General features: G+C 39.1%; 1 protein-coding gene across 1 annotated transcript; it reads left to right on the top strand.

Moving 5' to 3' along the window:
- Nucleotides 1-46,029: 46,029 nt before the first annotated feature.
- On the top strand, nt 46,030-117,027 carry LMBRD1 (LMBR1 domain containing 1). Its single transcript, XM_081345199.1, has 16 exons — nt 46,030-46,125; nt 48,420-48,596; nt 54,627-54,687; nt 67,872-67,969; nt 70,597-70,664; nt 74,844-74,932; nt 76,249-76,322; nt 86,873-86,998; nt 87,528-87,680; nt 90,118-90,182; nt 95,805-95,907; nt 96,623-96,727; nt 98,923-99,072; nt 100,283-100,361; nt 115,638-115,729; nt 115,890-117,027. The coding sequence occupies exons 1-16, from the start codon at nt 46,060-46,062 to the stop codon at nt 116,007-116,009; spliced, it is 1,626 nt and encodes a 541-aa protein (XP_081201325.1). The 5' UTR covers nt 46,030-46,059; the 3' UTR covers nt 116,010-117,027.
- Nucleotides 117,028-144,179: the final 27,152 nt, after the last annotated feature.

Raw genomic sequence — 144,179 nt, 5'->3', positions numbered from 1 at the left:
TGTTCAATTGTCTGTACTGTATTCTATGAAAAGTTATAGCCAAATAACCAGAAAAAGGAAGCACAACTTGCTTAGGTTGATATCAGGTAGCTTTCCTTCATCTGATTGTAGCCAATGAGCATGAGTGTTTAGAGAGCCAATCAGGTGTCATCTTGTTTTGGCAATGAGCCAATCAGATCACGGTAGGATTCAGTTATTGATGTCATGTATTGAAGCTGAGAGGAGGACATTTGTCAGTGTGTTATGTGATCGCTATCAAGTTGGTTGGGTTTTTTTGTGTTCTTTCATTTAGTGAGCTTGTAAAATGTAATAAAATTAAAGTAATGGTGCAAAGAGTTGACTGGTTGCCCAGAAAGCGATGTAAAATAGTATTATTAAGTGAACAAGGCTACATTTATAAAGAAATTAGAAGAAAAATTGCTGGAAACTTAACCAAAAGTGGCATTTCTACTGTACACTTTTCGCAAAAGGTTTCCACAATTTTGGCCACTACTGTATAACAATCTCCAGTGTCTGGTGTACAGCGTGTTGTCTTGGTTTATATTTTAACAAGAAAAAAGGGACAATAATAATTAATTAACAGTCAGTAATGATTAAATTAGGGACGCGGTGGCTCAGTGGGTTAGGACGCTGAGCTTGTCGATTGGAAGGTCGGCAGTTTGGCGGGTCGAGTCCGGAGTGCCGTGTAGCAGACTGAGTGCCTGTTACTCGTCCCAGCTTCTGCCAACCTAGCAGTTCGAAAGCACGTAAAAATGCAAGTAGAAAAATAGGGACCACTACGGTGGGAAGGTAACAGCGTTCCGTGCGCCTTTGGCGTCTAGTCATGCCGGCCACATGACCACAGAGACGTCCTCGGACAAGCGCTGGCTCTTCGGCTTTGAAACGGAGATGAGCACCAGCCCCTAGAGTCGGAAATGACTAGCATGCATGTGTGGGGGAACCTTAATGATTAAATTTGATAATTCCATAATATATTAATTAATAATGCATTTCTTTGATCTTCCCTTTTTCCATTTGTATTTTCCTTCTTCAACCTTAGCCAAAATATAATTCTTAATATTTTTAATATATAAATGGTTATGTATAGGCATTTTTTATATTTATATAATAATAATCTCTATATATAACATTTTTTCAGCTTATATTATTCTTATAACCATCATCTCATTAGTTCAGCATACATCCTATTTTTATAATTTTTGTTTGCTTTGCCTTCCTTATATTCAATCCAGTTCTTATCAGTCATAATTTCTTCATATTAGTCATCTCACTATCTAAATTTTCCCATTTAGGTACATCATCCCAATATTTTATATCATGCATTATAAAAATACTATACTTTTTATCTGTCTTATAGTATCTAGATATAACATCATTTTTAATCAGTTTATATTTTACTTATATATTAATAAAATGACCTTCGGTCATTCCGCCGGGACCTGAAGACCTGGCTCTTTGAGCTGTCCGGCCCAGGCTGAGAGTTTTTAAATGGGGTTTTATGTTTGTTCAGGGATTAAATTTAATTATTTTAACTGTCTTTAACTTTTGTATTGTATTGATGTTTTTAAATACTTTGTAAACCGCCCTGAGTCCTATGGGAAAAGGGCGGTATATAAATTCAATAAACTAAACTAAACTAAAAGTTACATCAACCTACTATTTTAACATTTAATATATTATAAAACATACTATATTACTTAAATCTGATTATCCTTCTTGTTATAAGGCCCCTTTATGTTCACAATTCTCTGTTCTTTTAGCCATATTAATGTTTATTCACTTAATAGTCCATCTGGTAGGGCGAGTCAAATCTCTTGTATCTGTCTCTGATCTTCTTTTGCCAAGTAATTTTCCAAGTTGATGTAATCTGCTTACCTAACAGTTCCTGTATTTTTACAAATGTTGTTGGGAATACAAAAGATGAAGTAAGTAAGATAAATTATTTCTGTCTCCCAAACTTTAATAGTTCTCCTAATCATTTAGTTTTTCTTGTTGTATCAGAACCTTGTAGATTTCTTCCTGTTTGTGTCAAATTGTAATTCTTTTCCTTTGTTATTTCATCAATTTGATCATACTCTTCTAGTTTGTAATCTGCTGTCTTATTTGTTTGTTCCTGTTTTGTTATTTCCTGGGTATTTTTTAATTGTAGATTTAGATTGGAAATATGCTTATTTAAATACTCAAAGTTGTTTCGAATTTCCTCGTGGTTTGAGTCTATTGTCATTTGTATTTGTCCTAACATTACATATATTTCCTCCGGGAAAGTATTTATCTTGCTTTGAAGTATTGCTTATGGAGACCCTTGATTTTCCAGGCTAAGTCCTTCAGGAGAAAATATTGAATGTGGCATCCTGTCATTTTTTTGATATGTATGTGATATCCATGTTGTCTCCCCCCTTCAAATAATTTTTCATCAAAGTTTTAATTCAAAGGTCAATTTATCAGTCAATCAAAATTTCAGATTCAGTATATTAAGCCACTTTAAATCCTTCCTGCAAATTCTCCTCTAAAAGATTAGCCAAAAAGCCAAGGTTTTTTCCCCATAAACAGTTCTTAGGTTTAAGCAACAGTCCAGGTGTTGTTGTTTTTTCTTTCAAACACTTTTTAATCTTATAGCTGGCTCTTCCTTTGTTCCCAGCTGTCTTCAAGGTTATTTGCAATTCAAAGGAACAACTTTTTCTTTGTTTCTGGACATTCTGCCAATTTCTGAGTCCTTATTGTTACTGTTCTATTCTCTGATTCTCCACTAGATGTCAGCAGTTATTTCTTTTTTCAGTTTTTCCTTCAATCAAAAAGTTAGTTTTGTTATATATTTTTATAATTCCATCAGAAATTTTTAAGGTATAGTCTTGACAGTTTTTTAGTTCTTAGATTTGTCCAGACTGAAATATTTTAAATCAAATTTTAGTATATCTCTTTCCACCTTTTATGTTAATTTGCTGCTTCCGTCTGTAAGAGAATGGGGATATATTCCCCTCTGTTCACTTCTGGAGGTTTTCTTGCTTTGGGGATCTTTTCAAGGATTTAAATAGTAGATAAAAGAAAGAAGATCAGTACTCTCACCAATTCCAAGCATGCTGTTCACTGATTTTTAGGTTCGTGCTCTAGGACTTTGGCTGTAAGCAGCTTGGGCTAGACGTTGATCTCACGCTAGCCCTTGTGATCTCATGCTAGCCTTTCTCCTGTCAGGTTTGGAGGGCTTTGTCATCGCTTTGTGATCGACGGGGCACTCCTCCTTCACAGTCACCTCTCTGGGGCAACTTCAGACCTAGGCAGGAAGAAACTAGTCATGGGGAGTGGAGGTCCATTCTCGCATGGCCATGCACTGCAGACACAAAAACCAGAAGTCGCCATTTCACTTCCATTGGCCCTTCCCCTTATGCCTCCTGGAGGACGAGATGGAGGGTCCTAAAGTTAAATGCTAAGGGAAAGAGAGGTTTTCTCTCAGACTGTCCCATTGAGCCACAAACAAATTATTTCCTGGCTGAGTCCAATGGCTTTATTGGATGTATTTAATTTACAGGATTTGTACAACATGCTGAACTTTGTGTTTCTAATCTTTGTGTTTCATTAAAGGAGGCTAGATAATTTAGTAAGAAAGGGAGGAAAAAAGAGAGACAATTTTAGGGTTAGGGTTTTATTTCATTAAAATCTTTTACCCAATATTCCTCTAAAAAGATCTCAGGATAAGAAAAAAAAGAGAGTGATCCAAGCATCAGTTACAAAGCTAAAGGTAATCCTCGATTTACCATTTGTAAACTGTCATAAAAGTTACCATGTATCCATGCTGGACTTTATTACCCTTTTGATGGCAGTCATTAAATGAACCTATGGGGCGGGGTTTTTTTTTTGCCAAAAACCAGAAGTAAATGCTGCAAATGACTGTAAATGCAAGACGGTTGCCAAGCATCCAAAATGTGGTCACACAACTGTTGATGGCAGAGGGCAGACATCGAAACTTTGAACCCAGGTTGCAATTGAAGTTATGAGACCCTCCACTATTGAGGGTCTGTCATGACTTCAAACAATTGCTAAGCGGCTCATTGTAAGTCAAGGATTACCTGTGCATACCTTTTATAAGACATGAATGACCACATGGTGATGCTCTCTAGCTACTCAACAGAATGGCTGTTGTAGATCAATACAGAATGAGTCTCAAGAATGAGTGCTGCCAGGATAAACCTGCCTCACTTCCCCCAAGTGCAGGTCCATCTTGATTTTTGTCAATCCCGCTATTTATTTTATTTATTTTTATTTTTTATTACATTTATATCCCGCCCTTCTCTGAAGACTCAGGGCAGCTTACAAGCTTAGCAGTAGCCTTCATTCTATGTATATGCCTGCTTGTTAGGGCTTTCACACACACCCCAAGCGGCATTATTACAAAGTCAGCTTATTGCCCCCAACAATCTGGGTCCTCATTTTACCTACCTCGGAAGGATGGAAGGCTGAGTCAACCTTGAGCCTGGTGGGATGCGAACCTGCACTAATTGCAGGCAGCTGGTGTTACTTAAGGAGGCATTAGCCCACTGCTCCACCAAGGTTCATTTATGTCCTCTGAAAGAGGGAGGTGGAGGACCTTAAACTTGAACAGCAAGAGAAAAAGGGAGCTCTTCTTAGAAACAGTTTGCAAGTTTATTTAAAGCCACTTAAAGGTAAAGGTAAAGGTTCCCCCGCACATGTGTGCTACTCGTTTCCAACTCTAGGGGCCGGTGCTCATCTCTGTTTCAAAGCCGAAGAGCCAGCACTTGTCTGAGGATGTCTCCGTGGTCATGTGGCTGGCATGACTAGAGGCAAAAGGTGCACGGAGTGCTGTTACCTTCCCACCGTAGTGGTCCCTATTTTTCTACTTGCATTTTTTAATGTGCTTTCGAACTGCTAGGTTGGCAGAAGCTGGGACGAGTAACAGGCACTCACTCTGCTACGCGGCACTAGGGATTCAACCCGCCAAACTGCCGATCTTCTGACCGACAAGCTCAGCGTCCTAACCCACTGAGCCACTGCGTCCCTTTTTAAAGCCACTTATATCCTGCTAATTCTCCAGTGTATTCCAGTCAGGTTGTAGCACATAAATATTTAACTTTTAAAACACCTCCTATAAGGAGATAAGCAGGTTATAAGCAGGTTAAAAAGAGGATAAACAGGGCAAAACAATAGTGCCTGAAGCTATAAATGTGCTTGGAGACACCTTATTTGCTGCCTGCCAAGTTTACTGTGTAGTTTCATTTTAGAGTCTCTTAATTAAAAATAAATTCAATGGAAAGCTAGCAGATTGAAATGCAAGGTGTACACCTCAACATTATTTTGAAGAATGCTGCTGTGGTCCCAAAGGCTTCTTAGGAAATAAAGTAGACTAATAGCTGCAACTCAATATTTTGTTCAGAAGTATTTCTACCTCATGGGGGATAAAAGATTATGAAAAATTGAGGTAGTATTCGCATTTTGTAAAACTAGAAGGGTGATAAATTTGCCTTAAAGAACATTTTTTGATTGACTACGCCACTATTTTATAGGTAGGTAGATTAGTTCCATAGTAGCCATTTTTTGAAAACACCAAAAATTCCAGAAATGTAAAAAATGAACTGTTTCCAGAGGTTGCCATTTGCTATATAAGAAAACATTTTTGCATATTAAGGGCCAGAGTTGACCTTAAGTCCAAAATGCCCTTCTTTGATGGAGGGTGTCTTCCCCTCTGCCTTAAAAGAGGCGGTGGTGAGGCCCCTCCTCAAGAAGCCTGCTCTGGACCTGGCCTCATTGAATAACTATCATCCTGTCTCCAACCTTCGCTTTGTAGCAAAGGTTGTTGAGAGTGTGGTGGTGCGTCAGCTCCCGCAATTCCTGGATGAAGTGGACCCATACCAGTCCGGTTTCAGACCCGGCTACAGCATGGAAAAGGCATTGGTCGCACTGGTCTATGATCTCTGGCGGGCCCGGGACAGGGGCTGTTCCTCTGTCCTGGTCCTACTTGACCTCTCAGCGGCTTTTGATACCATTGACCATGGTATCCTGCTGCAATGGCTCAAGGAGTTGGGAGTGGGAGGCACTGTTTTACAGTGGTTCTCCTCCTACCTCTCGGGCTGCTCGCAGTTTGTATTGGCAGGGTGACAGAGATCTATCCCGAGGCCCCTCACTTGTGGGGTGCCTCAGGGGTCGGTTCTCTCCCCCCTCCTGTTTAACATCTATATGAAGCCACTGGGTGAGATCATCCGTGGCTTTGGGGTGAGGTATCACCAATATGCGGATGATACCCAGTTGTTTATCTCCACCCCGAGCCAACCCAGTGATGCCCTTGATGTGATGTCCCAGTGCCTGGAGGCGGTGCGGGTCTGGATGGGAAGGAACAGGCTCAGGCTTAACCCCTCCAAGACCGAGTGGCTGTGGATACCAGCATCTCGTATTGTTCAACAAGTTCCATCTCTTTTGATGGGGGGAGGTATTGCCCCCCTCAGAAAGGGCTCACAATTTGGGTGTCCTCCTGGATTCATGGCTTAATTTGGAAGATCATCTAAGTGCTGTGACCAGGGGGGCCTTCACACAGGTTTGCCTAGTGCACCAGTTGCGCCCCTTTTTGGACCGAGATGTCCTATGCACAGTTACCCATGCCCTCGTCACTTCTCGCCTGGATTACTGCAATGCTCTTTACATGGGGCTGCCCTTGAAGAGCACCTGGAGGCTTCAACTGGTGCAAAATGCGGCCGCGCGGGTGCTTATGTGGAGTATCTCGGTACTCCCATGTTACACCACTCATGCGCGAGCTGCATTGGCTTCTGGTTACCCTCCGAGTGTGATTCAAGGTGCTGGTAATAACATTTTATTTTATTTTATTTTATTTTATTTTATTTTATTCTATTTTATTTTATTCTATTCTATTCTATTTTATTTTATTTTATTTTATTTTATTTTATTTTATTTTATTTTATTATTTTATTTTATTTTATTATTTTATTTTATTTAATTTTATTTTATTTTATTTTAATCCATTTATATCCCGCCCTTCTCCGAAGACTCAGGGCGGCTTACAAGCTTAGCAGTAGCCTTCATTCTATGTATATGCCTGCTTATTAGGGCTTTCACACACACCCCAAGCGGCATTATTACAAAGTCAGCTTAATTGCCCCCAACAATCTGGGTCCTCATTTTACCTACCTCGGAAGGATGGAAGGCTGAGTCAACCTTGAGCCTGGTGGGATGCGAACCTGCACTAATTGCAGGCAGCTGGTGTTACTTAAGGAGGGATTAGCCCACTGCTCCACCAAGGCTCTTTAAAGCCCTACATGGCTTAGGCCCGGGGTACTTGCGAGACCACGTGCTGCCATTGTCAACCTCCCATCGCCCGGTTCGCTCCCATAGAGTCAGCCTTCTCAGGGTGCCGTCAGCCAGGCAATGCCAGCTGGCGACCCCCAAGGGGAGAGCCTTCTCTGTGGGTGCGCCGACCCTCTGGAATGAACTACCCCCGGAGCTGCAGACGGCCCCTGACCTTCGGTCCTTCCGCCGTGACCTGAAGACCTGGTTGTTCCAACAAGCGGGCCTGGACTAACTACGATGTTTAATTGGGCTTTTTACTGGGTTAAATTGTTTTGTATTTATTGCATCTATTGTTTAATTCTTTTTTAAAAAAATTACTTTATGTTTTTTAATTTTTATGGTTGTGAGCCACCCTGAGTCCTCAGGGAGAAGGGCGGCATATAAATTTAATCAAATCAAATCAAATCAAATCAAATCAAATATGAATGGGATATACAGTATGCATATTTAATATATTTTATGCAAATGATTGTATGGTTCTCACAACACAGTAAGATATGCTGTTCTGCTGTGTTTGCTGCGATATACCATTGCTTTCTTCCTAGGGCTCAGAGAGACTGACTGGCCTAAAGTCAGCTAGCTGGCTTCATGTCTAGTAGAAATAATAGAATTCACAATTTCCTGGTTTCTAGCCTGATGCATTTAATCACTGCTCTACACAAACTGCTTCTCACCACATCCACAGCAGAAAAGTATGAAAAAGAAAATGCTAATTATGGTAATGGCCAAAGCTCAATTTTTGCATCTCCAAAGCTACAAAAGTTATAAGGGAAACATTATACTTAAAGGTGGTGGCTGAGGGAATGGCCTTGAGGGACAGGAGGAAGTGCCACTACCAAGACAACAGTCAGATAAAAGAAACCTGAATACAGAACAGAACTGTAACCTGAAAAAGCATCTAAGATAAAATTCTCTCTAGTTCTTACAAAGATAAGGGGGAGACTGCATTCAGACTTGCAAGAAGTCATTAAAATTTGAGGTGGACTCAAAGGAAACTTGACTTTATAAATCATATTTTTAGAAACTCCAGATTTCTACTATTTGGGTTATAGCAAATCATAAATAATCTCAGTGCTTTTTTTCTAAAAAAAAAAAGGTGCCTGAACTCAGAGGTGCTGTCACTGGGAGCGATGCCAGTGTCTTGCTATGGTGTCGCTGCCCGTCCTTTACACCCCTGCCCAGAGCCACATGCTGTGGGGATTCCCCTCCCCACAGCTGCTGTGGGGATTCCCCTCCCTGCAGTTGCCACGCTGTGGCCTGTGCTGAGCCCCCACCCGGAGCTGCTCTGAACCCCAACCCAGAGCTGTGTTCCTTGTGGCAGTGGTCTCCAGCTCCAAACAGCTGATGGCCTCCAGAACTGGCACTTGTTCACTTACTGCCCTGTCGCTTCCAAATGCAGTGAGTGAGCGAGCAAGTGGCATTTGGAAGTGTTTGGAAGCAATGGGGCAGTAAGTGAGTGAGTGAATGAGCAAATGGCATTTGGAAATGTTGGGGCAGTAAGTGAGTGTGTGAACAAGCAAATGGCATTTGCAAGCAACGGGGCAGTGAGTAAGTGAACAAGCAAACAGCATTTGGAAGCAACGGGGCAGTAAGTGAGCGAGCGAGCAAGAGGCCTTTGAAAGAGACGGAGTGAGTGGGTGAAAGACTGAACGAGGTGCCTTTGAAAGAGATGGAGGAGTGAGTGAGAGTGACTGGAGGTTTTTGTGAGCAAAGTGTGAGTGAGTGGGGGGGCTTTTGTGAGCAAAGGGTGAGAGAAAAAGGGAAAAGTGAGGGGGAGAAGTGAAAAAGAAAAGGCACTGACTTCTGACTTCCTCTGTTGCAGGAGTAGAAGAAAGCATTAACATTGGACCTCAACTTTTTGCTTTTCTATAATATTATAAACTAGCCATTTCTATAACAATAAATGAATCTAACCAATGAAACCCAAAATATCCCCCCTTCTTTTTTTTTTTAGTCATCAAGTTTTTGACACCTTGTTAAGCACTGGTGGTGCTTGAATATTGTCATGTCCTAAAAGTGGTACAATTTCTGAAAAGGTTGAAAAGCCCTGATGTAAATGCAGCCTGAATTGTTTATTGCCATCCTATTTGCAAATAATATCTTACTTACCTAGTTGAGATGGTGTAGTTGGGCAGCAGAGAGGGGTGCAAAATTCCTTCCTTCGCTGCAGACAACTTGCCTGTGCAACGTTTGCCGGTTGGGTCTTTTGGCGTGCTCAGCAGCAATTCCTATTGGCTTTCAAAAGCCAATAGGCCAGGTGTAGGCAACCTTGGCTCTTTTATGACTCGTGGACTTCAACTCCCAGAAGATGTTACATAACATAACATCAACTGGAAGATGTTAAACCGTTCTTTTGTTTTTTCCTTCCCAAAAATTGTGTTAATGAGTCCTCTCTAAGCTCTGCTGATCAGCTTGTCCTGGATTGTTTTGCCGCAAAACGGAACGGTTTGCAAGTTGCAGTAGAGACAGCCCATCTCATTTTAGATATATCACATATAATTGAAGATTGTAATTAGTTGTGTGTGCATGTTCAGCAAGTGTGATGTATTTGTGCTGGCATTTCTAGGCCTCTTTACAACCGCATCCAGAAAAATTTGTAACAAACATTGGAATTCTCAAGGCCATGTTTGGTATTTCCCAGCAATCTGTTACTAGAAGGAAAAAGCAATCCCTGCTGCGTTACTGATCCCAGAGAAGCATTTGCATTATTTTAGCCTTTTTAATAAATGTTGTTATTGATGTTAAGCTCACCATAGAAAACATCATATATTGTTATGTATATACTAGGTTAATTATTTAAAGAATGAAGTGCAACATAACTAGATTCTAAATAATCTATTTTTTCAAAACACACAGTCCAAACAGTAAAAGTAAAGTCCAAATTAAGAATATTTCATTCTTAAGAATTGTTTAATTTAAAGTGGTTTAGTTATAATAGATGGTCATAGATTCAAAATAGTTTTCAAGAGTATTTACAAAAGATACTATTTTTTCTGGCATCAGCTAAATTAGACATATTACATTGAGAAAAATGTTTCTCATTTCTTTCCTGTTACCTTTATTGATTTCATTGCAGAGATGTTAACATAGGAAATAGATTATTTTGTTATCTAATTTTACCTTCCAAAAGACAGAAGCAGATGAAAAATGTGAGGTTCTTTCCTGTTGGCTTTTTTGAATTAGCTGTTTTAGATTCTAAAAGTTTAGTTCCTAAAGAAGTAACCTTGTAAATAATTTTAATGTCCTCCTCTAGTGCAGGATAGGCAACGTTGGCTCTTTTATGACTCAAGGACTTCAACTCCCAGAATTCCAGAGCCAGCATGGCTCAGCTTGGAAACCTCTCTCTTTCCCCTCAGCGTGACTGGCTCAGGATTTCTGGGAGTCGAAGTCCACAAGTCATAAAAAAGAGCCAAGATTGCCTATCCTTGCAATAGGCTTTCGAAAGCCAATACAGGGAGCTTTTTTTGCAAAAAAAGAGGTGTCGGAATGCCATTCTGAGCGTTCTATGAGAAAAAAAAACCCTGAATAATCTTATAAAATAAACTAAATTTGAGGGAGCAGAGAAGAGAAATAGTGCCATGCGTATTTGTTAATCAAGCCACTGAACTGTGAATTGGAACAACTGCCCCAAACCAAGAATTTGGGTTCTCCTGGACAAGAATATTTTTTTTTCTGTTTAGGCTGGGCCTTACCTAAGGGGTGGTTAACTGCCATAGTATCAAACCAAGTACACTTGGCTTAATTTATACTGTAGTTCAATGTGACATGGGAACCCAGTAAATCAAGTTAACTTAGAAAACCGTGGTTCAATTAAATATGGGTAAGCTTGTTATGCAAATATAATCATAGCCTTTCATGTGCATTCTTGTGTGTATGTTTTTGCTTACTCATCAGGCACGATTTGTATCTTTATCCTTTGGTCTTGACAGCTGCTTTGTACTTGGCTCTAACATCTGGCATCTGGCTTGGTTTTGACTCCTGTTTGTTTCCTGGCTCAACTCCCCACTCTTAATTCCCAGCATCTGACTCACACTTGATGACTGCTTACAGCCAACTCAATTGAAAGTGGAAAAATGAGAATTAAACACCACTTTCTAGTCTATGTTCCAGAACATCTCCACAACTTATAGTTGTGTCATTTACCATTTTCTCTGTAATGTAAGATAAGGTGAATGGCTAAATTAGGCACAATTCATTATGACACATGATCACCTTTAATTGCTCTTCAAAAAAAGAGAGAGAGAGAGAGAGAGAGAGAGAGAGAGAAATATCTGAAGGAAACTACAATGAAAAGGAACTGCAAAGAAAGCTTCTAATCACTTAAAATCTCTTTTTATTTCTTACACATCTGTAACATGAAAATATAAATGCTGTTTAAGTAATCCACAACATACGATCAAAATTGGACCCAGAATCTCAGTCGTTGAGCAAAGAGATTAAGCAAGATGTGACATGACCGCTTACAGTTGTGATTGTTAAGCAACTGCATGGGTCATTAAATGGATGACTGGAAGAAGGGCCTCTCAGGCATAGTTGTTCATCTATATCAGAAGTGACAAACTGCTATCCCGCGGGCCGCTTGCATCATACAGAGGCCGTGCCCACCCCAGCTCCGGGAATGCGAAAAAAAGTTGCGATACATCACGACATGTCACGTGACACAGCGAGTTTGACACCCATGATCTATATGTTTTAAGAAAAAGAATTACAATGGTTTATCTAACATGGTTTGATCTGAGAGCCCATTTGGCTTATAGTCTCCTTTAACAACCGATTCAGACAAGCAACCATTTGCAGTCAAACAGTGATGGAAAAATATCTTTGTGACTAATATCTGCATCTACAATCTTCACAGAATCTCTCTTAGTCATGTGTTCACTATTATAGTCAATTAGTATGTGTTGTCCAGTACCTGACCCTTTTCCCCCCACCGCAGAATGGAGAGATTGCCTAAACAAGCTATCTGTCACTTTCCCAGTGTAGAGACCCTAGACCAGCATAACTGACTCAGGAATTCTGGGAGCTGAAGTCCACGAGTCAGAAAAGAGCCGAGGTTGCCTACCCCTGTCCTAGACTGATGGTGAGTTTGACTCTACCCCTGGTCATCTGCTACAGTCATGCTGCAATGTCATGAAAAAGGGGGATATGTGTTTTACTTAAGACAGGAAAAATATTAGCATATAATAATATAAATGTAATAATAATATGTTTTACTAATGGAGGTTGATTAGGCAGGGTTTAAAAATGGATATTTTTGTAATCAATAAAATGATTTTTTTAAAGCAAAAACTATAAAAATGCAACATTAAATAAAAATGATAAAATCTACACTTTTACTCTTAAGTACAAGTGTTAATTATAGCACTGTTACTTACTAACTAATCACCCTGGAATAATTCTGCTGGTAAGAATGCAGAATCTAATTATCTTTTTGCAAGCAGTGTTCATTCATTGATGGCTTCGATCTGAAAGGCACAAGGGGAAATAGTTTCTCCAAAGAAAAAAAAAAGTTCCAAAGGATGAACAAGCCAACAAGTTTGTCAATTCTATATCATGTTCTCAGGCAGCAAAGGAAAGACAATTTAGATATTTACAAAAATTTCTCTGATAATCTGTTAAATGTGAACGGAGCAAGAAAAGGGGAAGGGAGTGAATCACTTTGTCATCTTTGCATTTCATATCAGCAAGACTGTAAAGTATAATCACAGAGATACATCCATATATCTAAATCTAAGGTTCCGACTGATGTCCACCAATCCAAATCCTAACCAGCAAAGCAAACTTGCTTTGCTTTTAAAAACCAGACAAGGTTGATTACATGCTGTTGCCTCGTAATTCACTTTGGAAATGGATACGTTAATTGGATAAAATGTCACATGCAACTTGCAAATAAATTTCATTTTTATGGATAGGCTAATCAAGGTAGATCAATATTAAATGTAACAGTTTAATTTTAAATTAAATTGCACAGTACTGGACCATAAAGCTGCTATGCTGAATAATCGCTATATTTTCACTGTACAGGATTGTAACTAATAGCCTTCCATCAATGAAAATTAGGGAGTATGAACTTCCTCTATTTTGTGCTATAACAACCACTCAGTGAAGTAGCTGAGGCTGAGAAAGAGACATTCTTCAAGTTATGGCCAAATGATTTTGACGGCCAGAAGTGGATTTGAACTCATTGATGATGGGGTTGATTATCATATTTACTGATTTGGCTTGTTTAAAAATTGATTTATTAATATAGCTGGATAGGATATTTTTTGGATGGTAGCCCTTCAGCATAGGAACATAGGACTATGAACATATGGATTCTTTCTCCCAAACCATAAAGAGACAGATTGCATGGAAGCAGACGTTAGTAATTAAGTCTGAAAAGAAGTGCTTGTCACTGGAAGCAGTCCTTTATACTGTATATGGCATCTTTCTGGAATGGCTCTAGGGACTGGGGGATTGTGCTGTCCTGGTTCACTTCCTTTCTCTGAGGGCTTTATCAGTCAGTATCAATTGGGAGCTATAGAGTCGATCCTCAGCCCCTGCTTTGTGGAGCCCTCAAGGGCCAGTACTGTCTCCATGCCTGTTTAACATCTACATGATGGCAATGGGGAAGATCTCCGTCACCATGGGGTGATATATCATCAGTATGTTGATGATAGCCAGGTGTACATTTCTGCCGATGATGAGTTCAGCAATGCCACAACTGCCCTTTCTTGATGCCTGGAAGCTGCTGAGGTCTGGATAGGGAGCAACAGGCTGAAACTGAACTCTGGCAAGTTGGAGTGGCTTTAGGCTCGGAGTTCCTTGGTTCTTGGAAAATTATTGGTATCTCTGGTAATGGATGGGATTGTCCTGCCCCAGACAGGCCTCATGTGTAATCTGAGATTCTACTGAATTTGTGACTCCTGTTCAAGAAGCAGATGGCAGTTGTGGCCAGGAGGGTCTTTGCACAATGTTGAATTATGTGCCGATTACAACTCTTCCTAGATCAACATGCTCTTTTCACAGTTACCCTATGCACTGGTCTCCTCCTATTTAGACTAGTGCGATGTGCTCTACCTTGTGCTGTCCTAGAAAAGAATCTGGAAACTTTGGGTGGTTCAACATGCAGCCACACACACAGTTTTATGCAAGCCTAGATTTGTGAATGTGTCATCTCTTTTGTGGGAGCTGCATTGGTTGCTGATTTGCTTCCAGGTGCAATTCAAGGTGCGGTTTATCACATTTAAAGCCCTAAATTACTTGGGGCCAGGTTATTTGAAGCACCACACCTCTCCAATTACATCTACCAAGACCACCTAGATGGGAAGGCAGTGCAAGTTGACCAAGAAAAAGGGTCTTCTCAGTGGTGACTCACTCCTTATGCAATATCCTTCCCTGTAGATATAATACCTTGTTACTTTTCTGGAAGGGGCTAAAGATGTGGTTCTGTTAAGAGGTCTGGGCATCCCAGGCTGATACAGAAGCCAATCAAGTGGCTAGTGGGATTGTGTCTCTTGCCATCATGAGTGTGGGTTGAAATGGTGTGTGGGTTTTATGCTGTTGATTTTTGATATGGTAAGCTGCCCAGAATCACCATGTATGAGTTGGGCAGCCATATAAATTTGCTAAATAAATAAATAAATAGTGAATATTTGTAGCTCAGGTGTAGGATGATGGTGAAGGTTTGTTTGGTTTCTGAACGTTCTGTTACCAGGCTAGATAACATCTTCAGCAGAATTTAGGGGATGTCAGTGCAGTCAAACGCCATGATCCCAAATCCTTAATCTCTACCCATACCAACACCAAACAGCCCCAGTTCGATTGGAGCAACACAAAAATCATCAGCCATGTTACCACCCACCACGCTTGTCAGTTCATCGAAGCCTGGCACTGCACAAGAAATTCCATCAACAGACACATTGACCTACAATCAACCTACAAACCCCTCAGAATCCAAATCAACTGCACAGCCAACCAGAGACAGCACCGACCCTCAACCAACCCACACAAGCTCCCCGTCCCACCAGTTCATCTCCCAATGACCCTGACCTGCGGTAACCTTCCCATCACAAGACCCATCACAAAACTCGCTGATGACTCACACCTGACCCATCACAAGACCCATCACAGACCCTCACTTGACACACCCACACCTGAAGCCCTTATAAACGAAAGAAGACTGACATCCCCTAAACTCTGCTGAAGATGTTTACCTAGCCTAGTAAGAAAATGTTTGGAAACCAATCCACAAGCTCGGAGAACTAACCTTCACCCTCAGATAAATAAAATATGCCCAGATCAAGAAATACATCTAATAATAAGAGAGAGATAAGTTGGGCTGAAATGGGAGAAGGCAGAGGCCCAGGGAGGGAATCTTCCAATAGTAAATGAATTTTTAAAAGTAAGAAAGGAGAGGTAGGTTATTTGAGCTATGCTTTGAAAACTTTCATTTCCTGATTTCTGCCAAAAATTGTTCTCTCTCTTTCCTGCTGTTTTTTTATTGTTTGATCAATTAGCAATTCTAACTGAATGTAATTAATGCCTGTCTTCATACAATGTGCAAAGCTAAACAATTCTATTTTGTAAAGCCTGCTTTGTGGCTGCAAAGCAGGCAACAATGATTTATTCAGAGAACTGTGATTATATAAATCTTGACTTGATATGTTGTGTTAAGCCAGCCATTGTATATAGCATCAGGATGTTTTTGCGTGTCAATTATGGTCAGGGATAAAAATATTGTTTTCAGCGATAGGATAGTTTACTTATTTTTTAACTGTATCTGTTCCTTAGAATACCCTATGTGTTTATCTGCAGTTTTCATTCAGTATCTTTCTATTTTTCTATGTTCAGTGGAAAGAGAAAAAGAAAAAAGAAAAAAAAGCTCATAGAAGACAAAAATTCCCATCTTTTTTCCCCAACAGCTTTTGAACATCAGTTGAAATTCATAGAAAGTACTGAAGTTGAATCCATATGTAAGAAGTGTCAAAAAGTTCAAGAAGGTCTATTTCATGCAACATTTTAAGCCATTTTTAGCCAATATTTGGTTTTTTGCTTTGCAAGTTATAAGTATCTAGCCATTGTTCACTGCAAAGTGTAATGCATAGTTTGGCATACTGTGTTAATCAGTTCAGTAATTATGGTTAAGTTAATCATAGCTTAGTGTGATATGTGAACCCATCTCATTCTGGTCACTTTTCCATTCAGCTGCTGGAAAAAAGACCTATCTGGGTAAATTTATTCATATAATGCCATTTTTAAAGAAATCATTATAGCTCCTAATTTCCACTCTGAATTGAACTGTCACTCATCGCTTAAAAGTCACATTTCTTAAGTTTCCAACTTCAGAACTTCAGCTGAAGTTCAGTATTTCCAATGAGGGTCACTATGAAATAGTAATTACATTCTGCATAAACCTCCAACTTACCTTTCATCCTTTATAAGAGAAGAACTAGTCCAATTAACAAGTTGTATATTATTCATAATGTCTAATATTAAACATCTCATATATATATATATGTGTGTGTGTTATACACACACACACACATAAAGTAATTTAAAACATGCATATTAGAACATATAATAATTGTAAAAGTGGATATATAATATGATTCCCTTGGCTCATTTGGAGAGTGGGAGAATAATTTCCAGTGCTATTCTTGGCCTTTATTACATAGGAGTTAAAATTTCTGCAGGCAAGAAAATCTGAGTTCATTTGCTGTAAATTGACCTACTGGCCTACACCCACCCACAATAGATCAATGCCACAAGTAAGGTTGCTTATATGGCTATTTTGAGGAGCTCAGGAACTAATATATTAATATACTGTAACACACGCATGTATCATATGTCAACATTGAGATGAATCTGCTTATTTCCCATATGATTATACAGTATCTTTCTTCCAGTCTGGCATTATATGAAGATGTTTGATCTAGTTTATGTGTGACTTTACTTTATCCATATTTTGGAAGGAATCCAGCTTTTGACTGAAAACCAGTTGTAATTCAGCTTTGAATCATTCCCTGCAAAACAGATTGAGTATGCTTATTTGGTTTTCTTGAAACTGAAATAATTCATTTATTAGGCTCTTCCTTTGCTTGAACTTAGGTAGTCTTCTCACCCATATGTAAAATAATTGTACAACAGCAGACTTCGAGTCTCTCTGAGTGAGATGGGTGGTATCTAAATTTGACAAATAAATAAATAAAAGAATAAACCTTGAGATTTGCAGAAGGCAAAAAAAAAATGAACACAAAAACCCCCACCAAACCCTCTTTCCCACCAAAATATTTTGGGGAAATGAAAGACGTGAGAGATCCCAGTTTTTTTATTCTGGCCACTCTGACATTTGCAAAAAGTGAAATCACAACACAGTTCAAGTTATCCCTGATGGTGTTCTGTTGATGTGCAATAATGAGTCTCAGGGTGGCTGAAGAGATGGTTGTATCATTTGTGTCACGGGAGTAGGAACAGTGTTATGCTTGAAAGTGCCTGTGGACAGAAAGGATGTTTTCACATACTGTGTTGTCCTACTGTGATTTTTAAAAAAATCAACTTAGTGCATTGTGTGAATCCATCCAAACATGATTTCTTCAAATACAAGCATTATGTGCTGTAAAAACCTATTATATGAACTGGTCTGTGTAGCAATAACCCTATGTTATTAGATCTAAAACTTTGATCAAGAGAGTTAACTAGGAATTAGATGCAATAGTGTCAATAGTGTTTCGATGTAGTGAGCCTGGGATCTACTTATAAAGTCCTCAATATGTTGTTGTGCCACATTTCTCTAAGAATTGCTCTATGGTTTATATGAATGTTCAAAGCATTAAGGATTGAAGTAACTAGAAAGAACAGCCCTCTGCTGGGCAAAATATAAAATACCTGCACACACTGTTAGATTCATAATAAAGTATAATCCATGTTTCAGTAATTTTGTACAGGATATTTTTTTCTAGGATGGAAGAAGTTTCTCTGTTACTACTCTTTTTAAGGTTACTTCACATTCTAGTGCACCCAACATGTCTACGCAGTTGTTGCAAGCACAGAGAGACTGAACTCAAGAAGAAAAATGAAAACTTTATAGATTGGCACGATGAGACAGGTTTCATTTCTCAGATTGAGAAATAGAGCTGATATGATATTTGTCAATGACTGTAATAGTCATATTTTTAGAACTTAGTGTTGAACATAGTACTGAGATTCACCAAATAAATATTCCACAGACATCCTAATACAGCTCCAAATTGATTATGGCTCCCGTTCCCTATCTGTGCTTGTTTCTGAAATCTCCGGGAGCATGAATTTACATCATCCAATGGCAAAAAGAAAGATGGAGAAAGAAAATACATGCACCCTTTCAGGAGGAATCTCTAGCTACTTCTTTAGCCTTTTAAAAAGGTGATGTCCTGAACAAAGGATTTCAAAGCTCAAAGATTTTGTTCAGCAAAGTAGTCCTGACTCTTCCGTTAACTGCTCTCCTTTCCAAACTTTCTTATGGCATTCAAAGATAGCTATTTAATTAATGTTTATTTATTTAATCAGTTTGTATAGCCACCCACATTACATATAACTCTGAACGGCATTATGTCAGTGAAGATTTTGCAATCCAACTTCTGGTTCCTAGGATGCTGTGAATAAATGAATTGTAGCCTAAACAAAACTTGCTTTAAGGGCAGTGGTAGGATTCAAATATGTGAACAACCGGTTCTCTGCATGGAAGTCCATTCTGGACCTGGGCAACAAAAAATTAGCTACCGTTTCTGCTGAAGTGGTGCAAACCAGCTGAATCCCACCACTGTTTAAGGGTCCATGGTAACCTTTTTTCTCGTTTCAGAGAAGAAGCAAAGGAAAGAATGTGTTAAAAACTGAAAGTGGTGAGGGGAAAGAGAGATTATGAAGGCCTCTTGGACCATAAATCATTGATAGGTGATCTCTTCTTTTTTTGAAACACAGAAGCTGGTTATTTCACTGCAAGATTATGGAGCACCTGAAGTAGTAATCCAGTTAAAATGAGCAATTAAAAATGTCAGATAAGCTGTATCCCTGTACAGTCCTAGTTTTGTTATGGAACACTACATAACTAACATCAGTTGTTGTTTTCGTGTCAGAAGCGCTGAGGTGCTACCGGGTTGAAAGGATGGTGACATCACCGTTGCCTGGTTGGGGGCTCCTTTCAGCTCCCTGTTAATGTGCCCACCAAAGTAGTGCCTATTTATCTATTCACATCTGCACTCTTTTTTTAAAAAAAATTCCATTTATATCCCGCCCTTCTCTGAAGACTCAGGGCGGCTTACAAGGTTAGCAGTAGCCTTCATTCTATGTATATGCCTGCTTATTAGGGCTTTCACACACACCCCAAGCGGCATTATTACAAAGTCAGCTTAATTGCCCCCAACAATCTGGGTCCTCATTTTACCTACCTCGGAAGGATGGAAGGCTGAGTCAACCTTGAGCCTGGTGGGATGCGAACCTGCACTAATTGCAGGCAGCTGGTGTTACTTAAGGAGGCATTAGCCCACTGCTCCACCAAGGCTCTGGTAGGTGGATAGGAGATGGAACAAATGACAGGAGTTCACCCTCATCACACAGCAGCACTTGGATCTGGAATCCAGGCTTGCTGGTTGTCAGTTTAGCATTCTAACCATGTGAGTCACCATGCTCCTTACTAATATCAGTAAAAAGCATTTAGTTTTGTAAAACAATTATTGCTTTATAATTCTTGTCACGTAACTCTAAAAGTTACTAACATAAAGCTTTACCTTTGATGAGAGATAGAGGAATCATCTATTTTTAAGGTAAACTTTACAATCATCACTTTAGTATAACCAAAAGTACGAGTATTTTATTGGTATTGTTTTATTTTTATTCATAAATCTGAAATCTTCCAAAAGGTTGAAAGTCAGGTCTAAGGTGACTAATATAGCCAGTGTTTTCTTTGTCAAGATTAGAAAACATAGACAAATTTATGATTCGTGGTTCCAGAAATCTGCACGGCAGGAAAAATTCAAGCACTGAGATTACAAGTACAGTATTAAAGTTTTAATCTTTTAATGAATCAATACGTAATTTATTTTAATTGAGATAACCTTTTAAAACTAAATTAATAAGCAGCAAAATTTAATCACAAAAGTATGTTCTTAGAAGCACAAACAGCAGAGCTATTCTATTAGCTGATAACAGGCTTGTTATTAGGGTTTGAACTCCCCAAAGAATAGAAAGAACATAGGAAGAAATAATTACAAATGTTCATAGATAATTATGTCTTTTGTGTTTATAGTTTTATTAATCCAGTTTCATTCATTAACATTTAAAAAATGCAAATATACATTATTTTTATGGATTGGAAAAATAGAATCCGTTGGGAAGTTTTGAGGGAGCTGTATAAATTTTTCAGTTCTTTGTGGTATGTGGTATTGTTTGGTTTTGGAAAATGCATAATTAATTAGCACAAATGACATCAAGGGGACTATTTTCTCCGGGCCATTTAATCATTATAAATTAATGATGAGAAACGCAATGTTGCCACAATGGTTGTGTATAAAAATAACCATTAGTTTCTTATTTTTAATCGAAAGAGTACACAGAAATATATGCACTATGCAGAATATCGATTTGCTTTTAAAGGAAGGTTTACTACTGAAACCAAAATTTCTATTTTTTTTTAAAGAAGCTCATTCCTTTCCACTGCAGATACCACCTACTAATTTTCTCTTATACCATACCATTCAGTATCAACTCCAAATATATATTTCTTAAAATATAAAGGTACACACATTCAAACCACCTCTCTTTTTGCAATGTGAGCAGAATAAGCGTGCAACCCGTTATACGAGTGCACAGTCTGAGTGCACAGTCCCGTATCTCTTCACTATGCCTATATAATACCCCTGCTAAGTGAATCACAATGGTTACCATGTGGCTTCCAGCAATTCAGCCAGTAATTGAAGGTGCTGATAAAGCCCTACAGGGCAGAGGGTCAGGCTGCTTGCAGAACCACCAGCCTTCCATAATACCTTCATTCTCACAGGAATCTGAATCAACTGTTTAACACAAAATGTGTTTTCATAGGTATTTGGGATGAATAGGTTCGTTTCACTTCCATGGGAATTTCTGATTGGGCTTTTTTTTTAAAAGTATTTTTTAGAGCTAGACCTGCCATTAAGCAAAGTAACTGGTTTTGAATTTCATGAAAGGCTAGTAAACTCTTACCTATTTCTTATTATTGTACTTTTTTTGCTTGTGCAGGAGAAGTGAACGCTTGTAGGATTTTATGCCTCTGGTGGCAAAATAATTGGATACAGCTTGCAAACTATATATATACATTGACATAAAATGAAGGGAACGCTTCTTATCCTTCATCCTTTGGCTCCCCCTTGGACCTGACAGTTTCTAACCTGGTTTTCCCCCCCACACACACCCCCATCGAATAGTAAAATGGATGGGGAGGAAGATGAGGAGGCATCACAATTTACTGTTTTTCTGTGTTATTTGAACTAACGGAAAAATGACAGAAGGACACTGTTCTTCTTTCTCTTGGTTAGGCAAGGAGGGGAAAGTGGCCGAACATTTGTAAAGTCAACTGGTTAAAAAAAAAACAACCAATCAGAACTAGAGAGGTAAAGAGAAGTGTTTCTATGTGGATTTGTTAAAAAGCCTTGCGCTGTTCCTCTGGTGAATGTGTAACGAGAAGGACCCTGGAGGGTACTCTGATCAGTGGCGGGAATGGAAGGGAAGTTCCTGCCACAGTGCACGATAGCTAATTGGGATGGGAGAATTTGCCTGCAGTGAAATGAAAAAAAACCCAAAACAAAACAAGCAAACTAGACAGCTCCACTTGAGCCAGTACAAGTCAGAAAAGATTGCTTGATGCATAAAGAGCAGTGGTTGCACAGTGGCTAGAATGCAGTACTGCAGGCTAACTCACTGCTCACTCCAGCAGTTCGATTCTGAGCAGCTCAAGGTTGACTCAGCCATCCATCCTTCCGAGGTCAGTAAAAATGAGGACCCAGATTTTTTTTTTTGGGGGGGGGCAATATGCTGACTCTGTAAACCGCTTAGAGAGGGCTGTAAAGCACTGTGAAGAGATATATGAGTCTAAGTGCTATTGCTACAGCAGGGAAAGATAAGGAGAGTTTTCCTTTCTAGTGAGCTGTTCAGCCCATCTGAATCCAGCCATAAAAAGATAGAAACAACAAGATCAGCTGGAAGGGAGAATGCAAATGAGTAAGGTATTATTAGAATGTGGAAACGCATCTTCAAAAACAAGCATCTTTTAAAAGGAAAGTAACTATGGAAGATAAATGCAGTGATATTTTGGCTCTCTCTCTCTCTCTCAAAAAAACACACCCATCCCAACTTAGCCCTCTAGGTTTCATCACCGGTCACAAGATGCCAAGGGAATGATATCTTCTTCCCATAACTCAAATGTTTTGCCGGAAAAGATAGCACTGGTCAATTGCGAAAGAGATTGACTCCTCTTGAAAAGTATCCTGTACTTAAAATAAATAAACATACAAACAGAAGTACAAAAATAGGTAAAATTATTTAGAAATTTCCAGGTAGATAAGTGTCGTTTTGATTGATTTCTATTTATGGAGTCTATATTAAACAATTGTATTGGGAAAGAACATCCTGCAGCCTTCAGATATGTATCACGGGGGAAGAAATCCCAGTAGTGCTTCAAAATTATTACAGTGCTTTGTCATTTCTGTTACAATGTTTAAGCAGAAACTATTCTTACACCCAAAATAGAACGACATGTTAAAAATATTATAAAATATAAGTATAATCCTCTGAACACTACATTCATCCAGGGAAGCTTGTATTCAAGTAATCCATGCATGGAATCGAGTTAGCAATTTTTACATAGTTTCTCATCTTTCCCTCTTTGCTTTATGCTAAGCGTCAGTCTGATATTGCTCTTCTTCTGTTTCTGAATCTGCCAGAGGCAGGCAACAAAACTCACAAGGAAGTTAAAAGAAATAAAAGAGCAGATGTGTGGGTGGGTGCATATTGTGCTCTGCACGCACAGTTTCTCACTGTAGGCTGAATATGACAGATTGGTTGGATGGTGTTTTCCAAATGAAGAAGAGAAATTCCCAGTGATACCATACATTCATTCCTTCTTTCTGTTAAAAAAATAGTTTTATAAATTGTGATAGAGTACAGATTTTTAGGGTTATGTCAGAATGGAACATAATGTTGTCACAAAAAAGTGGTGTTTTGGAGAGAAACAGGTCTGAATTTAGGACAACATGGTATTGCACAACACTATTATGTGTATCTGCCTACCTACTTAGCTAACTATCTATCACATGTAACTTCCATTTTTTACCTAAATTCTATATGCTGCTGAATAAATCACAACTTTTAAAATATACCAATCTTAGCAACCTCCCACCAGTTCAGAAAAGGAAAGTAGGCCATTGTTCTCCATGGGCAACTAACTCCTCAGTATTTCTTTGAAATAAGTTATGTCATTAACTTCAACACAATTTATTTCACATTATTGCCTAATTTGTGTTAAGTAACTTGAAGAGCGTATTATGAAGTGGTGGGGAGAAGAGGCTGGAAAACCAAGATTTTGAACATAGTGGTGGGAGCAAATTCATGCATTATTATCTCCTCCTCCTCCTCCTCTTTCTCCTCCTCCTCCTCCTCCTCCATTGGCAGGGAGGGAAAAAGAATGTCCAAAAAAGTTAAAAAATAAAGATCATGGTGGCTACAAGGCACAGATTGTGCTACCTGAGATTTGGTAGCCACAAGTGTCGGGGCGTGGTAGGTCTGGCTGTGGGGGCTGTTTGGCACGGTAAGTGGTTGCGGGGTGCATGGGGCAATTCCCCCCTCCCCACCTGCCTCATGGTATCACCCCCCCACTCGCCCCCTGCCTCCCCCCTGCAGAGAACCAGTTGTTAAATTATTTGAATTCCACCACTGAGCAAAATGCATCATGAACAGAATCCAGAGCAAGCTCAGAAAACAGACTGCTTATCAGATCAAGCAGCATAGTCTTTCTGCATTTTTAATTGCATGCTAAGGTCCATACATAAAATGACATGAGAGAATGCAGTGCACAAGAATAATCAACACCACCAAAGCCAGCAATCCAGAAAAAGCACTCAAATCACAGGAAATTGTCAATATGAAATTTCTACGGAAATAAAAACAACTAAGCTGCACTGATGAGGGCCTGCTGAATTTTGGTATGTATATGTCCTCAGTGCAAGTTTTTTTTTATAGAATGTTTGGAGGTGAAGGCTCACTCACTTGCAAATATAAAGGGATCTTGATTTACAGCATCAAGAACTAAGAAGATTCACAAGACTTCACACATATCACCCGTGTGTTTGTGTATGTTTGTATGTGTGCATGCGTGCATATGCGCACACACACAAACCTAAGCAGAGGACCAACCTGTGGAACATAATGTTAATTTTTTTTTTTGCATTTCAAGTTTTAGTATAATAGCGTATGCTTATGCAAAAATGAGCATTTATTATGTTCATTTGCTTTTCCTTTGAGAACTGCACATATTAACCCACCTATATGAACCCTTACAAGAAGAAGAAGAAGAAGAAGAAGAAGAAGAAGAAGAAGAAGAAGAAGAAGAAGAAGAAGAAGAAGAAGAAGAAGAAGAAGAAGAAGAAGAGGAAGAGGAAGAAGAAGAAGAAGAAGAAGAAGAAGAAGAAGAAGATTACCTTATAGGCAATCAGGTAATAGAGTAATGAGTGGGGAATAATCCTCTTTTTGTGGTCCTGGCTGTGTTTTGCCTGTTGATGGCTGAAGCCTTCTCTTCATAGGACACATCAAGGTATTTTGAGTATAAGGGCCCTTACTGCTATTTTTCAGGAACTGGGCCACAGCACCTCATCCTGAGCCATGAGTGAAGCTGAGAGGTGAGCTGTGGCAGTAGGCTTGAGGCAAGATGAAGAGTCATGAGAAGACTGATGGATGAATCCCACCGCAACTCAGGTAGTACAGGGGGCAGATAAAGCCACAGGGAGCCTCTTCCATTGTAAGCCTCACTCACTGATGTTTTTCAGAGTCTGAAAAAGACAATAGGTGAGCTACAATGATCTCGGGTACAACTCTCAGGTGATATACGTTGAAACAAGCAAGAAAAGATAATTAGAAAACAAATAAAACAGAACATTTCCTCATAAGCAGGCAGACAAACAACCAGATATGTCCCTTTACTGCCACAATCTATGAGATGTGTGGGAAGAGTCAAACATATCATCAGTCTCGATTCCCAATGCACCCACAAGAGATCTAAGTCCAGTCCACCTTGAATTCCATTGACTCTTGCTTACCACCAATTTGCTTGGACTGTTAGTAGTTCAGATTCTTGTAGAGAGCTTAAGCTTGCAATAAACATTTACATACATTTGAACTGCCTGGGTTTCTTGATTTCTGCACTTGACACACTCCCATTAGAAGCATCAATCTAGTAATGAGGCTGGGATATACACTAAGCAATTTATTCCATCTTGGTTTAGCTTATTCACCAATCATTTTTTCTCTCTCCTAGAACAGTTAGATACAGAATGGCTCCCTCACTGGGTCACGTGCTCCCAAAATGCCAAACTGCTTAATTTCAAACTCCACCCAAGTTACACCCCACACTCATCTACACCAATAGCAGAAAGGATAGGTCCTATATTGTCCCAGATAAAAGAATTCAGTGCAACAGTGAAATTGCAAATGGCAGGACAACTTCCAATCACACCATTAAAAAAGAACAGAACACTTGAAATCTTTTCTGCCCAAAGAAACTTCTTTTCAGTCCATATCCAAAACAAAACTGCTCCTATTTTGTTTCATGTTCAAAACACACACTTTTAGTTCTTAAATCACTCAAAAGCAGTTTTTCTATGTGTAAGAAAACTTGGCCCATGTCCAGATGTTGCTTACAGATGAAATATACTTTGTTACAGTACAGATAGATAAATTTTGTGCAGCAACATAAATTGCATCTTGGACCTCACTTATAAATGTTAGGTTGTTTTATAAATGTATTTTAACTTTTATTTTATTTATCATCTATTAAGACAGAAAATATACATTCACCAGTACTCTGCTTGTACTGGTCTATTTAGCAATAAACTGAAACTGCTTAAGAAAGGCATCGTTGGCTCTGATAGGCATGACTAAAAGAATCATACATGATTGAATTATTCAGTGGTACAGTGCTATATAGCAGAACACAAATAAATAATGCACAGTACATTACATAACTTCCTCACACTCTCCTTTTTTGCAATCGTTGAAATATGACAATCTCAATGTTGTTTTAAATTCCTAGATTTTTTTTATTTTACATCTACAGCTGTAGTTTTGCAGGCTGTTCCACTTCCTTTGGTCGCATCTCTCTGGTTGATCTCAAATGAATATCTACTGGCTATAGGACAACTGTGCATTTGATGAGGGTGCAATGATTTGGAAGATCATGTATAAGAAAAAAAAAGATATTTTCTCAAGTAACGTGATATCAAGATACTGTATATAGGTTACTGTTAAAAAATATAAATTTAGATCTACAGCAAATTAGTAACAAGTGCAATTCTTTCAACAATAGTTACTCGGGCAACCTATAGCATGTCTGCTGCTAGACTGTGCACTAGCCCCATCTAGAGTGCACAACAGTAATAAAATTGTGAGTTATGATGTATGGATTACAGTAGCTAAGTTACTCTTGCCAGCATTGGAGACAAATCAGCTCTGGAGATAACTGTCAAGGAAATGAAAAGGATAAGTCACCCAATAATATCCACAGCAATCCTTCATCTGTTTCTCAATAAACTCATATGAGATTACCCTAGACTGTACAGTTTAGAAGGGAGAAGCAAATAATTCTACTGTGTACTAAGGTGCCAGGTTGGAGAGAGATGACTAAGAAGTGATCTTTTCAATAAGTTCATCTCATCTCTCCAACCAATGTCACTACAGGATCCCCACAAAGGAACCATCAAGAATTTCCACCAAAATTGCTGGATATCAGCAGATTTGAAAAGTCTCCAAGGCAGATAATGTGAACAGATTCACAATCTCATTAGAGAGGAACCTCATCAAGAAATGACCTGAGCACGACAATACAGCAACTTAACACCTTCCTATCTGCAGACTATCTTTGTCCAGGTACAAAACCTAAACTGAGGGTGTGTTTCCTCACAGTAAGCAGTTTACAGTAGTTATGTTTTTTGTCCGCTGCGTTGTAGAAGGACTGAAGAGACTGGTAAAGGTAGAGACAAAATCTGAAAGGGTATAAAATACCGTGGAAGTATTTTTACATAAAATGTTAAAAATGCGACAGTTCTTCAGCTCAAAAAAAAGGCTAACTAGAACTATGATAAAGGCATATGAAACCATAAAAAGCTTTGGAAAACATTAGCAGAGAACAGCTGCTCACTATTCTACACAAACATAGGAGAGGGCATCCGATAGAATGAAAAAGCAAAGAAAATTAATGATAGTGTGCGTGTGAGTGAAATACATGCAAAAACATATCAAGCTGATACAAAAGAAACTATACATCTGAACATGGCAGTGATCAATAGCATAGAAGTATAAATTTAATTTAATTTAATTTAATAACATTTATATACCGCCCTTCTCCCTGAGGACTCAGGGCGGTTCACAGGGCAGAATAAAATACCAAATACAAACATTAAAAAAAGATTAAACAGTTGCCCTAGTTAAAACAATAAAAGTACAATTCTAAAAACCCCAAGATAAAATTAAGAGACCAAAGATAAAACAACCCCACCGATCCCCATCAGGCTAGGCCAGCTTGTACAAACAAAAACGTCTTGAGATCGCGACGAAAGGAGCGAAGATCGGGCGCCATCCGGAGCTCTACCGGTAGCTGATTCCACAGCTCCGGAGCGCCCACAGAGAAGGATCTCCCCCTGGGGGCCACCAATCGACATTCTCTGATCGGTGGCACCCTGAGGAGGCCCTCTCTGTGGGAACGCACAGGGCGCAGGGAGCTTGATGCCGGCAGCAGATGTTCCCTAAGGTACTCCGGCCCCATGCCATGGAGGGCTTTAAACACCGTTACCAGTACCTTGAATCTCACCCGGAAGACAACTGGCAACCAATGCAGCTCACGGAGCAGAGGTGTAATGTGGGAGTATCGGGAGACTCCCAACACAACTCTCGCGGCTGCATTCTGTACCAGTTGGAGCTTCCGGGTGGTCCTCAAGGGCAGCCCCATGTAGAGAGTGTTGCAGTAGTCCAGACGAGAGGACACGAGCGCATGAGTGACCGTGCACAAATCATCCCGGCTAAGATAGGGCCGCAACTGGCGCACCAGGCGAACCTGGGCGAAGGCCCCCCTAGTCACAGCTCCTATATGGTCTTCCAAGGTGAGCCGTGAATCTAGGAGGACTCCCAAGTTGCGAGCCCTATCTACGGGGGGTAATAGTTCACCCCCCATAGCCAGAGGTGGAATGTCGGAATAGACCCGGGATGAAGGTATGCAAAGCCACTCAGTCTTGTCGGGGTTGAGTTGAAGTCTGTTCCTCCCCATCCAGACCCGAACCGCCTCCAGGCAACGGGACATCACGTTGAGGGCATCACTGGGGTGGTTTGGGGTCGAAAAGAAAAGTTGGGTATCATCAGCGTACTGATGATACCCAACTCCAAAGCCACGAATGATCTCACCCAGCGGTTTCATGTAGATGTTGAACAGGAGAGGCGAGAGGACCGACCCCTGAGGAACTCCACAAATGAGAGACCTCGCGGTCGACCTCTGCCCCCCTGCCAACACCGACTGCGAACGTCCCTGGAGATAGGAGGAGAACCACTGTAAAACTGTGCCTCCCACTCCCAGTCCCCTGAGACGCCGCAGCAAGATACCATGGTCGATGGTATCGAAAGCCGCCGAGAGGTCTAATAGGACTAGAACAGAGGAATGCCCCCTGTCCCGAGCCCTCCAGAGATCATTCACCAGTGCGACCAATGCCGTCTCCGTGCTGTGCCCGGGCCTGAAACCCGATTGGTACGGGTCTAGATAATCCGCTTCATCCAGGACCAGAGGGAGCTGATGCGCCACCACACTCTCAACAACCTTCGCAAGAAAGCGAAGGTTGGAGACAGGACGAAAGTTGTTCAATACAGCTGGGTCCAAGGCAGGCTTCTTGAGGAGAGGCCTCACCACCGCCTCCTTCAAGACGGCGGGGAAGATACCCTCACTCAGAGAAGCCGATATAACTGCCTGGAACCAGCTGCGTGTCCTCTCCCGGGCTGCATAGACCAGCCAGGAAGGGCACGGGTCCAATAAACATGTGGTGGTGCTCAGCCTCCCCATGATCCTGTCCACTTCCTCCGGAGTCACAGAATCAAACTCCTCCCAGGTGATATCGACAAGACCGCCCGTGTCCTGATCGTCAGACTCTGCCCAGTCAGAGTCCAGACCGGTCCGAATCCGAGCGATTTTGTCCGACAGATGTTGGTTAAACTCCTCGGCACGACCCTGCAAGGGATCCTCCCTCACCTCCTGATTTAGGAGGGAGCGAGTCACCCTAAACAGGGCGGCCGGGCGATTATCTGCGGACGCGATAAGGGTGGCGAAGTGGTTAGACCTCGCCTCCCTTATCGCAGCGAGATAAGACCTAATGTAGGCTCTTAGTCGCAATCGGTCGGATTCGGATCGGCTGGACCTCCAACCGCTCTCTAGGCCCCGTCTCCGACGCTTCATCTCCCGGAGCTCCGCAGAGAACCATGGAGCTCGACGGGATCTGCACCGGGTCAGGGGCCGCAGGGGTGGAAAGGCTCACTATAAATTGTCTCTGGCAATAAAATCTCAACTAGACAGTAAACATTGTCAGAAATCCATTCCTTGAGAACACAAGTGAACATCTAGTGTTCTTTCTTCTCAAGAGTTCTATAACAACCATATAATGATTTTAAGCAAGGCTGGAATACAGAGGCCATCTAATATACCATTTGATCTTTTGAGTCCTGAGATCCAGAATTCCCGATTTTACTTAGTTGTAGCTTGCCCCCTTTCCAAAGAATGGAAATCAATAATAAAAAAAATATGATAATGATGAGTTGTGGGTGAAGATGCCACAAGAAAAAAAAAAGATCTCGGTTTCTCCTCCAGCCTTTTTCTTTAAACACAAATATGGAAGATGTGCTGCAGTTCTTGGCTTACTTCTTTGTCCTCCACCCCTTTTTACTGATTGAACCACAAAACAAGGTAGACTATCAATGCCAATCCAATCTTCCCATTGTATTATAGAGAGGCTCTCCTCAAATCAATGGACAATGCCTTTTAATGCAGACCTAAAATAAACCTGTTAAAGGTGGAAGAGAGAAGAGGCAGTGTTTTTCCTTTCAAAACAAGAGAGGACCCGGAAACAATCAGCTACCATCTTTCTTATGGGTTGCATCCCAAAATTTGAGGAAAAGCAAGACCTATGCTTTGTACTCTAAAAACCAGAGAATTCTGGGAGATGACTGCTATGAACTAAAAAAAAAAACACCAAACCAAAACCAATAAGTCCCACTTACGTTATGCAAACTTAATTGCTGTATTGCATTTGGCATTGTTGCATCTTTTTGTAGCCCTAAATTGGTCCGGAAGTGGGTCTGAGAGAGGAAAGCTGCTACTATGTCATACGTAATGGTAGTAGTTTGGAATTCACTTTGGGGAAAATGTTTTTATTCTCAGATTTCAATTTCTGATTCTGTCTGAATGGAAAAGTGTGCAGGGGAACTTGTTTCACTAGTAATAATAACCATTCAAATGATACAAACAGAAATGAGTTAATAATGTCCAAAGTAGGATTAGGTAACAATTAGTAGCTGAGGTGAAAAGGTGGAGGGGGGGAGAAAGGGAAAGTTCATTCCAGAATGCTCTTTATTAATTTTAAAATTCCCTTTTGTTTTGCTTTTTAATTTTTTAAGCAATTCCTTAGATATGTACATATAATTATTTTTTTGTTTTTGCTTTGCTTACATGTCTGAACAAATAATAGATTTATTTTAAAAAATTCAATAGTTTGAATTTTTAAAATTACAGCCTTTTCAATAACAAATAAAGTTTTGAAATGATTTTATTTGTTATTGGAGATGCAGTGAAATCAACACTATATTTTTTTACTTTGGGACAAAGAAAATGGACTTAGAATCAAATGACTTAGTGTTCAGCACTAGAAAGACAAACTTATGACTCCAAAAAATTGTTTATTATAGGTCAGCTTTGGATGTCTGCAATGAATTATGGCATCAATTTATTGCAAATAAATATACATCTTGTATATCTGTTTCTTCTTTTACCTTTTTTCTCCCTTTTATAATTTTGTGTATTTTTTTTTTGCATACAGTAATAATAATTTTTTTAAAAAAACAGTTCAGGCTATCTTTGGTCATATAGACTTCCCTAATTTGGCGTGGGATGGGCAACATTTTTATTGTGAGGTCTTGCCACAATGACTAGGCATTACATTTTGTCCCACAAACTAGCTAATAAACACAAGTCTAGATTGTTGTATAAACCCACCCTCTGTAATTAAGGTTCAGTGTGTTGTATGAATTAAATAATGACATCACAACACAGCTGATCATATGAATGCTTTCTGTTTAAATGCTCAGTACACACCTGCTTCCTTAAATATAATAAATTTTCTTTCATTTATGCCGATCATCAAAAAGGCTGTGCTGCGGACAGAAAAATAGTACGAAAACACAATAGGTTTAGGTTTAGGTTTTATTAAATTTTTATACCGCCCTTCTCCCGAAGGACTCAGGGCGGTGAACAGGGCATATCATAAAACTACAAAAATACAAAAGTTAAAAAAAGAATTAAATTATTGCCCACAATAAAAACAATAGAAAATATATATAAATATTAAAACCCTAAGTAACTCCCCATCAGGCCAGGCCAGCTTGTTCAAATAAATGGGTCTTTAACCCGCGCCAGAAGGAGCGGAGATCCGGTGCCATCCGGAGCTCAACCGGCAGCTGATTCCACAAAGCCGGAGCGCCCACAGAGAAGGCCCTCCCCCTGGGGGCCACCAGCCGACATTCTCTGACTGGAGGCACCCTGAGGAGGCCCTCTCTGTGGGAACGCACGGGGCGGAGGGGAGTCGACGCCGGCAGCAGGTGGTCCCCGAGGTATTCCGGACCCATGCCATGTAATAGTGATGGTCATGCAATATACTGCAATATACTGCAGAAAATAAAGGGTTGTTGCTGAATTAAGTTCGAAGATTGTGTTTGTCTTGAGGTTTTTTTTCCCAAGAGAAATAGGCAAGTACAGTATGGTGAAAGAGGAGCAAGAATCTTTCCAATTTTTTCAGTTTAAACTGTGAATATTTCTCCAGAGATGCCCCTGCTTTCTTCAGTGGCACTAATTTTTCTATGGTATTTTTCTTATTATCACATCCTCTGATTCCACCAAACACACCAATAGGATTTTGTACTTATATTTTTTCCAATACTGAAAAACAGATAAAACTCTGAGTAACATTTAGCCAATCAATTTGCTTTGCTTTTTATTTGTAAGGTCATGCTTCATAATAGTCCTAACAGGTAGATCAGCTCATAAAGGCGAAGTAAATAAAACATTTTGGTGTGCTGAATGAAAACTATTCACTCAGAGTTTTGTCTCTCTTTGTGTGCTGAGAATACTGCTCCTTACTCATCGAGGACTGGTAGCTTAGATCTGGTTTTGTTTTTGTTTAACTGCACTTACATAGCTTAGGTTTAGTTTGCAGTATTTGTTTATTTATATTATTTAATATCACATTTGTTTACTTAGTTTACTTTACTTTACACGCTATTTTTTATTTATCATTTAATATGTTTGGTTTAGTTTAGTTCAGTTCAGTTTAGTTTAGTACATTGAATTAATAATGGAGACGTTCCTATACTATGCAGGGAAACTCCTGTTTGAGGTAAGAAATCTTCTGTTTTATTTATTTACTTACTTACTTATCAACTTGCATGTGTAACTCTAGGATCAGTTTAGGATTCAAAGCAGTCACATGGTGGCTAACATGATATAAATAATAAGAATGAAATAAAATAGGAATCAAAGGAATCTAGGAGCCAGCAAAAATTGGTTTAGAACAATTTTTAGAATAACTTTTGAACCTGAATATTTTAAAAACTATCTGTACATCTTCTTTCTTGGTGAATGGTGTCAATATCTTCAATTGAAACATATCCACAGGACAGCCTTTCAGAAAGGCTGGGAAACATGGCTCTGCGGCTTTGCTTGGGGTGCACAGAGAAGTATGCAATCATGTGGCTGGCTGGAGCCCTCAAATCCCTCTTCCTAATTAATTTTTAAAATCACTTGTCTCTTAAATTTTAAACAAACAAATAATGTGTGTTCTAGTCTCCTGGTATGCTAAGCCGCACTGGCCATTAGTCCTGTTTAAGGACCCAGAAGACAATAATTAGTGAATATTGTTCCACTAACCTGTGTCTCTTTTTAGCACTGGAGAAGGTTCAGAGTGACATTATCCCTATTTCAATTCATCAGGTGGATAGCCCAAAATAGTGGGGGAGAGGAGAGGGCTATCCTCACCCCATCCTACCGTTTTTGGCTATGACAGATGGAGACAACTGCTGCAATGTATGGATGCTGTCCCACTCACCATATATCTGCTCCCATGCCAATCAACCCATTTATTTACATCACTGATTGCTCCCTCTGCACAAACAAAACACCTAAGAAGAAAAAGCAACTTTCAGAAAGGAGCATCTTAGTCCCTATAAGTTGACTATGGGCCTCCAAGACTACTCCCACCAACACTGACAGGACAAGCCACTAGAATATAAACCCCACTCCTTACTAGCACTGACGATCTTACCTAGTCTGGTAACATCTGCAAGAAAAGAACCAAGCTCAGAGAGCATCAAGGACCCCTCATTTCAACCCCAAGCTACAAATTTTCTCCTTTATCACTATTATCCTTTCTGCTTAAGCTTCTTTCTAATGTGACTTTCAGCAGCGGTGTGGATGAACATCAACAAATAGGATTATTAGGCGCTTACTTAGACTGATTGCAAGACCAAGCTCCTCATGACACATCTTTTGTAAACTAGGCTGCTAGGGGAAATTTTTATTTCCTCAGAAGTATAGGCCAGAGGCAGGATCTGCTGCTAGTTATCCTTGTTTGGTTATACAGATATAGCCTGTTATGTTCAAATCTGAAACATTTTATTCAATATAAATGAGGTGTCATGTTGATTTTTAGTCCGTTTGACTTCTGTAAAGATGGCCAAGCAAGTAAGGAAAGATGATCACACTTTGAAAACCTAATCCCAGGACATTGATCCCTTAACATGTGGACCCCACCATTTTCATTTTATGCAGCAGTGCAAACTGAAAATAAATTTTAGAATTACTTCTTGCAGTACTATTTTTAATCTATTGTGCAGAAAGTTAGAAATGATATTCTTTAAAAAATATGGATTCACTCTGGCAAATTGTGTAGCCCATAGAAATCTGCTATTTTTCTCTGATGGCACCTTCGACAGAGATATGCCCCCACCTAAATGAACAAATAAATAAAATCTGATGCAAATTCAGTTTTAGCTCCTATTGTATCAGCCTGATTTAACATTACAGAAAACAATCTATTATGTTCTGTTAGTTGCAGAGGTAGAATAGGAAAAAATGAACCCTTTTCACTAATTATATCCAAGTGGGGTTTTTGTTGACCTGTGCTATGATTATTTCCAAGCAGCAACATTTCCAGAAATTTATATACATTTAGAATCCAAATAAAATTTTAATACAGTTACTTCCAGATCACAGTTTTGAGGTATACAAGAAGAATTATATGGATTATATGCAAGGTTGATATTATTTTTAAAGATCTATTTAGAGCTAGAGATTCCTTACAAAGTTTTAGAAGTAGGGGGAAGGAGAGCAAAATAATTATTCTCAGCCTCTTTAAGGATTGTGCTAAAAATTCGAATTCACCATACTTTGTCCCAACTACATTTTGCTTAGAGGAGGCATATATAAATTCCATTGAAAACTAGTACATGAAGATACTACAGTGTAAGATTGATAATAGATTGATGTAGTTACCTTGCTTTTCAAAATGTGGGTTTATGGTCCAAGCATTTTGCCAGAACTGCTGCAAAGCGCTTTAGAACAAATGGTCAGAACACAACCAAAGTACGTCGTCGTTGCCTCGAGCCAGTATAGATTGTATCCACACTATGATTTATTTATTTATTTATTTTATTTAGTTATATTTATATACCGCCCTTTCCCTGAGGACTCAGGGCGGTTTACAGGGAATTAAAAAATCCAACATACAAAAGTTAAAACCGAATTAAAAAATATTAAATTGACCCTGTACACAATTAAAACCCCAATTAAAAATTTCTCCTCAGCCTGGGCCCGAGAGCTCAAAGAGCCAGGTCTTCAGGTCTTCAGGCCCGAGAGCTCAAAGAGCCAGGTCTTTACTAAGAATTTACAATACTTAGTAAATTCATCTCCTCCAGTTGGTTTGTTCTCAGATGTTCAAAATGTTTCTTTTGCCAGGTCTGTCTCCAGAAATATAAACAACGACAACGAGACCAAAGTAAGTAAGCAACTGTTTTGTTTGTGTGAGAACCTGTAGCAAGAGTGGGGATATAAAAGGCAATCCTCCCTCTGCACCACATCTGACCTTTCCTATTTAATGACCAGTCTTCAATTTCTGTGTTGTTGTTGGGTTAATATGTAAAGTCTTTTGTGAACATTGTTTAATAGCACAAGTGTTTTACCATAAAAATACAGAAAAAAGTGGATGGAATAAATAACATCAAGGCAAGAAAAGGAGCTGGCAGAAATAGATGCCACCATAAGAGCTGTAAGTAATTCATTTCCCTTACAATCCTGTTTTAAGCTTCTCTTTTTGTCTGCTTATTTGCGTATATTCTGTGACTGATATATTCATCTTGTAATTTCTTCATCTTAGTTGGAAGAGGAAAATGACCTTTTAGCCAGTGAAATGGCACACTTTATAAAAGAAAACAAGGAGCTGAAGAACAAACTGAAAGAATATCCAGAAACATAGGTACTATATAAATAAGAAGGTTTGATTAAATTAGTAACTAAATTGGTGGATCAAGGAAATGCTGTGGATATAGTACACTTGGGGTTCAGTTAGGCATTTGACAAAATAGACTACAGCCTATATCTTGAAAAGATAAAACAATGTTGGACGACAGTACCACCACCAGATGGATTTGCAATAGGCTGACCAGCCCCACTCAGCTTGCAGCCCTCAATGAAATGACATCTACCTGGAGAGAAGCATGCAGTGGTTCTGACTTGGGCCCAGTGCTCTTTAATGATGGGATGGAAGGGGACCTCAGCAAATTTGCAGGAAAAAATAAATGCCCAGGTATAGAATAGGCACTATCTGGCTCGATAGTAGTAACTGTGAGAGGCATCTAGGTGTCTTAGTAGACCACAGCTTAACTGTGAGCCAGCAGTGTGATGCAGCTGCCAAAAAGGCTAATGTAATTCTAGGCTACATCAACGGGACAGCAATAAGATCCCAAGAAGTGACAGTATATGTAGCTCTCCACTTACAACCATTCGTTTAGTGATTGTTCAAAGTGACTTTTGACCATTTTTCTCTGTGGTCATCTGATCAAAATATTTATGACAGGTGCAATGTCCCAGGGTCATGTGATCCCCTTTTGCAACCTTCTGACCAGCAAAGTCAATAGGAAAGCCAATGGGATGGATTTAAACTGTATTCCTAATTAACAATTGCAGTGATTCACTTGACAACTGTGGCAAGAAAGCTCATAAAATGGGACAAAACTCACTTAACAACTGCCTCGCTTGGCAACAGAAATTTTGGCTCAATTGTGGTTATAAGGCGAGGACCACCTGTACCACTCTATGGTGCGCTAGTGAGGCCACACATGGAATACTGCATCCAGTTCTGGTCGCCACGTTACAAAAAAGAGGCTGAGGCCCTAGAAAAAGTGCAGAGAAGAGCAACTAAGATGATATGTACAATGATCGGTTAAGGGAAATAAGTATGTCTAGCCTAACAAAGAGAAGGATTAGGGGTGACATAATAACTGTATTCTGGTATTTGTGGGGCAGTTCTAGAGATGAGGGAGTTGACTTATTCTCAAAAGCACCTGGGGGAGGATAAGAAGTAATGCATGGAAGCTCGTTAAAGAGAGATCCTACCTGGAACTAAGGAGAAATTTTCTGACAGTGAGAGCAATTAAACAATGGAATAGCTTGCTTCCTGGAGTGGTGGGTGCTTCATCACTGGAGGTTTTCAAGAAAAGATTGGACATCTATTTGTTCAGGATGGTATAACAACTCCTGCTTTGGGCAGAGGGTTGGACTAGAACAGGGGTGTCAAACTCACCACGTCACGTGATGTGGCACGACGTATCGTGACTTTTTTCCCCTTGCTGGAGCTGGGGTGGGTGAGGCTTCCACATGATGCATCCGACCCGTGGGCCAGCAGTTTGACACCCCTGGACTAGAAGATCCCTTCCAGCCCTATGATTCTAGGGGATGAGAAAGCAACTACTGTTAATCCCAGCAATTTTACACACAAGGAAGGGGAGAAGGAAATGTATTCAGTTTTAATCAGATAGAGAAGCTACACTGTGGGGTCCTTGGTGCTCTCTGAGCTTGATTGTTTTCTTGCAGACATTTCATTACCAAACTAAGTAACATCATCAGTACACGTTTATAGCCACTTATTTTTCCCTTACACTCCCTTTCCCCATAGATTAGAAGGAGATGTTGACAGCAATGATAAAAGACAAGAAAGGGAGTACGAGGAACTAAAAAAGAAATATCAGAAAGCAATAGAGAGAATGAACACTGTAAGTATCTTATATGATAGTAAGAAATTAGGACAACCTCTGTACATGAGATTTTATAATGCATTAAAAATTCCTTTTGATTGTACTTCATCAATTTCTTTTTACAGGAAGTAGAAAATGGGAGCCAGAAGAAAAGAGACCTGATAACGGCTCGGGAGGATGGAATAGATGCCTTTTGGTCTTATCTCCAATCTCCACCCCTCTGTGGAAGAAAAGTGGGCGGCCATGACAGTAAGATTTGTCCTTCCATTTCTGGGAGAGAAATGAGACGTGTTTCAACTGATGACCACTGCTTTCCGCAAATATTAAGGTAATGTTTATACAATTTAAGCTTAAATTGATAAAACACAATACAAAAAATAATACTGTACCATTGCCCTTTTTAAAGAAACTGTTCTGATTTCATCAGGATTTGCAGCAATCTTGGGACCACAAGTTTTATAGGCCAACTGTTCAATATTTGCTGCTGTTAAAACAGGTGGAGTAAAGTATGAGTCCTAATATTTCTTTGCCATTTTAAAATAGTGATTGATTTCAGCATGAGTAGGCCTCAGCCGTCATGAGATCAGATTTGTATGTACACGCTAAGATTTTTCCTTGCAGTTTGGAGGACTGGGGAAAAATCCATTCGACTGATAGCTATATTGCAAATGAATGGAACTCTACTTACAGAAAGGTTTAAAAATCAAAACAAACAGCACCCCTGAAACTCATATTTAAAGTCCAAGGTGGGATCTACTGAATTAAATGGGAAAACATTCAAAAACTTTGCTAAATTAAGATTCGTGTTTGAGTGTTTTATGGTTAACTTACATTTTTGTTATATATATATATATATCTGCATTTCTGCTACAACAGCAAAATCTTCCACGTTCAAGAGACAAAGACAAGATCAGTTAGATGTTTAGCCAAATATAATATAGACAAAGATGACCTATCATGTTTATTGAACAAACATGAAATAATCATATTGCGAGGCAGTTGTTTCATAGGATATTTACATAGGAATCATGCAAAAATAAAAGTGAAGAGAAAAATTTTCTCTCCAAATTTTTCCATGAGTTTTTCTGAGATTTTCAAATTGTGTGGAATTCTATATTAGGGACGTGGAAGAGCCAAGGATGTCCCATAATTAGGCTATAACATTCAGCCATGAAATAAGAGATTTTAGACTTGTCTTTTTTTTTATTGAAAAGTTTTACAATACATTTTATCTTTAACAATCCCTCCCCCCCTCCCTCCGCCCACCCCTACCTAGCCCTCCCTATCCCTCCCCCCCTTCCCCCCGACTTCCCAGAGCTAAATACAAGGTATAAAAACAAAAAACAATCATAAACAACCATATGCTAACAACAATAAACTATTAAGTCTATCGCACTCTAGCTCATGTGAAATGACTACAAACAATACTAATATCATATAAAAAAACTTATACAAATGCTAAATAAAACTTTTTGGTCCCATATTTGTTCTGGATATAATCAATCCACTTTTTCCACTCCATAATATAACGTTGTTGCGAATGGTCTTTCAAATAGGCCGAAATCTTTGCCATTTCCGCCAGGTCAGAAACTTTTAGAGTCCATTCTTCTATAGTCGGCAGTTCCTCCTTCTTCCAATATTGACCTATTAAAAGTCTTGCTGCCGTAATTAAGTTCAGCATCAACTTGGTATCCACAACAGTAGTATCCGTAATTATGCCCAATAAGAACAACTGCGGACAAAACTTTATCCTTTGCTTAAATATCTTCTGCATATTCCACCAGATTTTAATCCAAAAAGCTTTAACCTTTTTACAGGTCCACCATATATGAAAATACGTTGCATCTTCGCCACCACATCTCCAACATTTAGGTTGGTAGTTCGGATACATACTTGCAAGCTTTTTAGGATCTAAATGCCACGTATAAAACATTTTGTAAAAGTTATCTCTTAAATTTTGAGCTTGTGTAAATTTTACGTTTCTCACCCAGATCTTTTCCCAAGTGTCCATTGTGATAACTTCTTGAATATTCTGAGCCCATTTTATCATACAATCTTTAACAAGTTCTGTTTCTGAATCAATTTCTATCAATGCAAGATATATCCGTTTGATATGTGCTGGACCCTGATTTCTAATTTGCTTTACCAAATTTTCGTCAGTCATTGAGAAACCAATTTTCTGGTCTTCTTTCCACCTGGCCCATAATTGACCATATTGAAACCAAGTTTGAACAATCTTCTCATCTCGTAAAAGATTATACGGCTTCAAACACCATACGTTCCTCTCCAAACTTAAGATCTCCTTGTACGTAGTCACATCATGTTTGAAGCCTACATTTATATTTTCTATTGCATGTTTCGGAATTGCCCACAACGGTATCTTGTAGACTAACTTATGTCTATACTTCTTCCAAACTCTCAGCAATGCCTGTCTTAAAATATGCACTTTAAACACATTATCTACCTTCTTATCATACAGTAAATATGCATGCCAGCCAAATAACAAGTTGTGGCCCTCAAGATTTAATAATCTCCCTTGTGTCAAATTAATCCAATCACTTATTCCTGACAACGCAGCAGCTTCATAATATAGTTTAAGGTTGGGCATTTTAAGACCACCTCTTTCACGCGTATCCTGCATAATCTTAAGTTTAACTCGTGGCCTTTTCCCTGCCCATACAAATTTATTGATACCCCGTTGCCATTCTTCCAAATTTGAGTCTTTTTTAAGAATCGGTATCATTTGAAATAAAAATAAAAATTTAGGCAAGACATTCATTTTCACTGCTGCAATTCTTCCCAATAAAGACAATTGCAATTTTTCCCAACTCTCCAATTCTTTTTGAATTTTTCCCCATAACTTTTCATAATTATTTTTATATAACTTTGCATTTGAGGGTGACAAATACACCCCCAAATATTTAACCCTTTTCATATATATTAACACCCCTCTCATATAGGCTTTACTAGCATCCCAAACCATGTCCATAGAAGTATCCTTGTTCATATTAATTTCAAAAAAGTCCTTCATCTGCTTTTTACATTTGTCCATATTACTCTGATTTCTAAACAAATTCTCATTTAAGCGCCAAGAGCGCCTATCTCTATTATCCTTATTAATCTCTAACCAGACTGGACTATGGTGATTTTAGACTTGTCTTGATATGCTTGGCTGAATATGATGAAGGCAAATATGATGAAAAATCTTGCTAATTTCTGCTGAGAAATTATTCATCAACTTAAATTATTGTCTCTTTCAAATTGGCTAGCTTTGATTGGACAAAATGCTGTTTGATATATAATTTATACTTATATTTTTTCAAAATAAGAACATCTGGTTTCTCTTCAAATACAGGATTGTACTAATGTAATTCTATTCTAGTTTACTTGTTTTTAATTTATTTTAGTGAATTATAATATCTTAACTTCAAAGATCCCTGTACTCCTTCTTTGGGACTTTTTAACAATATACAGTAAGGAGATTGTTGAATTGTTTCCATCTACGTAAGAGAAAAACCTCAATGGATTGGACTATCCTGGCAATTGTGTTCCTGGAACCTGGACTATGTATTGCAATATTTTTCTTCTGCTACTGTTGTTTCCCTCATACCTTCTTTGGTAGAAGGAAGGACCATGTGCCCAATACTTTATGGAAGAAAAGGGAGTTGTGTTTATAACTAGACTACGTATTCCACTTGCAAAGGGGCTCCTGTCAATACAGTGCAGCTTTACCAACAACTTTAAATCTGGACATATGGAGGAACATACAGACATTACCTTTTGGGGCAGAATAACACCAGACTTATGGACAGGTGCCAGAATTATTTTTTTAATGCATGTAACACTATTGACTATCATCACGCTAAATGGACTAAGTGTGGAGACAGGCCTCCTCATTAAATGCCAAATATGTTTGCACATGCTACCCAACCTGGCATAATCAGAGGATTCCTGCAACCCGGTATGCTTCAAGATAACCAGACCAATGGATTTTTCAGCAACATTTGAACTTGCTATCAATTGAACCAGATACAAATATGGGTCCAAGTTGATCTTCATGAACTGGCATCCACATTTGAGATTCCCTCAGTATCAAAGACATTTTTTTATTATTATTGATCTGGCCCAAAAGAATTGTTTCATTTTTAAATGTGAAGCTTGAGAGAACATCACTTATTTTCATTTGACTTGGAAAGAAAAGGACTGTCCAACCAAGTGGGTCCTCTATTTCGTCATTGTGGCCCTACACTATATTATTAGACCCCAGTCCAACATAACACATAAGGAATATATATAAAAGAAGTCACTGACAAGCTGCAAAAGTTGACTCATGTCCCTGTCCAGACATGGACAGGAGCACTGGATGTTGGAGGATGGTTTTGGGGAATGTTTGATAATTGGAAAAAGGATATTATTCATTGTGTTTTTGGCCTTAGGAGGGTTGTTGTGTTTATCATGCCTTATCCCATTTATTTAGAGAATTGTTCGATCCACTCTATCCGGACCAATTTTTGCTGCCACTCCTATCTATAACGATAAACCAGCTAAAGCAATGATTTTGAAACCTTTACCTTCTCACTATATTCCCCTCTTCAAGAGTCCCTAAGCCTATTCGACTTTTATATTAAAAAGGGAGGAATGAAGGGATTTTATTATGCTTAAGGTTGATGTTAGTAATATTGATATTAGTAGTGATACTTTGTAACTATCTTTGTTTATGTGCAAGCAGTTTTGTAGGTGCTTTATATTGGGAAATTAGTTATATAAAAGCAAATGTTTCATGCTTTAGGTACAGGTGATAGCTTACATGAAAACAGCATGGTAAGGGGAGGGGGAAAAGGAGCTGTGGTGGAGCCTGGGTGGTTGTGTATGAGTCATGATCTAGGAATTATTTTTCTGTACCTTTTGGTTCCTAGTACCAAGACCAGATCTCTTTGTTCTGAAGGGGTATAAAAGGTGGAAGATATCTTTCCTGGTTGTTGCCTTCATCTCTCTACCAGCCACGAAGAGAGATGTGGCCACCCAACTCTATTTTGATCAAAAAAAAAGTTGTTTGCTTGCTGAAACCTCAGCTCAGGAGTTTCTTTTGGCTCTTTTAAATTCCTGAGTAATGCTGGGGCAATTGTGAGTGTGGGAACAGCCAGAATTTGGTCTCTCAAGAATTTGGTTTCTTACCCTTCAGCCTTTCCGTTCCCCACTAGTGGGCCCCTCTGTTAGCTTCAGTGAGAGCACACTCTCCTGGCTTGCGGGGAGGCTGGCATGTGGGAGGTTTGGGAAACGCTATGATAAAGCCTTTACATATATCTTATGGTACCTTGTTTTTGTGTGATCTCATAGGCACCTGAGTAATCCAATTATTTCTATGTATCCTATTTTGTATGAGACTGATGTAGTTTTTTGTAATATTAGAGGTGAATAAAAGTTCAGCGGGCAATGCTCGGGGGAGTTCTTTTTGGAGACGAGGACAACTCTATCGACCCGGGTCTGAATTCCTTTCCCTTCGTCTGATTTTCTTTTCCCTTCAGTGAGGCTAAGTGTAAAACCTTACAAGATTAAATTGAATAGTGATTTAAAATCTGGCAAAACCTACCAGGAAAGTATATCAGGAAGGCCTACTGAGATAAACTAAGCTGGTATAATATGAAGACTCACTGATACGTGCAAAGTCAGTAAGATAACCATAGTAAAAAAATTATCTTGACTTTTAAAATATATTTTGGTCAATTCAAGGCGGCAAGTACTTCTGCCTTCTATTTTCCCCATAACAACATGCCTGTCAGATGTGTGGGCTGAGAAAGTGACCCTGTCATGACTATGTCCAAAATCACCCTGCCATAAATTGCATGATAACAGAAAGGGAAGAAAGCTTTTGCAACCACCATATTGACATTTTTTGTCACCTTAGATTGCAAAATTCCACTGGAGTGGACCTTTGCTTTGGATCAAAGCTTTCTTTGATATCTCTCCCAGAAAAAGAATACCCCCCCATCCATTTTTCTGAAAACAATGCTCATATCTGTAAAGGATAAAATTGGCATAAACCTGTTGTCAGGTCAGACAAGATTAAGGTTATGTCTGTTTTGAACGTGCTTCCCAATCCCATGTGACAATGAGGAAAAAAACAAATATTCATTGATTTTGAAATCATAGAAAATCTGTCCATCTATTCAGTCTCTTTAATTTCTGTAAATTGCAGAAGGCAGAAATTCTGTTTGCATATGTGTACAGATATCCCTTGTTTAGCGATTGACTCGTTTAGCAATCATTCATGGTTATGACACTGATGAAAACATAGCCTTGTGACCAATCCTTACATTTCCAACCTTCACAGGTCTGCCAAACAAAGGAAAGCTAAGATCATAAGCCCAGTGACAGTTTCATTTAGTGAGTGATTTGTTTAACAACTGATTGCCAGTCCTAATCGTAGTTGTTAAACAAGGTCATTTGTATATAGATTTACCCTTGTCTGCAATAGAGAAACTAATCCAGAAAAGTTGTGTCAGCCAGACTTCTCCAAAATATGCTTCTGCCAAAATGAGGATTTTGTTTCTGGAAAGCTGAGATTTTGTGAGGCCTTCCAACTGCCATCTTTTTTTACCCCCTCATGGAAAATAGTTAACAATCAATATTTGAATCTTTTAAAAACTATTTATTAATACAAGAGTATGGATAAGGCAGAATTTTAAAAGATTAGAAATAGCAATAGTAACAAGAAGTGGAAAAAAATTAGAATCTTATGGTTTTTTCAAGAGCCTGGCTTGGCTTGGTGCGGTATGGCTTTGTTTGTCCCCAGACCACTCTGCTTCCTACTAACTTTCGCATGTCAATAGTAGTTTCGGTTCTATTTCTCCCTCTTTCTGCCAACCTTTCCTAGCAGTTTCCTACTGGTTTACTACTTTGCCTCAGCTTTGTCTTTCTTATATTTAATTTTTCTGAATTCTGAATTTTTGAATTCAGAAATCTGTCTAACTTATCTGATCCATCGATCCAGCAAAGTGCTTGCACCCTGTACAGACAACCCTATCCATTCCTTTAATTATCACGATAATCACATAAAGCATATGCCTAGACCAGGGGTGTCAAACTGCAGGCCTGACGCGTCTTGGCGAAAACCGTGCCCATCCCATTGCCAGCGATGGAAAAAAAGTCACGATACATCGTGACACGTCATGCAAAGTTGCGAGTTTGACACCCCTGGCCTAAGCCAATCATTGAATTCACACAGCATAACATACGGTGAGCATCAAGTTTGTTATGTAGTGTGCTAACTCATAAATCAGTTTGGAAACCAGGGTGGCTGCCCCACAATACTCTGCATCAGAGATCCACCACCTTTTGGGCACTAGGGACCTGTTCCATGGAGAGGCTTTTCTGCGGACCGGAAGGGGTGTGGTTTTGCGTGCTGCCTATATCCAGCAGATGGGACTTTGCTTCTTTGTGTGGCCGTTGCTGACATGCCCTGGACCAGAAACTGGGGGTTGGGATGCCTGATTTAACGACCATTCTACTAATTTAACAACTGCAGGGATTCACTTAACAATAAGTGGCCAAGAAAGGTCCTAAAATGGGGCAAAACTCACTTAACAAACGTTTCACTTAGCAACAGAAGTTTTGGGCTCAATTGCGATGGCAAGTGGAGGAATGCCTATACTCCACCTTAAGTCAAGAGCCCCAGGCACCTCCTTCCCTAAAACCGAAAGGCTCATTCCCCCCCCACCACCCGAAAGCCTCTTATAGGAACCTCGCTGAGCTTGCTTTCCCTCATTGGCTGCTGCTTTATGACATCAGCCAATCGAAACGTTCCAAATGACGTCGGGGCGTTCCGGCGAAAGCGTGGCTTGGAGGTTCCTAGGGCAACGGCCTCACCTCCCTCCCCCATTAGCTCCCCCCCCCCGCTTCTCGGCGTCCTCTCCGTCGTTGCTCCTCTTCGCGCTAGTGCTGTTGCCGGAAGTAAAGATGGCGGCCTTCACCGCCGAGGCGGACCTGGTGACGGGATGGTGTCTCTTCGGCCTTGCTTTACTGGTAGGTGGAATAAACGAGGGCTTATGCGTTCCATTCCTTTTCCTCCCTGTCCTGTTTCTTTCCTCGCCGCTGACGGACGAAGCGTCTCCCCGCTCTCGGCGGCTATGGGGCGAAATAGTTTCTGGGGTGGCGTTTGAGTTCATGGCTCGGCACCGGCCCGCGGCTGGCAGCGAGCTGGACTTTGCCTCAGTCGGGCTTACTCCTCAGCTAAACTTAGCTTAGTCGTAGTCAAGGTTATATGGGAAAGTTGCGTGTATTGGGGCAGCAGTTCCACCGGTGTAACTGTCAGCGAGACTCGCCGCCGAATCGGGTTTTTGTTTTTTTTTGTTTTTTTGAACTTAGAAAAACGTAATGTAAAGTACACAAACTTAGTCAGGCTGCTCTAGCATTGAGCAACTCATTAAATTAGTCAGGGTTATTTTGGTTGCGCCCACCGGATCTGACCCAAACTTGGAGCAGTCTTGAAAAAAAATCAAAAGCCTCTACTGCTTTTAAAGCAGCGTGCCCTGTTTGAAATGGCAAATCAGTGCCACTACGCCAGTGTTTGAGGTATGCAATCGTATGGTTTTGTAATTCCCCAAGTCTGTAAAACTAAGCCAGCATTAATTATAATTATATATATATATATATATATATATATATATATATATATATATATATATATATATATATATATATATATATATATATATATATATATATATATATATATATATATATATATATATATATATATATATATATATATATATATATATATATATATATATATATATATATATATATATATATATATATATATATATATATATATATGTAGGTCTAGAGTCTCCACTCCGGCCTGATGATGACGGATGGGATTTCGTCGAAACGTCGCCACAACTTTCTGAAGATGAAAGGAACGCGGGAAGAAACCCGAGACTCTAGACCTACACATACAGACACCCGCGAGAATCTACGAAAACATATATATATATATATATATATATATATACACACACACACACACATATATATATATATACACACACACACACACACACACACAGATATATATATATATATATATATACACACATATATATATATATACACACACACACACACATATATATATATACACATATATATACATATATATATACATATATATGTACATATATATATACATACACAAACACACACACACACACACACATATATATATATATATACATATATATATATATACATATATATATATATATATATATATATATATATATATATATATATATATATATATATATATATATATATATATCTTTTACAAAAAGGACTAGCTTCAGGTCAGTAGCAGATACAGGCAGGATATTTTTTATAGAAAACGCAGCTAGGAAGTGCTGCTTCTGTTTCTCCTGATTAATACCTGTAATTCCATTGCCTCCATCATGGGCATTTTGGAACAGGTTTCCTGGCCAGACAGTAGAGGACCATACATGCCTTGGAAAACCTGGATATAACTATGGTTTGTTAAATATAATCAGGGGTTTTCATACATACGTTAGGGTTAGGCCAAAACCAAAAACTGTAATTTCTTAATATGTTGTATGAAACGACTTATTTAGTGAACTAATGTGCTTGCAGCAAACAGTGAAAGAGTTCCCTCTGATGTGCTAATTAACAATAAAATGATTTATTTTATTTTATTTTATTTGTATTTGATGACATTCTAACCCACAGTTAACTGAAAAAGGTAACATTTACTTCAAATGGAATTTGTCTCCTCCTAGCTTCATTGGCGTATCTGTGGACTTTTAGTATAAAATTACAAAATTGACCATTGCTGCCTTTTTTTTTAAATCTTCCTAGTCCAACCTGCAGCCCTTGCCTTTTGAGTGTCTTCCCTTCAAATACTGTTCAGGCCTTAACTTTTTAAGATTAGTCAAGAGTTCCTTTGTACTGCAAGAATAGATGCTATATCATTAAGTCATTGTTATTATATCAGACATATATCAACATTTTATATAAGGAAATATGGTGCTACATGCAAAACAGTCAGTATGTTAAAATAATTATAATTGACTAAACCAAAGTCAAGTGCAGTGAGAGATGAGGATGCAGTCTGCTTCAGAGATGTGGCAATTGATAGCTTCGATAATATTTATGTAATTTTTCTAACAAGTATTAGAGAATAAATTTCTTCAAATAAGCATAATTTGAAAGGTAGCAGTGTTATTTCAGTGTGTATATAAAGAATACAATTAATGCTGAAATTATTATTTTGTTGTAATAACTTGTCTTATTTTTTTTAGGTCATTTTGGTGTTTTGCTGGGTTTATGTCCGCAAGTACCAGAGTAGGCAGGAAAGTGAAGTAATTTCTACCATAACATCTATTTTTGCTTTGGCTATTGCACTTATTACATCAGCTCTCCTTCCTGTGGACATTTTTCTAGTTTCTTATGTGAAGAACCAGAATGGAACCTTTAAGGTATTTATTCATCCCCCACTTTCTATAATTTTTATAACAAATCCTGTTCTTCTGGCTTTTTTGTTTTGTTTTGGAAAAAAAGTATTTGAATTGTTTTAAACATTAGAGAACAAATTGCAATAAAACTGATTTAATTATGCATCATATTGAATGTTTATATTTTGATAATTAGATTGCTGCTTCTTTTTTAAAAAAATAGTGAAACATTTGTTCTATATTAAATGTGGTTTTTGTAAAAGCTTTTGATCTGAATGTTGCCAGAATTAAAAGGCAGTCTAGAAGCTGGATGAATAAAGTTAGTACATCTACTGAACAAACACTTAGAAAGCCTGGTTTCATTCTGGCAAACCTGGATTTCATTTGCTTGAGGGATATAAATTAATTTGGTATAGTTTATATTAAAAGAAGACTAATCAGAATAGGAATTGCCTGATACCAGATGCATAATGTTGGATATAACCTGGTTTTCTAGAAAAATATTTTCAAGCATGCTGGTTCCATCTTTTGTTTTATTCCTGCCATTAAGATTGTAATACCGATTTTTAAATGAAATGATGAATACTGGTTGCAGAAAAGATAGTGTTAAATCCAGTGGAAGTTATCTGATACTAGATGAAAAGCTGATTTGCAAGAATAACATTTTGAAAAATATTGGTTCTGCATGTAATCACAGGAATAAAACAAGAACGTGGAATAATGTCTATGGAGATTCTTAGTCATAGAGGTCATGGTTGTCCCAAGGTGCTTTTTCAGGAGGTAACTGGACTTTGTTTTTCTTTGAAGACATTTTGCTTCTCATCCAAAAGCTGCTTCAGCTCTGACTGGATGATGGGGAATGGAAGGATTTATATTCCTTACTGACAGCTGGTCATTCTAAATTTTAAATGATCAGCTGTCTGTAGGGAATATAAATCCTTCCATTCCCCATCATCCAGTCAGAGCTGAAGAAGCTTCTTCGACGAGAAGCTAACGTCTTCAAAGAAAATCATGGAAGTCCAGTTGCCTCTTGAAAAAGCACCTTTGGGAGAAGAATGTAGAACTACCTTACATTATAATACAAAGTGACAACACCAAAAAGAATTCATAAAAGAATTCAACCACTTCATCTGGATTAAGGAATCTTCTGATTTCTTACAGTGACAACACATACACACACACAATTCTCTTTTAAACATTCTTTGGAAATTATAATAATTATTGAACAAGTTTTTCTGATGAATTAACTTCAACCCCAATGACTTAAAGATTCTTAAAATTTGGGCCCATTGATTTTCCAAGATTTCCAATTCCTTATTCTATACATCATATCTGTTGTCATTATGAACCCCCATCTACAAGGTGTACTCTCATTTTTTCATCTACTTCATGTACAGGTAGAAAGGGACACAAATATTTCAACAGCTGATATACTGTACACTTCAGTAGATTAATGGGAAGTCTTAAACTTGAGTACCTGGTTGAATAGCTCTTAACTGAGGACTCTAAATTTTGAGTGGCCTAGTGGCTAGTTAGGGAATTTTAAGAACAGTAGATCATTGACTTAACAGACCTCAAATTGCTGGACTTCAGATGCAACAAACTATACATGTTTTGCATGATTCTGCATATGCATAACATCCTGTTCAAATTATTAAGGATGTGTAAAATAGGCATGCATATTCGGATATAATGGACATTCTACTTTAAACATATTTTCCCTCCATTAATTTGTTAAAGCTTTACTTACATTTTCAAAATACAATACTGCCCTCCCCAATGAGAGGAAAGGGGTGGGTTTCAAGGGGAAGGAAGTTGGATTTTGTTGTTGTTGTTGTGAATTTAGGATAAGAGCTCCTGAGATAAATAACCGGCTGAAAAACAATGTACTGGACTAACTGGTTGTGAGGATTTTGACCTGGAAAACAATGAGGAACAGGAGCCAGTAAAATTAAGTTGGCAGGAAACAAGGTTTAGTCAAATGAGGTTTGAGTTGTTGTTTACCCCTGTTGGTGCTATATACAGGATTCTGCGCAGTTCTGTGTCTGTCTGAATCCTCTGCTTGCTCAGACAGTTCACTTTATTACTAAATGCTGATTCTGAAATGCAGTTCTTAGCATCTTATAGTTTCTTACAGATGAGTATGAACAAACATAATGTTTCTTACTCATTTGTTTAATTGGATTTTCTGTATCAAGTCTTAGGAGATTGATTGGTTGATTGATGTGGAGAATAACAGATTGATTGATATGGAGAACCGATCAATTGTAGTTCATATTTATGTAACATCAAAAAATAGAGTTCAAAAATTTTAAGCACTACTGTAAGGGGAAAATTGGATTCTTCAATTAAAATCTGAGGAAAGGGATTTGCTGAACTGCTCCAGCTGGATTCTGGAGTGGGGTGGAGCATCTCCTCTTTAATGAACAGGTGGTAGCCTGTCATTATTTCTCTCTTGGTCCTCTTTCACCTGGGGAATAGACACAGACACTGTCAGGGAATTGTGCATCAGGTGTCCAAATGAAGTCAGAGACTCTGACACGAACTTGTAGTTTTATATAAATAAATATATTTTACATACCCCCCAAAAGATAGACAAACAGGAACACCATCAGGTAAATCACAGAGCGCACAGGACACAGAAGAAAAAGTCGGGAAAAAAGGAAACTCCCCCTCCACACCCACAGCAACCAATCACAGCACAGATTGCCTCATGCAGGAGCCAGCACTCTTCAACCAATCAGCTATAACTGTGTGTTCTGGCTCACTGAACAACCCCACTGCTCCCACTACTAAAGTTAAATAGCTTAACAGATATCCTGGAATTCAGATGGTTCCAATCCTGGCAGCTGTGTATGCATTACAGCAAGAATTATGCAGCATGTGCATAAAGCATCCTTTGCTTTATTAGTTCTCAAACACCCCCACATCTTATGAGCGTTCACGTTATCTCTGGAGGAGATTTGGGAGAAGTGTGGAAGAAGAATTCGATTGGCCAGTAGTCTTCATGTTCTCTACCAAATGAAAATTTTAGATGGTCTTGAAAGGCAGTAATACATTACAGTAATACAGTTAGGATGTTATGTGCTTGTTGATAATTGTGGCTAAATTATCTCTGTTCTGGAAAGGGTGGAGCTGGTAATCAGCAATGTCAGCAAAAGGCCTCTCTGCCACTGGAACTTCTTGGACATGAGTGACAAAGCAAAAGCTAAGGTCCTGAAAGTATCAGAGGAGGTGCTGTCCATTCCTGAATAGATTGAATGCTATTTCTCAAAACTGTATTTGACCGAGGTTCAGTCTATTTGACCATTTCCTTGATAGCTTTTCTCTTTCAGATCCTTAAGTTCTATTTTCCCCATAGTTGAATGACTTTCCTTTATATTCTTCTAAGTCCACATCATTCCCATACTAGGTGTTGTATGTCCTCTTTCTATGAAGTTTTAGGATCAACATTGATATTGTGCAATTCATTATAATTGAAGTTAGATTTTGTGCTTTAAAGCAGCAATTCTTAATCTTTTGGTACCATAGACTCCTTTGACAGTCTGGTGAAACCAAAGGTCATCTTTGCATAAAAATATATTAAGCACATAAAATACATAGAAATGGACTACATTACAAAAGAAAGCGGTTGTACTAAAACAGGCCATTAAAGTATTTTTAAAATCACAAATGTATAATATATCGATTCTTCTTTACTAATCCTTTAAATCAATAAGAATTTCCGTTTATGGCTTTATAACTTTAGATGCTTTGGTAAGATTTATTGAACATTTTTTAAAAGATTTTTTTAAAAATAATATTAAGAAATGTACTTTAGGGAAAGAAATGTTATCTAGAGTTTGACACAAGTGAGATCTTGTACTTTTTTCTTAAGTGTGTGTAGCTTGGGAAAACAATAAGTTTTGAGATGCTGCTGCTGTATTCCCCAATGCGAATTCTTATTTGCTCATCAAGTTGATGTGATTTGCATTGGTTGTTAGTAAGAGCAACCTAAGTACAGTATATTGTTTTTGGTGACATTGATGCTAGGAAAGTAACTGTTAGCGTTAAAAATTGTAAGATGTACCCAACATCTTAGAACGTGAAGCGTATCCAGTACTGTTTAGCTGACAACCAAGTGCTACAGAAGATATAAAAAAAAATGTTTACCATATGTCTTGCAGGTGATCATGGAAAACAATTTAGGATAATTCAAAACATTATTTAATTATATTTGGTATTTCGAATCAGAATTATGACAATTGACAAGTGACTTAGAGATCTACTGCCAATGCTTGGTGAAGGCAGTTCAGAATTCCCTTCAGAATGATACTGTATTGCAGAAAATTTTCATCTAGGTCTTTAACCTCCACATAAGTGAAAAGGCTGTCAGTTTTACAGAATGTTTCACAGGGCCTTGTGGATGTAGTCAAGTCACTTTGGACTTCTTTTGCAGCAATAGAAAGTATCATTCTCAGAATTTGTACTCCTAACATTGCCAGTGTAAACAAAAATTACATCTGAACTTTTTCCAAATGTAATCTACTCTTGAGATTTAGGGCTGTATGTATAACCTGCTGTCTGTAAAATACAAGAAAATACAAGATGTTCTGTGATTCTGTAGTGATTAATAGCAATAACATATAAGGAAGGGGCACATTTTGTATATAGAAGTATAATTCTATAAATTGATGGTTATTGCACAATTTTTTTATTCAATTTACGGTAGATTGTTTTTATTTTAGGTATTTGTATTCTATAATTTTATGTACCTCTCTTAAGTACCCAATTTATTTTTTGTGTGTATCTGTTTTAATTGATGAAGCTGTCAATGCTCTGACTGAGTGTCTGGAGGGTTTTCAGATCTGGATGAGGAGTAACAGGTTCAGGCTCTGTCTTAACAAGAGACTGGAGTATTTGACTCCCTAAATCTGGGGACTTTTTATCTTTAGTTTTGGAGAGGATGGCACTATCCCATTTGAGATAGGAGTTCTCCCAGGGCCTGGTACCTAAGGTGGGTGTTGAGTCACTGTCAAAGTTTTTGTTATATCATATAGTTTCCAGTTGTGCATGGTTCTTTTTTGCTCTGTTTTAAAGGGTCCCCCCTTATTTTTAATTGGAAAATGCCCAGAGTCGTTGGGAACTGGGCAGCCTCTAAAGTTAATAAAATAAAAAAGTACTCTACAACATTAACATATATCGCCTACCTACTTTTATTATTTATTTCATTGCAATTTTTCATTAAGAGATATTAATATATCTAAGTATAAGAAATAATGGCTACATATAGTCGAATAGAATAAATATCATTTACTGGAAAATGCTAAGGTGACTAAAACGTTTTCAGCATGTTCTTTGCTTCCAACTTAATGCATCTTAATATTTTTGAAGAATCATAGTTGATTATTAGTTCATCCACATCCAATGTCAATTTTTACTACCATGTTATAGATTTCTTTATATGAAAAAGGTCAACGCTGCTAACATCAGATGTTCTTGCTTTGACAACAGATGGAAATGCAGCCATTTTCTCTATTACTTTTAGAATTAGTTGCTCTTGGGAGGGGGAATAGGGATGAGAGTCCAGCTAGTTATAACAATAATAACTTAATTGTGGAACCCAAGGATATTGGGCTCAGAGCTGATAGTGTTTTGGCGGGCTGGAGAGCTGGGGAGAAAGCCCGCCCTTCAAGCTAATTGGGGAATGTGATTTATGACTGTTTATGGGAGGAGGGAATTGCACTTTGCTACTTTGTATCCAGGGGAGGGGAATTTAGTTTCTGGTTTCTACTATGTAGTGCCGATACTTTGTTTCTCAAATAAAAGATTCTTTAAGGTAAACAATGCCTCGAAGTTCTTTTGAAGAGTTTCATCTGTCGGAACCATGACAAAATTTTTGAATATTACTTTTAAATGGGCTTCAATATCATTTGTACTGGTGATTAATTATATATAACTAGACTATATGTTTGCACAGTTGCAGAGATTGATCTTTTAAAAAAATTAACTGGACATAAAAATTGCGGTTTACATACTCTTAACAGTGTTTTCTTCTTCTGTGAACATTTGTAGGACTGGGCTGATGCCAATGTTACAAGACAAATTGAAGATACAGTATTATATGCATATTACAGTGAGTATTGCAAATACACCTCTGTACTGTAATTTTTCGTAAACTTAGAGTAAGGATGAAAAGCTTAGCAATTTCAAGAATCCACATTTATTGGCTATACTAGTTAGATTTATTACATAACATTTCTGTGGTGCCGTAGTACAAAATAATTTCTAACTGATCTCATGGTCATTTCTTTCATCTGGTTTATACAATTTCAAAAGTTTATGCTAGTTTTAACATTTAGGTTGATGTCCCAAGATTCTGTGATAATCACTGTATCGCCTTCCCTGTTCTTTTTTCTGATCCTGTTAATCTGCTGTTTCATATATTCTTAGATAATACTAAACATTGTTATCTTCAGCAATTTTTTTTAAAAATAAATATTTTCTGTTTTGGAAGAATTATATTTAGTGCACTATATAAAACCATGGAAATTCAATAGGATATAGGTTTGGTGCTGTTACATCAACCAGCCTCCAGATGGTAGTAATGATTTGACTGTACACAAAATATTCCTGATGTTGTTATTCTAAATATATCAGATTAATGAGGTACATTTCTGTTACTCATTCTATGTTAAACTGAACCATGATTTAATAAAAATAGGCATCAAAATAGGCAATAACACAACCAAATATTAATCAGAGCTAAAGATTGGATTAATTTGGGGATAATTTTTATGGTTTTAAGAAAATCCAGTGTGTCAGGCTACAGTTTACTGCAGTTAGTTTACTGTAAATAGTTTCCTTCTATTCTTCTGCTATCTCCAAAACGTCCTAATGTTTAGATTATCCTGAAGGACTCCCAGGATTTTCTCTGTGTGATATATTTATCAGCTTTTATATTTTTTGCTTCATTTTATGTCATCCGTGTTCTGCAGGAATTGCGCCAGGATTAGTAGTTGCTTTCCCATTCTTATCCATCCTAGTATCTTCCCTGAGTCTTTACCATCCTCCCAAAACAATTGGGTAGATAGATGGGACTCAGGACCCCGAGGATCACTTTTTGATAGTCTTCTGTCTTAGAGCAGTAAAAGGGTTTTGGAGAGTTGGCTTAATGTCATGATTCTGACTAATGAAACCAAATAAATTGGAACTCCGAGGCTTGAAGTTTCCTCAAAGGACATGTTTATTGGATACATAATATTGGCACGGTCAAAAGTGAAACCAACTCTAAAAATCCCCCTAGGGATACAGTATAACTAAATGTAACAATTCCCTCCCCTCTACTATGCTATTGACCACACTACCCAATAAGAGTGATTGGCAGGCTCAATGAAACTTCTCTCTACCTTCCAGTTCCTGAGAATGACCTAGGTTCCCATGGTCTGCTCTGTGTTTAGTCTAGCAATGCTGTCAGTTTCTTTTTCCCCCTTCATCCCAACCGGTGGCAACTTAGAATGACAAAGATGGGTTCAACCAAATTCATTTCAGAAGTTGACGGACTCCCCTAAAGTTCCTGAAAAATTACAAGCACAGATATACATTAATTTTCCGCTAATCCTCTATCGCAGGGGTGTCAAACTCAATTTCATTGAGGGCCGCATCAGCATTGCGGTTGCCCTCAAGGGGCCAGGTGGGTATGGCCTGGGTGGGTGTGGCCTACTGGGTGGGCATGGCTAGTGTGCATATGGCCTACTGGGTCGGCATGGCCAGCTCTACATTGTTCGCATCAAGGGTGCCTATGGGGGCGTGGGCAGGAGTGGGACAGATCTGAGGGTCTCTGGCAAAAGGAGGGTCTCTGGGCCAGGGCCAAGGCAGTGGGGGCCGTTCCCTCACTGTTTCCAGGATGGCTTCGCGGGCCACTTGAAACTACTTCGTGGGCCGGATCTGGCCCCCAGGCCTTGTGTTTGACATGTCTGCTCTATCGTCTGGAGGTTCCCTAGGCTTTGGGGGATATTTATCATGAAACTTCTGTAATAATTTATCTGCCTTTACATCTCTACTTTTCACCATCTAGCTTCAAAGGATAACCCTTCCATTAAACTAGGTACTGTAATTTCCCTTTATACCATCTAGAATCAAAAATTCTTATTTCATAATGGGTGTCACCCTCCACTATAATGGGACCTGAGGCAGTTCGAAGTACTGGTCTCAATGTTGATTCTATAACTGGTTTCAGCAAACTGCAGTGAAAAACTGGATGTATTTTCACCAAGAGTGGTGGGAGCTTTAGCTCCATCGTGACAGGGTTTATGATTTTTACGATAGGGAAAGGACCAATAAATTTAGGTCATAGCATTTTACATGGTAGTTTTAATCTTAGGTATTTGGTTGAGAGATATATGAAATTGTTATTGGGGGGATCACTTCTTATCTGTTTGCACTTTTGAATCTTTGTGGCTTTGGCTAAATCAGGTTTGATGCTTGCCCAAGCATTCTGCATCAAGTTTACCCATTCGGTGAGTGTTTGTGAAATGGGAGGTTCTTTAGGATATTCAGGCGTGGGAATGATTTCCCTGCCTGTAGCTACTTTAAAAGAAGTAAGTTGAGTACTGCTGTCCACGGTATTGTTGTATGCCACTCCAGCAAAAGGCAGGAGATCTGCCCAATTACTTTGCTGACAGTTAACATAGCATCTCAGGTATTGTTCCACCATTGCGTTCGCTTGTTTAGCAGCTCCATTCGTATTTGGATGAAAATCCGAGCTGAGTCCCTGGGTGGATCTGGTCAGCTTCACGAACTCCTCCAGAATTTTGCAATGAACTGGACTCCTCGGTCTGATATGATTCTTCTTGGTGCTCTGTGGAGTCAGTTGATAAGTTTTAAAAATAGTTTTGCCAGTTTCTGGGTGGAGGGAAGACCAGGGCAGGCTATAAAATGAGCCTGCTTTGAGAAAAGGTCAATAACAGTCCAAATCATGGTATTTCTGTATTTTCAGGGAGCTCTATGATAAAGTCCATTGTGATTTCCTTCCAGGGCTGGGGTGGTTCCGCTACTTGCTGTAACAGTCTAGGGGGCTTTCCTGGTCTTTTTTTCATGGCAGCACAAGTTACACAGCTCTTAACATATGTCTTTTTTTTCATTCCTGGCTACCAGAACTGCCGTCTTACTAAGTGTAAAGTCTTTAGTAACCCAAAGTGACTGGCTTTCTTGGCATCATTGCTTCGTTGCAGGGCTTGGACCCTGAGGGTGCTAGGAAGGTACAATTTGAAACCCTTCCGTGCTAATTCATCTTTATATGTCACCAATTGCCTGTTGTTTCTGAAACGGGTCAGATTTCAGTTCGGTTCTAAGTCTCTCGGTCAAACTGCTGTCGGGGCCAGTGGATTGTCTTTGAGCTTGATGTCTTGTGCTGACTTTTGGGGTGAGGGGATGATAGCACTGACCATTTCCTTGCGATGGCTCTTGTACTGTGGCATTCTAGACAAGGTGTTAACTAGGAAGTTCTTCCCTCCAGGAATGTATTTTAGAGAGAAGTTAAAACAGTTGAAATATTGCACCCATCGAACCTGCTTGGGGGACAACCTCTGCAGCATTCTAAGTGCTTCAGGGTTCTTATGGTCAGTCCACACTTCAAATGGTATATTACTTCCCTCTAGGAAATGGCGCCAGGTTAGCAATGCCCATTGCACAGCAAATGCCTCCTCCCATAAAGCCCATCGCTGTTCTGTGTCAGTGAATTTCCTGGAGGTGTAAGTGCATGGTTGCAGGACCTCCTTGTTGTTTTTCTGAAGAACTGCTCCCACTGCAACATCTCTGGCATCCGCTTGGATGATGAACTGCTCCTCAGGATTAGGATGTTTGAATACTGGTTCTCCTGCAAACAACCTTTTTATTTTTTTTAAGTTTTATTATTATTTTTTCTAACAGAATTCAATTATAATTATTCAACTAAAGCGTATTATCTGAGTATCTTGTTCACTAATACAAATTAAATTCCTAATCCCTAAATCTTTTCTCTAACCATTGATAAAATAGGTCCCAAGTTTGAAAATATTCTGTTTCTTCTTTTTCTTTCAACCTTAAAAGTCTGTCCAATTCCACACAGTCTAATATTTTTTGATCATTTTTTTCTTCTGGTAGTATTTCTTCATTCTTCCAATATTGTGCAAATATAATTCTTGCCTCTGTTATCACATGTAGAACCAAATATATACTTTGCTTATCAAGTTTTTCTGGCATTATTAATCAGATTAATAGTCTATGTGTTTCTCTAACTTTGTTTCTAACCAAGTGTGGATTATGGTCCAATATCTCCTCGCTTTAACACATGTCCACCACATATGGTAATAAGTACCTGGTTTGTGTTTACATTTCCAACATTTCTGTCACATGTTTTTAAACATTTTTTCTAATCTTGTTGGTGGCAAATGACATCTATAAAACATTTTATATAAGTTTTCTTTGTATAGAGCTGACATTGTCAATTTATAGTTTCTCACAAACTTTGCCACTTTTCTAAGTCTATATTATATCCAAAATTCTTTGCCCATAGTATCATTGTCTCTTTTACTTGTTCATCTTCCATTTTGAAATTTAATAAGAAATTGTACATTTTTAATTAACTTTTCACCAGAAGTTAATAATGTCTGATGAAACATAGTCTGTTCTTTGTAAAATCCATACTGTCAGATCTGACTGCATTTGTAAATGTGACCACCATCTTAAATCGATGCCCTGATTTTCCATCTCTTGCCTGGATTTTAAGTTCCCTTCAGAATTTAGAATATCTTTTTACGTCCATATTTTATTGAGACTGACTAGATTTGGATGTATGAATGCTTCCATTGTTGAAAGCCATCCTGGAATTTTCAAATAAATTTTACCTTTTATTTTTTCCCAGGTTAATAATAATGCATTTTTAATGTAGTAGTTTTGGAAGTATTTATGTATTTTATTTTTTCCATACCATAGAAAAGCATGCAACCAAGTTGCAGGTCATGTGCCTCCAGATACAGCAGTCTTTTATTTCTAACAGTTATCCATTCTTTTACCCATGTTAACACTGATGCTTGATAATATAAAACCCAATCTGGCAAGCCAAAGCCTCCATTTCCCTTGGCTTCTTGTAACATTTTTAATTTAATTCTAGCTTTCTTTCCTTGCTAGATGAATTTTTGAATTAGAGAGTTTAAATCTTCAAAGAATTTTTTCTCCAGTTTTATAGGTATCATTTGAAATAAAAATAATATTTTTGGTAATATATTCATTTTCACCATACCAATTCTTCCTAACGTCGCCAGTTGAAGATTCTTTCGTTTTTCCAAATCAAGCTTTATTTGGTTTAACAATTTAATGTAATTATCTTCTTTTATTGTTGAACATCTTGCTGTCAAATATATTCCCAAATATTTGACCTTTTTGACTATTTGCAATTCTATTTTTTCTGATAATTGCTTTTTTTGTTATCTGTAAAATTTTTAGCTATCACTTTAGTTTTTTCTCTATTTATCTTTAACCCTGCTATCTCTCCAAATTATTCTCTTTTCCAACAGTTTAGGAATCGTCTCTAAAGGTTCTAAAATACCAAATCATCTGCAAATGCTTGCAGTTTGTAGGTTTCACCTTTTATTTTCCATCCTTTAATGCAGACATGTCAAACACAAGGCCCGTGGGCCAGATCTGGCCCGCGAAGTGGTTTCATGTGGCCCGCGAAGCCATCCTGGAAACAGTGAGGGAACGGCCCCCACTGCCTTGGCCCTGGCCCAGAGACCCTCCTTCTGCCAGAGACCCTCAGATCTGTCCCACTCCTGCCCAGGCCCCCATAGGCACCCTTGATGCGAATGATGTAGTAGGCCATATGCACTCTAGCCACGCCCACCCAGTAGGCCACGCCCACCCTGGCCATACCCACCCTGCCCCTTGAGGGCAACCGCAATGCTGATGCGGCCCTCAATGAAATTGAGTTTGACACCCCTGCTTTAATGTCTGGATCTTTCCTAATGTTTCTATTTAAAACTTCCAAAGTTAAGATAAATAGCAATGGGGATAATGGACATCCTTGTCTTGTGCGTTTTCGTATATAAAGTTTCTCTATGTAATCCCCATTTACAATTACTTTTGCTGTTTGTTTCTGATATATTGTCTGAATCGTTTTTATAAAGTTTTGACCAAAGTCCATTATTTTTAGCTGTTGAATCATAAATTGCCAAGAAACATTATCAAATGCCTTTTGCGCGTCTAAAAATACTAGTGTCAGTTGTTTCCCTGGATGAAGTTCATAATATTCCAATATATCTAGTATTGTATTTTTGTCTCTTTGGCAAAAATCCATTTTGATCTGAGTGTATAAATTCAGTCAAAAATCTTTTCAGCCTCTCAACTATTATTGAAGTGAAGATTTTATAGTCCACATTCAGTAGCGATATTGGTCTATAGTTTTTGATCTGGGTCAGATCTGAGTCCTCTTCAACTTCATTAAATTTTTAATCTTTTTGTTTTGTGTATCTTTCTGTAATTCTTTCTCAAGAGTCTTATATTCTTCCTCCAATTTTTCCCCAATTTGTCTTTTCTGTTTATTCTTTTTCCCCATATAAGATATAGCAAATCCTCTCATGTACGCTTTCGCCGTATCCCAGACATTTTGAAGTGAGGTATCTTCTGTTTTGTTTTCCTTAAAGAAGAAATTCATTTCTTTTTCCATATTGCTGGAAGTCTTTTTCATTCAATACAGTTTGATTTAATGTCCATCTTGTTCTTTTTTTTGTCCTTTCCATGAAATTGTGACTGGGTTGTGGTCCGCCCATGTGCTTGTTTCTATGTTTATATTTTGTGTACTTGTAAATAAGTCTATTGATGTCCATATCATATCTATTCTTGACCAGGAAAGGTGTCTGTTAGAATAGAATGTATATTGCTTCTTTTCCGGATATTTTTCTCTCCAAACATCTAGTATATTTAATTCGTCCACCATATTATGAAAAGATTTTGGAAGTGTTCTCCTTAGGGTCTTATTTTTTTATTGTTGTATTATAAAACTCAAAAAGATTGCAGCGGTAGAGAGCTGTGAAGGTTGGTGACTTGGGAGAAACAGCCGGGGGGAAGGTGGTATTGGAAGAAAGGGATAAAAGGAAAGCTTTTATCTCGCTCTCATTCACTCACACGTTCCTCGCAAAAACTTCTCTTGCTCTCATTTTCTCACATTTTGCTCTAAAAAGCCTCTTTCACACTTTGCTCGAAAATGATTCTCTCTCACTCGAAAGGCCAGCCAACTCGAAAGGCCAGCCGCAGAAGGCCTCCATTGACTTCCATGGGGACGCTTGGCAATGAAGGGGCCGATTAAAACCGCTCCCGCTATTGCTGCTACTGCTAACTTTTTCACTTGCTGCTTGGTTCTGATGAAACCAGAGAATCCCCAGATGCCACTGCTGGGGATGGAGGAGGCTGCCCGGGTTCGGCCATAGCGGAAGTCAACAATAGTAGCAATGGAGGCGCTTGGCAAGGGCACTAAGCTGCCTCAACAGCAGCCGCCACTGCCACTGCCACCTTCCTGTTTCTTCCTCCCGGTAGGCAGGCATTGCTACTCCTGCTGCCAAAGCCACTCCAGCGTCTTGGCGAGTGCACTAGACCGCCCCAACAGGAGCCATCGCCGCCGGAGCGATTGCCCGGTCCTTGGAGCTCGCTGCTGCCATGGGGGCCGGCACGGGGATTTGTTTCTGCGGAGGAGACGGAGGCTGACGGAGATGCGGCAGACCTCCAGCATCTCTCTCGCCACCGCCTCCACCGCTACTGTTGTTGGCTTCCGCTATGGCCAAACCCAGGCAGCCTCCTCCACCCCAGCAGTGGCATCTGGGGATTCTCTGGTTGCATCGGAACCAAGCAGCAAGTGAAAAAGTTCACAGTAGCAGCACTAGCGGGAATGGTTTTAATCGGCCCTTTCATTGCCAAGCATCTCCATGGAAGTCAATGAAGGTGCTGTGGCTGGCCTTTCGAGTTGGTGAGTGAATGAGAGCGAGAGAGAAGCATTTTCGAGCAAAGTGTGAGTGAATGAGAGTGTGAAAGAGGCTTTTTAGAGCAAAATGTGAGTGAATGAGAGAGTGAGAGAGAAGCTTTTCCAAGCAAAGGCGAGTGAATGAGACCGGAGGGGGCAGGGCGGCTGTATGTCTCGCCTTACGCTCCACTCTTCTGTCAAGCCTTTTGTTGTGTGCATGCACGCGCGTGCACACCCATTTTTTGCGGCTCCCAGTTTTTCCTTTTGTGAGGGAACTGGTTCCGAGTGGCTCTTTCACTGTTTCAGGTTGCCAACCCCTGGTGTATACTATAGGCCACCCAACCAAACAGAGTAAATAGATGAACTTTTGTCTAGCCAGGTAACTAAGGTATGTAGGAAGCAAATGACAATAGTAATGAGGGACTTTAATTACCCTGACATCAACTGAGAGACAAACTCTGCACCGTGGAAGATCAAACAAATTCTTGACAAACCTAGCAGACAATTTTGTCTCCCAAAAAGCAGAGAAGGGAACTAGGAGAACAGAGATGAAATGATAGAAGGTGTTGAAGCCACAGGAACTTTGGGGGGGAGTGATCATGCAGTATTGGAGTTCAACATTATGCAAGCACAAGCAATAGCACATAGTCAAAGTAGAGTATTGGACTTTAAGAGAGCTAATTTCAATAAACTTAGAGCTTGGGAAGGATTCTATGGATGAGAATCCTCAAGGGGAAAACAACTCAAGAAGCTTGGGAAATTTTGAAAAGTGAGATTATAAAAGCTCAGTCTAACACAATACCAATGAAGAAGAAAAATAACAACTCTCAGAAGAAACCAGGATGGTTACATAAAGAACTCTGATAAATTGAAAGACAAATAGGACAAGTATAAAAAATGGAAAGGGGCATATAACTAAAGCAGAATATCAGCAAATAGCCCGAGCCTGCAAAGATGAAGTGAAGAAAGCTAAGGCTCAAAATGAATAAGGCTTGCGGCAAAAGTCAAAAATAACAAAAAAGCTTCTTTCAACATGTAAAAAACAAGAAAAAAGTTAAGGAAATGATTGGTCCATTAGTGGGAGAAAGCAGCAAGAAGGTGGAAAGCAACAGGGAGAAAGCAGAACTACTTAACTTATTTTTTGTGTATGTCTTTACACAAAGGGAAAAAACAGTCCAAACTATCAAAAGCTACCTTAAAAAACAGATTAGAAACATAAGATAGGCAAGAAAACAGTAAGTGAACACATGTCCACCCTAGACGAGTTCATATCACCAGGACGAAATGGATTAGACTCCCAAGATTCTGAAGGAAGTGGCAGATGTAATCTCAAAACCACTGAACTATATCTTTCAAAGATCTTGGAGCATTGGGGAACTACCAGAGGACTGGAAAAGAGCTGATGTAGTTTCCATCTTCAAAAAAGGAAAAAAATGGATCCAGGAAACTACAGACATCGGCCTGACCTCAGTACCTGCGAAGATTCTGGAAAAGATAACAAATCAGCGAAAACCTAGAGGCAAACAAAGTCATTACCAAAAGCCAACATAGGTTTGTCAAAATAAGACAAATCTTATTGCATTCTTTGACTAGATGACAAAATTAGTAGACCAGAGGAATGCTGTGGATATAATTTACTTGGACTTCAGTAAGACATTTGATAAAGTAGTCTAAAGTAGTTGTGAATGCTCCAACACTGGAAGTTTTTAAGAAGAGACTGGACAGCCATTTGTCTGAAATGGTATAAGACAGACACGTCAAACTCGCAACATCATGTGACGTCGCACAACGTATTGGGACAGTTTTGCCATTGCCGGTGACGTGTCCAGCTCGTGGGCTGGCAGTTTGACACGCCTGGTATAGGGTTTCCTGCCTGAGCAGGGGTTTGGACTAGAAGACCTTCAAGGTTCCTTCCAACTCTAATGTTGTTGTACCCAGCTCGACTTCTCTTAACTTCTCCGCTGTGGCTTTTTCAGCTTAGTCATGGCGCTAGGCATTCAGCTACTCGATGTCCTTGCTGGCAGTACTGGAAGCACTTGATAGGGGCTCCAGCAGGAGCTCTGGGGGCACCAGCTACTGAAGCCACTTCTGGAGGTCATCTGAACTGGCACCGTTTCTGGATTTACCTTGGCTTTGATTCAGGTGTGCTGGCCTTGTAGCATTGAAGTTCAATTCCAGTGTCACTGCCATCCGTTACAGATCTGTTTAGGAATCCCCCTATAGATACATACCTGAAACAGGTCACAGTCCAAGCCCTCCTTAAAGCAGTGGAATAGTGACCGCTCCGGCCACTACCTTATTTTGTCTGTGACCCTTCGGAACTCTCGAACAAACTCCCTTTGCTGGTCAGCCTCTCTGCTTTAGGGTGTGTATTTCCACTTCAGCTTGCAGGGCCTGGAATTTGTCTTTGAACCTGGCTCTCCCAGGAAAAGGTCCATGTTTCCAGGTTTTGGTGCATGAAGGCTGGTCATCCACTCTGCAGCTTCTCCCTCTAGGTTGGCTGCCACAGCATTCCCCATCATGCTCTTATCAGGGTAGATGGGTCTAGAGCAGGGGTGTCAAACTGCCAGCCCGCGGGCCGGATGCGTCGTGCAGAAGCCACACCCACCCCATTGCTGGCAATGGCAAAACCGTCCTGATACGTTACGTGACGTCACGAGTTTGACATGTCTGGTCTAGATGAACCCACACCAGGAAGAATGACAGCTTATCCAGGTCCCCATCAAATGTGTCTCTGATTGGAAGTGGGTCTGCAGGAGGTGGAGGTGCCCAGTACACCAGGTGCCAACCAGGTCGTTGGTACTAGGGCTCTGGTTGAAGTTGAGCCTACCTTCAAAACCGTCCCAGTTGCCCCACTGGGCAGGCAGCTTGCTGTTGGCACGGGAGACTTTGTCTGGGTCCTGGGTCCTGGACTCCATGCTGTTGCAGTTCTGGGAAATGGAAAAGCCACATGGGACATAATGACTGGACTTGGACTCCAAAAGGCGGGAAGCAGTTGCGTTGGCCTGGCTTCGGCTCTAGCTGAGATCTCATATTGTACAATTGAGGTCACTTCTCTGATGTCCAAACAGTTGAATTTCTCCTTCAGCTTCTCGACCAACTGCCCATGGAAGTGGGTCTGCAGGAGGTGGAGGACTGCCATCAAGTACTTCCATTTCCCCAACTTATTCCATCCTGCTACTTTCTTTACCTTCCACTTCGGAAGGGCCATGGGAAGAGATTAAGGGGAACTCAGCGTCAGCAGCCTTGGGGGTACTTTTACACTGGAAGTCTTCTGCTGGTGAAGGTCTCTGATGGCTAGAGCTAGAGCTTCCTTCCGCATTGTTGGCCTGTCAGATTTATCCACACGAACTTTCGGTCAAGCCCCCATTAGTGGAACTCCATCCTCAGCCTGGGCAGCCATCCGTGTTCCATCTGCAGGAATTGCTCTGGGATTAGTAGTTGCTTCCCCTTTCTTATCCATCCTAGCATCCTCCCAAAACAATTGGGTAGGTGGATGGAACTTAGGACCCTGAGGATCACATTTTGATAGTCTTCTGGCTTAGAGCAGTAAAAGGGCTTCAGAGAGTTGGTTTAATGTCATGGTTCCGACTAATGAAACCAAATAAATCAGAACTGGGGGTTGAAGTTTCCTCAAAGAACATGTTTATTAGATACATAATATCGACACGGTCAAAAGGGAAACCAACTCTAAAAATCCCCTAGGGATGCACTGTAGCTAAATGTAACAATTCCCTCCTCTCTACTATGCTATTGATCATGCAACCCAATAAAAGCAATTGGTGGGCTCCATGAAACTTCTTTCCACCTTACAGTTCCTGTAGGAATGACCTAGGTTTCCATTAGACTGCTCTGTGTTTAGCAATGTTGTTGGTTTCTTCCCCCCCCCCCTTTCCTCCCAACTTGTGGCAACTTAGAACGACAAAGATGGCTTCAGCTAGGTTCGTTTTAGGACTTGACAATTTAGTTTATGGTTTTCCGTGACTTGTTTTATATATCTGATAAAACGTTGACAAGCCATTTGTAAGTGTGGGTGTGACATTGTATGTTAAAAAATGTTCATCTTCTCCAAAGTTGAATATGTTTGATTGGAGATGTAATGCAAGTTTGCTTATCTGAGACTACATGGCAACAGTGAAAAAGGGCTCTTTCACAGATGCTGAAGAATCTTTGTTATTGTTAATCTTGAGGAAAAAAATATTTTTAACTATTTTTTTGCAGTGGGGAACTCTAGCTAGAGCAACTTGCAAACTGCACACTTAAAATAACTCTTCAGTGGCTTGACAAAGTTATATAAAAATATTCCATCAGTTAAATAACATCTTTTTTGAGTGACAGCTGAATTTAATTAATTAAATTCATTTTATCAAGACAGCTTGACAGTGTGCTTTACATGAAACAAGTATTAATGATAAAGAATATTTTACAGATAAATCAAAATGACTGTAGATGAAGACATGCTTTGTTCCATCTCTGGATGTACTCTTGAACTGTGTTATTATATAGAGATTTTTCACATATTTTTTTTAAAGATTTATTTATTACAACATTTGTATCCCATCTGAAGCCAAGAGTTCTTGACAAGTCATATATAAGAAACAAAATAAATTATCAGGTATAAATTAAAGCCTTTAAAAAAAACCGGGGCTAACAATGAAGCTCATTAAAAATGATATTGAACATAGAACATAGAAGGTTGGAAGGGACCTTGGAGGTTTTCTAGTCCAACCCCTGCTCTAACAGTTGACCCTATACCATTTCATAAAAATGGTTGTCCAGTCTCATTTTGAAAGCCTCCAGCAATGGAGCACCCACAACAACTTCTGAAGGCAAGCTATTGCATTGGTTGATTGCTCTCATCATTAGGAAATTTCTCCTTACTTCTAGGTTGCTTCTCCCCTTGGTTAGTTTCCATCTATTTCTTTTTGTCTTGTCTTTTGGTGCATTGGAAAATAGTTTGACTCTGGTTTTTGTAGGAGCAACATTCTTTGACCATCTTGTTTGACCCTCTTGTCTTTGAAATTAGCAACATTCCAAACTTAATTATGTTTGTAAATGGAAGACTACCTGTACTTATGAACGTGTTCGTATTCTTGTACTTTATAGTAGATGTTCTTTGGACAAGTTGTAAAGCTTGCATATATTAATGACATAATACAGAAGTGCATTATTTGAGTACTTTGTACATTGAAGCTAGAGAGACCTACTTCAACTGGATTCTACTTTACTTATACCCCTGCTTAGTATCTGTAGTAAAAATGAATTGAAGGACTCATTTTGTGAATTATTTTGTTTCAGAATATCCCTGTTGTCTCATTCTTTCATTGTAGCTCTTTACTCCATCATATTATTCTGCGTATTTTTATGGATCCCTTTTGTCTACTTCTACTATGAAGAGAAAGATGAAGATGATGGCAATGCATGTTCGGTAAGATGGTTATACTGATGTCAATTGCTTGGTTGGATATACAGGGTGAAAAAAAGGGTTTGATTTCCTTGTTCCAGTGATAGTTGAAACATTAAATTTTTTATTAAGGTGAAAGGAAATCATGTTTTCTTACATAGATTGAAGCTGGGTGTAACCTGGGGGTCCTTCCCCCTCTGAATGTCCTCATGGGGGCGCAGAGAGCTGCCTCATATACAGTAGATCTGTTTAGTTCAGTATAATCTACTTTATCTTTTGTGTTTACTTTGTACTTATCCTTTTAACTATAATGTCACGATTATCTGATTCTTTCTTGTCTCTATGAAAGCATATGCTGCATCACCGAGGTACATTTTCTGCTTTCCGTCCACAGCTGTAGACTTCTTAAATCTGTTCAGAAAATTAAATGAAAATTAAATGCTTCTAAATATGACATTAATCATAAAAAATGCTAAAAATGTTGGGGTTTTGGCCAGGTTTGCTAATTCATTATAAACAGAGTGAAATGCGTTATGTTTAAAAATGTTCATATATTTATATATAACTAGCATTGACATCAATACCTTTATTACTGTATGATACTTATAGCCTCTTAAAATAATTGCTCCTTTTTCTGTTTGGAAAATGTGCCTATTAAGGCAGAATTGGAGACAAACTATACAGTAAACCTTAATCTTAACTAATAAGGGAAGAAGTTTTAATTAAAGCTGAATATTCATTAAGTGGAAAATGAATTCAAGCTATATCTGGATGTGAACATTTACCCTTCTAATTACAGTGAATAAAATTTTCTAGACTGATTTACCAAATAACATGCTTTGCTTGGGACAAAGTCTGCTTTTGCTTAAAATTTGGAAAAAATATAACATGCAGCAGATTTTGTCTATTAAATTGAGGTCTGTTTAATTGAGGGTTCACTGTAATACAATACAATAAACTACTTAACATTTGTCTGCAATCACAATTATCAAAATCCTTTTTTTCCTTTTTGTATAAATATAAGTTGTTGCCACTACATAGTGGTTTGTTTTTGTTCTTCTCTTGAAACTAGATTTGAAAGCATTTTATTAGTGTGATTATAAAATGAATGAGAATAATTCCTGGCATTAAATGTTACTTTTCAGCCTGACAACAGTAAGCAAGAAAGGGAACCAGAATTTCCCTGCTGATATACTGGATTGAAACATTATTTTAAAATAAAAATTGTGCAGAGACTGAACAAGAGAATGGGGCTTAACAGACCTTGAGAGAAAATTGCTTTTCTACGCAGACACAAATATTGAGGCATCTACTGAGAAAACTCACATTTTTCCAGGAGAAAGGTCAGGGCATTCCATAGAGGACAGATCCTTCCCACATGCTCAACTGATAGGGTTATAAAAATTCTGATATTCTTCCTATTCAAAGAAATGAATGCCTTTCTAATTCTACCTCCAACCAGTGTGCACACTCAAGACTTAGCTAACTTTTAAAAGGCCAGGAGTCCATTCATCCATTTATTAAATTTATATGCTACCCATTTTGCCATCAGGTGACACTGGTGGCTTTCAACAAGATAAAAAACACAATTAAAATGATAAGTATTAACATTAAAATGAACAGGGATAGCTAAGGAAGGAACCAATATACAATGGGGTGGAGCTGGAGTCATCATACCTTCCTGCCATATTCTAGGTCTAGTAGGCAACCTCGGCTCTTTTATGACTCATGGACTTCAACTCCCAGAATTCCTGAGTCAGCTAAGTCCATGAGTCATAAAAGAGCTGAGGTTGCCTACCCGTGTTTTAGGTTTTGGCTGCTGAGCCCTCACCAGTTCTTAATCCAGATGTCAGAAAGCCAGCTGATTTTCCTATAAGAATCACATCATGGAAATAGCCATGGTATATGCCTCTAAAGAATATTAACATTTCCCTGTAGGAAAATGATATGTTAGGCTTACCATGAAAGGTTTTTATGTAGACATGGTGGACCTATCATGCTTTTTCTAGACCAGAGAGCTTACCAAAGCTTTAACAGTAAAAGGGAAAATGTATGGGAAACTATGTCAACATTGGCTACCATTTATACATAATTTGACATCTCTCTTCTGTTCTTACCTTTCTCAAGCATTTGTTCTTTGATCCTTCTTCTTGGGTCATCTTTCTGAAAGCAGCTACCTCTTTCTATAGGAAAAGTGTCAAAACTTTTCTAACAATGATTTCAGAACTTAGTGGACAAAGATATCCATTATACAATATCCTGGGTCCTCTGTGGAAAAAGGAACTTCATAATATGCCTGGGTTCTGTTTAATGGGAAATATTCAGAAATTCGTTTGAGTAATGAATTGTCACCCATCATTATATTGCAGATGTCTGTGGTTTTCCAAATATTTTGTCTGATTCAGATTTAAAAGAGGCCTTTTAATTTTAATGTGAAAATTACAGAGATAACATAGGAAGAAAATTAGGGACTTTGATACAGTTAATAAAACAGAGTTAATGAATACTGGATATTTTTCTATTGAACAGGGGTATGGAAAGTTTTATTCATTGTATAAAATTGACTTCATTATATACTAAAGGAATTTTTTTAAAAATAGCAGCTAACTATCACTATTTCTTCATTTTGGTTTCTTATTTTATTTTTACAGCAGGTTAAAACTGCAGTCAAGTATACAGTAGGATTCCTTCTGGTTTGTACAATTCTTCTAATGATCGGGTAAGAATTATGCATGTACATACATACATACATACATACACACACATACATTACAATAGTATGGTTTATTAAATTGCCCTTTTAATTTCTAAGTTCATATAAGCAGAAAGTATACATTCTTTAATCCTATCTTATTTGAGACTACAAAGGAACTGCAAACACAGTAAAAATTGGTATGTTCTCAGTCCTGATGTTTTTGATGGTTGATGGATTCTTACCTCTCATTTTGAAAGTGGAAATAAATACTGTAAAAAGTTGGAAATAAATACAATTTCAGAGAAAGTTTGCAGTTGTTTGTGTTATGATGGCGTAGTACAGTTGAGTTTTTAAAAGTGTTCTGTGATTGAGGAAGAAAAGTATGATGTCCTTGAAATGGAACTGAAGGAAAACCTTGAAATTCTTCAAGAACTTTCCTGCTTCCACATTTTTTCATCAGTTTTTGAAATATAGTGAGATTAACACCTTGAATATAGCTGACACTGTTGTTGTCCATTGTTGTCTTAGGTGTTTATTCAGTTTTCACTCAGCTGTTCTATTAAGCTTAGGCCTGCTCCTAAGAGTTGAAAACCTCTTTAAAGTAGAGTAAAGTGTGGCTTGATATATAAAGCAAATTAATTAGAATTGGGTATTTATGCTAGTGATTTTTTCCCAGTAACATAAAGTGATCATTAGATTTTAAAATTTGCCCTGGCAAACTATTTAGGAATTACGAGTAGGTAACATTCTTGATTACAATCTAAAATAGGACAGTTTATCTCTTGTACAGCCTAAAATTATGCATATAACTTTTGTCCTGAAATAATAAATCATGTATGAGACTTGAAAGATTATTGTATAAAGCTGTAGTCTTTTGCCCAAATTAATTAAATACAGTGCATGCCCCACACAAATGTCACTGTTTCCAATCTCTTCCCTAATATGTAGCTTGAATTTGATGAATATTTATTGCTAGCTTGATCTCTACAGTGACACTTTATTTAACTTTTTCGCTGAGAAAGTTGATATTTAGATAATAAAAATTCAAAGGTAATACATTTTTGCTTGATAAATGTAATGTTTTTTATATTTGAGTTCTATGAGAAACTAATAATTTTAATTAAAATAGTGTGCTACAATAGTTTCATGAAAAAGGGTGAGAGATCAACATTTCTCTCTGCCATTAAAAATTAACTTTTAGAAATTCAAGGATTGAAGGTTTGGAATTGTTCTATTATTTTTTCAAGATTTAGAAAGGTCACAAATGAGCTTCATTGTATTAGAATATTGACAATGATTATAAAACAGTCTCTGCATATTCTTGTTAGGATTCTTGTCAAGTGCCCAGGAAATCAAAAGATTTAGGCAGTTCAAATGAATATAAAGATTTATTGCAAGCTTAAGCTCTCTAGACGAATCTGGCTAACTGACCATTAAGAGAAATGAGCAGGAGTTAAGAGAGGCATTCAAGGTGGACTGGACTAAGATCTCTTGCGGGTGTGAAGGGACTTGTGACTGATGACGCATTTGACCCCTCCCTTGGGCTCAGCCTGGTCATCTCCTATAATTACACATTGAACAACATTTCTTATGAATTAAACTTTTATTTAAATTCCCTCAAAATGGAATGTTGCAGAAATCTATTTTTCTTTTCCATTTGTAACCTTTCTCAAAGTTACTCCTGCCTCCTTTCCCCTAAATCACTTGAAGTTGCATTTAGTTGCACAATCTCTTTTAAATGACAGTGTCAGGAATTTTATTTCTAGATGGAAATTCACCATTTTTACAGACCTAATTTACTAATTTAAAATAAAATGTGATCTTAAAAGAAATGAGCATGGATAAATGGTTTATTTCATTTTCTTAAAGTGTTTGTTACTTCTCAGAATGGCTTACTTCTCCTTAAGCCTGCACACACGTTGCTACTTAATCATTGGTATAGCATTGTCACTATTACTGCATATTCTCAAGAAACCATATATCATTGTGTTGAATAGATTGTCCTTTTGCTGTAAAAAATTAACAGTCCAATACTATTGATACTTTATTTTTATCATAATGTGGTAAAGTGAAGCTCCTAGTTTATTATAAGCTGTGTGGCTTTTGAAGATACAAATATTTAAGCAGAATGACTGCTAAAATACTTATTTTCAATGTGGTACAAACGCATACCTATTTCTTTGACATAAATTGCCTACATTATAATGTAGCACATCACTTTTTGTATTCTAATTTTTAAAAGATAGTTGCCTCCAGAAATTTGGGGAAGGAGGTTAAAGCCAATTTCTAGTCAACAATTCCAAGATATACTATAATAAAAGTAGCAATAAAATGTCTGATATTATTTGCTAAGATTTATTTAATCTCAATACTACTCCAGGTTTATTTTTTTATCCTTACTGGAGAAAGCTCTTATGTGTATAAACAGATACCATCAAAATAAAAAGAAAATAAAAGTATATAGAAGATATTTATTAATTTAAATATTTTAACTAGTCTGGATATAATAAAAAAGTAATTAAAAACAACAATAAATGGGAAAATATAATGCATGAAATGCAAAGAACAGGGTAAATATCAGTTTTTTGTCTGGGCACCAAATAAAGTCAACAGCAAGGAAAGGTCATCCAATACTAGCCCACCACTGAAAATGGGATAGATTGATAAGCTCCCAAGTAAGTGCATGCAAAGAAAGACGATTTTTTAAATATCGAGATCTCAAGCTCTGATCACTAATACCTGGTACTCGAAATGGAAACGTGTTGGAAGCCAGTACATTTTTGTAAAAAGTGATGTTAATTGTGCAAGATCACTAATTTTGAAATAAATGTTTTTGCTATCTGAATTGACAAGACACAATATTTATATTTAAGCTTTCTCTACTCTTCATTACACTTTTATAGCAAATGCCGAATCTCTAAAATCCAAGATACAAAACAATTAAAATACCTTTTAAATAGCCAGACTAAACTGAAAGGTACTTTCACAGAAACCAAGGAATTAGATGCCCAATTGGAATGATTTTCTTTCTTTTGGAGCAAGAGCTATTGTGTTATCTTGCAACTTCTGTTTTCATCTTCACACTTGCGCACCTCTATGGTTCTTCCCCAATAACCCATTTGATTCTTCTTGTGAGACTGATTAATCATGAATTGATTGTTAGAATGGTGGGGAACAGCAAAATTAAAATCTCTTATTTCCTGTTGATCCTTTATCAACATTAGGGTTACTAAAAGGTATGGAGAAGTAACATACCGTACTTTATTTATTTATTTATTTTTGCGACTTATATGCCGCCCTATCTCCCGAAGGACTCAGGGCGGCTAACAACAATAAAAACAACAATACAAAAGTTTAAAAAAATTAAATAAACAGCCCCAAAATAAATTAAACAATTTAAAAATTAAAAAAAACATTTTAAAAACCCCTGTCGTCAGTCCAGGTCAGCCTGATGAAAAAGGAAAGTTTTAAGTTTTACTTACATGACCCTTGGAATTTTCTGTTGAAACAAATGCAGTAAACATTAATAAATTTTGAATGAAGATATATTTGGAGTTATTTTAGAAGGAAATACCGGTAGTTGTGAGTTCATTTCTCTTTCGCATACTTTTGAATTTAGCATATGGTCATATTAGGCATGCTGTACCAAAATAAAGTGCTTACACATTCTGTATTTGGCTGGTTGTTTCAGCATATGACAGTGCCTGGTTGATCTTATCTAGGTTCATAAGCTGAGGAAGGTCAGGCTTGATGAGTATTTAAAAGGGAAGAGCACAGACATGAAGACATAGAAGACACAGATATAGGATAGAGAGTTGAAAAGCATTCCAGAAGGTGGCAGTGGTAAGCCATTTCTGTGTTATTGCTAAGAAAACTACACTAGCCGGCCCACCAAATCAATCTGTAGGAGTTAAGCTTCACCTGGAACAGTTAATTTGCCTGCTTTCTTCACTTTCTTTGAATTTTTGATTTGTCTCAAAAATCAAAATGACTCATCCCAAGCTAGAGGTATTGCATTATTTTTTTTAAAAAAATATGTAAAATTAGATATAGAAGATGCCTGAAAATAAATAGCTCTTATATGAAGCAAAGAAGTTAGCTATATTTTTTTTAGTTATTTTAATTGCAGTTGCTACATTATGCCAGTATTATTAGTACAATGATACAGGTTGATTTTATATATTTCATTTATTCCTGTTACAGAGCTTTTGTTCCACTGGATATTCCTGCCAAGAAAAATTCAACAGAGTGGGAGAAAATAAAACTTTTGTTTGAAGAACTTGGAAGTAGCCGTGAGAATTTTTTTTGTCTTGTAAATCAGTTGGATAATTTTGTATTTTCTTACCCTAAAGTCCATTGGATTGGGGCAACTTGAATTTCAATGTGTGTGAATTAATAAACTGGTAATCATGAGGGAATAATCTGGGTAGTATAGCAGGGGTCCCCAACCCCCAGTCCTTGGACTAGTACTGGGCTGCGGCATGCCAGCAACTGGGCCACACAAACAAGAAACCCCCTCCATGAGATGCAGGCAGCACACAAAACCTCACACCCTCCGGTCCATGGAAAAACCTCTCTACGGAACTGGTCCCTGGTGCCCAAAAATGTTGGGGACCTCTGTAGTATAGAACTATTATGTTAGGTTTAGTTTCAGTATTGAAGACCTCGATACCGTTTACTATTTACTATATGCAGAGAAATTGTGTTTATGGTAGTTGATTCTGAGTCTTTTGAGGAACTAATATAAATAACAGCTGGAGAGCTCTAAAGTTTTGTTTGAGCTAATTTAATGGTGCCAATATTTAGACCCAGTTTTATTTCATTGCTGAATGTATAATATTCTAACAGAGAGTGCAGCTGATCTGTGGTAAAATACCTCATGGAGTGGTGGTTCTGCCCTGCTAGAATTATTAAGGAGAAGCTGGACAGTTACTGGGATATTTAGGGACATCATGCAGTGATCATGGGGATGGATTAATTGATATCCTTGATACCCTCAGATTATATGGTTTATTTAAAGTACCCCATTTTTTTCTTTGAGGTTATAGCCCTTCAAGGCAGCATGCTCCCAGTAAAGAAACAATAGATATATTTGAATGATAAAACTTAGAAATCTTATTGGAGGAAGTACAAACACTGCAGAATTAACAGAACTGTTGAATGCAGGTCAACACTCATAGGATCTTAAGCCAAAAGTATTGTAAGTGTATGGTGTTGACATCATTACTTCTTAAGTAACAAAGTAAGAGAGGACTAGTGACCTTCCCAGTTTTGTAATATTCTAACCCTCATCAGCGCTATCTAGCATAGCTGCAGATCAAGGGTGATGGGCATTGCAATCTGGCAAGGTCTGAATGGTCACCAGTCCCCCATTGCTTGAATTAAGTGTTTAAATCAATGCCAGCATCAATTTTTAACACAATGTGGGGGGTGGGGGTTGGGTAGGTGGGAAATAACCAATGAGATCTGACACTCTTTTCTGCCTTTAACAATGTTTACACTACCAATTTTTGATACTTTATTGTTCCCTGTGATATTGGGTTGGATCCAGTTCATTTTCTTTGCTTGTATACATTTTAGGGAAACAACTTTATTTTTTTCTCTGCAGATGGTTTAGCTGCCCTCTCCTTCTCCATAAGTTCTTTGACCCTTATTGGAATGGTGGCAGCTATTATCTATACGGTGAGCAACTTAATTTTGGTCTTATCTCCATTTAAGGCTGGTCTCATTTTTCAGCATTTTGAACTCTGCCCCTTGTTAATTCAGGGTCAAATCCAGTGTTGTTGAGGTTAAGATGTAAAATGTGATTTAAGCTGCAAAGCTAAAATGCTTCGCTAAACTTACTTTGCAAGTTCTCAGTTTCAGATTAACAAATAAAGTGAGGTTTAATGGGATGATGTAATTTATTCTTTAAAAAAAGATCTAGAATACGAATGATGAATTTTTAGCCCTTTGGATGTTCTTGGACTATTGTTTGCATAACACACTTTACAGTGTGTACTTTAGGAATCAAAGACAACATTGAAGAGCCATGGATTCCACACTGATTCTTAACTTCTATTTATCTATTTTTATTTCACCTTTATTATTCTTATAACTAACACAAGGCAGTGAACATACCTAATGTTCCATCCTTCTGTTTTCCCCACAACAACAATCCAGTGAGGTGTGTTGTGCTGAGAGAGAGTGACCCTGGCCCAAAGTCACCCAGCCAGTTTTCATGACTAAGACAGGACTAGAACTCATGGTCACCCAGTTTAACCACTAAACCAAACTCTGTCTCATGGCTCCAATATTTGTTTAACAAAGCTAAATATTTCTTTTTCCTTATAAAACTCTACACAGAACAGAAATAACAATGTCAGCTTTTGCTATATAAGCAGAAGCTGTGCAACAAAGTTTTCTTATCTACTATCAGGAGGTCAGATTTGTTTAATCCTTTAATAAGCCCTTAATCTGCACAGAAGATTTTAAGGGTGTCAGGAAGGCTCCAGTGGTGTGAGAAAAGCAGTTATGCCATCAGGAAGATTATGCTCATTGTGCAAAGGACAATATAAATTAGGAACAGGGAATCGACACGAATGATGCATTGATGAACCAAATTTTAATGTGAAAGTAGTTTGCAATGTTTAAATCTCAAACAGTTGCTTTTAAAGTTTTAGATAGTAAGGTGTCCTTGACTTACAAATAATAATAGTTCAAATTAACAACAGCTTCTAAAAAATTCAGTTATGACCTGAATTCAAACTTAAAACTATTGCCATTCCCACGGTCACATGATTGCAGTTGGGTACTTGGCAACTGGCTTGTATTTACAACCAGCTATAGTGTCCCTCAGTTACATTATCACAATTTGTGATGGCTTTTGCTAGTTTCCAGCAAAAAAAATGGCAAAAAAATGCCATTGGTTAAGGTGGATTTGTCCTTATGACCAATGCAAAAATGGTCATAAAATCAGATCTGGTTATGTGAGGACTGACAACCACACTGACTTATCACAGAATTTGGTTCCATATGTGGTCATAGGATTAGGACTGCCTGTATGGATTTCTCTAAAAAGTATTTCATAAATTTAGTTAATAGCTGTTTTAAAATGATTATATACTATTTTTGCATGTCTTCAAAATTTAGTAACCAGGGAGAGAAGGATATTAAAGTGAATAGTGTAATTGTGATATATTATCCTGACTCCACAGTACAATCAGCAAATATTTGATGCCATTTCTAAGTCACTGTGTTAAAGTGGAGGATATGGAATTGGATTACTGCTCATGTATATCTCGGTATTCTTAGCATTGAACTTTTCGGCATGTTGGCTAAAATATTTTCATAGTTTAAAAGCTCTTGCCGTAAGTCCTGATTTAGTGACCCACAATTGGGACTAGCAACTTGGTTATTAAGTGAAGTGGTTGCTAAGTGAAACCCCAGCTGTGCTTATGAGCTTAATTGAATTGTCCTTTGCTTTACAAGTCTGTAATAAATGTAAGGATTGGTCATAAAGTTATTTTTTCATCACAGTTGTAACAGCAAACGGTTGCTAAACAAGGCAGTCGCTAAAGGAGGACTTTCTATAGTAGGAAATAAAAAAGATTGTGCCCCTAGCCGTTCCTATTGTAGGGTGTCCCACACTGTAAATGGGTAGCATAGTTTTAGTTTCCTGGGCACCTGGAGTCCTAGTTATTTTCCTTTGGGATTTATTTGGTAGGTTGCTATTTTTTAGAATCAGGAAATATATGTAATCTGCAGGAGAAGAATAGAATGAAAAGATCTTATATTTATTTAGCTAGATAGCTGGAATAGCTCTGGCCTTGAGAATGGGAAAGTGATGAGTGAGTGTTAAGAGTGACTTTCAGAAAAGATTATTCACTCCTGAGAAGATGAAAGCCTAGGAAATAAATTTCAAAATAACCCCATCTTGATTTTGTTTGGTACAAAGACGAGGCAGACAGAACGTCTGAGAGGCTTTCAAGATTCTATCTTGCTATAATAAACAGCAGCCTGAGAATCCCTGCTGTCTCTCTTTCTTGATCTTGCTTGCCTCAAAGAATTGACAGCATACATGTACAAATTAACAGCATGGATGCATGGATATTGTTAAAAGATCAGCCACAGAAAGGTACAAATAGAAAGAAAAAGATTTTCAATGAATACGAAGGGGCAAAATATTCCTATAAAAACATCTTACTTGACTTGTCTCTTGTACCTACAACAACATCTACAAGACTGTGGGAAGACCTTCTGGTCCAGCGGAGCATACTGATTAGGAAAGATGTTTGGCCAAAAAAAAAAAGGCTAATAAAGTTAGAATTAAGAAATTAGATGATGGGATTTATCAGATGGAATATCTAAACATTAAATACCTGTTTGAATATGGTTAAAGAAATAGAAAAAAAATCTGGATATGAATGAATTTTAGTTTAAGAAGGACGGGCCCCTCAAGTAACATAGTTTTTTTTTATGATATGAGAAATATAAAAATGTTGGGATGGTTTATATGAGGGAAATGTTTTAGATACTTAAGTGTAATTGATTTTGAGAAAATTCCAATTGATAAGCATGTTTTGAATAGATTTAAAAGATTAGATGATTGGATTTATTAGATGGAATATTTAAAGATTAAACGTTTGTTTGAATCTGGTTAAAAACTAGAAAATTTTTGGATATAAATGTATTCTAGCTTAAGAGAGACATGTTTCTCAAGTAGTATACTATTTCCTTCTCTTTTTTCTTCCCTTTTTTATGTTTTTGTTTTAAGATATGAGAAATGTAAAATTGTTGGGATGGCTTATATGAGAAAAAAGATTTGAATACTTAAGTGTAATTAACTCTGAGAAAATCTTAACTGGTAAGAATGTTTTGAACTGTGGGGTAAACAAATCTAAATAAGAACTTTGAAAACAGGATCTGTGACAAGGTAATTAAGATGATCAATTAGAAAAGAAACTATATTGATGTGGTTGTTACTTGCAGAAATACTAGAAAAATGTTTATATTGTTATCTATCAAAATACTAAGAAATGTACTAATTTAAGGTTGATAAAAGAGAATAATATTAGAAGAAGAGAAAATCAAGAAAAGCTACTATGTGGATTATGGAATTATACAAATTAATTGTTATTAAATATAAACCCAGACAACACGCTCTTTACCAAATATTAAGGTGGTTATGTTAAAAAATTAATAAAATATATTTTTTTTAAAAAAAGAAAGGTACAGATAGTCCTCGATGATCTGTCTCTTGACCACTTTTTGATGGGCTTAAAAAAAGCTACTTATGATCCATCTTCAAAGTTTCATCTGCTGCACCTCCATCCTATGGTCAGGTGATTGCATTTTAGGTGCTTGGCAACTGGCTCGCATTTTTCAGTGTCTCACAGTAACGTGACTATGATTTGCTACCCTTTTGTCGTTTGTCATTTTCTGGCAAAACAAAACAAAACACCACACACTGGATATGTTAGATTCGTTTATTGAGCATCTGATTCACTTAATAGTATTAGTGACTCAGAAAAAGAATTAAGTCTGGTGACATAGTGATCTGCTTAACAACCGCAATGACTTATGTCCAAAATTCCTGGCTCAGTTGTGGTCAAAGACTATTTGTAGAATAAGAATGATCATATAAGAAAAGCAAAAAAGAGAGATGCTTGTAATCACTCTATGCCAAAGGCCTCCAAAATAAAATAGTTTGAGGGATTTCCTAAATTAGGTGAGAGCTAATTGCATCTGCAGGAGTATTCCGTAAGATCTCCACTTCAAACTTTCACTAGCTTCTAAAGTCTGATTGGCAATAATACTGAATACCGTAGAAACAAAGCCTTATTATTGTTATTATTATTTAAATTTATACATTGCCCAACTCCCAACAACTTTGGGCAATTTACAGATTATTTAAACAATACATTTTTCCCATTATTCTTTATGAAAGTTGCTATCATTCTATTTTAGGACTTGAAAATTACTAAGATTTCAGTTTTATGGGTTATCTTTATTGATAATATAACTGTTTATCCATGTAGAAACTTAATTCTCTTTCTATTAAGTACTAAAAATATTTGAGATGCATAACTTGGAATAAAACCTGTCAGTGCATTTACCAAAAACTGACACAATTTCTCCAAATTAAACATAATGAGTTTTATTTTATGAAGAGCTGTGGTGGTACAGTGGTTAGAATGCAGTACTGCAGCTTAATTCACTGCTCACTCCAGGAGTTCGATTCTGACTGGCTCAAGGTTGACACAGCCTTCCATCCTTCCGAAGTCGGTAAAATGAGGACGCAGCTTTTGGGGGGGGGCAATATGCTGACACTGTAAACCACTTAGAGAGTGCTGTAAAGCACTGTGAAACAGTATATAAGTCTAAGTGCTATTGCTGTTCACAAAAACTATCTATTCCATTTATTACCCGCTAATGGGCATTTATAGGTAGCAAGCTTATTTCAAGTAAAGTGTTGTCTCTTAGGAGTCCTTTTTAGTCTTCTTATTTGTACCTACACAAGGCAAGGCACAGGCAGAAATAAGAATAGAGGCTGAGTTTTTTCCAAAGCCAGGGGACTGTATACCAAAGCAAGCAATTGTTCCCGACAAAGACAATCTCCCCCAGCTTCTGCTTAAATCAACCCACTCCAGGTATTGCTTGGGAAGAGGGGCGGGGGCTGACCTTTTCCCAAGCAGCCTTGCAGACCTCCTTTGAGCTTGCCTCCGCTCTACTCTCCATGCTGTTGGATCTAGTGGGGGAGGCAGCTGTTCCTCATCAGAGGAGATCTGCTGCCAAATAGCACCATTGCCTGTCTGAAGTGCTCTCAGTCTGGTTGATCACCTCCCCCAATGCCCGAGGGGCCTGGGAAAGCATTGCCCTCAGCCCCCGGCCTCTGTAAACATTCCAAGGGAGATGTGCCATCCCCATTGGACAGTTCCAGTTCTTCCTCCTCTGAACAGGGATCTGAAGGGGCTGTTACAATTGGCTGCAGAAATGGACTCTGAGTTGGAATCCAGAAAACAGTATGGTGGGAATAGGATAGAATATCTTGCAAGCAAACATGCTGACTGTGTATTCCAGAGGTGCTTTTAAATTAGCTCACTCTTATTTCAAGTAAATAAATTGGAAGTTTCTGCAAAGCCTTGAGTAAATGGTTACAGCATTTGTTCTCAACTTTTCTTCACCACGGACTCTTCTAAATATCATTTGTGGCCATGGATCATGGCCAAGGATTCCCAAGACTTAAGATTGAAATCATAACATTTCTTCAAGGCTTCGTGGACCCCCTGTGATAACATCGTGGCCCCCCACAGATCCACAGACAACAGATTGAGAACCACTGGTTATAGTATTGTGAATTCCAAAACATTTTTAAATTGGATTGTGCTTATTTTGAGGGTTTTTTCCTGTTAATATACATTCAAGGTTTGTTTATTTGTTCTAGGCTTGGTTTATTTCAGGAACTGTCACTTAATCGCAGTCACTTCTGTAGTTTCTATCTTTATCTCTAAATAATCACTTCATATGTTTTTATTTTAGAAATGTTATCTTCCGTATCTATTTTTATTACATTTTATTGGTGCATAGACTGGTTTTACAGAATTGCTAATAGTTCTCTTTCTTCAGTGTTTGTTAATTTCATTAAAGAGTTATCTTCTTTTGGTATTTTTGCCTCCAAAAGCATTCACTCTGTTAATACGATATTGCATCTTCTGTGTGATAGTGCTTTGGCTGTGGAACAAACTCTCTAAAGAGGATTGCCTGACACTCTGATTACTGAGCTTAACTGCCAAATCAAAATTACATTATTTTCTGAGGCTTTTTATGAATATTGCTGTTGTGTGCTGTGATTGCTCTTTTTAATCTTTTTATTTTGAGGGGCAATATTTTTGGACTACAAGAGATACTTTCAATAACGTGTGTGTGTGTGTGTGTGTGTGTGTGTGTGTGTGTGAGAGAGAGAGAGAGAGAGAGAGAGAGAGAGAGAGAGAGAGAGAGAGATCTAAGATACTTTAGAAGATATTCTTTACTTACAAGAATCAGTACTAGAAGATGAAGTTAGATCAGCACTCCAATTATTACCGAGTTGAAGACTACAGGAACTGATGGAATGCCCATTGAAATATGTTAAGCAACAGAATCACTCAAGGCTCTAAGCTATGTCAGCAAATCTGAAGACTGACATAGTAGCCAGAATAAGTCAATCTACAGAGCAGTACCAAAGGAGATTTAATAAAGTGTGCAAACCATTGTACAGTATCCTTAATTTCACATGCTAGCAAAATTAGGTTTAGGATTATCCAGCACACTTTAGAGCTCTATATGGGAAAGGGATGTCAGATGTTCAAGTTGGGTTTAGAAAAGGCTGAGGAACATGAGACATTATTCCCAATGCATGCTGGATAATTAAAAAAAGGAAACTCAAAAGCAGTCAGTATGTGCTTCATCAATTTTAGAAAAGCCTTTCTCGGTGCTCACAAATCCACTGCTTGATTGGTTTTTTCAGGATATTCCCAGGTATTGATGTCAAGCTGATTTGTCTCTGGTTTCCTCGATCCGCTTTTTTTCCTTTTTTTTTTTTTTTTGAAGATTGGAACCACGTCAGTTCGTCCGTGCTCCAAGAGCTCTGAAAGATTTCATTCAGTGGTTCCGACAGCATATCTGCCATCTTCTTCAGTACCCTGGAATGTAAACCATCTGGTCCCAGAGAACTGAACTTGCCCAAAGTGGATAGGTGTTCTCTTACCAATTCCTTGCCTATTTTTGGCCTGCATTCCTACTCTATCTCCCACAGTGCTGCTTTTGATAGGTTAAAATATTTTTCCTTTTGATGGACTGATGACATTTTTTTAAAAAAAATCCCATTTATATCCCGCCCTTCTCCGAAGACTCAGGGCGTCTTACAATCTAAGCACAAGTCAGTGACATTACTCGGTAGGGCATGCATGAAGACCTTTGAAAAGCTACTCAGCCCTGATGTATCTGTCCCTACAAAAGTGAGAAATGTGCAAGCCATGATATTCCCTGTGACACTCTATGGAAGCAAAAGTTCGGGCTTTAAAGAAGCAAGATAGGAAGAGGTAGTGATGCTTTTGAACTTTGGTGTTAGAGAAGACTTCTGAGAATACCATGGACAGTCAAGAAAACAGTGCAAGGGATCATTAAATCCAGAAATTTTATTCAAGGCATAAATGACTAGGCTCAAACAATCTGGCACAGTATGTAAAGACCCAGCTGTCTGGAGAAGTCTCGAATGTTGGAAAAGACGGAAGGAAAGAGAAAAAGAAGACAACCAGCAGCAAAATGAACGGACTCAATTGTAGTGGTGATGAGTGCACCGTTGGGAGACCTGAAAGAGGTTAGAGATGGTTCATCTTGGAGAAAAACGATACATGTGATTGTTAGGAATCGAAGATGATTGGATGACATATAATCAATAAAGATGAAGCTCCTGGGTTTATTTTTTTTAACTTTTATTACTTTTTTCCAGATTTGGTAACGTGCAATAAAAATCTAGTATTATATTTTTTTTACTTTTATTCCTTGAATCTTAGTTATAGATTAGTTACGATTGTGTTCTCCTGTGTTTATAGGAACTTTGTTGCTGTATTCCTTCCTTCAACAGTCTTTAAAAAAACAAGCATGCAATCTTAATCAGTGCATAGAAATTCCAAATAACTGTCTCATTGTGGACCAATAAAACTTTTCTCTCTTCTTCTTAGGTTTGAATAGAATAGAATAGAATTAGAATAGAATAGAATAACAGAGTTGGAAAGGACCTTGGGAGGTCTTCTAGTCCAGGGGTCGGCAACCTGAAACAGTGAAAGAGCCACTCGGAACCGGTTCCCTCACAAAAGGAAAAATGGAGCCACAAAAAATGGGTGCGCATGCACAAAACAAGAGGCTTGACAGAAGAGTGGAGTGTAAGGCGAGACATGCAGCTGCCCTGCCCCCTCCGCTTTCATTCACTCGCCTTTGCTTAGAAAAGCTTCTCTCTTGCTCTCATTTACTCACGTTTTGTTTGCAAAAGCTTCTCTCCCGTTCTCTCATTCACTCACATTTTGCTCTAAAAAGCCTCTTTCACACACTCATTCACTCACACTTTGCTTGAAAATGCTTCTCTCTCGCTCTCATTCACTCACCAACTCAAAAGCCAGCTGCGGCGCCTCCATTGACTTCCATGGGGACGCTTGGCAATGAATGGGCCGATTGAAACCGCTCCCGGTAGTGCTGCTACTGCTAATTTTTTCACTTGCTGCTTGGAACCGGAGAATCCCCGGATGCCACTGCCGCAGGTGGAGGAGGCTGCCCGGGTTTGGACATAGCAGAAGCCAACGACAGTAGTGGTGGAGGCGGTGGCGAGAGAGACGCTGGAGGTCTGCCCCATCTCCATCAGCCTCTGCCTCCCCCGCAGAAACAAATCCCCGTGCCGGCCCCCATGGCAGCAGCGAGCCCCAAGGACAAGTCAATCGCTCCGCTGGCGGTGGCTGCTGTTGGGGTGGCCTAGTGCGCCCGCTGCCATGGGGGCCGGCACGGGGATTTGTTTCTGCGGGGGAGGTGGAGGCTGACAGAGATGAGGCAGACCTCCAGTGTCTCTCTCGCCGCCGCCTCCACCGCTACGGCCAAACCCGGGCAGCCTCCTCCAACCTCAGCAGTGGCATCCGGGGATTCTCCGGTTTCATCGGAACCAAGCAGCAAGTGAAAAAGTTAGCAGTAGCAGCACTAGCAGAAGCAATTTTAATCGGCCCTTTTATTGCCAAGCGTCCCCATGGAAGTCAAGGGATGCGCCACGGCTGGCCTTTCGAGTTGGTGAGTGAATGAGAGTGAGAGAGAAGCGTTTTCAAGCAAAGTGTGAGTGAGAGTGTGAGAGGCTTTTTAGAGCAAAATGTGAGAAAATGAGAGCCAGAGAAGCTTTTGCGAGGAACGTGTGAGTGAATGAGAGAGTGAGATAAAAGCTTTCCTTTTATCCCTTTCTTCCGACACCACCTTCCCTCCGGCCGTTTCTCCCGAGTCACCAACCTTCACAGCTCCCTGCCACTAGCAAGAACCATCTTTTTCAGCTTTTTACTCTTCTTTTTCCAGGCTAAGGGAGTGCCAGCCCTGCTGATGTAGGAAAAGCGAAGCAGGGGCCCTGCTGGCTCTCCAGAATAGAGGGGCCGCTTCCTAATAAATGCGGCTGATCAGTCTTAGTTTCTTCTGCAAGGAATGGTTGGGGGAGGGGTGTGTTTGCTTCACCCTTTCCTCCCCCAAAAGGTTCCCTGCTTGGAAGGAGGAACGTGAAAGGGGTGGCTTTTGGCTTCTTTCCTTCTAACGGACAGAGTGGTGCCCAATGGGTATTAGGGAGGGTACAGATCGGGAAGCGGGATTGCGTCTTTCCTCATCCAGCAAAACTGGTAAGAGAAAGCTTGTGGGCTGACCACAAACCAAAAAACTTCAATCAATTCAAGCTTTTCAAGTTTTTTTTCCATGAGAAGTTTGAATTGATTGATTGAACTTTTTTAGTCCCTCTTTTTTTATGTTTTGGACTGCACATGGCAGAGGACTGGGAGCCGCAGTAGACGGCTGCAGGTTGCTGACCCGTGTTCTAGTCCAATCCTCTGCTCAGGCAGGAAACCCTATACCATTTCAGACAAATGGTTGTCCAATCTCTTAAAAACTTCCAGTGTTGGAGCATTCACAACGTCTGCAGGCAAATTGTTCCACTGCTTAATTGTTCTAACTGTGTGGAAATTTCTCCTTAGTTCTAGGTTGCTTCTCTCTTTGATTAGTTTCTATCCATTGTTTCTTGTCCTGCCTTCAGGTGCTTTGGAGAATAGCTCTTTTTGTGGCAACCTCTGAAATACTGGGACACTGCTATCACATCACCCCAGTCCTTCTGGATGCAGTATTCCACATGTGGCATCTATCTATCTATCTATCTATCTATCTATCTATCTATCTATCTATCTATCTATCTATCTATCTATCTATCTATCTATCTATCTATATCCATCCATCCATCCATCCATCTATCTATCTCCAATTTTTTGCCAGTATTTTGGGTGAATTCTGTGTCCTGTATTTTACTCTTCTTTCTGGTAAGGAGAGATTGGTTCAGAAACTGTCTACGTTTTGTGAATATCTGGTAAAATTGTCATAAAAGAATATGACTGAACATTTTGATGCTAGAATTAAAATACTGATTTTGCACTAATGAAGACAATCACTTAGAAATGTTGGTTCAGTTAATGCTCTGTTTCATTTTTCTCTAGGCTTATGGGATGTCTGCTTTGCCTCTAAATCTTATAAAAGGTACAAGAAATGCTAGTTATGAACGCTTGGAGAACACTGAAGATATTGAAGATGTTGAGCAAAATATTCAAAGAATTAAATCAAAGGTTTGGTGCTGTTTTAAAAATTACTTTTTGGACTTTAGTTCTGCACTTTTTCTAAAACCACTAACTTTCACTCCTTATTAGTTTGGAATTTGGACACCTGAAAAATGCAATGTATGTTAAAATAAGATTTTATCTCATTATTTCAAAATACAATATGTATTAATGCAGAATTTCATTTGCATTCATTCACATTTTAGTAGCTAAAAGTTATTGCTCTAATATATATATAGTTCTTTGTATTATTAATTTATATTCTATTCATTCCATGAGTTTTTGTTTGTTTAAATGAAGTTAGTATTAAAAGAAATGAAATTCTCAGATTTTGGTGTAATGTTTCATTTATAAGTACTGTTGAATTGGAAAGCCAATCCCTTTAGAAATGAGTTCTTAGTTTTTAAAAAGATTTTTAAAAAATGAAATGAAATTAGAACTCATTTTCCACAAGTAATAATTGGGATTAAACAAAAAGATTGTAATACTAATACTAATATACAAATGATGCACTTTTTCTTACAATTCTCCTTACTAGTGCAGAGATGGCCGGCCTTTACCAATTCGAGACAGGCAAATGCTGCAACAATTTGAAGACAAACTAAGAACCCTTCGCAAAAGAGGACGGCGTCTGGAATACATTGAGAAAAGCTGCTGGACAAAGTTCTGTGGTGCCATGAGGCCCCTGAAAGTAAATACCCTCATTTTGTATTATAGGAAGACTCTCATCTTACCAATATCTCATAAAATGCTCATATTATTAGAGACAGACTCCACTAAGAAGATCAGAATGTCTTTACTGACTCCACAACATGAGACGATTGTTTTTGAGTTGTTTTTTTTAAATAAAACTCTATTGCTTAGACCTCATACCCAAACATACTTTGAGTGTGATGTGTCAGCAAGCAGTATCTTTTTCCACTGCATAAAATTAATCAATTTGTTTAAAAAAAATAGAGTGGAAAAATAAATGGCTATGCTAAGAAAGTAATAATGGTTTGAAAATGCTGCTGGGGAGTACAGTCCCTTAGGTTTAATCTCAGCTATCTTGTTTCATAAATGTGAACACTGCCAGTTCTGTAAACATAAATGTTTACATAAACAACTGTAAAAGAGATTGGATGCTGGCTGGGCATCTATGGGCTTGCCAGGCTGGAATGCTCTGCCTCTGAATTGCTGCTTAGAAGCAGGGCGGGAGCCTTATTGCTTCAAGCAATCATTCATTGAGATGCTGTGCATAGCCCCTGATACAATACTTTAGAAGACGGATCTAGAGATAGCCTCTGCTAACGCAAATTTGGGCAACTGTAAAATTTGCAAAATTGCAACACACACACACACACACACACACACACACCCCGATCAGTACACATACAATATAGATAGGTAACCTTTTGCTATAGTTCCATGTCTTTATTGTTAAAATATATCTTGATTCAGAACTGTAGCTAAAATTGAGATGTGGAGAATGGGGGAATTCTAACACAGTGTATTAAATGAGAGCATGCATCAGATTGATTCTTCTCTTGTTTGTTGATTTACTTAGAACTATGGCTCCCATTAAATATGCTGGGAGTAGAGTCTCATACAGTTGTATAGTAGTGCCATGGGGTCAGATTCTATTTAGCAAGCGCACAGACTAACTTTGAAATTGGAGAGAGATTTATGGTTTAAGTTACTGTTACAATTGGACAAATAATGGATCAGCATAAAATGGGTAGACAAGAGAAGAAATGTGTGAACAGATTTGCAGGATGAACGAATAAGCAACAAATTCAATTTAGTGTTAGAAAACCATCAGGGTATGAATGTGGAAAAAGGAAAGATACCAACAGAATGTAGAAACAGAAAGCTAAGACACTAGGGATTTCACTTTTCCATAAAAAGAATTGCACCCAAATGATGCTGAAAATACACCATTACTTTGTAATAGGCATGTTTGATAGCAAAGTTCAACTCTCATATTGGGACTAAATTTCCACCAAAAAAGTCTTGTTTTGTCATAAAAATAATTGGTTTGTAGTGAACGATATAAAGATATGATTTCTTTGTAGTGAAAGTTAAATGTAGCTTAGGAAGATTGCTTTGCAATGCACAGATCAAATGTACATCTTCCCAAAGACTTGTGGAAACTTGCTGAGCACTCTGCACTTGTTAAGGCCTCTTACATTTATTTAGTATAAAGATCAGAGTCAAGATGTTGAATCAAGTATTTGTAAATAATGGCGTAGTCATGTACCAGTAGGTAACGAGCAGTAATCTTATAGTTGCAGCAGCTATAATGTAAACAAAGTACAGTATTTAAATAGGCTTTATATTGTTGTGAACAATGAGAATCATAACATCGAATCTTAAATCAAAAATATTAAAACACAAGTAGGATCATATTACAGAATAATACACTATTCCAAATAATTTAAATTTAGATAATTCTCTCTTGCAGAATATACAGATACATTAAGACTTCAGCATTGCACTGAGCTCTGGTTTTACTGCTTTCATTATTTAAAGAAGACTTACTTTTTTTAAAAAAAATGAAAGTTTGCTAGGCAGAAATTATCTCTAAAATAATTTTTCTCATTGGTGGAAGTGGCACCTCACATGTATTTATGTGCTTTATCTGTTGTCTAAGTCTTCGTGGTCTAGATGGTTTACACATGGTAGTGAATCAATAAAAATACATAAATGTGCTTTAATTGTTTTCTCTACTTTTTAGAAAGATTTAAACGTACACTGTCATTTTAGCAGATCTTTCCGTAAATGATCAGCTGAACAAATTAATTTGTTCTACATCTGGACAGAATTCTTTTTTGGGAAATGAATTGAGGAATTCAGGTTAACATATATATATAACTTTCTTTCCAGTTGTAATCTTGGATCTCTATAAAGATAATATTTCTGGTTTTCTTGTTTTGATTTACATGAGCAAATATGCGTTGCAGATTTCAGAGTAGTTTCTGATGTTATTAGCAGAGGCTTTGGAAATACTGTAGCTGCTGCATTTTTAATTATGAGAGAAAATGCCCCTCTATCAAATTTCCCATATTTATCTTATTAAATAATAGCAGAACAAAGTGTGCATTGTTGAGAATGTGCTAAACTATTTTTCAAACTTACTTGTGTTTTAGATTGTATGGGGAATATTTTTTATACTTGTGGCCCTGCTGTTCACTATTTCTCTCTTCCTGTCGAAGTAAGTATATAACATGCGCTTCGCATTTTAAAATGTATCTGCTGAAAATCATTCAGGCAGACTCAGGCCAATACTTGATATGAATGTCTTTACGGCTATTCACCAGAAACCTGTGAGCTTGAAAGTGAACAGAACATGGTCCATGTTCTCTTGTTTAGAACAGAAGACTGAAAATACATTTGGATGTTTATTTGAATGTAAAATCAGCTGTTTGCATAATAAAAGAAGAATTGATTGCAAGGCTGTTCTATTCACCTTTAAGCAAACAGTTTTTCAGACCTTTCTATCTGAGCATGTGAATATTACAGAAAGTAAAGTGGATGACCAGTGTGCATAGCATATTTCAATATATTCTCAAATCCTTATACATTCAACTAAACACGCAAAGAAAAAGCTTAATGTTCTTGGTGCAAGGTTGTTTTCTTTTTTGCTTCGGACTGAAAGTATTTCTTCCAGATAAGATTCTCTTTAACAAGATTTCGTGAGATGAAAGGGATATGGATACAGAAATCTCAGCAAGTAGCTATTTTCAATTTAGAACCAATTTATCTGCCAATAAGTTTCTTAGTTTCTTTTTAATGGCTTTCTGATGAACTGCTGGGGAAGTAGATTTCACAGATAATGGAGAAATATTCAGGTAGCTATTTAGGTAGCTATTTAGAAATCGTCCTTATCGGTCTGTGAACTAATATTTACAATTATCTTGTTGCTTTTACAATAAACACTGTATGGCTTAAACACGGGAATTGATAGAGATAATATAATCACCATTATTTCTTCATTTGTTTGTTTGTTGTCAACATTTGTTGAAGGAATATTTGTTGTAGCTCCTATTTAAATCATAGGAATGAAACATTCTCATTCTGGACTATTCTATTTTAGTAATGTTTTGCCAGTTTCTAAAACTAAATCCTGCAGACCATAAATGGCTTGAAGTACTCTGGGTGACCCATCCCCCAAGTAGACTTGCTTCCTTTAGAGAAACTTCAAACTACTTAAAATTTACAAGATTTATTCTGGATGTAGCTGAACAGCCCTGAAAAGCTACAGCCTAAAAGAGATTATGAATGGACTAGAGAGAGGTTGGGATACTATGGAATTCTCTGGAACATTGCATTTTCAAATCTCTATGTTTTGCATAAGAGCCATTTAGGTACAAAATGAGCTGGGCCAGTCACTCACTCTTACCCCTAGGGAGAAGGCAAGGGAAAAATAATCTTTCCAGGAAAACTGCCTGGACTGCTACAGACAGTTGTCAGGAGTCAAGATTGACTTGAAGGCATACTTATAAAAAGTTTGTGCATCCCTGTTCCATATATATTAAAATGAAAGAGTGGGATGAAACTCAAGCAACCTAAAACAAAGAAACAAACAAAGTCTGTATATGTCTCTCTCATCTCTAGTGTTTTTAGAGGACTATTCCTGAGTTGTTGGCACTGTGAACATGTATAAATACAAGGATTTTAAAAAACAGATGTCTGCAACATAATGTGCAAAAATATATAGGATGTTAGTGGAGGAGTGTGAATTGTAATGCATAATATTTCCCAAGTAGAAAAGTGGTTATTTAAAAAAGGCATATAATACATAGAATTAAAAAAATAAAAAATCTAGATATATTTCTGGGTTTGCAAAAGGTTTTCATAAACGGAATTCATTTTATTGCCATTATAGCAAATATGTGTAGCATAGTGTGACGTTTCATTACCCTACTTAGTAATGTCATCAATTCAGAAGTTTTATTTATTTATTTAATTGGTTTTATATACCGCCCTATTCCCAAAGGACTCAGGGCAGTTTACAGGGCAAAGTTAAAAAAACAATATAAATGTAACTAAAATAAATAAATATAAGTTAAAATGTTGTTGTTGTTGTTAGTTGCGAAGTCGTGTCCGACCCATCGCGACCCTATGGACAATGTTCCTCCAGGCTTTCCTGTCCTCTACCATCTTCTGGAGTCCATTTAAGCTCACGCCTACTGCTTCAGTGACTCCATCCAGCCACCTCATTCTCTGTCGTCCCCTTCTTCTATTGCCCTCAATCTTTCCCAGCATTAGGCTCTTCTCCAGTGAGTCCTTCCTCCTCATTAGGTGGCCAAAGTATTTGAGTTTTAGCTTCAGGATCTGGCCTTCTAAAGAGCAGTCAGGGTTGATCTCCTCTAGGACTGACCGGTTTGATCGCCTTGCAGTCCAAGGGACTCGCAGGAGTCTTCTCCAGCACCAGAGTTCAAAGGCCTCAATTCTTTTGCGCTCAGCCTTTCTTATGGTCCAACTTTCACTGCCATACATTGCAACTGGGAAGACCATAGCCTTGACTATACGCACTTTTGTTGACAGGGTGATGTCTCTAATTTTAGTGTGCTGTCTAGATTTGCCATGGCTTTCCTCCCAAGGAGCAAGCGTCTTTTAATTTCTTGACTACAGTCCCCATCTGCAGTGATCTTGGAGCCCAGGAAAATAAAATCTGTCACTACCTCCATTTCTTCCCCATCTATTTGCCAGGAATTGAGAGGGCCGGATGCCATGATCTTGGTTTTCTGAATGTTTAGTTTCAACCCAACTTTTGCACTCTCCTTCTTCACTCGCAACAAGAGACTCTTCAGTTCCTCTTCACTTTCTGCCATTAGAGTGGTATCATCTGCATATCTTAGGTTGTTGATATTTCTTCCAGCAATCTTAATTCCAACTTTTGATTCATCTAGCCCTGCCTTTCTCATGATGTGCTCTGCATATAAGTTAAATAGGCAAGGCGACAGTATACAGCCTTGCCGGACTCCTTTCCCAATTTTGAACCAATCAGTGGTTACGTGTCCAGTTCTCACTGTTGCTTCTTGGCCCGCATATAGGTTTCTCAAGAGACAAATAAGATGTTCTGGTACTCCCATCTCTTTAAGAACTTGCCAGAGTTTGTTATGATCCACACAATCAAAGGCTTTAGCATAGTCAATGAAGCAGAAGTAGATGTTTTTCTGGAACTCTCTAGCTTTCTCCATGATCCAGCGTATGTTGGCTATTTGATCTCTAGTTCCTCTGCCTCTTCGAAATCCTGCCTGTACTTCTGGTAGTTCTCTATCCACATACTGCTGGAGTCTAGCTTGTAGGATTTTAAGCATAACTTTACTAGCATGAGAAATGAGTGCAATGGTGCGATAGTTTGAACATTCTTTGGCACTGCCTTTCTTTGGAATTGGAATGTAAACTGATCTTTTCCAATCCTGTGGCCACTGTTGAGTTTTCCAAATTTGCTGGCAAATTGAGTGTAGCACTTTTACTGCATCGTCTTTTAAGATTTTGAATAGCTCAGCTGGAATACTGTCACCTCCACTAGCTTTGTTGTTGCTCAGCTTTTCTAAGGCCCACTTCACTTCACATTCTAGGATGTCTGGCTCGAGGTCAGTGACCTCATTGTGATTATCAGGGACATTAAGCTCATTCTTGTATAGTTCTTCTGTGTAATTTTGCCATCTCTTCTTAATCTCTTCTGCCTCTGTTAGGTCCCTGCCATTTTGGTCCTTTATCATGCCCATTTTTGCATTGAACGTTCCCTTCATCTCTCCAATTTTCTTGAAAAGATCTCTGGTCCTCCCTATTCTATTGTTTTCTTCTATTTCTTTGCACTGTTCATTTAAGAAGGCATTCTTATCTCTTCTAGCTATTCTCTGGAATTCTGCATTCAATTGGGCGTATCTTTCTTTTTCTCTCTTGCCTTTTGCTTCCCTCCTTTCCTCAGCTATTTGCAAAGCTTCCTCAGACAGCCATTTTGCTTTCTTGCATTTCTTTTTCTTTGGGATGGTTTTGGTTGCTACCTCTTGTACAATGTTGCGAACCTCTGTCCATAGTTCTTCAGGCATCCTGTCTATCAGATCTAATTCCTTAAATCTATTTGTCACCTCTACTGTATATTCAATGGGGATATGATTTAATTCATACCTGATTGGCCTGGTGCTTTTCCCTACTTTCTTCAGTTTAAGCCTAAACTTTGCAACGAGAAGCTCATGGTCTGAGCCACAGTCAGCTCCTGGTCTTGTTTTTACTGACTGTATAGAGCTTCTCCATCTTTGGCTGCAGAGCATATAGTCAATCTGATTTCTGTGTTGACCGTCTGGTGATGTCCATGTGTAGAGCCGTCTCTTGGGTTGTTGGAAAAGAGTGTTTGCTATGACCATCGTATTCTCTTGACAAAATTCTATCAGCCTGTGCCCTGCTTCATTTTGTACTCCAAGGCCAAACTTGCCTGTTATTCCGGTTATCTTTTGGCTTCCTACTTTAGCATTCCAATCCCCCATGATGATAAGGACATCATTTTTTGGTGTTAGTTCTATAAGGTGCTGTAGGGCTTCATAGAACCGGTCAATTTCATCCTCTTCAGCACCGGTGGTTGGAGCATAGACTTGGACTACTGTGATATTGAATGGTTTGCCTTGGATTCGAACTGAGATCATTCTGTCATTTTGAGGATTGTATCCCAGTATTGCTTTTCCTACTCTTTTATTGACTATGAAGGCTACTCCATTTCTTCTGAGGGATTCTTGCCCGCAGTAGTATACCTGATGGTCACCTGAATTAAATTCACCCATTCCTGTCCATTTTAGTTCGCTGATACCTAAGATGTCGATGTTCAGTCTTGTCATCTCTTGTTTGACCACGTCCAGCTTGCCTTGATTCATGGATCTTACATTCCAGGTTCCTATGGAGAAAAAATCTTTACAGCATCGGACTTTCCTTTCACCACCAGACATATCCACAGCTGAGCGTCCTTTCGGCTTTGGCCCAGTCGCTTCATTCTTTCTGGCGCTACTAGTACTAGCCCTCTGCTCTTCCCCAGTAGCATATTGGACGCCTTCCGACCTGAGGGGCTCATCTTCCAGCGTCATATCGTTTTGCCTTTTGGTACTGTCCATAGGGTTTTCATGGCAAAGATACTGGAGTGGGTTGCCATTTCCTTCTCCAGTGGATCACGTTTTGTCAGAACTCTCTGCTATGACCTGTCCGTCTTGGGTGGCCCTGCACGGCATAGCTCATAGCTTCATTGAATTACGCAAGCCCCTTCGCCACGACAAGGCAGTAATCCATGAAGGGGTAAGTTAAAATAGAGTTACAATAAAATTAAATAACAATTAATAGCCCAAAAAGTTAAAAATTTAAAAAATTTTGGAAAGAGGGTTTTGGTTGGCAGGAAATCTGCCCTTTTCCAAAACTCCTGTACATTACAATGGTATTTCCTAGTGGGGTAATGAAATGTTAGCAATCCCAAAACCAAGCTTGGAGAACTTTAACAATACAACAGTTCATATTAATGGAAACATGAGTGATGATTATCAGATTAGCGTCTACTTCATGGATCTCCTGAGCTTTCTATAATAAAATGGTACGTTTTCTGAATATACAAGTTGATTAGAAGATATATACAAGTGTCAATCCTCATCTGTGCATAATTTAAAATAGAAAATGCTACATTCTTAATCATAGTCACTATCAAATGTTATAAGATAATTTCTAAAACGTTGATGTCAGTTTGTATCTTTTTGTTTTTAAGTACTCTATACAGAAAATGTACTTAAATGCAGGTTTTTTTTTTAAAAAAAAGTCAAGCAATAACAATATATGTCTTAAATTCTTACAGTTTGGATAAAGCACTTCATTCTACTGGTATAGGTTCTGGATTTATAATCCTGGGAACTAATTTGACCAACCCACTGAATATGCTATTGCCTGTTCTACAGATAGTAAGTAAAAGCTCAGTACAGGAAAATTCCTAATGCGCTTCTACGGAATGTTAAGGACTTTAATGCTAATAAAATAAAAGAGTTTTAAAAATAAATAAGTTCAATATTAAATAATGAGTTAATAATGATGATGATAATAATATAATAGACATGAAATAGTATTTATATCTAGTATGTACAATGACTGATAGAAAAGGAAAACTAAGTTATCTTTTGAAAACTACTCAAATTATTATTGATTGAGAATATCATAAATTATATATAATAAACTAAATTGTTCTAGCTGGATTGTATCCTGCCGCTATGGGTTTTCTTTTTTAGCATGCAAATTGTTTTAAATCTATTTGTGACCTGAAATTAGGTTGATATTTATCCATGTTTTGGTGCAGGGAATCTCTTGATCCCACACCATTCACTAGGGGTCCTATTATTGCTATCCCACGTTCCATAAATTAAATGAGTATTGAGGGCAGAAGAGCTTTTGAGAGGACACGTAAATTCTGACTGTTTAAGAACCCGTTTAAGTCTATTAATTATTTTGATGATAATATCAAAATTTGGATTAAATACTACTTTCTGTCATTGTCTTATCTTTGTTGAATATATTGGATTTAGTAACTTTTTAAAATTTTATTGCTTGGGTTTTCCTCAATGTTTCATAATTGAAATGTGATAAATTTTCCTGATGTATAAATATACTGCATTTATATTCTAGGTGTTTCCCCTAGACTATATTCTTATTACTACCATCATCATGTACTTCATATTTACTTCAATGGCTGGAATTCGCAGCATGGGTATATGGTTCTTCTGGATAAGGGTAAACTTTACTGTATCTCATGCACTTTTCAAATAATTTAGCATGTTAGACAAATAAATAAAACATTGCAAATGCATATTATAAAACATGCAGAAAAGGTATTAAAACCAAATACCTGTTTTGTCGGGTTTTCTATTAACTCAAGTAAATCATTTCGCTTCACATCCAGACAACATGTGCAGGAATTATTCTGAAACTTAATGCCTTGGAATTTGTCCACAAGAACTAGGTAGCAATTTTGTTATATTTAAATGCTTAATTTTAAAACAGGTATTAGTGGTAGTATTTTAAAAAGTGTTTTAGCATACAGTATTTCATAATATGATATTAGTGTGGATTCAGTTTTAAAGCATTGTGTACAGGGCATCTTAACTTTTAACATTTTTCATTTTATTAAATATACATTTTTTACTTAAGCAGGGCTGCTTTGAAAATGGACGCTTGCTAGAAATGGAATGTTTAGATGCTCATTTTCTTTAAAAGAAACAATTCTTAGCCATAGCAATAGCACTGACTTATATACCACTTCATAATACTTTATAGCCCTCTCTAAGCAGTTTTCTCTGTCCCTGACCAAAACTGATAACCATTGTCATCAGTTTTGTTTTCAAATATTTGAAAGGCTAAAACATAGATGAGATAGCACATCATTTTTTTTCTTTAGTCAATTCTTAATCTGTAGTCCATGGGGGACAGGGGTCTATGGATAGATTTCAGGGAATCCATGAATTTGGATGGGGAAAAATTATAAATGTATTTTCACATAAACAGGTAATCCTCAATGTATGATCACAACTGAGCACAAAACTTCTGTTGCCAAATAAGACAGTTGTTAAGTGAGTTTTACTCCATTTTATGACCCTTCTTTCCATAGTTATTAAGTGAATCTCTGCAGTTGTGAAGCTAGTCACATGGTTGTTAAGTGAATCTGGCTTCCCCATTGACTTTGCTTGTCAGAAGGTTACAAAAGCTGATCACATGACCCACCCCCCCAGGAGACTGCAACCGTCATAAATATGAGCCAGTTGCCAAACACCCAACTTTTAATCACGTGATCATGGGGATGCTGCAACGGTCGTAAGTGTGAAAAGGGATCAGAAATCCCTGTTTTCAGTGTTGTAACTTTGAATGATCACTAAATGAATGGTTGTAAGTCAAGGACTACCTGTATTACTATATTACACATGTTTTAATAAATGATAACTGTATTTGAGCACAAATACATTTTGCTTTCTTTGTAATGCAATCTAGGTATTTTATTTGTGCATTTACGTACATTTTTTCTAGGAAAGGATCCATTCTCAAAGGGGTCCATGGCATAAAAAGGTTAAAGACCTCTGCTCTAAAAATAAAATCAGGAACAAGAAATTCATGTTGTGGAAAATTGGATTTGATTATAAGTAAAACTATCGGGTGGGCTGATTATCTCAAACACTGAATGCTGCGGCAACAGCATTTTGCAGAAATTGGACTGTTCTTCATTTATTTATGTGAATTATAAAGCCACCTATCTCAACAAGTGACTCTGAGCGGCTTACAAAGATTAAAAAAAAACAGAAGAAAAGACTAAATGATTTTAAGTGCCTTTCAAACTATAAGCTCCACAGAAAGGATCAGTAGCATTTAGTTTAATCCCCCAGTGGAGCCCACATCACCCAAGCATAAGATCCCAAGCCACGTGCCAGATATTTCATTCATGCTTTGCTGTAGTTCTCTCCCTTCTTTTCTCTTTCTTTGCTACTTCTGTTTCCTGTCCTTGTTTGGTCCTTTGCTGTTAAGTACATGGGATAATGTGCTGTGTGGGAAAGAATAAGAATAGATAACACCAGGGTAGATGTACTCATAATTTGGCTTGGCATAACCCAGTTTTCTATAGATTGATATATTTTAACATGATTGCATATTTAGATAAGTTAATGGCAGGGGTCTCCAGACTTGGCAACTTTAAGACTTGTGGACTTCAACTCCCAGAATTCCCCAGCCAATTTTGCCACATTTGGAGACCCCTGAAGTTAAAGCATCCATTCACCAGCGATATTTTGTTTGTATGGAATTGTAAACTCCTGTAATTCTTCAAAATTTGGAGCAGAAATTGCAAATGAAAGGTTAGATAGCCTATTTAAATTATATTTTGAGAGACTTCTTATTTTAATGTCATAGTGTGTTGATATAAGAACATATTTTTTAAATTTTAGCTGTACAAGATCAGACGGGGGAGGACACGACCTCAAGCCCTTCTCTTTCTTTGTATGATACTTCTGTTGATTGTTCTTCACACCAGCTATATGATCTACAGTTTAGCCCCTCAATATGTTATGTATGGGAGTCAAAAGTATCTAACTACGGTAAGATTTTGGAACTTCACAGTCAGCCATCATGCATTTTGAAATAAGCAGTTTTTGTGTTATGTTGAACATAGGTTCAGGTAATAAATCTAGTGTTCAGTTGTGTAATACCTTAAGCATTATAATGGTAATGTCATAATATGAAGGACAAAATATAATTATTTTCTTTTTCCTTTTCATTGTTTTTTCCAGTTCCATCCTTCAATATCTTAATAGTGCCTATTTTTTTCCCTAACACTGAGGGTGGGTTTGGTCCATATTACACACACAGACACACACACACACACACACACACACACACACCTAGGAAATCAGGAGGGGTTGGACTAGGCCTAGGGGATAGGCCTTCGTGGTAGTGGCCCTTCCTTTTGGATCGTAGTTGCCCCATAGATATTCCCATTCTCTTGGTGTACAGGAAGGCTCCAAAACAGTTTTATTTCAGTGGTCCCAGGGTCCAATTGCATGTATGTTTTAATGTGTTCCAAACAGGTTTCATACAGGACTTGTACTTCTTCCTACAGTGTATAAGTGATACATTTATTTTTTACCCAGGCAAGGCCTTATGAATTCTTTACTTTTATTCTTGAAGGAGAGTGTCACACAAATTTATTGTATACTTTTATATTTTCCGAGGACCACAGTACTACAAAGCTTGTAAATCTGTTACTTACTGTATATCATATTATTCAAAGTAGACTTTTTTTCCTTAAGCATTTTCAATCATTCCTTGATGACCCGGTCATCACAATTGAGCCCAAAATTTTTGTTGCTAAGTGAAACATTTGCCCCATTTTACAACTTTTCTTGCCACAGTTGTTAAGGGAATCACTACAGTTGGTAAGTTAGTAACACGGTTGTTAAGTGAATCTGGTTTCCCCATTGACTTTGCTTGTCAGAAGGTTGCAGAAGCTGATCACATGACCCCTGGGCACTGCAACCATCATAAATATGAACCAGTTGCCAAACATCTGAATTTTGATCATGGCGATGTTGCAATGGTGGTAAGTGTGGAAAATGGTCATAAGTCACTGTTTTCAGTGCTGTTGTAACTTTAAATGATCACTAAGGAACTGTTGTAAGTTGAGGACTACCTGTATCTGTTTTTAAAGAGAAAAGACTCATGATGCTTGTTGCACCAAATAAAATACATGATGTGTCAATGGCATTAGTATCTATGGAATAACCCTCAATTAATGTCTTCTTTGTGCAGAATAATAAGACATTTGAAGGACATTTGAACAATGAAACAACATACATATCCAAAGACTGTGATGCAGATGCACCTGAAGGTGAGATAACTCCATACCCAGTTCTAATATATAGTGAAAGATACTTGAATTGGTAATTAAGTCTATTTGAATGTATTGATTTTTTCATGGAAGACACTAAAGCTGCTCACCAGTCACTATCAGAACTTGCCTTGAAGCTGACATTAATTTGATTCTTAATCCCCAACTATGGTTGCAATCCTGACGATATGCCACCTCCTATCTCATGAATTTCTAAGGAATAAAAATATTGTCAAATCTGTTGGTGAATTGTCTTTCTATTTCCACAGTCTGTTCTGATGTCCTACGAAGGCCTTTGGCCCTGAGTCATCAAATTCCCTTAAATGTTGCATATCAAATATATGAAATTAGAAACTTGTTGACGCTTGGACATCATGGCTTCTCTAAGAAAGTAGCCATTTCTAAATAAACAAAATTCCCCTTCCATATAGATTTTGCTGTTATTTTCAAAAGAATATACTTTTAAGATGGTTTTAATATTTCTGTTGCCCGTTTTGCAATGACAGGTTTGTTTCCCCCCCCCCCTTGGGCAGTTTTTAAACAAGCTTAACATTCAGAAGGATGTTCCTTCACAAACAGCTGTTTTCATATTATCTTCCCCTCAAGTAGTCCAGATGGTTGAGTACTCTCCACTTCATTCATTAGGGAGGTAGTCTATTTAAAGGAAGATCATGAGTGAATGAGAAAGTATTTACTACTTCCTCTCTAGTGGTGTATGTTTGTTTGCTTGTTTGTTTCTGCAGAGAATGGCTGCTAATTCCTTGTGTATAATTTCCAGAAGACTGTTGGGAAAAATGTGTCATTATTATTATTATTTTTGCCTTCCTTATAAAAACTGTGACTGTAGTCTTAAGGATGCTTATTTTCATTCAATAGAATTACTTCAAAGTAATGTGTTGATGTGTAAGGGACGCGGGGGCTCAGTGGGTTAGGACGCTGAGCTTGTCGATCAGAAGATCGGCAGTTTGGCGGGTCGAATCCCGAGTGCCGCATAACAGAGTGAGCGCCTGTTACTCGTCCCAGCCTCTGCCAACCTAGCAGTTCGAAAGCACGTAAAAATGCAAGTAGAAAAATAGGGACTACTACGGTGGGAAGGTAACAGCGTTCCGTGCACCTTTGGCGTCTAGTCATGCCGGCCACATGACCACGGAGACGTCCTCGGACAAACACTGGCTCTTCGGCTTTGAAACGGAGATGAGCACCAGCCCCTAGAGTTGGAAACGACTAGCACGCATGTGCAGGGGAACCTTTACCTTTACCTTTTAATGTGTTGATGACTAGACTAACTTGTATTTTGGAGTAAAGATGAGCATTTGGCCACTAACTAGATAATTTATTACTTTCCCCACCAGCTTTTGGGAAGAAAAAAAGTGCTGAGAGGAAGGACTCTTTAATAAAGAAACTGACACACTAATTCATTTGCAATAAATTGTTGTGGCTGTAACTCCTTGTTCAGCGAGAATGTTCTCTTAAATATGTTCATTGTTCTATAGTGCAGTACATTTTAGCAGTCCAATTTACTTTCTAATTTACATCCTACTTCCAGGCCTTATGGTTTATATACCAGTATATATTGATTATGAGATTATACTGACAGAAGAGTATTAGAAATAAGAGCATTGCTGATGGGATTGCACATGAATCCCGGTTTCATTCGTAATATAAAAAAGAGGTTGTTATGGCAACTACATTTCTAAAAATATTGCCTTGAATAGAAGAGTAACCTGGCTGAATTAGATTTAAGCATATCTATCCCAGGATCCTGTTTCCCACAGTGCTTAACTTGATGCTTGCAGAAATAACTATCTTCTCTATTCTTCAGCAAATGTTATTTTAGAGCATTATGCTACCAATACGTGCAGGTGCTGTTCAGTGATTACAGCTCCTCTTCATTTATCCATCATTTACTTGTATAATGTTTCTCTAAAGAAACTTCGGTTGTGAGCCATCACCGTTTCTTGTGGTAATTAAAACGATGTAATTCATTATGTAGGAGAAAAATGCTTTATTTTGAAGGTCCATCATGAAGTGACCTCACTTTCTTATTTTTAAAATTAATTCCCTGTCTTGTACCATGTATACTCTTGCAAAATACTCTTTTTATTGTGATAATGTTTAAAATAATCTGTAAAAAATAAAATGGTTTTAAACTGAAAAGTTAGCAAGTTGTAAAACAAACTTCTAGTTCTCAGGGCTACATTTATCTTCAGAAGTTAGTCTGGGTCTTTCCTCCAGAGGAATTGTTAATAAATAGAAAAGGGGAGGGGGTCAGTTCAGATAAAAAAGACATGGTAAATGTGATAGTAAAGAGCCTTGGTGGAGCAGTGGGCTAATGCTTCCTTAAGTAACACCAGCTGCCTGCAATTAGTGCAGGTTCGCATCCCACCAGGCTCAAGGTTGACTCAGCCTTCCATCCTTCTGAGGTAGGTAAAATGAGGACCCAGATTGTTGGGGGCAATAAGCTGACTTTGTAAAAATGCCGCTTGGAGGGGGCCGAAAGCCCTAATAAGCAGGTATATACATAGAATGAAGGCTATTGCTAAGCACATTGTGCTTTAGATTGTAAGCCGCCCTGAGTCTTCGGAGAAGGGTGGGATATAAATGGGATTAAAAACAATGCATCCATATTCAAAACAAATATTACAATTATCAAGGATTGACAAGAAAAGGAATCTCAAGGTTGTGGGTATATATTATAATGAAAATGTCAGGGGCCTCAAGAGTGTGGTAGTTTTTAAATCAATAAAATAAACACAGGGGAACTCTATTATAAAAAATAGTAAGGAACAAATTCAAAAATAAAACTTATCAATTCTGTAATAACTTTATTCAGATGTATAAGGCCATATTTAAATATTAGTATAAGACTATCCTTAGTTGTCACTTTATACAGTTATTTTCTAAAATTAGAAAGTGGCATTATTTGCACATTTATAACAATAATTTTGAACTTACCACAGAAATAGCCATTTTCAATTCTGAGAAAAATTACTAATTATAATTCAGAAAAAAAATCACTATGTTCATAGGACACAAGATTTCTAGTGGAATTTATAGATGGAAGCAATTCTGCCCTGGTATAATTTTAGACTCACTTTAGGTGGCCCGCAATATTAAAGCACATGCCTAACTTTGGGTGAATGCCACATAAAAAATTTTGTAGGATAATGAGTGAAATTAAAAACACTTCCCCCCTATATCTAAAGCAAGCTCTCCTTTAGATATTTATACCCATTAGCATACAGTATCTACCTCTTTTCTGTAGGAAAAAATGCAGTAACTAGTCTTGTGGCTTCATTTACTTGTTAAATTTTGAAAAAGCTGCAAACATAATGTTTGAAATGTAGGTCAATCCCATGGAGTTCTTCTATTTTCAGCATGGCTTAGCTTTAATTGTGTCCTTTAAGGGCACATAATATTTCTTTAATTATACATTATCTTAGATTTTCAGGCAGAAGAGAATTGTGAGAAAGTGTATGTGAGTTGAGACAAATGTTCCCATTCATTGTAGTTTTCATAATGAAGGACAGTTCAAGAAGAAAATGATAGTTATGAAAAGAACTATCCACCAATATCAACCCAAAGTTCACCAAGCCAGTTTCTTTCAGTAGATTTAATAGGCGGTTTTAATAGTAGACATTTTGAATGGATCATAGCCTGGTCTCATTGCTGAACATGCATGCACCATTTTTATCCAATAGAAGGTGGCAGTTATTTCCTCAGTTATCTGGGATTTCAGGTGATAGTTTTAATTTCACTGGTAAGAATCAAAGCTATTGAAGACAAAGGACACAGACAAGATTGGGTGCAAAACGTGGATTCCTTTAAGTATTAATGCTGCTTGGGCAAGTTGATTATCAGATGAATTTAATATTTTCACCCTAAACAGGATTTCTTTCTTCTCCTTCCTTCCATGCCCAGGTACCTTTTCTCCTCCTCTCAGCTCTCCAAATTTGAACTTTCCCTTCCTGTCTTGTGAAGACCAAAGGGATCCAAAAAAACCGGCTATATTTTTTTTTTGTCAGATTACTGTAGAGAGCCATCTGTAGGTCTGTTCATTTTCTTTAATTCAGATAAGCAGCTGGAGGGGGTTGCGTATGGCATGGAATATGCTACTTTGATTTTCTTGTGTGTTATTTCTTGTCACAGAGTGTAGTAGTTGGCTCAGGATAATAAAGCTCCTTCGCTGCAGAATTAGATCTCAATTTACATTTTGGGCTTTTTCCTGCACATGTTTTATTTATTTAGGTGCCACCCTTTTCAGCTTTGAAAGAGGCCTCCAAGGTACTTTACAAGCTTAAAATGTAGAGTAATAATGGGAAGAGTGAGAACCATTTAAGTTATCTTGTTTTGGGATAGTCTATATAAATCTGCTTAGTTACTTCAGCTAGCAGCATAATCTCCTTAATGGTGTTGCACTGCTGTTCTCACAACACATTGCCTAAGGAGAGGTGTGTGATTCCCATTCTCCAGATATTAAGAAATGTGTTTCTATATATCTTTTTTCAAGCTCTAAATTGTTTAGTATTTTAATAGTTAACCCAATGTGTTGACTTTACAGTCAAATTTAAAAAAAAATGTATTATCTATTGCAGGGGTCCTCAACCTTGGCAACTTTAAGACCTGTGGACTTGGAGTTGAAGTCCACAAATCTTAAAGTTGCCAAGGTTGAGGACCCCATTCTATTGTATATAATATATCTTATATAACCAGAAAGGCAAGTCCTGCATTTAATAATTTGAACAGCAAAAACAAGAAAAAAGTAAAGCAAACTAAAGGGTTTTTGAAATCCAATATGTTTTAAGAGTCATCTAAATTATTGGAAAAGAGAGGATTTTATGTGGTGTAAATTAATAGTATAAACTAGTTCAATATTTAATCTCAGGCATGTCTGGACAATTCTACAGCAAATATTCTTAATTTTTGTTTTTATTTTATATGCTGTGAGATTTTTAATAAAGAGGAAATTTTTGTTTGAACTAAAGGTATTTCCATATTTGATGTGAGGTTATTTGGCATAATCACTGACTTTGGGAAATAGAGAATGAGGTCTTATACAGTAGATGGATGAAATGGAAGCTAATGCCCTTAGTGAGTGAAATATATATACAGTAGTACATCAGTACTCATCCTTAATTGGTTCCAGGAGGCACAATGAGTACCAAACAAATTTTTCCCATAAGGAATAATGTAGTGAGTTCCAAGGCAGCCGACACCGACCAGTTGTAGCTTGTGCGTTGAATATCAAACGAACAATGAATACTGGGACAAAATTTTCACGCCAAAAGGTGTTGAGTACCAAAGTAATGAGTTTCAAAGCAATTGAGTACCACTGTATTTTCTTGTAAATATTTACAACACTGAATAACAACTTTATTTTTAATTATGTAATTGGCCATTTGTCCTCTGTAACTTCTTCGGGGAAAAGATTTGGTTAAATATTTCAGGATACCCATTTGTCTTTTAAAATGTCCTTGGATCACCCAAAGGCATTCTATAATTATTACAGGTAATTATTATTTAATGTCCATTGGTTCAGCAATTGTTGACTGTTCAAACGTACGATGGCACTGAACAAGGGGTACCTATGTCAGGTTCTTGTAATTGCAGCTTTCACAGGGTTCCTGAGTCACAGGATTGTGATTCAGACAACTGGTTCACAATTACAACATTGCTTGTTCACTCCCTCCAACAAGCAAAGTCAGTAGGGAAGCTGATCACAATTGGTGATCACATGACAGCAGGATACTGGAACTGGGCAGGATTTGCTTTATAGCAACTACTGGGGCTGCCGGAATGGCTGTTGTAACTCAATGCAATCACATGATGTTGCCCCTTACAACCTGGCTGCTTAGTAATGGAGTTCCCTGTTCAAATTACCATTGGTAACTGAGGACTACCTATACTATGGGTCTTCAAACTTGGCCGTTTTATGACTTGTGGACTTCAGCTCCCAGAATTCCTCAGCCAGCATGCCTGGCTGAGGAATTCTGGGAATTGAAGTCCAGAAGTGATAAAAGGGCCAAGTTTGAAGACCCCTGATCTATACCATGTTAATTACTTAAGGTTATTTGGTACATAGAAATTCAGATAATACGTTGTGAAATATAAAAATACATTGATATCACTTCACATATTCCACGTTAGTTGGTCTGAGGTTATTAAAGGGAAAAAAATCACCTTTAGCTATTAATTGTGAGCTTCAAGATTAACAAGGTACATGGTATTTCTGCAGTACATTTCCAGCATGCCTCATCACTGAAGTGAGGGAACCAAAAACATATTTTGATGCAATATTTTCATGGCTGAAGGATCAGTGTAAGAACTTCCTGTCTTTAAGAATAGTCTTACAAATATCAGCACCTAGTCATCCTTGTTAGGGCTTAAACACAATCCAAACTAGCCAGAAGCTAACTTGGAGGAGATTCAACCTTTTTCACAAATGATTCTTGAAAGATGTTTGGTATGGCACCTTTAGTACTGAAAAGTGTTTGATTTTAAAAAATGTTTCCAAAAATAAGGTACTTAACAGCATTCATTTGTGATTCTTTGTAATTTTATCCCGTGATTTAAAAGAAAATAGCACATAAATAATTAGCCTCTTTAACTTTAACGTAGATTCATTGAGGTTATTTTTAGACAAACCTTGGTTGATGGCTCCCCAGCTTTTTCTCTGGATCTTGCTGAGTTGGCTACTCAAATTCAGGATAGGCTTTTGCTTTCCCTAAATCCATCTTCTCTGGAAAAAACATCTGCACTTTACTTACTCATTTGAGATATTCTCTTGAGAAATCTGTCATAGAATCTTTTAATACTTTTTTGCCCTGTCAGTGTTGTATATTATCTGTAGCAGGTGTTAAAGCTAAATGTTCCTTTAAAATACACCTATCTTGGTATGAATAAGGAACAGAAGACCTTAGATTATTTTTGTCAAGCTTTACAGGACGCTCTCCCATTGCATCAGTAGTGTGGGTGCGCTACATTCCCATGGCAACAGTTTCTGGCTCCTCTTTTGGCTCTTCATTGTTTTAGTGAAGGTGAAAGATAATCAAGCTGAATTTCTTCTTGGCTAATTGGTAGAAAAAAAAAACTGAAGTGGTATTGTACTATGACAGATTTCTTTCTGAAACATGTAGTGTTTAATGTTGTCAGCAACTTACTTAATTTGCAAGGTACTTGGTCATGGGAGTGGACAGTGTAGATGTTTGTTCTATGGAGCTGGCTTTCAAGGTCTGTCAAGACAGACAGAAAAAAGTAAAACAGGCTGGAGAGAAGCAGTTATCAAACTATAGAAGAATGGGTCCAGAAGAGAGCAGCAAAGATTAAGGACCTGAGAGTAAACATTTGTGAAGTGTTGTTGACTATGTTTAGCCTGTGGGGACACATAATAGCTTGTCTTCAAATATCTGAAGTGCTGTCGTGTGCAGAAGTGTTCAGAGTTGTTGCAGAAGTCAGGGTAAGAAACAATGGCTTTAAATTACAAGGCAGCAGATATTGTTGAAAATCAGGAAATGTTCTTTAACTGTTCAACAAAGGAACAAACTGCTTTAGGAGTGGTGGTCTGTCCTTCGCTGGAAGTGTTTAAGCAGAATTTGAAAACCATCTGGTGGAGATGCCAAGGTGGAGATTCTTGCACCATGTGTTGGACTTGACGACCCCCTAGAGGAACTTCCCACTCTTGCCTTCTTTGATTCTGTGAATTGCCACAAGATGCACAAGAGGGAATGATCACAGGCTGTTGTGATTCAGGGTCAGCCTGTGGGTTGGCAGTTGGGTCGGACGATTCAGAGGAAGAGGAGGGGGGTGTTGCAGAGCTTGCTGAGGGTGTTGGAGAGCTTGTTGATGAGGCTCTGCAGAGCCCTCAGCCAGGCCCCTCCCATCTGGTTACGACACAGACCCAGCTGTGTGAGCCTGACAGCGTGGATGAAGATGACCCACAGCTGGCCCTGTTCAAGGACGCCCGACGCAGGAGGCAGTCAATCAGGACTAAACAGAGGAAGGCAATGGGGCACCTCGGAAGGAGGCAGAGAGAAGCCACGCCCTGAACTGTTTAAAAGGGGAATGTGTGGGAGGGCTGGTTTGCTGAAGGCAACTGTTTGAATAGCTCCTGTTTCATGGTTCGTGTCTTGTTTTGCTCTGTTTGCTTTTGTGTCCATAAATTTGGCAGGCTTAGTTCCAGCCTCTTGCCTTCTTGTAAAGGGGTTGTCCCTGCCTTATCTGCAGGGCCAGTAGTAGGCTGGTACAGAACACAGGCTAAATTAAAGGAAGTTTCTCTTTTGTCTTCTATTGGGTTTTTTAAAGTAGTTTATTTTTTTCTTTCCTGAATGGTGCTTGAAAATGTAATTAAAAATTTCTGTGTAGTCCATAGAAATCATAGAGAATGTACATTCCATTTCCCAAGTGACAAAACTATGTTGGTGATCTTAGTCCAGTCATTCTCTTTCATTTGGATTTCTGGGTTATGGCTCTCATTTAACAGACCATACTGAAGGTTCAGAAAGGCTGTGCTTTCTTGGTATTGTTGTGTGCACTCACAACAACATCAATCATCTCAAAGCAACTTGCTCTTGACTTGCTTTGTAACTTTTCCCAGATAGAGGATGTATTTTAGAGCATTAAAAAGTCAGATAGGATTTGCTTGAAACAAAAGGGTACAGAATAAAATAATCCTCATTTAGTGACCATAGCTGTAACCAGCAACTCAACCGCTAAATGAAACTCTGTGCTTATAATTCAGCTTTCCTTGGCTTTACAGTAGTTATCATCTTGCAACCATTCTTTAGTGGTTGTGACCATTTAGTGACCATTTGAAGTTACAACAGCACTGGAAAAAGTGACCTACAACTGGTTCTTGCATTTATAACAACCACAGCATCCCCATGATCACATAATCAAAACTGAGGCACTTGACAACTAGCATGTATTTAATTTAATTTGATTTAATAATTTAATTTGTATACCGCCCTTCTCCCGAAGGACTCAGGGCAGTGAACAGGGCAATACATAATAAAAACCAGGATACAAAAATTAAAAAGTAATTAAACTACAATGCCCGTAATAAATTAATACATATTAAAAGTTAAAACCGATTATAAAACCCAGCCCCAACCCATCAGACCAGGCCAGCTTGTTCAAAAAGAAAAGTTTTGAGATCACGCCGAAAGGAGCGAAGGTCGGGGGCCGTTCAGAGCTCAACCGGCAAGCGGTTCCAAAGGTCTGGCGCGCCCACAGAGAACGCCCTCCCCCTGGGGGCCACCAATCGACATTCTCTGATCGGAGGCACCCTGAGGAGGCCCTCTCTGTGGGAGCGCACTGGATGGAGGGAAGTTGACGCCGGCCGCAGGTGTTGCTGTAGGTAATCCGGACCCATGCCATGTAGGGCTTTGTAAGTCATCACTTACAGGATTTGCCATTTTCTGTGGTCATGTGACTGCCATTTACAACCTTTCCAGCCAGCTTCTGGATAAGCAAAGGGAATGGGGGAAGTTGGATTTACTTAATTCTGATCCCAGTTGTGGCTGTAAGTTGAGTCCTACCTGTATAGACCTGTGAAGTTTGTTACTGTGAGGATGGGTTGTAACTTTATTTTTTCATTGTTGTCGTAACTGCAAACACTCGCTAAACAAAGCAGTTGCTAAATGAGGACTGGCTGCACCTGGACTGACCAGCAAGATGCTGTGGAAAAAGCCGAGGCTGTAGCGGCTCATTTGTTTTGAGTGGAAATTAATTCAGCTAAGATAGCATTAAGGTATAATATGAAAAGATTGTTGACATAATCAGACTAGTTGATCTCTTAAGATACGTTCCAACTCTGTGATTTTATGAAAATAGATGGTAGATGATGCAGGTGGCTGAATCTAGTGCTAATTCTGGAGATCAAGGCTGGCTTATGGAAGTGAAAGCAAGTGAGTGATTTTAGATGATATGTTGAAATAAGGGAGAAAATCAGTATTCTGTTTTTCCTTGGGGCTTGAAGTAGTCATTAAACAAGTTTTGAGTCTGATCAAAATGTTGTATATCCAGTCCATCTTCCCTCAAGCTTTCAGAGAGGAAAATGCGAATGTCGGATTCTGTTAGATCTCCGTGAACAAAGTTTAGATAATTTCCACCTTTCCCATCTCGGAGGGGTAGAAATTCTCACTTTCAATACAGCATACAGGCAGTCCTCAAGTCACAGTGGCGATTGGGACCAGGATTTCCATTGCTGTTGCAGCGTGGTTGTACAGCTAGTCTTTGACGTATGAAGATAATTGAGTCCAAAATATGATCATGAGGCACGACAGTTGTTAAGCGGGTCACCATGTGACTGCACCTGGTTTCTGCGACCTTTTTTGTGGCAGATGTTAAGTGAACAGCACAGAATGCTGTGGTCAGTAAACGGTCCCATTTTAGCCAATGGAAAGTGGAAGTAAGTGTCAGTTTTGGCCCTTCCGCCAAAAGTGCAGTCTCATGCCTCGCAATTGGTCGTAAACGTGGGCCAACTGCCAAGCACCCAAAATGCGATCAGCAGGGGCAGCCCTCAGAACTTCAAAACCGGGTTGTAAGTAAGTCTGGGGAGGTCTGTTGTAACTTCAAATGGACGCTAAAGCAATTGGTTGTAAGCTGGGGACTACCTGTAAAGCTTGATGTCACAGGACTGCATTGCTTAGCGACACTCCCTATTGCTGAATTTCACCGGTCATTAGACGAGGACCCACCCAGATACAAGCCATTCCCAGTCCTTCCTAGCCTCAATTCTTCCACGGTAGAGGACTGCCGCCCCTTCAACCCCTCCCAATCATCTACCTCCTCTCCCCCCTTTCTTGCCTTTTAGCAACTGTTTCCTCCCTTGGGAGGCAGCAAGTAGCCCCAGAACCACACAGCTCTGGGCTGCTTGCCACGGGCAGCTCAGGGGCTCACTGGCACCCCACAGCTGGCAAAGGGGTGATGGAGTGCAGGGACCAAAACGGCAGGGATGGAAAGGAGGTGAGTGTGTGTGTGGGGGGGGGGTGGTTTGAAAAGCCCTCTGGTAAGTGTGGGTGAGCTGCCAAGCGTCCAGGTTTTAATCACGTGAGCACAGGAGTGCTGCAAGGACTGTAACTTTGGGAATGGGTGTCCTATTTAGTATCTGCATACCTTTGAATGGCCACTGAACAAATGGTCATAGCTTGAGGACTGGCCCAAAGCCACCCAGTCAGTTTTTCATGCCTAAGATGGGAGTAGAGCTTTACGGTCTCCTGGTTTCTAGGCCAGCAGTTAATTTCTAGACCACGCTATTGTGGTATTATTTATATAGACACCAGGAGGCAGTTTGGTCCTATATTGCGATTCGTCAGATGTATGTAACCACATCTTTTTTGTCTGGTTCAAATCCTCTGCCAAACCCAAACCCCATACTCCAGTGGTGGTGGAAATCATGTAAAAACCTAAATGCAGGGGCATAATATATTGCAACATCTGTATTTAGCTGAGATCTTAAGGGAATTTGGACTGTATATAGAATAGACTAGAACTGGAAGGGACCTTGGTGGTCTTCTAGTCCAGCCCCCCCTCCCCCCCAAGCAGGAGAACCTATACCATTTCATACAAGTGACTGTCTAGCCTCTTCTTAAAAATATCCAGTGATGGAGCACCCACGATTTCTGGAGGCAAGCTATTCCACTGTCAGGAAGTTTCTCCTTAATTCCAGGTTGCTTCTCTCTTTGGTCAGTTTCCAACCATTGTTTCTTGTCCTGCCCTCTGGTGTTTTGGAGAATAGTTTGACCCCTCCCTCTTCTTTGTGGCAGCCCCTTAAATACTGGAATACTGCTATCATGTCACCCATTTGTTCTTTTCTTTAGAGTAGCCAAACCCAAGTCCTGCAGCCGTTCTTCATATGTTTTAGTCTCCAGGCCTTGGATCATTTTAGTTGCTCTTCTCTGAACTTTTTCCAAGGTCTCAACATCTTTTTTGTAGTATAATGACCAAAATTGGTTGCAGTATTCCAGGTGTGGTCTTACTAGGGTTTTATAAAGCGGTACTAATACTTCATGTGATCTTGATTCTATGCTTCTGTTTATACAACCCAGGATTGTATTAGCGTTATTGGCGGCTGCTGCACACTGCTGGCTCATAGTCAAGTGATCGCCCACTAGGATTCCAAGATCTCTCTCACAGTTACTGTTTTTGAGCCAGGTCTCATCCAATCTGTATTTGTGCCTTTGATTTTTTTTTTCCTGACTAAATGTAAAACTTTGATTTTCTGCACATTAAAACTCATTTTGTTGGATAGGGCCCATTGTTCAAGTTCATCAGGGTCTTTTTGGATCCTGAGCTTGACTTCTGGGGTGTTGGTTATTCCTGCCAGTTTAGTGTCATCTGCAGATTTGATGAGTTCCCCTTCTGTTCCCTCATCTAAGTCATTAATGAAGATATTGAAGAGTACTGGGGCTAAGTCGGAGCCTTGTGGTACCCCACTGCTTATTTCTCTCCATGTCGATGTAGTGCCATTGAGGACTACTGGCTGAGTACAGTTTGTCAGCCAGCTACAGATCCACCTTGATGGTGTTGTTGTCTATCCCATCTTTTTTTCTAGCTTACCAAGCAGCAGGTTGTGGTCTACTTTGTCAAATGCCTTACTAAAGTCTTAAGTATACTATGTCTACAGCGTTTCGCTGGTCTACTAATTTAGTCACTTTATCAAAGAATGAAATAAGATTGGTTTGACATGATCTGTTTTTGACAAACCTGTGCTGGCTACTGGTTATAACTTTGTTTGCTTCTAGTTGTTCACAGATCTGTTTTTTGATTATCTTTTCCAAGATCTTCCCAGGTATTGGTGTTAGACTAATTGGTCTGTAGTTTCCTGGGTCTGTTTTTCCCCCCTTCCTTTCTTTGAAGACGGGAACCACACCAGCCCTTTTCCAATCCTCAGGTACTTCCCCGGTGCTCCAGGATTTTTGAAAGATATGGTGCAGAGGTTCTGAGATTACATCTGCCAGCTCCTTCAGAACTTTGGGATGTAATCTGTCGGGTCCCGGTGATTTATATTCGTCAAGGTCAGATAGGTGTTCTCTCATATATGTGCCATTCTGATAGATTCTGCATATCCCTTCCTGCCACACTGCTGAGCACCAGAGCCTGGATAGCTCCCAAAGCTAATGCACTGCATATGGTAATTTAAAGTTCAGTAGTCTGTAAGTTCAGTTCCCGGTGGAGGGTTTGAACGTCACAGAAAAGATCTGGCTCTGTGGTTTTGACAAGTTCCAATATTGGAAAAGAGCAGTCATGCCATGTATAAGTAAGTTCTGATATTTAAATTATAAAATTGCAATCTTAACTATTAAACTTGGACTGTAGATCTGTGGGTTTGAGAACAAATGTATATTTGTGTACTTCTGTATTTCTGACTTAGCATCTATAAACTACGTTCTTAATTCTTCTGGAGGACTAAGAAAGTAGGGTCAGTGAAGTAAGTTGATTCTGCTGATACTCTCCTCCTAAATGAAATGGCAGAAGAACAAGGCCTTGCTTGTAGAATGTGGCTCGGCCTTACTGCAGTTTGCCAACAATGTCCATCCCCCCCCCCCCTTAACATGCACTTCCATACCCATTCTTCTGAGAATAAAGTGTAGGCTTATTTAGCATATACAGATTCCAGATGTAAAATTTCAAGACATGCTATTTTTTTAAAAAAAAGTTTAATGTAGATTTTGACAAACTGTCTTGCGAAGTAGTGGCATACTAATTAACCCTATTGAAAGTGCCAAATCGTCAGGATATAAAACGGTATTAATAAATTTGTCGTGGATCTTTGGCATATGAGAGTGTGCGAAGCATACAGAATCCTGGAATATTATGGACATAGATGTTAAAAAACATTCAGGCTAAAATACAGTCCCTGGCTGACACTATTATGGGTAAGTGTATTCTTAGAGGACCATTTACACCCATGCAGGCTTTCAAATGGGTGTTTGAGTAAAGAGTCTGGGTTCCCATATTTAAGTTAGGCAGTTTCTTCCCCAGAATATTTTTGTTTATAGAATCAAAAGCCACACTGATATCTATAATGTTGTTAAATGTTTTTTTGCCATTAGTTAGTTGTTTTGTTATGAGGTGATGTCAAATAATATTGTGATGTGCTCTAGTCTGAATCCAGCTTGCTCCTCCACTAAAAAGTTTTTTTTTCCTATTTCTCTGTCTTCTACTTTACTCAGAGGATGTTTTGTATACATTTTAGTCCGAATTTTAGTAAGGCTTCTCAGTCTATAATTTTGGGGCCACCCGTGCCTCCCTCTTTATATACATGAGGGTTATAATGGCGACTTCTCATCTGACTGGGATGCAATTTATATGGGACAACAGCTCTGCTAATAATGGGACCCACCAATCAACCAGTCTTGAAAAGATCAGGCAGTAAAAAAAATAATCTCCAGGTGCCTTATTAGATTTCAGAGACTGAATAGTAAATTTGATTCCTGAAACTGACAAATTGTGTTTATGAATCCTTTTTCATCCGTTTAGATTGAAAAATGAAAGATATTTGGTAAGTGTGTGTGTGTGTATACACATACATACATATATATATATATATATATATATATATATATATATATATATATATATATATATATATATATATATATATATATATATATATATATATATATATATATATATATATATATATATATATATATAGGTAAAGGTTCCCCCGCACATGCATGCTAGTCGTTTCCGACTCTAGGGGCCAGTGCTCATCTCCGTTTCAAAGCCGAAGAGCCAGCGCTTGTCCGAGGACATCTCCGTGGGCATGACTAGACGCCAAAGGCGCTTGTCCGAGGACATCTCCGTGGGCATGACTAGACGCCAAAGGCGCACAGAACGCTGTTACCTTCCCACCGTAGCAATCCCTATTTTTCTACTTGCATTTTTACGTGCTTTTGAACTGCTAGGTTGGCAGAAGCTGGGACGAGTAACAGGCGCTCACTGTGTTACGCGGCACTCGGGATTCGACCCGCCAAACTGCCAACCTTCTGATCGGCAAGCTCAGCGTCCTAACCCACTGAGCCACCGCGTATATATATATATATATATATATATATATATATATATATATATATATACATACATATACATATATATATAACTTGTGTATGTATGTATATGTATGCACACATACACACACACACACACACACATTTATGCAGTTGTAAAGAGAATCCATGTATACTTGGAAGAATCATGACCTTTTAAAATTCATTTCCTAACATTTAAGAGCAATTCTTAGCTGCTGCTTTTTTTTTTATCCCCCTCCAGATCAGTGCACAGTTACTCGGACATATCTGTTTCTACACAAATTTTGGTTCTTCAATGCTGTATATTACTTTGGCAATTGGGCTTTTATTGGAGTAAGTAATCTTATTGAAAGATGATTATGAATACAATCTAATGTTCTAGGATAACTATACCTACAACATGTGCATCGTGGCAATAATATTGCCTCACATAAAATCTGTTGCATCCTTCATCTGACCTCCAGTAACACAGTGTGTTGATGTAAATTCACAGGTTTTTTTGATTGGATTAATTGTGTCATGCTGCAAAGGGAAAAAATCGGTCATCGAAGGTGAAATGGACGAAGATGATTCGGATATAAGTGATGATGAGCCATCGCTCTATTATGGCTGACAGCCTGCAGTCCTGAAGGTTGAAGCTTGCAATGTAAAACTGTGAAAATGCCATTTTTGGTTCTGACTTTATTCTTGGAAAAGTTCAACTTTGCCAACATTTAAGGGAGAAGTAAGATAAACCAGGATTTGGAATTTCTGCAAATCTGACTGGCTTATAGCTAAATTCACTTGTACATATGCACAAGAGCTAATTTTATGAAGGAAAAATTAAAGAGAACTATTTTTTTGAGTATATGCTATGGAGCTGTAATGTCATTTAAATGGCATTTAACTTTGTTTTTGTTAGTCTTGAATTTTAAATGTATTAATTTTTGTTTCTTTAGATTATTGACATCATAATCAAACTGACAAATGTGTCATTACGTCTCATGGAAATCTAAAGTTACCAATACTTGCTAATATGGAACTAATACCTGAAACATACCTGTTGGTATATGAAGTGTTACTTAACTACAGGTCTGGTCATTAGAGCAAATCCCTCCCATGTCAAATGTGAATGCAGTATGACTGGAAGGCAGATGGGGTGTAACTATTACATTCAGTAAAATAGTAGAAGAAATATGCATTTTATTTCCAAGTTTTGTTTATTCAGTTTAGTATCTGCCCACATATACTATTCTCCACCCAGTTGGATAAGAACAATAGATCTGGCCAGATCAACAATATAGAATATGTCCTGAGACTTCTTATTCAAAATGACAATGTAAAGAAAGATTTTTTTTTCCATTTTTCATATAATTTGTGAGCTTTAATTTCTTCATTGTTTAAACTAAACTCTGCATGCACATTTTAAAAGACATTAAATATTAATCACTTGCTTGGTTACGGTTTGCTATTTACTGTCTTGGCATAATAATACAAATATGCTGAACCAGGTTTTAAACAGTGAAGCAACTATTCAGTATAATTTTGCTTAATTATAATTGATGAAAGGCACAAATGCTTAAAAATCATGCCATTTTGTTTCTTATTTTGTAAAATTAATCAGGATTCTAAATACATACTGTTTTGAAGTACTCTTGTAATTCAAAATCTATTATTTAATCATAGTCTTTAGTGTTCTTAGATTTATTATCCCTAAATAATTACAGATAAAGAAAACAAACTTTTCAGTGTGTTTTCTGTGTTTTCCAGACTGCAGCAATTTCATATTTATTTATTTATTTATTGATGGGATTTATATCCCGCCCTATCTCCTGAAGGACTCAGGGCGGCTCACAATAAAACATATAATAAGTGCATAAATCAAGATAAATGAAATTGAGAACATCAGTGCAATAAAAAATTAGAGAATTTAAAAATGAATTAAAAATACTAAATATAAATTAATTAAGATGCCTGTCAGTCTAGGTCAGCTTGGTGGAACAGGTGTGTTTTGAGGCCGCGGCGAAAGGATTGGAGGTTTTGGGCTATCCGAAGCTCAGGGGGGAGCTGATTCCATAGGGTTGGTGCTCCCACAGAGAAGGCCCTCCCCCTGGGGGTCGCCAGCCGACATTGCCTAGCTGACGGTACCCTGAGGAGGCCTTCTCTGTGTGAGCGTACTGGACGATGGGAATTTGTTCCCGGCAGCAGATGGTCCTGCAAGTATCCCGGACCTAAGCCATGTAGGGCTTTAAAGGTAAGTACCAGCACTTTAAATCTCACCCGGAGGGCAACTGGTAGCCAATGCAGCTCCCGCAGGAGGGGTGTAATATGGGAGTATCGGGAAGCTCCCATCACAACCCGCGCAGCTGCATTCTGCACCAGCTGAAGCCTCCGGGTGGTCTTTAAGGGCAGCCCCATGTAGAGAGCATTACAGTAATCAATACGGGAGGTAACGAGTGCGTGGGTGACTGTACGTAGGGCATCTCGGTCCAAAAAGGGGCGTAATTGGTATATAAGACGAATCTGGGCAAATGCCCCCCTAGCCACGGTTCCCATGTGATCTTCAAAACTGAGTCGTGAATCTAGGAGGACGCCCAGATTGCGTGCTTTATCAATGGGAGGTAACATCTCTCCTCCTATAGTCAGAGATGGAACCTCTTGGACTAAACGAGATGACGGTATGTACAGCCACTCAGTCTTGGCCGGGTTGAGTCGAAGCCTGTTTTCTCCCATCCAAATCTGTACCGCTTCCAGACAACGGGACATCACATCGAGGGCATCACTGGGTTGGTTCGGGGTGGAGATGAATAGCTGGGTATCATCAGCATATTGATGATATTTCACCCCGAAGCTACGGATGATCTCTCCCAGCGGCTTCATATAGATGTTGAACAGGAGGGGCGAGAGCACCGAACCCTGAGGCACTCCACAATTAAGAGGCCTAGGGCTTGACCTCTGCCCTCCTGCCAACACCGTCTGCGAACGGTCCGAGAGGTAGGAGGAGAACCAACGCAGAACGGTGCCTCCCACTCCCAGCCCCTCAAGACGACGCAGTAAGATACCATGGTCGATGGTATCAAAAGCCGCTGATAGATCTAATAGGACCAGGACAGAAGAATAACCTCTATCTCGGGCCCGCCAGAGATCATTCACCAGCGCGACCAATGCCGTCTCCGTGCTGTGCCCCGGTCTGAAACCCGATTGGTACGGATCTAGATATTCAGCTTCCTCCAGGTTCAAAGGGAGCTGTCGTGCCACCACGCTCTCAACGACCTTCGCAAGGAAGCGAAGGTTGGAGACAGGACGGAAGTTGTTTAAAACAGCTGGGTCCAGTGCCGGTTTCTTGAGGAGGGGCCTTACCACCGCCTCTTTCAAGGCAGCAGGGAAGTACCCTTCACTCAGTGAGGCATTGATAACTGCTAGGAGCCAGCCTCGTGTAACCTCCCGAGAAGCATAGACTAGCCAGGAGGGACACGGGTCCAACAAACATGTGGCGGCACTTAGTTTCCCCATGATCTTGTCCACTTCATCCGGAGTCACAGGATCGAACTCTTCCCAAATGTACTTGGCCAACTTCATCGTTTTCCTCTCGTTAGATACTGCCCAGTCAGAGTCCAGACCAGCCCGAATCTGAGCAATTTTGTCCACCAGATATTTACTAAATTCCTCAGCCCGTCCATGTAGGGGGTCCTCTCCCGTCTCTTGACTTAAAAGGGAGCGGACCACTCTAAATAGGGCGGCCGGGCGATTATCTGCGGACGCAATGAGGGTGGTGAAGTAGGCGCGCTTTGCCACCCTCATTGCCACAAGATAGGATCTAGAAAAGGATCTTAACTGTGTTCGGTCAGACTCGGACCGACTGGCTCTCCAAATGCTCTCTAGGCCCCTTCTCTGGCGCTTCATCTCCCGCAGGTCCTTGGAGAACCAAGGAGCGAGTCGGGACTTGCGCCGGGTCAGAGGCCGCAAAGGGACAACGCGGTCGAGCGCCTCCGAAGCAGCCTGTTGCCAGGCATTAACTAAGGACTCGGCCGGGTTGTGGGAGAGGGAGGTGGGAATCGGTCCAAGCGCCATCTGGAATTTATCTGGGTCCATCAGGCGCCTGGGGCGGAACCACCTGGTCGGTTCCGCTTCCTGACATCGGGGGGTGACGTGACGGAGGCCCAACCGCAGGAGGTAGTGGTCTGTCCATGACAGGGGTTGTGATGTTGGAGTAACCCCACCCAGCCCATTTAGCCACTGCCCAGAGACAAAAATTAGATCCGGCATGTTTCCTCCCTCGTGAGTTGGGTCCTGAGTAATTTGAGTAAGGTCCATGGCCGTCATGGAGGCCATGAACTCTCGGGCCACTTCTGATGCACTGCCCAGGGAAGGTAGATTAAAATCTCCCAGTACCATAAGCTTTGGAAATTCGACCGCCAATCCTGAGATGGCGTCAGGTAGCTTGGGTAGAACCGTTGCTGTGCAGCTTGGAGAGAGGTATACCAGAAGTAGGCCCAACTGACCACCAGGACCCCACCTTAAGAGGAGGGATTCACATCCGTCTATCTGAGGGGCAGTGGCCTCCCGCGGATGGAGGGTCTCTCTGATAACGATCGCCACGCCACCTCCCCTACCCTGAGCTCGAGGTTGATGTAGCACACGGAAACCTGGGGGGGATAAATCAGTCAGAGGGACCCCTCCCTCTGGGCCCAGCCAGGTTTCCGCGATGCATGCCAGGTCTGCGCCTTCCTCCTCGATCAAGTCATGGATGAGGGGAGCTTTATTCACAACAGACCTGGCATTAAAATAGATCAGCCTGAGCTCAGGAGTCAGACCTCCCTCTTCCCCAGGGCAGCAAGCGGGAGCCAGAGGGTCAGAGCGCGCCACAGCAAGAAGATAGCGTGGGCGTGATCTCAGAATACGATATGACCCTCTGCTCCTCCATCTGCTGCCATTCCCAATTACTGTGGGGATCGGTATCCCTGTCCCATCCCCCTGGTTTACAAGACTCTCCATGGCCCTCATATTGCCGCGACCATTGGCCAACTTAGGCTGAGACAGGTCCGGTGGGATCTTCCCCTCGATTTGCTGGGCCTGACCCTCCCCCCTCCCTAACCCTTCAAAAAATTTTAAAAGAAAACCCAAGAGCCTCTTCTTGGCGCCATGCCACCTCTCGGGGTCCCAGGACCCGTCATTAAGGAAACGGCGGCGTAGGTCTGATGGCCATCTCTGAGAGAGTGGGGAAGCTCTCAGGGCAAGTAGCTCACTTCTGGTGTAAGCCATCAGAGGTGGAAATAGGAGTAAAGGACGAGCTGGTAGGAACAACTGCATATCAAGACCACAGAGCTGAAGTAGTGGCTCCTGAGAACATGGTCACCCTCTCACAGTGATCAGGATCTCAGGGGGTCACCATCCAGCTCCGGGTAGGTCGCAGGAGGAGAGAGAGTCCGGTGAATGCTAGCATAGTCTGTTGGTGGATAACTTCGTAGCTCCGGTGATGAGCGGTGGTAGTTCATCTATCTCCATGCCTAAGATGTCATCGCGACCGAGGGGCTGTAGTCAGTCTCCGGTGAAAAAATGAAGGAGGGATTATCTGGACTTAAAGTTATGATCCCGAGAGGATAACTGCTATCTCGGGGGCCTTTCGGCACATCCCACCTCCAAATAAAGCTTCAGGTGGTCCCTGGTGAATTCCGCCCTCCAGACCAGATATAGGAGGGTTTTAAATGGCGCTCTAGCCTACAGACGGTGGCCATCATCCCACAGACCTCTGTCGTGGGTGGGGAGCGCGAAGATCTTATAGATGGGCAGATGGGGGGCAGCAGCCACCAATTCTGGAGCCTCGCCGTCCAGGCTACCTTTGTAGGCAGCCCCAGGTCGTTACAGCTCCTCCGCAGGTGGCTGCAGGGCCGGACCGTTTGTCTATCGAAGGGAGATCGATCAGGTCGTTGTATGTCCGTTGCAGGCTTCCGCATGCCGCGCATCCAAGCAGGCCGCTTAACAGCTGATTTGGAGGCCGCCGCAAGATCCCACCGGCAGCTGCCGGCTAGTATATGCTCTCTGCCGGTCTGAACGAGCCAGAAAAGGCTGGAAACTGCGCGTTGCAGCCCGCCCATCACCGGCCGCTTTACAGGCTGCCGCGGGGTGCCGCCGGTTACTCGCATCCAAGCTGGCCGCTTAACAGCTGATTTGGGGACCGCCGCAAGATCCCATCGGCAGCGTGCCGCCGGTTGCTTTCGGCCGTTGTAATTCGGCCGTCAGCCTGATCGAGCCGTTCCGCTTGGCCCCTTCGAGTCCGGGAGCCTTGCCTCCTTGCCGCTTCGCCATCCCTTTCCAATACCGCCCCGTTGTTACTACTGGCGCTCATTACGGGCTCCACCAAAGCCTCGGAGGGTCCTGTCGCCCATCCGGGCTAGGGAACAGCAGCCCCCTGCAGGGCTCCATGCCAAACTCGCATCCTTTGATCTCCGCGATCAGCTGCGAGCGGCCATCTTCCAGGAGGCGTGGCAAAAAAAAAAAAAATATATCTGCTCCCTCAATATATTATGGAATAATATTTTAGATTTACTATTACTTTTTATGTTTAAGCCAGCTTTTCTTGTAGGGTTTCCCATGACAGAAATCCTAAGAGGAATGATGTAGTCAAAAAAAGGCTTTGTTTAACATGCTTATTGGAAAAAAGCAAGGGGAAGAAAGAGAAGGAGAATCCTTTTGCTTCATTATGATCTCTTTCTTAAGGACTTTTTCCCAGGGATATGCCCAACAGGGAACATAAACAGTGCTTTTGTTCTCAAGTTTGGAACATAAGAGCCCCCTTCGAAACTTATCATTGGATCATTGTAAATCAGGAATAGCAAGAAGGACAAAATGTCTAATGTTTAGACTTCGCAATTTAACAAACCTGTGATTTAACGCCACGCTCCCCCCAACACACAGTGTACACACAGAGACACACACACACCAAAGCTCAGCAAAACAGCTCAGACTATTACCACAATGCTAGTAGTGGCTTGCATTTCCAGCCGACAAGCTCAGCGGTTAAAGATGTTAAGCTTGTCAGCTAGAAAGCTGGCAGCCGGGGTTCAAGACTCAAGAGCTGCACAAGAGGGTGAGCTCCTGTTCCTTCTCCAGCTCCTGCCTATCTAGCAGTTGGAAAGCATGAAGATGCTAGTAGATCAGCCAGCTATCACTTTGGTGGGAAGGGATATAGGCATGTGGCCAAATGACCATGGAAATGTCTTCGGACAACACTGACTTTCTAGGCCAAGAAACAGAAATGAGCACACACCCCTGGAGCTGGACACAACTGGACAGGAGAAACCTTTATTTTTGCCTTTATTAAAACTTAGAATCTCAGCTCACATTGACAACTTCAGTGCATTGAACAGGATAGTCCATGAATACTCTTGCATATTACTTTATGTTTATTACATAGACATAATTTGCCCTTCTCAGGCAATCTTCCTTTAAAGAGGAGCACAGTGTAACATAGTTGTCCAGGTCCAGAAACAAATGAAATAAATTCAGTAAAAATCTAGGCTATAAAAGTCTTCTTTTTCATGACTTTAAAGACATAAGGAAGCAGTTGATACATGGCTAATAGCATTTACCAAAAAAAATGGTTCAATTCCATCTAAGGCAAAAAGATCAGAACTCTGTCTCCACGATTGCTCCCTGGAATTTACTCAATGCACTTGCAGAATCTTAATTTAAATCCCATTTAGCGGTTTACGATGACTTAGGTGTTTAGAATGAAATATCTAAGATTCCTCAAACTACTAAACGTGTTATGGCCATTCAGCTCTGAAATCCAGCCAGATTAAGGGTTAATTCAATTTTCTTTTCAGGCTCTGAAGTTAAAAGAGGCTAAAAATGTCCTCTTGCACATAATTTTCAAATCTATAGAAGCAGCCACTCAGAGATTGGATATTCTAGTTTTTATTAATTTATTAGAGGAGCAACCCCAATTAGGATTGGCAGCTCCATTGTTAAGCATTACAGTCCAGTGGAATATTACACGGCCATGCCTAACCTATGACATACATTTTGCTGCAGTTGTTCATTGAATCATTTGCAATCGTTAAATGCGATGTCTGTAACACACAGCGTGACCACAACTTGTGACTTCCTGCTGATTTCTCCATTGGCTTTGCCAGTTGGAAGCCAGCTGTGAAGGTTGCAGGTGGCAGTCATGTGACTATGGAATATTGCAACCGCCATAACTTGGAGAACAGATTGTAAATCTACTGTTTCAGCACCATCGCAAGTTTGAACTGTCATTTTGAACAAGGCAACCAGTAACTGAAGACACTACCTGTATCTGTATATACAATTAGGAAGCAACAGCAAAATTTTTGCTACCATCCATTATTTCTACAGGACCCTCTTTTTTAGTTCAGCATCACCTTGGCTATTTGCAGAAGTGCTGATAAATCTGATTACAACTTCAAAAATAAGAGGTGTTTTTGACACCCTAGTCGAACTCAGAATGCACTTTCTCTTAGCACTGATGACTACCAAGCTTGGAGAGCACCAAGGACCCGGCAGTTCAACCTTTAGCTGCAAATATTCTCTTCAATCAGCACTTTCCCCTCTCCTGGATGTGATAGTTTTTCCCCAGTCATGCAGAAACTAATCTGGGGATTGGTGTCACTTTGTATGGGATTTTTTAGAACTGGCACACCCACTTCTCCCAAAGGTGCCATTTCTGTACTTGGCATTCCTGCAGTTGATCCTGACTGCCGTGTTAACCAATCAGACATTGCAAAGTGCTCCCAGTCCATTGCCTATTTTTTGGAGGTAGCTTTTAATGTAATGTAATTGTCCTTTGATGCTGTGTATATCTTGAAATTCTTTGTTCCTTGACGGTTTGGGGAATAAACTAAAGCCAGATCGTATAACCTTAACACTTAATGTCCTTGGAATTTCGAAGGGCAGAAAGTTCAGACTGGATAATTATTCCTTAATTAGTGGTTTGGGCTCCTACCTAAAGCAGATGAGTCAGGACTGTCACACTAGCAGTTTTTATTTTAGACAGAGAAAGAGCAAGCAATTCTCAAATACCTCTTTGACCTCTTGAAGTTGGGTTGTAAAATTAGCCATGCAGAGTTATACCTGTCACAATTTCTCCCATGCAGTTATTTGAAATTCCTGAATTTCTGTGGGAGATCAAGCATAGTAGCTAAAGAAAAGCAGATTCCAGATTAAAAATTGATTAAAACTTGCTCTTTTCTGTGCAGTACTGAACAAATAGCTAGAGAGCTGGTGATTCCAGGCTGCAGCTCTTATTTTTTCATAGGCATGTATTTGATTAGACCTTTTAGTGCTGCACCATCCCAAACCAGATCTTTTAACAGTACAAAATTCTTTTCTGGCCACCATATCAGTGGCTTAACCATTCTAAAAATAAATGGAAATGATTTCACAGTTTACTCTGATTGGACATTCTTAAATCAAGATAGAATTTTTGTTAGTCTGATCCTGTCTTATCATAAGAAAATAAGTATCTGATTAGGAAAAAAATCAATTAGTATGGAGCTAGTATAGAGATATAGAGCCGGTTTATTGTAGTGGTTAAAGGCACCAATTTGCACACCAGAATAACATGGGTTCTAGTCTTGCCCTAGACACAAAGCCAGCTGGTTGACTGTGGGCCAGTCAGCCTCTTTCAGCCCAACGAAAAATGCAATAGCAAGAAATCAAGAGTTCAACAAGAATTTAGAAATCTTGCCAAGAAATCTGCAGGGACTAATCCAGATAGTTGTTAGGAGTCCTCATTGACTGGAAGCGCCCAAATACAAACACACACAGGGAAAGTGTGTGTGTGTGTGAGAGAGAGAGAGAGATAGAGAGAGATGATTTATTCAGCTTGCCATTTTAACCAATTTGTCTGCGGATGTGACAGCCAGAACCTCTCCTGACAGGAACAAACAGCCTGAAAAACCGGTAACTTGCTTAGCTCCTAAGAGTAACATGCTGACACAATATGCAAGGCTTTCTTGATAATATTTGCATGCTCAGTAAAAATGCCACAAGGAATAGCCTGGATGTTTTGAAGAGTTTATGTGTAAAGTGACTTTTTGAACTACTTTGTCCTCATAACCAAAGTTAGCATTGGGCTACAACAGAGCAACTAAGCATGGTATGCCTCTTGCACAAAGACTACCTATAAATGTATAACTCTTGTTGTTGTTGTTAGCTGCGAAGTTGTGTCCAACCCATCGTGACCCCATGGACAACGTTCCTCCAGGCCTTCCTGTACCATCTTCTGGAGTCCATTTAAGCTCACGCCTACTGCTTCAGTGACTCCATCCAGCCACCTCATTCTCTGTCGTTCCCTTCTTCTATTGCCCTCAATCTTTCCCAGCATTAGGCTCTTCTCCAGTGAGGCCTTCCTTCTCATTAGGTGGCCAAAGTATTTGAGTTTCAGCTTCATGATCTGGCCTTCTAAAGAGCAGTCAGGGTTGATCTCCTCTAGGACTGACCGATTTGATCGCCTTCTAGTCCAAGGGACTCGCAGGAGTCTTCTCCAGCACCATAGTTCAAAGGCCTCAATTCTTTGGCGCTCAGCCTTTCTTATGGTCCAACTTTCACAGCCATACATTGCAACTGGGAAGACCATAGCCTTGACTATACGCACTTTTGTTGACAGGATGATGTCTCTGCTTTTTAGTGTGCTGTTTAGATTTGCCATGGCTTTCCTCCCCAGGAGCAAGCGTCTTTTAATTTCTTGGCTGCAGTCCCCATCTGCGGTGATCTTTGAGCCCAGGAAAACAAAATCTGTCACTACCTCCATTTCTTCCCCATCTATTTGCCAGGAATTGAGAGGGCCGGATGCTATATTAAGCTTTTATCATAATGATCATAGAGAAATAATAGTCACAAATAAGCATCCTTAAAATTAAGAAGCAACCATTAGTGCAAGAACAAGTCTGATTTCTTTAAAAACATCAAAAGAAAATTAAATAACTGTTGGATTATTACCAGCTCTCATAGCTACTACCTTGTGCAGGGGAAGAAAAAACAAAGACATATTGAGTATAAATGATGAATAACAGGAAACAAACATATTAGTGGGAGGGGGCTTGGCTTCATCAATTATAATGGCACAAAATCATTAATGGGACTCTTCTAATGTAGAGCAGGTGTTTTGGAAGAGTGATTCAGGTAAACACAGGGAGATTTGTCCTTTCCACATTCACCAGCATACATTTTCAAGTTGCTCAAAGAAAACGTATTTTCGATAGTTTTAGAATGGTGATGAAGATAGTTTTAGAATGGTGATGAAGAACAGGGTAGGTCCAAAGTTATGTAGATGAGTGGGGTATTGCTGATCTCTTATTCCTCAGATAAAATGCTCTGAAGAATAAGGAGACATCTCCTGTAGAAGGATGTGTTGAGCAACATAGGTGAAATCTCAGGCCACTTTTCATCTGGGAAAGATTTTTGCTGTAACTAAAAAAAGATGCTTTGGTTTATGGATGAGGAACACCTTTTAACCCAACCCAAAATCCATGGGTGTTAGAAAAGCCTTGGTGGAGCAGTGGGCTAATGCCTCCTTAAGTAACACCAGCTGCTTGCAATTAGTGCAGGTTCGAGTCCCACCAGACTCAAGGTTGACTCAGCCTTCCATCCTTCCGAGGTAGGTAAAATGAGGACCCAGATTGTTGGGGGCAATAAACTGACTTTGTAATAATGCCACTTTGGGGGGGGCATATACATAATAAGCAGGCATATACATAGAATGAAGGCTATTGCTAAGCACATTGATTTGTGCTTTAAATTGTAAGCGAGTCTTCGGAGAAGGGCGGGATATAAATGGGAATAATAAAAAAGTGCTACAGCAACACAGGCAAAATAAACCTGATTAAAACACTGGAAATCATGCAGTCTACTTCACCTTTGTCCTTTTTATTTACATAAGACCATACTGAGGAGTTAAATTTTACAGTGTTGCTTTATATATTTTTTTTAAAAAATAACCTTAATCTTAAATTATTCTGTTTCAATGCCTAATTTTACTGATTAAATTGTACACCTCCCAGAGCTACTCTCTGAGGGAGATGGGCGGTTAAGAAGTATGAAAAGTAAAATAAATAAAATAAAATAAGCATTTTGGTGCTGCTCATGTTTTGGGGCAGCTTGCAAAACATCTGTGCACACTTCCTGTGTAAATTTGTTACACGGGTGACATATGTGAATGACCTGTCTCTTCATCATATGGCTACTGCATTCTGTGATCCTTTCCTAAAGTGTTTGAGTTCAAATCACTATAGAAAACGGAGTGACAAGGAAAGCCTCAATATGGAATTTTTAAAATAATGTGGGCAGCCACCTTCTGCAGAATGCTGATGTTTCTGATTTAAAACTAGAGATAAGCCTGACAGGTCACCTGTTTCAACTCAAGGCTATAAAGGTGTAGATAAGGGTACTTAAATCCTGAGGGGAAAAAACGTGGCCTTCCTCCCATATATAGTGTACTGAGAATGGCCTGAATAACTTTCACAAATATTTATCACTCTCCTTGTCTGGGTTTCAGTATCTGTTGCTTCTGCTCTCATATGACCCTTCAACTATGTGATCTTCACCTAAATGAGTTAGATTGCAAGAGATGGTGTTACACCATTTAGAGCTGTTTCTCTCTTACTGAGCTCATATATAAGTTTGAAAAGGAACATGGAAGAAGCATCCCGGAATGAAGATGATCAACATTCAGAGGCTTGGCAACAAGCACGTATCTGTGAAGGTTGCACTGTCCTGGGGTCATGTGATTCTCTTTTGCAACCTTCTGACAAGCAGTCAATGGGGAAGCCAGATTCATTTAACCCTGTTACTAACTTGACAACTGCAGAGATTCACTTAACTGTGGCAAGAAACGTTGTGAAATGGGGCAAAACTCATTTAACAACTGTCTCACTTAGCAACAGACATTTTGGGCTCGACTGTGGTCATAAGTCGAGGGCTACCTGTATTACAGTTTATTTATTTATATTTATTTATTAAATTTGTTTGCCATCCATCTCGCCACAAGGTGACTTCCACAAATCCCATGATAAATCCCCAAACAATGGAATCAAGCATCTAATGAGATGCCCTCTGTGAGTTCTCTATGCAATATTATAGTCACTTGAAATCCCGACAATGCCAAAAAGTAAATTTGTTGAGAATTCAGAAAATAAGTGGTGGATGTATGTATTTAAAGCTGGGGGGGGGGAGCCATTAATCCCTAATAGCCTTCCCCCAAACTTGGTTGTGCTGTCTGTATTCAGGATATAATTTGTTCTGATTTTAAAGAAGAATAAAGCACCGTCAGATATCAAAAGGCATCCGACTGATTATTTTTAGATGTGCAGTTTCTTATTTTCAGCAACCATCAAATTCACTCTTTTCCCAGCAGCCATTCATTAGTACAAAAGAACAGACAATCAATTGGATTAGTTGCCTATAAGTTCCTGAAAACAAGAAAAAAAGTTCCTGAAAACAAGAAAAAAGTATTTCCGCATGAGGTCCTGCAACTCCAGACCTCTGTTCACACAGTGTCAACATTCCTTAGAAGACTATAGAGATTATCTTTGGTTCATTTGTGGTATGGCTGAACTGCAAAACTAGGTGGTTGTTTTCTTCTCTTTCTTCTTTTTTTTCTGATAGCTTTGTTTGCCGTTAAAAGTAACTCTTGTTTCACCTTCCTCAGCTTTTCAGTCATGGGAGGGAAAAAGCTTGCTTTATCAATGGAAAAAAATGAGTGGACAATATGATTTCACGCGATCAAAGTTCAATTTCTTCTTTAAAAACGGAGTTTGTAGTTATTTGTGTAACGATACAAGTACTTTTGTGTGGTGCAGAGAAGCAGAAAAAAAATATTACGGGTTTTTCTTGCTATATAAGAGCCACTCTTTCATACCTGAGGAGCAGAAGGTGCGTTTTGAGGCTGCAACAGGTTTTTATCACTCTCCCCCTTTTCAGAAGAGCTGTCAGATCCCAAAGTTTGCTTAGTTCTTGTTGGCAAGAAAGGAACTTGGGAAGAAAGTAAAGAAAACCCTCTTTTTATGACTCTGTAGTCTCAGTGGGTTAGGACACTGAGCTTGTCGATCAGAAGGTCGGCAGTTTGGCGGGTCAAATCCCGAGTGCTGCGTAACAGAGTGAGCGCCTGTTACTCATCCCAGCTTCTGCCAACCTAGCAGTTCGAAAGCACGTAAAAATGCAAGTAGAAAAATAGGGACCACTACGGTGGGAAGGTAACAGCGTTCCGTGCGCCTTTGGCGTCTAGTCATGCCGGCCACATGACCACGGAGACGTCCTCGGACAAGCGCTGGCTCTTCGGCTTTGAAACGGAGATGAGCACCGGCCCCTAGAGTCGGAAACGACTAGCACGCATGTGCGGGGGAACCTTTACCTTTACCTTAGTCCCCATTCGAGGTAGAGTTGGGGTGACTGGATGGAGCTTAGAGGTTGATGGCTGGATGCCCTTCCTGAAGCCTAAAAGAATTTCACACTAGATATTTTTTCTTTGTGCCCTGAGAAACACCTGTCGCTACCTAGGAATGAACTTTCTACCTTCCAGGTGGGAGGCAAGCATCTTCACCACTAGGCCACCACACTGCTTTAAAGAAAGAACCATGTGAATTTTGGAGGAGTTAACACACTACTCTATGCGGAGTGAACAGTCCGGCTTTTGACTCAGAGCATCTTACAGGAAGAAAGAGATCTCATATTGTTTCTTCACCTGAGAACGTCCCTTTTTGCAGGTGGACAATGAGATTTACAGTTTTGGGGTCCCTGGTATGCTCAGCGGGAAAGAATAGATTGTGCTCTTAATTATGCAGCCTCAGTCTAATTTTCAGTTCTGCAGCTCATAAAATAATACTGTATCTCAAAAGAGCTGTCTTCTATTACAGCTAAAGCTTTTCTGTTTCTGATACAATTCAAGTTGTCTTATTTCTATTAATTATTTCTTTCACTGACATGGCATTTCAGTATACGATAAACCCTTCCTTGATCCTTCAAATATTGAAAGAATTGTAACTTCTGGATTATATTATGCTTATCATTCAGGAAAGGGATCCAATTGTACATTTACAGTACATGAGTTAAAGCAGTGGAAAATAGCATAATTCTGTCTCTTCTATTCAGTTCCTCGTTTGTGTTTATATATAGACTAGGCTAAAATGGGGTTGGGTAGTTCAATTTATTTATTCAACATTACTCAATAAATATCCGTTAAAGAAATTAAAATGGATTAAAGTCATAAATTGATGAGACTATAAAACAGTAAAATAACAGCCACACCAGAGGGAAAAATAAAAATTTAAAATGCAAACACTCTGGGGGTGTGTGTTTAATTTGCCTCAGCCTAGCACTTATTTCGACAACCCAGCTATTACAGGTAGTCCTCAACTTACAACCATCCGTTTAGTGACCAATCAAAGTTGCAATGGCACTGAATAAAGTGGCTTACAGCTGTTCCTCATTCTTACGACCTTCCTAGCATCCCTACAATTATGTGATCAAAAGTCAGGCACTTGACAACCAGCAAATAGTTACGATGGTTGCAGCATCCCAGGATCACATAATCACCATTTGCAACCTTCCCAGCCAGCTTCTAGCAAGCAAATTTGATGGGGGAAGCCAGTTTTGCTTAATGACCACATGGTTCACTTAACAATTGCTGTGATTCGCTTAAGAAACATGGGCAAAGAAAGGTTGTAAAAATTGGTTTAACTCAATTAATTAATCACCTTGCTTAACAATGGAAATCCTGGCCTCAGTTGTGATCACAGGTCATCTGTACTTGGCATGAAAAACCTAGATGATTGCATTAAGCCAAATGAAACTAACCTTTTTGGTGGCCAACAGCCATATTTAATATTTTAGAGGGCTGCAGATACAAAGAGGACATGACCCATCACACACAAATAGGGCTGGGCTTGGGAAAGGACCTTTTGGGGCTTTTCTTGTTTTTTGTTTTTAGCTATGCAATTACCAGTTTAGGATTTTATTACAGTTTTCATGGTTTATGTATCTCACAATGCAAGGAGAGTGTACTTTCAGTGCTTGCAGAGTCCAGAAGTGGAGTGCGCAAATTGGCATAGCGATAGGCAAAAAGATACCTCCATTCTTCACAATAATAAGAATAGGGAGTAACACCACACAAAATCCCTTGGTGATCAAAACATGTAATGCAACAGAACTAGCAAAGGGAAAAAAATCCAGTATTTTAAAGATGGGTCCAGCGCCTACGAAAACATTGCTAAAGGCATGGTCTATCCCAGGGGTAGGCAACCTTGGCTCTTTTATGACTCGTGGACTTCAACTCCCAGAATTCCTGAGCCAGCCGTGCTGAGGGAAAAGGGAGAGGTTTCCAAGCTTAGCCATGCTGGCTCAGGAATTCTGGGAGTTGAAGTCCATAAGTCATAAAAGAGCCAAGGTTGCCTACCCCTGGTCTATCTTGTCAAAAGAGCTCTAAACATTGTGTATACAAGGAGGCCTATTTGTTTTTGTTGGGTTTGGTTGCATATTTTATATTTTCTTCATTCCTACCCTGACAGTCTCATGAAACAAATGAAGTTCTAACAACAACCTTTAATATCTATTATTCCACAGATTGGAAAAACTGAATTTCATGAATTTGGTCATGATTAAGTTTTTCCACTGATTTCAATGTCTACACTTATAGGCACATGCTTTCAGCAACAGCACTGGTTAGTCTTTACAAATACTTTGCAGAAGTACACTGTGAATTTAATCTGATGTTCAGAATCAACAAGGTCCAGTAGTGACAAGGGAATCGGTTTCAGACCCTAAATTGCTGACGCTCAGGAACTTTTTCCCTCAAAGTGAGCGTTTAACTGGGTTGCCACAAACTTTCATTTTGAAGATAAATGTGGTCAGTGCTATAAAAACACTCTCCCAGCTAAAAGAGTGAGAGATATAGCAAGTGATGTTTTCATTTAGTTGCTGGTTCTGACAGTTACAAATTTCAGGATCAAAGCTAAGAAATTGCGGCTAACATACTTGTTACACGATTATTGACAAACCTGGACATTGACTGAATGTGTTTCAGTTGCCTGCTCTCCAGGAAATGTAGACAGCATATAAGAACCGCTTTACTACACCTGTTTTACTACAGGTAACATCTGTTTCAAGCCATTGCTAACCAATGCATTAGGGTCATGATGCAATATTATAGTAAGGTATATGTAGATCAGGGGTGTCAAACTTGAAACATCACGTGACGTGTCGTGAGGTGTCACATCTTTTTTTTCCATTGCCGGCAATGGGTTGGGCGCGGTTCTGGCGTGATGCATCCAGTCTGCAGACCGGCAGTTTGATACCCCTGATTTAGATGCAACTTCTCCAGCAAATCAGTGTATGATAAACTTGGACATTCTGAATGCCATTAAGGCACATAATTTTGAGTTTCAGTCAACATTAGGCAAAGTGAGCTGAGACCAATCATTCCCCAGAATGACACATAAGGCTACGTCAGTAGCATTTTAAGAAATTAGCAGCTGCTATCAATTACCTGGTGCTGAACAGAGTGCAATACAGGTAGTCCTCGACTTACGACCACAACTGAGTCCAAAATTTCTGTTGCTAAGCAAGACAGTTGTTAAGTGAATTTTACCCCACGTTATGACCTTTCTTGCCACGGATGATAAGTGACATTGCACTTGCTAAATTAGTAACATGGTTGTTTAGTGAATCTGGCTTCCCCATTGACTTTGCTTGTCAGAAGGTTGCAAAAGGTGATTAGAATAACCGAATAACAGAGTTGGAAGGGACCCTAGAGGTCTTCTAGTCCAACCCTCCTGCTCAAGCAGAAAACCCTGTACAATTTCAGACAAATGGTTGTCCAGTCTCCAGTGTTTGAGTACCCACAGCCTCTGGAGGCAAGTTGTTCCACTGATCAATTGCTTTCATTGTGAGGAAATTCCTCCTTAGTTTTAGGTTGATTCTCTCCTTGATTAGTTTCCATCCATTGCTTCTTCTCCCTTTTTAGATATTGAAACACTGCTGTCATGTCACTCCTAGTCCTTCTTTTCATTCAAGAAGACACTCCCAATTCCTGCAACCATTCTTTGTATGTTTTAGCCTCCAGTCGCATAATCATCTTTGTTGCTCTTCTCTGCACTCTTTCTGGACATCTAGACAACATCTTTTTTATATTGTGGTAACCAAAATTGGATGCAGTCTTACCAAGGCATTATAAAATAGTACTAACACTTCATTGTTAATAGTCCACAGATGATACAACAGTAGTGGGCCTTATTCATGATGACAATGTGGAAGCTTACCGCAAGGAGGTTGAGGGGTTGGTGAACTGGTGTAAGGAAAACAGCCTAGTTCTAAATACCAGAAAAACCAAAGAGATGATTGTCCATTTCAGAAAAGGCAGGCACAGCCACACTTCTCTGTGCATTAATGATTCACCTGTGGAGATGGTTACCAGGATCAAATTCCTGGGTGTGCAGCTAACGAGTAGGCTGGCTCTTCTCTGGTAGGTCAATACTAGGTCAATACCATACCCCCTTTTCTGCATAGATATGCCTACATAGTAGCCAGTTCCCAGAATTAATTAGTTCTCTCACACATTTTTACAGGATTTCATCAAGCTTTATAAAGGCATAGAATGTGTGGTAGCTCTGCTCACTAATACTTTTGCAAACTTCTTCCTCAATGCTTACAACTCTCTTGGGTTGTTCAGAATTTTCTTCCCTTTCAGATTCGTTAATTTTTAAAAAAAAAAAATCAGACAAGAAGATGTCAGTGATTTCCAATTTGTAGCATTATTTTTGATTTGCAAAAATGCTTCTGGGTCCCACAAATGTCCTTCAAATTTTCCTAGAGAATGGTTAGTAGCTGTGACTCATTATGTTACATGGAAATGTACTTAACATGCCCAGGGGGGAAAAAAGACGAATATATAAAGAGGTAAGAAGCGCATAGGAGAGTTAGAAGGAGTGGGTGGGGGGGTATCTTGTCACTGGTTATGTTGTGGCTGGGCATGTTTCCTCTCCTTAGCAACAATTTTATCCAGTGGTGGGATTCAAATATGTGAACCACTGGTTCTCTGCGTGGATGCCACTTCCGGAAGTCCATTCTGGGCTTGGGCAACAAAAAAATAGCTACCAGTTCTACTGAACCAGCGCAAACTGGATGAATCCCACCACTGATTTTATCAGAACAACCAGATGATATGAAATGCCAGATGGATCCCTCTTCCCCCCCAAAAAAAGCAAAGAAGTTGCAATCTGCCATCTAGGGAAGAGAAAACCAAACTGTCATTCACATCTGTCATGGGGTTCCTCGCCTTATGGGATGCTTGTGCTATAAGCCAACAAAGGTTTTCTTTATATGGAGGAAGAACTCAGAAATCTGTCTCCCTGCCACCACCAATAACCTCTCCCCATCTGCTAAAATGGTGCATTTCTAATTTTGTCTGATGAAAATAATTATCATTTTGTTTCTTGTTCCAGTAAGAAAAAGAATGTATACAATAAATAAACTTTAATGAATAAATACCCCCAAAATATGCGAACTGCCACAAAACCAATGAGTTATTTCCAACATAATATAAAGTGCATAATATAAACATTTTTCCCCACTTATGGGTGCCAGAAATTATAATTTCCAGACTGTTGCTAATTAACAATTATCAAAAATTCCTATCCTTGTGACCAAGAATATGTTTTCATTTTAGAATGAACCTTTCAACCTCAATATGGAGAAATGTATTTATCTCTATATGTAGCTGTAAATTAAAGTGCTGCAAGAATGGCTCAATTCAATTTTAGAATGATAAAGTTCTTTAAGAACATATGTAGAAATCCAAACTTAAGTCAATCATGTATTTTTATATCAGAAAGCATATTCTCCTTAGGACTGTTCTGTTTTCTTTGGCATAAATCCTATTTTAATAATATGGCACTAAAATATATTTTTCTTGGGAGGAGGCGGAGGAGGAGGAGGAGGAGGAAGAGGAGGAGGAGGAGGAAAAGGAAAATGTAAGAATTAGAGATGAGCGATGGCCCTTGTCTTCAGTGAAATTACTTCAAAAATAAATTAAAATGCAACTTATTTAAAACAAAAAATGTCAGAAATACTATGTCGTATGTGTCAAGTCTAACTCAGGTCTGGTAGCTAGAAGCTCTTATGCAAACTATGTTTCCGAAAAACATGATGCTAGCTACTGGCTTGGCTGACTTAAAAAAAGGGTTGGAAAAATCCATTGAAGTCATATGAATCAATGGCTATCAGCCTTATTGGCATTGTGGCTGCCTATGAACGCCACTGCTGGGAAACAAGTGGTTTCCTTGTTGTCTGGTTGGCCACTGTGAGAATTGACTGCTGGATTAGAAGAGTCAGGTGTCCAATCCAGCAGGGAACTGATTATGTTCTGCACATACCTGGAAAAAGGGAAGTAACTTCACCCCATTTTCTCTTCTTATCAATTGACCAGAAGCCATTGGTATAGCAACTGGACTGAGACAGATCAGCCTGGGCCAATAGCCATGGCTTCCCATTTGAAGAGGATCACACCCAGGGATATAAGTCAATTTTTGCAATTTCCTTGACCAAAAATTGCAATTTGGAAATTAGTTCTGTGTGCTGCATATGTTTCCTGACTATTAATACCATATAATCAGCAAGACACACTGACACACAAACTATACTGAGCAATGTGTTAAGATCTTAAGCTCCAGACAGAATATTTAACTACAATATAAAGACGGATAAATATATGCTGGGACAATACCTCCAGTAGGAATTTCCAGAACAGAGGAGATACATCTAGACTGAGTCTTAAAAATGTGTTTATCTGTTCAGCAATAACCAATCCCAATACATTTTCCCACACATGACCACAGAATAGGAACTGATAAGGTCATGTCTAAAGTGCAGTCCCTTCTCTTTGTCACACACGGTTATGTGATTATGCCATGTCAATGCTTACAATGTATTTGAAAATAATTACGGAAACTCACTAAAAAGAACATGGAGCAGTTCTGTTTTTCAGACAGACAACTGCCAACACTTTATAAAAAAGGAAACACAGATGCCATTGAGGTATTCCAAAGACAGAAGTTAGTATGAAAGCAATTACTTTTAACTGGATTAAAATGATTTATTTCATATTTATTTAATACATTTATTTATTTATGGCTGCCAGCTCACAGTGATGGTGTACCAGTTAAAAAGAACCATAAAACAGTACCTATTAAAACAACATATTGCCTACCAATATATCCCAATGCTTCTTAAAAATGTACTCATTCACTATTGCTTTGGGCAATACCCCAAATCTAAGGAGTCATAAAAAGGCCAATATGATTGAGATCATCTGAATCTTGGGGAGAAGCTGGCCCATGATAAGATGTCATGACAAAGAAGATCTCTATGACACAAATAACATGGTATGGTCCAGTATCTGAAATGTTCAACTAGATCTTTTAATGAATGTTCTGAGCTTCTCATAGTCTTAAAAGACCTCTAACCAGAACTGAATGGAAGAACATAGAATATAGAATAATAGAGTTGGAAGGGACCTTGGAAGGCTTCTAGTCCAATCCCCTCCTTCAGTAGGAGACCTGACATCATTTCAGACAAATTGTTGTCCAGTTTCTTTTTGAAAGCCTTCAGTGATGGAGCAGCCAAAACTTCCCAAGGCAAGCTATTCCATTGCTTAATTGCTCTCACCGTTAAGAAATTTCTCCTCAGTTCTAGGTTGCTTCTCCCCTTGTTTAGTTTCCAGCCATTGCTTCTTGTCTTGCCTTTTGGTGCTTTGGAAAATAGTTTGACACCCCCCCTTCTTTGTAGGAGCCCCTCAAATATTGAAACAGTGCTATAATGTCCCCATAGTCCTTCATTTTTGTATTGTGGTGACCAGAACTGGATGCAATATTCCAAGTGTGGTCTTACCAAGGCATTAAAAAGTAGTACTAACATTTCACATGATCTTGATTCTACCCCTCTATTAATGCAGCCTAGGACTGCATTGTTTTTTTTTTGTTTTTTTGGGGGGGTCTGCTGCTGTTGGCTCATATTTAAGTAATTGTCTACTAGGACTCCAAGATCCCTCTTACAGTTACTGGAGAATGGGGTGGATCATGAAAGAGGATTTGCTGTTTTAGCCTTTTGCCAAAAGAACTGGAAAACACTTGAAATTATTGTGTTAAATTTAAGTTTACCAGCAAAGAATTAAAGGGAGAATTAAATTATTGAAAAACGTTTCAGCCAGTCAGATGCTTTTCCTGTAGGTTTATTGACATGTTTGAATTCATTTGTTTTTCTGATCTCTGGATAATGTATTGGTAGCTGCCTTGAGCATATTTTTAGTAGAAAGATAGGGTAAAAATCTTAATTTGTAAATAAAGATGTATCAAGGTAGCTACAAGTATTGGACATTTTTTAAAAAAAAAATATAAGACTGATTTCTATTGGAGAATTAGTGGAAGTTTAAACTGAAATGATATCAAAGTCGACCAAAATATTTCTGATGCTGCGTTCCCCACACCTTGTGATTTCACATTGACATTGACAAGGCAGGTGGGAGCAGGCTGAGGGAGGGGGGAATGAGGCCGGCTGCTTCAGGCAGATTGTCATCTCAGTCATGAAAATATTAGAAATGAATGAATATTTGACTCTCACACTGATAAATAGAAGATTACCTTTTTCTTTTGACAACTGAAGCATTGCAGCTCCTTTTTCAGAGCTTAATCCACAGGAAGAAATGCTGCTTTTTTTCCCTTAGTCCTCCTCTTTTTGGAGGGATAATCCAGCCATGCACAAAGTGCCAATTATACCCTTTAAGGCTTGTGGGCTTTTCCCAGTATGAAATGTTCACTGAGAGCATTCTTGTTAGCTTTATGCTCAGTGAACTAAGGTAGCTGTTCTTGTTTACCATTAACAGAAGTTTGAAGTTGCAAGATAAGTGAAAATGTTGCTTTTAGTTGACTGGAGTTCTATGGAGACTCTCTCTGTGTTTCTCTCTCTCTCTCTCTCTCTCTCTCTCTCTCTGTGTGTGTGTGTGTGTGTGTGTGTGTGTGTGGTGTCTGGAGGGGTGGGAAATACAGACCACGCAGTTGCAAACATTGATTTTTTTTTTATAACATTGCTTTTGCCAGATTCATATCTTGTCATTTTCTTCTTTTTATTGAGTTAGATATTTACTGGAAGATAACTATCACACATGACTTATTACAGCTGCTCTTCCAAGGAAAATAAAAAAGAATTATATCCTTTCAGTAATAACACCCTCTGTTTTATTATATCGTCCCCTCTTAAAGGAAAACAAAGCTTTCTGGAGAAATATGAAGAGGGTACTACAGAGGGCCATTTTGTAGTGACATGAAGCCCTGCACTTGCCCTTGACAGAACAGGTCTGGCTGAGTGATTTCTAAACAGCTTTACCTCCACTTCTGTCTTCCACCCCAACGCAATTACTTTTCTTTCCAAAGAGCTCTAAACAATCTTTTATCAAAGTGCTGGATGCCTTTTCCCCTCCTAAATGCCATTTTTAATTACTTTGTTACAGTGGTTCCTAAAAGCATACTTTCCTTTCTATATGGCTGTTCTCAAAAACAGCCACTCTCAAAAGAAAAAAAAACACACATAATTTTGATTATCCTACGGGAGGACAGTTTATAATACAGAAAAGTGAGAATGCATCACAAACTTACCTAATTCTAATTTACCAAGGTAAAAAAAAAAAAAAGATTTGACACAATACTTCTATAGATGATCTATTTCAATGTTCTATTTTCCACGAGGGAGCTTACGAAGGGTTGTTTCAGAAAGGGAAAATTTACTCTTGGTGAAGGTCGCCTTAATGTTGGGTACCATTATTTGGTTCCCCCTTAGTTACGGTGATGCAATTGCCAGCCTGGGATGAGAGCAAAATGGCTGGTTGGATGTATGCCTCGTGTTTGCATAGGGTGGACAAGCTTGCTCTCTGAGTTGATGGGCTAGTTAGCTGCATCTAGAAAATACCAGTTAATGCTATTTGTAGCCACCCTACTGAGGGAGCAGGAATAAACAGAGGCATAGAATCAAAACCATGTGAAGTATTATTATTATTATTATTATTATTATTATTATTATTATTATTATTATTATTATTATTATTATTATTTATTGAACTTATATACCACCCTTCTCCCATAGGACCCAGGGCGGTTCACAAGGCAATTAAAACAACATTACAACACAAAAAGTTAATAACAATTAAAATAGATTAAATTATCCTTGATTAAAAATCTAAAACCCCTATAACTCTGATTAAAAACCCAATTACATTAAGTTACAAATTAAAAGTTCTCAGTCCTGGCCGGAAAGCTCAAAGAGCCAGGTCTTCAGGTCCCGGCGGAACGAACGAAAATCAGGGGCAGTCCTGAGCTCTACGGGTAACTGGCTCCAAAGGGCAGGTGCGCCCACAGAGAAGGCCCTCCCCCTGGGTGTTGCCCGCCGGCAATCCTTTGCCAGAGGCACCCTGAGAAGGCCCTCCCTGTGGGAGCGCACAGGATGAAGGGAACTTGATGCCAGCAGCAGGTGTCCCCTCAGATATCCCAGACCCAAGCCATTTAGGGCTTTATAGGTCATCACCAGCACCTTGAATCTCACCTGGAGGGCAACTGGAAGCTAATGCAGCTCGCGGAGCAGAGGTGTTACATGGGAGTATCGGGAAGCCCCGATCACAACTCGCGCGGCTGCATTCTGCACCAGCTGAAGCCTCCGAGTGGTCCTCAAGGGCAGCCCCATGTAGAGAGCGTTGCAGTAGTCTAACCGGGAGGTCACGAGCCTATGAGTGACTTTGCGCAAGGCATCTCGCTCCAGATAGGGCCACAACTGGCGCACCAGGCAAACCTGGGCAAAAGCCCCCCTGGTCACGGCTCCTATATGATCTTCAAGACTGAGCCGCGAGTCCAGGAGGACACCCAAGTTGCGAGCCCTATCGACGGGGGGTAACACCTCACCCCCCATCGTTAGAGATGGAATAGAATGGTTCACTCGAGATGCCTGTATGCACAGCCACTCAGTCTTGGCAGTACCACTTTATAAAGCCTCAGTAAGGCCACACCTGGAATACTGCATCCAGTTTGGTCACCACATTACAAAAAAGATGTTGAGACTTTGGGAAAAAATGCAAAGAAGAGCAACTACTGTAAGATGATTAAAAGCCTGGAGACTAAAACATATGAAGAATGGTTGCAGGATTTGGGTATGGCCAGTCTAGAGGGAAAAAAAGGACTAGAGGAGACAGGATAGCTGCCACAAGAAGGAGTGGGTCAGTTTGTTTTCCAAAGCACCAGAAGGCAAGACAAGTGTCAATGGATGGAAACTAATCAAGGAAAAAAGCAACCTGGAATTAAGGAGAAACTTCCTAATAGCGAGGACAATTAACAGTGGAATAGCTTGCTTTCAGACATTGTGGATGCTTCATCACTAGAGGTTTTTAAGAAAGATTGGACAGCCACTTGTCTGAAATGGTATAGGTCTCCTGCTTGAGCAGAGGGCTGGACTAGAAGACCTCCAAGGTCCCTTCCAGCTCCATTCCGATTCTGATTCTGAATAGCAAATGAAGATAGCTGGCACTAGGCAAGAAATATTCATTGGAGCACACATGTACCTCATGGTACATGCTGAAACAAATAGTCTCACTAGATATTCTGATATATCAGTAGAGATCCAGATGGGCATCCATGTGCAGTAAGTCCAGATATGCAGGAATGGGCAACCTAGTGCCAACCAGGTATTTTGATCTGCTGCTCTCATTACTCTTGCCACTGGTTGTGCTGGCTGAGCCTGATGGGGCAAAAATCCAAAACATCTGGAAGATGCTTGTGTCTGCTGACTTAGTATCCTTAAGGAAGCAATCTGTGACACAAGTGCAAAAGATAAAACAATATTTATTTCTTTATTTTCAGCTGATGATGCTTATCAGGGCTGGCAAAATATTCAAAGGAAAACCTGCCCTGCTTAGAACACATTAACAATTTATTTTGCATTTTATCATGCTTAGGAGCTCCTTAATTAATTAATAACCTGCCATTCTTCTGGCAGCTGGCCTCCAGACAAGTAAAAATTAATACATAGCAAATATCTCAGCTGAATCCAAAATTCCCTCAATTGGGGCTGAATTCTTTACACATTCTTGCTGGAGGGAAAGAGGAAACATGTCTAACTCCTTCCTTCTGCAGCTTCTTCTGTCCCTTACGAGCTTCTCTAGGGAGCTAAGAAGGTTTGGGACTTGCAGAAGGAAAGAGAAATCACTCCCTCTATTAATGTGACCAAGGGAAGACTCTGATGACTCTTAGGTCCTTCCGCCCACTAAAGGAAATCCATTCTTCTGGAAAAGGTCTTCTGAATCCAGCTTTTTTTTTAAAAAAAAATGGCACACCTTACTAGAGGACAGTGATATAAATTGATCATCCAGGTCTCAGGGCAGTGATTTGAAAATTATGCTCTATGGAAATTTACCACAAATTCCCCACGTTCACTGCCAGTCAGATGATTTGCAGTGGCTGAAAACTGCTTGGTTATAGATAATAGCAATATCTATATTCAACTGGTGTCTGTTTCATTGTTTTTAACCTTCAATTGGGCAAAATAGTGCCTCATAGGGCAACCATTTTTGAATCAACATACCTGAAATGGGCTAACAGGTTCACGTCCACTCTTGGCCATAGGATCTCATTGTGTCACTTTGGATCAGACGTTCTCAACCCAACCCAACCCAACCCACAGGGTGGCTGTTGTGGGAATAAAGGGAAATTCTCAGAGTTTTGCAGTCTTGAAGGAAAGGCTGTAACTCTTAACAAATAAAAGTAAATATGTCTTGTTTTGGTCAGATCCCTCTATGTTCAGTAATGAGGTACAAAAATAAACTACCAAGAGAAGAACAACTAAAATTACTCAAAACTAATGCACATTTTTCCTTACACTTGGAAGAGGTCTGGATGAGAGATAGCAAAGGCAGAGTAGATTAAGACCCTGTGTGTCCTGTAGCTTGAATGAATGAGTCAAAAGCAGACCTTCTTATTCCAACTATTGTAAGGCAAAGTTAGCTACACTTCAAAGGCTGGAGATCAACATTCTTCCCCACTTCAGTTTTTCAGTTTCCAGAACTTCTTCAGTTGTTCATCAACTAGAACCAAAGTCTGCAGCCTGAGAATTCCTAATCCAGGAATTTGCTTTGATTATTGGTATCAAACAGTTTGCAAAATTATTCCAAACAAAATTTCCCCTTGCCCAACCTTAATTTCAACACTATCTCTGAAGTAGGTGGAGATCTATTTTATGGTTACTGCTGCTGCTGCTCTAGGCAGAGGTCTTCAAACTTGGCCCTTTTATGACTTGTGGACTTCAACTCCCAGAATTCCTCAGCCAGGCACACTGGCTGAGGAATTCTGGGAGTTGAAGTCCACAAGTCATAAAAGGGCCAAGTCTGAAGACCCCTGCTCTAGAGGGAAGGTCAAAACAAGCAAGATGGCAGTCACATCAGTGCAATCCAAGCCCCATTCCTTTTTTATATGTGTTATTGTTGAACACCTGCAGAAAGAGGTGGGGATTCAGTTGTGATGCTGTTACATCATTCCACCTGTTTTGGTTCTCCCCTTGCAGTCACTGGAATCAGGAAAGCCTTGCTGCCAATCATCCAGAGGAGTTCCAATAGATCCCAGTCTTAAGCTTCTGTTCAATCCTCTTCTAAAGACAAGGCCCTGTATGCATGGTTGGCATATTCCATGTGCTGAGTTCTCATATGCTCATTGTATTTTTAAATTATGTTGGCAATGCATGAAGTAGATCAATGAAGCAATGATTCACCATGGCTTTTAAGAGAAAAAACATAACCACCTACAAACCTTTGACCTATGGAGACAGAGCAACTTATAAAGAATCCTATGTAACAGATATGATTTGCTGCTGGTTTTTAAAAGACAATCCTTTTGAGATAAATACTCTGAGCTAATTCCTCTGTTCTGGGTTATGTGATCTATTTGTGGGTTTGTCCCATTTACTCAGCCTTTTTTTCCAAACAAGAAACCAGAGAAAGGTAATTTCCCAGATGGTTTCAGAAAGAAAGAAAAAATGTTTGACATGGCCTCCAACCCATTAAAAAAACCCTTTCCTTTATACCTAACATTAAAACTCTGCTCTAGGCTATGGTAGAACCAAAAAGGCATTGAGGAAATGTAGGTTAATGTGTTATTTGTGCACTTCAGTTGATTGAACTGACTGATGCAGTGATGTGGAAGCAATGCAGTAGAGCAACATGCTCCATCTTCAGTGAGCGGTTGGAGAAGCATTGTCAACCTGCAAAGGGAAGCAAGGAGTTGAGACTGTGACTGCACGCTTAATGAGATTTACTTAATAGTTTCTTCAGGCTTGCATCTTAAGACCATCATATGTGCCGTATAAACACTTTTATAGAACCTTATTAATATTCATGATTCAAGCCAAATTATCTTCTCTATTCTCAGTGCATACAATATTCTAATGAATTATGTGTTTTAAAACAAGGAAACAACAGCACAACAAAGAGCATTGTTACTGCTGGATCGTGTTTTAATGTTTAGGAGAGTGTTCTGCTGCACCAGCAGATTGTTCTCTGTATATTGCAAGTTCCCTGGTCTAATTCTTCTAGATGTATTTGACTAGAATACTTACCTGAAAAATGAAGGGAAAACATTTTATATCCTGGAAGAAATCCCACTTCCTTGGTTACACAGCTGGAATCAGACAATTCTTTAAGAATTATTGATGATGCTTCAAGAATGAACTGGTTCTCTTTATTTATTTATTTATTTATTTATTTATTCAGCACATT

Source organism: Vipera berus (assembly GCF_964194415.1).
Source record: "Vipera berus genome assembly, chromosome: 1".
Taxonomy (NCBI): Eukaryota; Metazoa; Chordata; class Lepidosauria; order Squamata; family Viperidae; genus Vipera; species Vipera berus.
This window is presented reverse-complemented; position numbering and strand designations above follow the sequence as displayed.

Bases quoted from the DNA above. Each gene is read 5' to 3' on its own strand.
- LMBRD1 (XM_081345199.1), top strand. From the start codon at position 46,060: ATGGCGGCCTTCACCGCCGAGGCGGACCTGGTGACGGGATGGTGTCTC. The intron at 67,970-70,596 runs GTAAGATGGTTA...TTATTTTTACAG, and splicing joins ATGATGGCAATGCATGTTCG to CAGGTTAAAACTGCAGTCAA. The intron at 86,999-87,527 runs GTTTGGTGCTGT...TCTCCTTACTAG, and splicing joins TTCAAAGAATTAAATCAAAG to TGCAGAGATGGCCGGCCTTT.